The sequence below is a fragment of the Bos mutus genome, chromosome 14, assembly GCF_027580195.1.
Source record: "Bos mutus isolate GX-2022 chromosome 14, NWIPB_WYAK_1.1, whole genome shotgun sequence".
Classification (NCBI taxonomy): Eukaryota; Metazoa; Chordata; class Mammalia; order Artiodactyla; family Bovidae; genus Bos; species Bos mutus.
The window spans coordinates 20,905,172-21,049,350 of NC_091630.1; the positions used below are offsets into that span (position 1 = coordinate 20,905,172).

The following is a 144,179-nucleotide window of genomic DNA, read 5'->3' on the forward strand; positions in this document are numbered from 1 at the left end:
CAACTCTTTGTAACTTGATGATAGTGAGTCATGTTGGGTCAACTTCCTAGGGAGTATGTGCTGCAGTTTACTTTGTCACAGCTGGGCCAGAAATAGCTCAGAGGGTTTATGATCAGAAGAGAAAATGAAGGGGCCCAGCACTAGCCCTCCAAGGACCCATTTCGTTGTTGTATTTAGGCAGATGGTCAGTCAGTCTTTCCAGACAAGCTGGGTCTTCAGGTGCCCACAGGTAGGAGCATGACAACTGAACGGAGGGATCAGACAGTTTCCAGGAGAGCAATAAATAGCCCAAGTTCTTTCTTTCTTTGGTGGCCCCCATGGCATGCAGTATCCTAGTTCCCTGACCAAAGATGAACTCATGTGCCCTGCACTGGAAGTGGGGAATCTTAACCACTGGACTGCCAGGGAAGTCACCCAAGTGATTTCTGAGGGGCTAATCTATGGGCAGGTCTGTTTGCTTAAAGCTCTTTCCTTCTAAAAGTCAGCAAACCCATTGGAGGGCAGAGTGGTTTTCTGCCCTTGTAGCAAGAAGGATCCTTTCAAAACGATCACATTCCTTGGCATATAATAAACTTCAGTCATTGAGCCAATATGGGTTATACAATCATTGCAGGACATAAAAGGGGCATTTTTTTTTTAATTTTAAAATAAAAACAAACTGTTTTGAATTTTTTAAGTTGCCATTGTAAACTGAGCTAATAAACCAAGCTCCCTGGCAGCTAGTTCTATGCCAGATTCACAAGCTCAGGAAAAAAATTCCTGCCCTTCCACACTGCACTTTTTGGTGATGTACTATGTAATTTTCCTCCACAAAGCAGACTATGTGTTCAGGGCTATAGTTCTATTTTGAGTGTCTAAATTGTTTTAAACTGTACCAAATGAATGTGGTTCATGTGCAGTCTGCATTTTACGAGTCTGTAGTTATGATACACAAAATACCCTTTTTCCCCATAAAGCTAGCAATTTTTTTTCCTTTCCCTCCAAGGATTTACAGAACCTGAGGTTTCCCGCAACTCTAGCCCGACTTGGAAAAGTTTATTGTGCAGCCAGGCTCAGGTGCATCCTGTAGATTGGATTTGGTTTTGCTGGGGGAAAAGAATCCTCGCAGTCATTAAGGTTTCAACAGATTCTATAAAGCAGCTTCTTTGTACAGGGTCTTTCAAAGCCTTCCTTTCAAGCGTCCAGCAAGCTCTGCCCCCTGGTGGCCAGTGAAAGAAACAGGGGTTCATTCCGCAGACCTTAGTGGAAGCCCTGCCTGGTACCGATCATGTGCTGGGTTAGCATTTCAAAATGAAAGAAGACAGATTAATACCTGTGGAATCGAATTCAGTAAATTATGCGGTCTCTCAATGCAGTTTTTTAGATAAAAAAGGTGAATAAAAATTCTCAACCATAGCACAGTTGACTTTTGGAGCCAGGTGATTCTTTGTTGTGGGGACAGTGCTGTGCATCTGGCATGCTTAGCAACATCCCTACCATCTTGGGCTTCCCTGAAAGCTCAGTTAGTAAGGAATCCGCCTGCAATGCAGGAGAACCCGGTTCGATTCCTGGGTCAGGAAGATCCCCCGGAGAAGGGATAGGCTACCCACACCACTATTCTTGGGCTTCCCTGGTGGCTCAGCTGGTAAAGAATCCTCCTGCATTGCAGGAGACCTAGGTTCGATCCCTGGGTTGGGAAGATCCCTTGGCGAAGGGAAAGGCCACCCACTCCAGTATTCTGGCCTGGAGAATTCCATGGACTGTATAGTTCATGGGGTCGAAAAGAGTCTGACACAACTGAGCGACTTTCACTACCATCTACCAAGTGCCAACGGCAATCCCTCCTTCCCAAGTCCTGACAACCAAAAACGTCTTCAGACATTGCCAGGTAGCCTCTGTAATCCAGGTATCCAATTTTGTTCCCCGTTGAGAATTTATATATAGAAAAATAAGATGTGTAACATCTTCCTCTCAGGGAAATAATAGTGAAAAAAAAATTTTTTTTAAATACCAGAAATGTTATTATTTCCCCCTTCCCACTTGAAATCTGTGTCTGAATATTGCATATATCTGCTACTGAAAGTAACATATCTACTAAATGAAAATTAAAGTATATCTACAAAATAAGATTAATGTATATCTATGAAAAAAATGAAAATTAAGCATAAAATAAACCAAACTATAATGTTTTGTACTTTGGCATGTCTTCAGATACTTTTGCAATTTTGTTAAATACATTTCTTATTTCTCTGGCAGCAAATACATAGGAGTGTCTCTCTCTCTTTTTTTTTTTTGCCTAAAGTCAGGAAAATATCAGTGGTTGAAGTCACAAAAATCATTTAGCAAAGTAAAATTCAAATTGGTGACCTGAGGAGATTGACCAGCAAACATTAGATAAGAAGGACCTTTTCCAGGTAGTATTATTACTGACTTTTTAAAAACATGTTTATTTATTTGGCTGTACTGGGTCTTAGTTGCCATGTACGGGATCTTCCATGTTTGTTTCGGCATACGAGGTCTTTCGTTTCGGCATATGGGATCTAGTTCTCGGACCAGGAATCAAACCCAGGCCCTCTGCATTGGAAGCTCGGAGTCTTAGCCGCTGGACCACCAGGGAAGCGCCTGAATTTTATAATATGACCATATCTAATGCTGGATGCTAAAATTCAAAAATAAGATTTGAAGTTATTTTAATATGTAAGGAATATTGATTTTTTTGTTGTTGTTCTCGCTGGACAATAGATTTATACAGAATGATAGTATCAGATCATTTATACAAATAGGGATTGTTAAAGTAAAATTTTAAATAAATTGGGTTTGGGGCTTGAAGGGTCTAATAAATGGACCAATTCAGGGATAGGCATGTGAATTAGGCAGATGGAGATGCAGTTTTACCACTGATGCAACTGGTTTGCTGTGTGTGGCTTATGGCTTATGTGTGTTAGCTGGCAAGTTTGCTAATGCTCTCTTCCCCAGGTCTGGTGCCCTGGGCAACTGCCTCACACAGTCTTGGGGGAATAATAAGAAAAATCATGGCTGCAAAATACAATATTTAGTGTGTGCCAGGCACTGCTCTAGCACATTTTATGTATCATCTCACTTAAATCTCCTACAAGGTAAGAATCTTTATTATTTTCCCCTGCATTTTAGATAAGGAAACGGGCATTGAAGTGTTAAATGACTTGTCCTATCTCACATAGCTTGTAAGTGGTGGAGCCAAGATTAAAATCCAGAGAACATGACTCTAGAATCCATCACTTAACCTCTATATCGTATTATTGCACCACTCCCCAAGAGAGAGAGAGAGAATCATAGCCCTGAAGAGTTTGATAGGGGCTTCCCTGGTGGCTCAGTGGTAAAGAATCCGCCTGCCAATGCAGGAGACACAGGTTGGATCCCTGATTAGAGAAGATCCCACATGCCGCAGAGCAACTAAGCCTGTGCACAACTGTTGAGTCTGTGCTCCAGAGCCTGGAAACCACAACTACTGAGCCTATGAGCCACACATACTGAAGCCTGTGCACCTAGAGCCGGTGCTCCGCAACAAGAGAAGCCACTGCAACGAGAAACCTGGGCGCCTTAACTAGAGAGTAGTCCCCACTCGCTGCAACTAGAGAAGAGCTTGCACAGCAATGAAGACCCAACACAACCTACATAAATCAATCAAGTTACCAAAAAAATTTTTGATAGATTACTGTTCCCCTCTAAAGACTAATGGACACTTGCAATGAAGTCATTTACTCCTACTCCTTGGCAGGGTAGGCTAGGTGGATTTGGAAGCCAGAAGTGTTCCCCTAGTGACACTTCCTCCACATGAAAATAAGAGGAGAAAAAGGTTTGCTTATCCAGCTTAGAGACATTGCCAGTATGAAATAAATATTGAGTTAAGATATTATTTTATAATTATATCTCTAAGAATTTATCTTAGGGAAATAACTCCAAAAAAGAATAAAGCTATGTAGATAAAGATTTTCATTATGATAGAACAAATAGAAATAGCAATCCCAAACTAGTGCAATGTTTGCATAAAACTGTAGTTCTGAAATCTAAGTCCCTTTACAATATATAGGGTTAGAAGAATAAGCGTTATATCAAATTATGCTCACTTTGGAATACAGCCATTTAAAAATTATGTATACTTTTTATGAGCAGTTGGAGAAGGAAATGGTAACCCAATCCAGTATTCTTGCCTGGGAAATCCCATGGCCTGGTGGGGTACAGTCCATGGGGTCACAAAACAGTTGGCCACGACTTAGCGACTAAAACAACAATGACAATGAGCAGTAGGGCAAAGCAGACAAATGAAAACATTTTCTCTTCTTTTTTGTTTGATTGTGTGTGTGTGTGTGTGTAAAGTCTGTGCAAAAAAAAAAAAAAAAGAATAGGAAAGAAATTCCATTATTTTAGGAATACCTTTAAAAATCAGTTCTTTATGTATATGGGACTTCCCTGGTGGTCCTATGGTTAAGACTCTGAGCTTCCAATGCTACAGGTGCAGGTTTGATCCCTGGTCAGGGAACTAAAACCACATACACACACACACACACACACACACACATTGACTTATCTGGAACACCGGCAACTGGTTCCCGTTGAAGGGATTCTTGACTCCTAGGGCTCAAAATAAATGCAGTTCTAATCAGACTGAGTCTTTGAATCTTAGGTGGTGAGAGATTTTCCCCCTTTCTTTTTTCTGCTGCAGTACAATGGCATGTGCTTACAAGGGCCTGCAGGGGTGCCTGGGCGAGACGGGAGCCCCGGGGCCAATGGCATCCCTGGTACCCCTGGGATCCCAGGTCGAGATGGATTCAAAGGAGAGAAGGGGGAATGCCTGAGGGAAGTCTTCGAGGAGTCCTGGACGCCTAACTACAAGCAGTGTTCATGGAGTTCCCTGAATTATGGCATAGATCTTGGAAAAATTGCTGTAAGTCTAGTCTGAATTATTTTAAAGTTGAAATAAAACTTAAAGGTTTTCATAGTTGAGTGATCATTTTAGGTGAGATTTTATTTTATTTTTCCTAAAAGACAAAAAATATTAAGGAATGGGTACCATGTCACTTTCAACTTAGAATTAATGAAAAAATTGATAACTTCAGAATTAATTGTATAAAAGTATTTCTAAGACAAATATGTCACTAAATTATTTCAACCCTAAGAACACTTAAAATAACTTACTCTTTTTTTTTTTTTTTAATGGAAACTGTCTGTGTTGGACAGTAAGTAACTTTCCAATCTTGTCCTAAAGTGAATTTAAATTAATTCAAGAAATTCTGCTATGGTTCCAGACATAAAGGTGGAAAGAAATCTCCAAGAAATTCCTGCATGATTGGAATTATCTAGAGGTGGGAAATCCAGTGGTATTTGTCCTTAATCGGGATAGCAGATTCGGCTTAAAATTCTTTGGCCTAATGGGAGTAGAATGGACCAGAGATGTACTACAATGATCATTTAAAATTATTCAGCAATATTTAGGGAGAATAATTACTTTGTTCAGTGTTTGCTTCCAAAGTAACTGGCAAGTCCCTTGGATGGCATAGAGTTGAAGCTGGTGCCATTTCAAGCCTCTTTCTTCTTTTGCTGATCAACTCTATACATGGTTCCATATCCACAATATATTATTCCTTGATATTAACCACTACTGCTGCTGCTGCTGCTAAGTCGCTTCAGTCGTGTCCGACTCTGTGCGACCCCATAGATGGCAGCCCACCAGGCTCCCCCGTCCCTGGGATTCTCCAGGCAAGAACACTGGAGTGGGTTGCCATTTCTTTCTCCAAGGCATGAAAGTGAAAAGTGAAAGTGAAGTCGCTCTGTCGTGCCCTACTCTTAGCAACCCCATGGATTGCAGCCTACCAGGCTCCTCCGTCCATGGGATTTTCCAGGCAAGAGTACTGGAGTGGGGTGCCATTGCCTTCTCCGATTAACCACTACTACCACCAGGCAAATAGAAGAAGTTTTATTTCCCAAAAACGCTCAGGTTCTAAGTAGCAACCTGTATATTATCCTTGCTCCTCATCTCAGCTCTTTAATATCTGCTCTGTTACTTATAAAAATGTTTGAAATGATCTCGATTGGATTTCTGTGTGATAGAATATCCATTTAGCTTTCATAGTTTGGGGACTATGACCAGTTATACTTTCATATATGATTTCTTAGAAAGCATTTTGTTAGTGTTGCCTACTTCTTTAAACACTTGACATTATAGATTGGTTGCTTTTTTATAGTTCATCAAAATTAAAAACTTTCCCTATCGACTCTGAATTATTAATATGTTTCCAGTTTCCTTTTGGTGGTCAGAATGGGTTTGGGAGCCTTTTGCAAGTAAAAGTGAGTAGCACCAAGAGTCAGTAGGCAAATTTTGCAAAGACCAATTAGAGGAAAAAACCCTGGGTCTTATCTTTGTGTCACAGAGTTAAAGACTAAAAACCCCGCCTGCACTTTACTCCTGATACTGTTTTCTGGTGCTTGAAAAGAAACAGGTCAGAGTAATATATTTGGGCAGTGCTAGCCTAGAATGTAAGGGAGAAGGCAATGGCACCCCACTCCAGTACTCTTGCCTGGAAAATCCCATGGAAGGAGGCTCCTGGTAGGGTGCAGTCCATGGGGTCGCAAAGAATCAGACACAACTGAGCGACTTCACTTTCACTTTTCACTTTCATTCCTTGGAGAAGGAAATGGCAACCCACTCCAGTGTTCTTGCCTGGAGAATCCCAGGGACGGGGGACCCTGGTGGGCTGCTGTCTATGGGGTCACACAGAGTCGGACACGACTGAAGCAACTTAGCAGCAGCAGCAGTCTAGAATGTAAGTTCCATGATGGCACGGATTCCATTTTGTTTACTGCTGTAATCTGAAAGCATCCAAAATATAGGAAATAATTTTGGAAGAAAAAGAAAAGTAAATATATAGATTGGTTTAGTCTAAAATTCTGAAAACTGGCTGTTTTTGTAAAACTGAGAGATACCCTCAATGGAGTGAATAATTCTAAGAAAGCCATAATTCAATTTTCTTAGAGTTTCTAATATCAGTGTCTCTTACCATCTTGCAGAGAACTGGTTTCCCTCTGTAAAAGCTGAGCTTTTTAAATGTACTTTGGGGAAAAGAATAGTTGAATAAAATTCACGATACAGTTTGAAAGCATCTTTTAAATTAAAAATGAAAATGCTAATTAAACCCTATTTCTGTGTTTGTGATAGGAATGTACATTCACAAAGATGCGTTCGAACAGTGCCCTAAGAGTTTTGTTCAGCGGCTCACTTCGGTTAAAATGCAGAAGTGCATGCTGTCAGCGCTGGTATTTCACGTTCAATGGAGCTGAGTGTTCAGGACCTCTTCCTATTGAAGCCATAATTTATTTGGACCAAGGAAGCCCTGAATTGAATTCAACAATTAATATTCATCGCACTTCTTCTGGTACGTAGAATAGTGGCGTTGCACAATGTGCCTGAGATCTTTAGAGAGCAAAGATTAGTTTTGAGTCCACTGTAATGGTAGGTCATCACAGGTTTTCTGTGTATAGTTCTCCACCCTGGTTGCACTTCAGAATTTCCTGTAGCTCTTTTTAAAAAATATGTGGATGCCTGAATCCCATCTCTGATCAACTGCATCAGAATCTCATGGTTAGAACCCAGCCGCTGTATTTTTTCTAAAAAGATCACAAGGTTGAAAATCACTGAATTAGATGAAATGGTAAAATAGCCAGTATTGCCATAGAGCAGTGGTTTTCAACCTTGTCTCTACCTTGTGTTCAGTTGGGGAACTTTGAAAAATCGCCGTGCCTGGGTACCACTCTTCTATGGAGTCTGACTTAATAGGTCTGGTTGCATCCTAGGTGGCGGGACTTCCCAAGTCTCTCCTGGTTATCCTAATGTCCTCCAAGGTTGAGAACCACTGGCATAGATTGATAAAGAGGCTGATTTCTCTGCCTTGTTCTTTAAAATAGTAGGTACAGTCTGCTGCATTTGTAAGAGAGAACTTTTCTATATTGTTTCTGTATTCTCTGCTTGCTTCTACTGGTATGAGAGAAGGGACATTCAATTAAACCAGTGGTTACTTAGGCTTTACTTAGTTACTTCCAACCTTTTTCACCCTTCCAATTTGCTTCAAATGCCGAACGACCGTAGAGCGGGTGACATTGAGTTGAGCTCGGCAACTTCTTGGGAAGCTGTAAGAGGATCATCAAAGCTGGTCATGGTCAATTTCCGATGGCTGGCCACTGCACTCCTCATCTTCAAGGCTCTCATCTCCTTTGCAAAACTTCTTAAACCACCACTGCACTGTATGATCATTAGCAGTTCCTGGGCAAATGCACTGTTGATATTGCAAGCTGTCACTGCTGCTTTATGACCCATTTTGAACTTGAATAAGAAATTCACTTGAACTGCTGTTTTGTTAAAAACAAAAAAAAAAAACCTTGCACTTCGCTGGTGGTCCAGTGGTTAAAATGCCATGCTTCCTATGCAGAGGGCACAGGTTCCATCCTTGGTCGGGAAGATCCCATATGCCTCTCGGCACAACCAAAAAAACCAAACAGACAAACAAAAAAAATGTAAAACTGTTGGGGTTTTTATGTTTTTTTTGGGGGGAGGGTTGATTTGTTTCATTGTATTTTAAGGTTCATTGATAGAGTTTAGAAGCCAGGAAAAAGTAGAAGGGGAAAAAAACTACCTGTTAGGTTGGTGCACACGTAATTGCAGTTTTGGATCGTGAATTTTACATCATTATAACTAGGCTCAAACACATCTTTATTAATCAAAATAGGGACCATTATAATCAATACATTTTTGCCAATGAGAAACAAGTTTGTTTATTCCTTTAGTGTAAAAATCTGTGCTTTGAGATTTGATGAACTCTTGGAAAGCATTTTTTTTTTTTTGCCTCTTGCTGGTTGTGGAAGTGTTTACTCTGCAAAAATTCTAGATGCTTGAAGAAGTGGTAGTAGATTGGCAAGAGGTCAGGTAAATATGGCAGATGATGCAAAACTTTGCAGCCCAATTCATTCAACTTTTGCAGTGGCGGTTGTGCAATGTGCAATCAGGCATTGTCGTGGAGAAGAACCGTGCCCATTCTGTTGACCAGTGCCAGCTGCAGGCATTGTAGTTTTAAGTGCATCTCATCAATTCTCGGGCTTCCCAGGTGGCTCAAATGGTAAAGAATCTGCCTGCAATGCAGGAGACCTAGGTTTGATCCCTGGGTTGGGAAGATCCCCTGGAGAAAGGCATGGCAACCCACTCCAGTATTCTTGCCGGGAGAACTCCATGGACAGAGGGGCCAGATGGGCTACAGTCCACGGGGTCACAAAGAGTCAGACATGACTGAGCGACTAACACTTTCACTTTCATCAAGCATACTTCTCAGAGGTAATGGTTTCCCCAGGATTCAGAAAGCTGTAGTGGGTCAGACCAGCAGCAAACTACCAAATAGTGACCATGACCTTTTCTGTAGTGCAAGTTTGGCTTTGTGAAGTGTTTTGGAGCTTTTTCTCGGTCCAACCACTGAGCTGGCCATTGCCAGTTGTCATATACAATTCACTTTTCCTCCCACATCACAATCTGATTGAGAAATGGTTCGTCGTTGTTGCATAGAATAAGAGAAGATGACACTTCAAAAGTGACAATGTTTTAAATTTTTGGTTAGCTCATGAGGCACCCACTTATCAACCTTTTTCACCCTTCCAATTTGCTTCAAATGCCGAACGACCGTAGAGCGGGTGACATTGAGTTGAGCTCGGCAACTTCTTGGGAAGCTGTAAGAGGATCATCAAAGCTGGTCATGGTCAACTTCCGATGGCTGGCCACTGCGCTCCTCATCTTCAAGGCTCTCATCTCCTTTGCAAAACTTCTTAAACCACCACTGCACTGTATGATCATTAGCAGTTCCTGGGCAAATGCATTGTTGATATTGCAAGCTGTCACTGCTACTTTATGACCCATTTTGAACTTGAATAAGAAATTCACTCAAACTTGATTTTTGTCTAACATCATTTCCATAATCTAAAATACGTAAAATACACTACAAGTAATAAGTGATTGGAGAAGGCAATGGCACCCCATTCCAGTACTGTTGCCCGGAAAATCCCATGGATGGAGGAGCCTGGTGGGCTGAAGTCCATGGGGTTGTTAAGAGTCAGACACGACTGAGTGACTTCACTTTCACTTTCCACTTTCATGCATTGGAGAAGGAAATGGCAATCCACTCCAGTGTTCTTGCCTGGAGAATCCCGTGGACAGAGAAGCCTGGTAGGCTGCAGTCCATGGGGTCGCACAGAGTCGGACACGACTGAAGTGACTTGGCAGCAGGCAGCAATAAGTGATTACTCTACATTCAGAAAATTAAGATCATGGCATCCAGTCCCATCACCTCATAGCAAATAGATGAGGAAACAAGGGAAACAGTGAGAGGCTTTATTTTTGGAGGCTCCAAAATCACTGCAGATGGTGACTGCAACCATGAAATTAAAAGACGCTTGCTCCTTGGAAGAAAAACTATGACCAACTAAGACAGCATATTAAAAAGCAGAGACATTACTTTGCCAACAAAATTCCGTCTAGTCAAGCGATGGTTTTTTCAGTAGTCATCTATGGATATGAGAGTTGGACTATAAAGAAAGCTGAGTGCTAAATAATTTATGCTTTTGAACTGTGGTGTTGGAGAAAGCTCTTGAGAATCCCTTGGACAGCAAGGAGATCCAACTAGTCCATCCTAAAGGAAATCAGTCCTGAATATTCACTACAAGGACTGATGCTGAAGCTGAAACTCCAGTACTTTGGCCATCTGATGCAAAGTGACTCACTGGAAAAGACCGTGATGCTGGGAAAGTTTGAAGGAAGGAGGAGAAGGGGATGACAAAGGTTGAGATGGTTGGATGGCATCACCAGCTCAATGGACATGAATTTTGAGTAAGCTCCAGGAGCTGGTGATGAACAGGAAAGCCTGGCATGCTGCAGTCCATGGGGTCGCAAAGAGTTGGATATGATTAAGCGACTGAATTGAAGAATGTCATTAGCAAAAGCGCATAAAGTGAGAAATGCACATTAAAATGATGTCTAACATAGCCACATTTATTTAAGAATGTATTCCAATATCTAATGGCAAAGTTCAACAATGCAAAACCACAACTACTTTTGCATCAACCTAATATTAATGTCATCACTCAGATACACCACTATCAGTATTTGGCTGCCAGCTCTTTTGCTTTCTTGAGTTGTTGTGTGTATGTGGTGTGTGTGTGTGTGTGTGTGTGTGGCAGGTGAGGTGTGGGAGTGACCTACCTTAACAGCACGTACTAGGGGAATCACAAGGTGTATATATCACTAGCTTCATTTCCCAGATTTCTTGAAAAAATTTCTCTCTGATCTTATACTTTAGAATGGAGAGGGAAGAGAAGAGATACCCTCACTGCTAATCAGAAGAAATATTTCAGCATTCTTAGGGACCCAAGCCAGATGGTCCCCAAAATTAATATAGCACATTTATTGCTAAGGAATCAAGGGCATTCCTTCCATTTTCTTCTTCAAATCCACACAATATCCTCAAGACATAAAGAAGATATTTTAACCTCTTCTCTTTGTACATAGAGAAGGCCCAGGAAAAGAAAGTACCCTGAGTAGGAGAATCAGTGTCCTGGTGAATGGAAACCAAGCCGTGCTCTCATCTCCCAAGACAAGGTTTGATCAGAATGAAAAGCCTCTTCACTAAGTTCTGTGCTGTAAAGGAAGACGTGCTTTCCATCTGAGAAGCAGTCACTAAAATTTTAAAAATTGTGGTATAAAATCTAAAATTTGATTAGAAAGTTGGTATGTGTTTAAATAGTAGTTGAATGCATCTAGAGATTATCAGACTCAGTGAAGACAAATACCATCAGATATCTCTAATATGTGGACTCTAAAACATGGCACAAATGACTGTATCTACAAAACAGAAAGCGACTCGCCAACATAGAGGACTGACTTTTGGTTGCCAAGGGGGAGGAAAGGACTGGGAGTGTGGGATTAGCAGATGTAAACTATTATATATAGGATGGATAAACAACAAGCTCCTAGTGGATAGCACAGGAAACTATATTCAGTATCTTATGATAAACCATAATGGAAAAGAATGTGAAAAAAAGAATGCGTGTAACTGAGTCACTTTGCTGTACTGCAGAGACTGGCCCAGCACTGTAATTTAACTATACTTAAATTTTAAAGATTAAATTATAAACTTCAAAAGATATGTTGTAAAGCAACTATGCTCCAAAAAAGTTAATAAAAAATGAAATCCATAAAAATAAATAAAAAACAGTTTATATAAGTAACTTACTTTCTATTATATTATCTTTAAAGTTTTTATGTTAATATCTTTCTATAATGTAAGCCCTCAGGCCCAGGAACTGTCGCCAATACATACACACACTTCATAAATTATTTAACATAGCATTTACTAACCACGTTGTAGAAACTCATTTGGTATGATCACTGGGTAAAATGTCAGAAGTAATTTGTTATTCGTAACAGATTTTGTCTTAAGATGAATTAAATGTTGCCTCAGTAGTGATTCACTTTTCTTGCACACCGATACTCTCTTGAGAGAAAGAAAAAGGATACACTTATATTTGCACATCAGAGGATGACATTAAGCCTTAAATATGCCCATCAGAGTTTAGGATATCATCTTACCTGGATCTAGGTGGAAAACAGGTTAAGAACCTTTAATTCAACATCTTTTAGGTGCTTAATAAGCTATTACTACCTTATTACAGCAAAAAATGTTCGTTTGTTCAAAAAACATTATTTTACTTGTTAAAGACCATAAAGTGACCATTTGACTCTCCCTGTGTGAGGATGATGCCAGACCCAGCCTTCTCTGACCTGTGGAGGGAAGAGAACACATTTCTAGGCCATGGGTATTGTGGGCACGCACAGCTTAGTTCTTCCAACTTGGAAAGGGTCTTGAACCAGAGACAGGTACCTGGATTCAGTGGGACTTGCCTTCAATTCACTGATGTCACAGCTGGTAGAAGCAGATTGTTTCAGGCCTACATCCCTGGGCTTTGCTTGAACATACTAACCTCAACCAGATAGGAAGACGATCCAGTCACATGCGATCATCCCCACCCACTTATGTGGCAGTACCTGTTTTCTTAAAGAATCTGCCAACCTGTGGTTCCTTTTTCCCCTGACACAGACATCAGAGGGGTACAACTTTTGCCTATTAAAATGAACAGTAGGGGGAATATTTTTTTAATGTTGGAGAAGAGGCTTGATAAGATGGAATGCAGGTTATATATATATTAGTATGTGAAAGTCTCGAGGACCTATGAAAAGGCACATGTTTATAAAGCAAAAAACAAAACACAGAGGAAAAACGAGATTTAGTTAGCTTGTTTTTTCACTGTGGAGGAATTTCTATGTAAAACGGGATTCCAGGTTGAAGGACTAGTATAATGATTATGCTAGGATTTCTTCTGACGTTATGGAAGTCCTTTATTCTACTTAGTACCATCAAGTATATATAGGAAAGGGCTCGCTTTATTTTTTTAATTCTTAAAATGAGACATAATTTTAATTACTTAAAATTTGATCTTTTATAAGGTGTTTTCAGTTTGGTCTGCTGATAGAAAATTACAATATGGAGGCTTCAGGTGTAACAGCTTGTCCCAAATGGTTACATAAATTACTGATTCAGCTTATAATCAGAATTGTATTTTCATCTTCCAGTGCTCTTTTCTTCAGATGGAAAGGTCTTTCTTTAAAAAAAAAAAGCTTACATATCGCATCAACATCTTTTTTTTTAAAGAAAATACAACTTTATTTAATTTTTTATATATATATTTTTGGGGGGGGTGCTGAATTGAGTCTTGGTTGTGGCACCCAGGATCTTCCTTTGTGTCATGTGAGATCTTTTGTTGAGGTGCACAGACTCTCTAGTCACGGCATGGGCTCCGGAGCACGCGGGCTTCAGTAGCTGCGGTGCAGCAGTTTACTTACCCTGGGGCGGGTGGGATCTTAGTTCCTTAGTGAAGGATCGAATCCTCATCCCCTGCGTTGCAAGATGGACTCTTAACCACTGGACCACCAGGGAAGTTCCCTTTCACTCCTAGTGGCTCGGGCTAAGATCCCGCAAGCCACGTGGTGTGGCCAAAAGAAAAAAATAAATGTAGGCTTCCTTTGTTTAGTCATAAATAAATTACTCTTTTTGTTTTAGGTCATCTCCATAAGTAAACAAATTCTACCTTTATGGCTGAAACCTCAAAGAAAATTTCCTGTGAGCTTATACCATAGAATGGATATGTATATGTCTTTTTTTTTTTAATTTTTAAAAGATTACTTATTATTTTGGCTATGCTGGGTCTTCGTTGCTGTGTGGGCTTTTCTCTAGTAATGGTGCATGGGCTTCTCATTGTGGAGGCTTCTCTTGTTACAGAACACAGGCTCTCGGGACATGGGCCTCAGTTGCAGCACACGGGCTCACTGGTTGCGGCTTGTGAGCTTAGGTGCTCTGTGACACATGGGATCTTCCCAGACGAGGGATCGAACCCGTGTCTCCTGCATTGGCAGGCAGATTCTTCACCACTGAGCTCTCAGGAAAGCCCTGGATATATATTTAAATACTTATGAGCTAGGAAAATGAGAACTTATCTTTATAAGACCCTTATTAAATATTAGCATTTTAAATTTACTGTACATTAACTTGCTTTAATCGCTAGTATGCTAAAATGATAAAATTGAGCTGAGTTTTTGCCTTTTTATTCCAAAGAGGTTTGTAACTCTCATCTCTGTTTTGCAGTGGAAGGACTCTGTGAAGGCATTGGTGCTGGTCTGGTGGACATTGCTATCTGGGTTGGTACTTGCTCAGATTACCCGAAAGGAGATGCCTCCACAGGGTGGAATTCGGTGTCTCGTATCATTATTGAAGAGCTCCCAAAATAAATCCTTTCATTTTTGTTCCCTACCTCTTTTTTATTATACCTTTGAATGGTTCGTTTTAGTGACACCTTATATAATTTTTATGTGTACATTGTTGTTGTTCAGTGGCTAAGTCATGTCCAACTCTTTGCCACCCCCTGGACTGCAGCACTCCAGACTTCCCTGTCCTTTATTATCTCCCGGAGTTTGCTCAGCGTCATGTCCATTGAGTCGGTGATGCTGCCTAACCATCTCATCCTCTGCCTGTACTTTTCCTTTTGCCTGCACTTCTGAGTGAAGGAACATGACTAAGTGTGTTTACAGACCAAAGTGTGATTTCACACTGTTTTTAGATCCAGTATTATTCGTTTTCCTTCAATCAAAATTATAGTTTTGAGATTTTGTAGTTGATTAAAATACTTTCTTCATTTTCCCATTCCCTGAACCTGTAATTTGAAATGTTATTATGGTCTTCATTTCTTTCCTGTTCTCTTACTATAGCACTTTTTAAAATATAAAAGCTACCAGTCTTTGTACAAGTTGTAAATGTTCAGAATTGTTTTATATCTGTGAAATAAAACTTATTTCAAACAACCTTGCTATCTTTAATGTAATTGCTACTAAAAGGAGGGTTTCTGGTACTTTATATCTGGAAAGTTGAGGATAAGCCTGACTTTGTATTTATCCAATTAACAATCTTATTTTCAATTTAGTACATGTATAGTACTGTTCCATATTTTAAGAAATTCAAAGAGAAAGGAGGATTTATGTGCCAGGAAATATGTTAATACTAGCACCTTAGAAATCTTTATTTAACAAAGAGTAAAGGGCTCTGGCGATGACCATCAATGACCGGTAACATTCCAAAATAAGAGAAAGGCTATGTGCCCCCTAAGGAATGCACGTAGCACCACCCAGGAAGTTGTTTTGCAAAGAAAAAATCAAGCCTGGACCTGATTTAACCTCCAGATATAACCACTAAATTTTAGGAAATACAGGGGATAGAAGAATATGTTAATTGACATGTCAGCCAATCAGGCCTATGGAAAACTTGAAAGACAGCTGGGTTTCTTCAATATATTGCAACAAAAGAGAAAAAGGAAAACATGGATTGAAAGAGATTTGAGAGATACTAACTCATTTCAATGTTTGGACTTTATTTGGCTACTTGGGATAGTCATTTCATGGTGTAAAATAGTATTGTGTTTATTTTAAAATAGCGTTTATCATTTAGAGATACTGAAATATTCAAGATAAAGGGATATGATGTCTGGAATTTGCTTCAGAATGACCTTGAAAGGAAGAGTGGGTGACAGGAGGTCTGGATGAAATAACGTTGAAGATAGGTAGAAGTTGACCAAGGTGGGTAAAAATTGTGACACATGGAGACTGGGATTAAGGACATTTTGAGTGGAGACCAGAACATTAGTTAAGATCTCTTCGAATTGGCACAGATTGTGAAGACATTTGTATCCCATGTGAATGCCCACCAAAGGTCACCCACTGCAGAGGAGGCTCTTAATGACAAGGTGGACAAAATAACTCGCTGTGGATGTGAGTCAGCTTCTTTCCCCAGCGCTCCAGTGCTAGTTCAATAGACCACAAACAGAGAGGCTGTGGTGGTAAGGATGGAGGTGATGAATGGATTCGACAACATGGAATTTCCCATATTGAGGCTGGCCTGGTTAGTGTCAGTGCTGGGTGCCTAATGGGGCAACAGCAGAGTCCAAAATAAGCCCCTAATATGGCATCATTCCCAGTTACCTAAGTGCAGGCAGATTACACTGGACTTCCATCATGGAGGGGCAGAGATTCATTCTCATGGAAATATATATTCTGGATACAGACTGACCTTCCCCACTAGCACTACCATCCGTGGACTCACAAGAATGCCTTATCTACCATCTTACTTTCTGCACAGCATTGTTTCTGATCAAGAAACTTCATATCACAGCAAAGAAGAGCAGCGATGGGGCTTGCCCCATGGAATTAACTGGTCTTACCACATCCCCCCACCACCTGGAAGTGACTGGCCTAAACAAAAGGAGGAATGGCTTACTGAGGTCTCATTATGGTACCAGTTGGTAGACAGCATCCTGCAAGAATAGGGTTCTGTCTTATAGGTACAGTGTATTCTTGGATCAGAAAGGTGTTCTCGCTCCTACAGCCAGAATACAAGCAGCAGTAGTTGGAGTGGCTTCTCTCACTGTTACATCTAATAACCCATTTGCAGGCTTTTTGCTTCCTATCCTGATAACTTTGAGCTCTGCTGGTCTGGAGATCTTAGTATCCAATAAGGGTAAGCTTCCACAGGGGACACAATAAGAGTTCCGCTGAATTAGAAGATGAGAAAGTGTTAGTCACTCAGTCTTGTCCGACTCTCTTAAGACCCCATGAACTGTATAGCCTGCCGGGCTCCTCTGTCCATGGAACTCTCCAGGAAAGAATACTGGAATGGGTTGCCATTCCCTTTTCCAGGGGATCTTCTGGACCCAGGGATCAAATCCAGGTCTCCTGCATTGCAGACAGATTCTTTACCCTCCGAGCCATCAGGGAAGATGAGACTGTGTATTTAAAATAACAGAAAATGTGTTTATCCCATGGCTTCTATTGATCAAGGACCTAGGTACAGGTTAGCTGAGTCCTCTGCTCAGGGTGTCACCACTCTGAAATCAAATTGTTGACTTAGGCTGCAGTCTCATCTGGGGCTCAGCGTCCTCTTCACAGCTCACGTGGTTGTTAGCAGAATTCAGGGCCTTGCAGCTGAGTGATTAATGTCCCTGTGTTCTTGCTGCTGCCTGAGGACAACTCTCAGCACCTGAAGTCACTCTCAGGGCCTTGCCATGTTCTACATTTTTTGGATTGTTGTGTTTGCATTTGTCTCCAGGTATTATTTCCTCTTTGATGTCTTCAATGACCTATTGGTTAGCATACTGCTTAGCTTCCAGGTGTTTGTGTTTGGGGTTGTTTTTTTTCCTTGTAGTTGATTTCCAGGCTCATAGCCTTGGGGTCAGAAAAGATGCTTGCTATAGAGTATGGTCAGGCCACTCAAGATGGTTGTTCTCTGGCTCTCTGTACATTCTCTGCTCAACCGGTCCCTGCTTTACTTGCATGACTCTTCAATCCTCTTAATTATAGGGCTTAATTAGTAACTGCCCAGGTGCTTGCTCTCTGCCCTATCTGCTGGTTTCCTTGGTAATTGATGAGCCAATCTGACGTCATTTCCCCCTATAACTAGTAGCCTCTTTCTCCCTGGAGTAGTGAGGATGGCTGCCAGCTAGCAGTCCTGTCTGCCATCTGCCATACACAGTGGTGGTCTAGGACTTTCCTTCAGACTGTAAGTTGCTCTGTCCAGTAAGTCACTGATGTCTCTGCTGCCCTCTCAGGATGAGGAAACCCTCGGGAGCTGAGATTAGGACACAAGGATGGGGGAAAAGAAGGCTGTGGGGGCGATTCCGAGGAGGCCACCCAGTAGCATTCGGGGCCCTGTGGCAGCTGTGTACCACGAGAGGTATCTTTTTCTTCTATCATGTTGATTATATCCTGTTAACCTCAGTCTTTTTCCAATTTGAAAGTAGCAGCCCCGTGCTCTTGGTTCATCTGACTGCACAGGGGTGGCTGGTGAACACAGACAAAATGCAAGGGCCCGGATTATCTACGAAATTCAAGGACACTCCCGACCTACCACCCCTAAACAATTACAGACACAGGCTTTAGGGTTTTTAATTCAGAGACAGATCTGTGAGTTGAACATGGCCAGTTACCCAGAAAGGTTTGGTTGGAGCCTATAGCAACCGCAAAATAGCAAGAGTGCCCTTGGGCTTCTGGTTCCAGGTAGAGCGTGATGGAACAACTGCTATATGCAGTCTATGATGTATTACAACAGATGGGAGACATTACCAAAAAAATACCTGATTCTTTGAGCTACACAAAAAACCACTATTCATTTATGTGTGACATATAGGGTCCCCATGGACATCAATAGTGACCAAGGAATCTACTTAATTCTTGTGAAGTTCAGGAGTGAAAGTGAAAGTGAAGGTGCTCAGTCCTGTCCGACTCTTTTCGACCCTGTGGACTGTAGCCCACCAGGCTCCTCCATCCATGGGATTCTCCAGGCAAGAATACTGAGATTCTCTAGGCAAGAAGTTCAGGAATGGGCCATTATAAATGACATACATGGGCATTTGCACCTGCCTTTCAACTCCACTGCTGCTGGGCTATGAATAGACTACTTAAACAAGAGTTGAGATGGGAAACTCACTCTCAGCACGTGGGCACATCCCAGGAGCAATCATCTCAGTGCCAAGGCCATGTTAACCCAGGGACAAACAGTCAATACCACTCAGGTTCAACTGTTGACCACTGAAGAACTGTTGACAACTATAGGTCAGGGCAATAACTCAGTTTTGCCTTTGCCACAGGATCTACCCCCAGAGGAACAGATTATAAATAGCCCTTGGGACTGGCAGATAAGTTCCCGGTGATTTGGGTTTACAACCTTGTTGGAGTCAGAAAGGGACTTATACCTGTCCTCTACCTGGTCCCACCTGGAAAAAGGCACTGTTATACTAACTCTGTGGTCTGGTCTGTTACACTGCCTCTTCAGTATTTGACACTGGTTAGTGGAAACAGTGTCAGACTTTATTTTTGGGGACTCCAAAATCACTGCAGATGGCGATTGCAGCCATGAAATTAAAAGACGCTTACTCCTTGGAAGGAGATTTATGACCAACCTAGATAGCATATTCAAAAGCAGAGACATTACTTTGCCAACAAAGGTTCGTCTAGTCAAGGCTATGGTTTTTCCAGTGGTCATGTATGGATGTGAGAGTTGGACTGTGAAGAAGGCTGAACGCCGAAGAATTGATGCTTTTGAACTGTGGTGCTGGAGAAGACTCTTGAGAGTCCCTTGGACTGCAAGGAGATCCAACAAGTCCATTCTAAAGGAGGTTAGTCCTGGGTGTCCTTTGGAAGGACTGATGCTAAAGCTGAAACTCCAGTACTTTGGCCACCTCATGCAAAGAGTTGACTCATTGGAAAAGACTCTGATGCTGGGAGGGATTGGGGGCAGGAGGAGAAGGGGATGACAGAGGATGAGATGGCTGGATGGCATCACCGACTCAATGGACATGAGTTTGGGTGAACTCTAGGAGTTGGTGATGGACAGGGAGGCCTGGCGTGCTGCAATTCATGGGGTCGCAAAGAGTCGGACATGACTGAGCGACTGAACTGAACTGATGGGCACTAAATATAGGCAGGTGGTACAGTATTGCAGGCCAAGACAAAACCGTTAGGCAGGGGTGCCGTTATCTCAGAACGATGTTACTGTTTGTATTTGCTTAGTAGTTAGTAGTTGTGATCTTCCTGTATTGGGCCTGTTAAACATCTTGCAACTCATCCTGCTCTGAGTGAAGGGAATCTGTTTGTGAACTGGGTGACAATGATGGCCTTACCACAAAATGAGGTGATCGGTGAGTCTACAGCAAAAGGAGCTATTGTCGACCTCTGAAGTTCCCCGAAAAATTGACTTGCTAAGCACCTGACTCTAAAGCTTGCCTGCCTCTTGGATGGTCTGTATGGCATTTGTGGTATTTGGTTGCAGTGCACCTCTATCTACCTATCCTCAGGGATATTGCACAAGAGGGATGGGCTGAGATTATAAGGGTCACACATGTATGGGTGGAATGTATGACTAGGCAATTCAGGATGGCTGTTTGCTGTCTGTACATCTCCTCAAACAGGCCCTGCTTCACTCACATGACTATCCAATCCTCTTAATTATAGGGCTTAATAGTAATTGCCTACTTGCTTGCTCCCTGTCCCAGCTGCTGGTTTCCCTGGTAATTGATGAGCCAGTCTGACATTAATTCCCCCTATAAATGGTAGTCTCCTTCTTCCCCGAGTAGCAAAGACTGCTGCCACATCCTGTCTGCTGTCTGCCACACACAGTGAGGTGCTGCTCCAGGACCTTGCTTCAGATGTGTAAGATCTTCTATCAAATAAGACATTGATGACTCTGTTGCTATCTTGAGGCTCTTTCTTCAGTCCTGAGGCTGGGCAACTGCAAGACTTGCAGGCCTGCAGGGTACAACCCAATGTATGATTTAAATCTTCAATTTAGTGGGACTTGTTTTGTGGTCTAGCATGTGATATATCCTGGAGGATAGAACTTTTGTTTTTGGAAAACTTGCCTGGTTAGATAGGTTGGATCCACCCATGATAATATCCCTTTGGATTATAGTTGACTGATTAGGGACCCTAATTACACCTGCAAAATTCTCTTTGCTATATTGTTATATAATCATGGAGATGATATCCAACCGTATTTACAGGTCCCCACAACGTTCAAAAGGAAATTATACTGGTGTTTACCCTGGGGTCAGGAATTGTGGGGTCCCTCTTAGAATTTTGCATACCACATATGGCCACCTGACCCTCTTACACACCTTATACCACGAACCAAAAGGTGAAAAAGACTAATTTAACTGTAATGATCCCAATTATCAAAGGAAATTGGTTGCTACTATAATGGAAGCAAGGAGGACTTTGTCTGGAACCCAGGAGATTTTCTGAGGTTCCTCTCAGTACTTCCACGCTCACAGTAAAGGTCAATGAAAAGCTACAGGAACTGAAAAAAAGAAAGGCAGGGTAATTGAGGAGTCAGACCCTTCAGAAGGGAAGGATAGAGTCATTCTCCCTGGTAAAGAATCTAGGGCTGTGGGTTCTGGCTGGGGGCAAGAAAAACAGGGAATAAGCAGGTGAAGTGGAAGCTATAGACATCAACTCTGATGCCATGAACAATTACAGAAACCAGGAAGGGTAACTGCATATTTTCTGTTATTTGTATGTGTTTGTACATTCTAACCCTCTTCTACTTCCCATTTTAATTTTATATAAAACTAGGTGGAGGTCAACTTTAAAATATAGCCTTTAGTGGAACCAAGACTGAGATTGAAGCATAATTAATATAGGCAGCAGTGAATTCACTGACCATTGGGGTTTTGGGTCTTAATTGGGTGAAGGGCAGGGAGGGCAAGAATTTCACTTACTACAGGGTTAACTGTTTCTTGCTAAAAATGTAGTTAATTGTTGTGCAGGTATTGAAACAGGTGTAGAATGGTGCATATGAAAGTTGAAGAGTCAAAGGGGTCGACTGAACTGGTCATAAGCTTATGCTTCCTAGCTCTAAATTCTTTCTCCAGTTGCACACCCAGAATGTGCAGTCCTTCAGCTATCTTGCAGCCCCAGCCCAGGAGGCCTGGTGATCATCTTGCTAAGAGTCTTGTAAGAGGCACACCACATGCTTCTGGCCTCAGGCTGTAGCAACCTTCTGTCTCCCATCACACACACTCCCAAGCATGACTCCTGACTTTCTTGCCCACTGCAGGGTTGTTCCTGAGACCTTTCCAAGGCGGACAATGCCTGCTCTGGCTTACCACCTGCAGAAACATCTTGGCTTCCTCAGCAACCAGTTCACATTCCTTGGCTTGCCTGTGCCCTCGGTGATCACTGTTTATCAGATAATTCTAAACAAGTTCTGACACAGGCAACCTGGCAAACTCTCACCACCCAGTGTCATCTGCAAATACACATTTTCCAATGAAAAAAAGTCAACTAATGATCAAGTTTAAAAAGGAATTCTGTTTGAGCCAAACTGAGGAGTCTAACCCAGAAAGCAAATTCTTAGAAACCTCTGAGAACTGTCCCACCGGTTAGAAGTTGAAGGCATAGATACACATTTTTGAGACAAAGAATTGTACATCAAAATGACATGCTGATATTTTACATAAAATTCATGAAGGACATATAGTCTGGGTAAGCACAAACGAAGCGAGCAGCAAGTCACCACAACCCCCAGCAGAGCTGGAAAAGAACATTATTCTTTGGAGAAGTTACCTTGCTCGGGACTTCCCTGGCAGTCCAGTGGTTTCGACTTTGTGCTTCCGGTGCAAGGGGCACTGTTTCAATCATTGGATAAGGAACTAAGATTCTACATGCTGTGTGACACAGCCAAAGGTTTTTTTTTTTTTTTTTAAGTTACATTGTTAGTGTCAGAAGAAAGAAGAAGAAAAAATTGATCTTTAGGGTCGAGCAGACACTCCTGTCTTTGAGCAGGTCTGGTTAATGTGTAATGAAGGCCTGAACAGGATTTTGGGTTTAATGTTTTTTGTCCTGCCTTTAAATTTGATTCCATCAGAGGTATGAATGCCAGAGAGCTTCCAAGCTTGGAACTTGTCAAGGACAAATGGATATGTTAAGTGTCTTTTCCATAAATATTAGTAAAAACTGTGGTGACCCAAGGACAAAAGAGCAGATAAAACCAAGGAGGGTCTTGGAATGCAGGAACAGGAAAACCAGACCCTTATTGTCCTTCCCTCCCCCATGTTGTAAGGTCCTCCTGAGCAGTATAACTTTCTCCCCTCCTACGCCATAGGGAGAAGGTATTTGCCTTACTCTTCCCCCCCACCCAGTATTCGTGCCTCATCCAATCAGCAAATGACCCGCAAGACCCCTATCCCACTCCTTGTACCCTGGGTATAAAAGTGGACTAAGGACCCCTGTTCAACATCAGTTCTCCCCTGAGCGGGCCTGCTATTCTAATAGCGTCTCCTGTTCTAAAAAAACTTTACTTCCCTCTCATCCTGTCTCTTGTCTGGAAATTCTTTTCCAACCCATGCATGGACCATGACAGAAAGGAGTTAGCCATACACCCAGGTGACATTGATTCGTTCCATTTGTCAGAAACCCAATTGGAGTCTAACCTCTTTTGTTATACTGTTGTACCTGATTCTGAAATTTTGGAATGGGAATGTGGGGTCTTTTTACTGAGTCCAAGCTCACTCTGTTTGCTACACAACAGGCCAATGCACCCAAGACTTGAGGTGTTGAGGCAAGGAAGAGACTTTAATTGGGGAGCTGGCAGACCTAGAAAATGGCAGGCTAGCACCTCAAAATAACCATCTAACTGGGGTGTGGATGCCAGGTTCTTTTATAGATCAGAGAGAAAGAAGCAATGAGGAACTAAAGTCAAAAGGCAGAATAGGAGGGAGAGGCAGTGGGGAAGTAAAGTGAAAGGGTCTTCAGTCTTGCAAAACATCCCCAAGAGAATGGTCAGCCTTTGGAAGGGGTGTGTTAATCTCTTCTATTCACAGGTTCAGTTCAGTTCAGTCGCTCAGTCATGTCTAACTCTTTGCGACCCCATGAATCGCAGCACGCCAGGCCTCCCTGTCCATCACCAACTCCCAGAGTTCACTCAGACTCATGTCCATCGAGTCAGTGATGCCATCCAGCCATCTCATCCTCTGTCATCCCCTTCTCCTCCTGCCCCCAATCCCTCCCAGCATCAGAGTCTTTTCCAATGAGTCAGTTCTTCGCATGAGGTGGCCAAAGTACTGGAGTTTCAGCTTTAGCATCATTCCTTCCAAAGAAATCCCAGGGCTGATCTCCTTTAGAATGGACTGGTTGGATCTCCTTGCTGTCCAAGGGACTCTCAAGAGTCTTCTCCAACACCACAGTTCAAAAGCATCAATTCTTCGGCGCTCAGCCTTCTTCAGTCCAACTCTCACATCCATACATGACCACTGGAAAAACCATAGCCTTGATTAGATGGACCTTTGTTGGCAAAGTAATGTCTCTGCTTTTCGATGGTGTGATCACTCATCTAGAGCCAGACATCCTGGAATGTGAAGTCAAGTGGGCCTTAGAAAGCATCACTACGAACAAAGCTAGTGGAGGTGATGGAATTCTAGTTGAGCTATTTCAAATCCTGAAAGATGATGCTGTGAAAGTGCTGCACTCAGTATGCAAGCAAATTTGGAAAACTCAGCAGTGGCCACAGGACTGGAAAAAGTCAGTTTTCATTCCAATCCCAAAGAAAGGCAATGCCAAAGAATGCTCAAACTACTGCACAATTGCACTCATCTCACATGCTAGTAAAGTAATGCTCAAAATTCTCCAAGCCAGGCGTCAGCAATACATGAACTGTGAACTTCCTGATGTTCAAGCTGGCTTTAGAAAAGGCAGAGGAACCAGAGATCAAATTACCAACATCTGCTGGATCATGGAAAAAGCAAGAGAGTTTCAGAAAAACATCTATTTCTACTTTATTGACTATGCCAAAGCCTTTGACTGTGTGGATCACAACAAACTGTGGAAAATTCTGAAAGAGATGGGAATACCAGACCACCTGACCTGCCTCTTGAGAAATCTGTATGCAGGTCAGGAAGCAAGTTAGAACTGGACATGGAAAAACAGATGGGTTCCAAATAGGAAAAGGAGTACGTCAAGGCTGTATATTGTCACCCTGCTTATTTAACTTCTATGCAGAGTATATCATGAGAAACGCTGGACTGGAAGAAACACAAGCTGGAATCAAGATTGCCAGGAGAAATATCAATCACCACAGATATGCAGATGACACCACCCTTATGGCAGAAAGTGAAGAGGATGAAAAGTGAAAGTGAAAGTGGAGAATGAAAAAGTTGGCTTAAAGCTCAACATTCAGAAAACGAAGATCATGGCATCCAGTCCCACCACTTCATGGGAAATAGATGGGGAAACAGTAGAAACAGTGTCAGACTTTATTTTTTGGGGCTCCAAAACCACTGCAGATGGTGACTGCAGCCATGAAATTAAAGATGCTTACTCCTTAGAAGGAAAGTTATGACCAACCTAGATAGCATATTCAAAAGCAGAGACATTACATTACTATTCACAGGTGGGCAGGGACAAATTAACTTTCCAGGAGCTGAACAAAGGCACTTTAGTTTACAGTCAAGCAGAAGGGCAGGGTCCTCCAGACAAGCCATTGAGTATAATTACAATGACAAAAGCAATGAAAAGCAAGTCAAAGTAACAGTTTGCAACAGGGAGTCAGAATTGGCTTTCTCCCTGTAACAGTCTCTGTAAGTATCTCTCTGTGTTGTAGATACATGCTATTGTCAAAATTAATTTTTAAAAGAGCTCTATTTAATTGACTTAAAGGAAATTAAATGCTTATATAAATACTTGGAAAAATAAATGAAACTGGTCAGAATGAACTTCAGGTTCATATGATCTGGAAAATATTCAGTACTGAATTAATATTTGATTAAGTTAGCTTAAGCTTGTTGGTTTGATTAATAAAGACATGTCTTTAGAGTCATCAATATTAAATATACTTTTACTGTACCTTGGTTTACTAGAAATCAAATAAAACCTTATTAGTTACAAAATTTGTCAGCAAGAAAAATAACAATAACTTTTAAGTAAATAGAGGTAAGTGAGACAAGAACTTTACGTAAACTCTTAAGGAATATCTGATTTAGGAATGTCTACTCTAAAGATAGTATCTCCAGATTTTGGTAACCTGAAACAAAACTAAGTTAAACCGTGAAAATTCCTTCACTGTCTGGGTCATTATAAGTAGGATAAAGTACTGTGACATTAATTGCTGGGCAGGTCTAAGTTCACCTACTTTTGTCTTATGAGAAACTAAAGTTGTTTGGGCTTATTAGATACATGTTTTGTACCACATTGTGGAAAGAAATTCTAAGGAAGATGTATGTTTCTAGAGGTTATAAAATAGTCATAAATGCCAATCAGGAAGTGCTGGTATGACAGTTTATAATTACTTGCTTCTTGGTTTTTGCTAGAGATTAAGGTTTAAGGTTAAGAATTATAAGGGAAACATTTCAGTATGCAAGGAAAGTAGGACCTGTGTTTTCAGCAAAGAAGGTAAGAGGAACAGAAATACATTTTGTTTAAAAAAAAAAAGTGGTTTTGTTACAGAGCTGGATGTTTCTAAATGGATACATCAAGTTGTCAAAGATTTGTGGAAACGAACACTAAGAGGTTTGTACATGGTCAGGACTGGCTTAGGTAATATTGAACTTCATTAAAAAAAATCTTTAAAGTGGTACAAAACCTGAATTTGATTATCTAAGAGGATAAAGTTTTCTTAAGATTTTGGATTGTTTTTGGTAATAGATTGTGAGTTTCTTCGTATTTAAATGATCTGTATTTGCCAGTGAAATCTTTTATTGTCACCTTGGTTGTGAATACGTATTCATTTTATTTAGTGACCTGTGTTTCTATTTGACCAAGTGTTTTAAAACTTCTTGATATTTTTGACAGAATTCCCAAAGATAAAATCCTAAATGAGGCTCATGTGACCTCCAGCTAACTTTGAAGTTTTACAAAGGGTTCCTGGAACACCTCAAAATTTGTTTTCTCTCCATCTCAGAGAGGAATATTAAACTAATTAGGCTTATTTGGTATGTCAAATTACATGGAAAGCATTGTCAAATAAGTAGTGATAAAACTTCTTAGACTGTATTCTATGGGTAAACGTTATTAATGTCAAGAGAGTGTATAATTTCCTTGGTTCTCTCTTGCCACAGCAAAAATTTGAAGCGATGAACAGACCAGTGTTACAGCTTTGTTTTACTTGGCAAACAAAAGAAAATATATCCTCGAGGTGTGAGGGTGGGCCAAACCAAAATATGCAAAGAGTAGAGAAGCGCCACCCCCCCCCCGCTCAATTTCGGCTCCTCTTCCTAATCTGTTTTTTCTCCTCCCCCTGAGCCTGCCCTATGCAAACTGGGCTAGCCAGGAGGGCTGTTTGTTTTACCTGAGGCCCTCACTCTGCTCCTCGGATTTTCTTTTTGTTCCATTTTCATGGGCTTTTCCTTTGTCTTTTAGCCACCACCATTCTGGACTCCTTTTTCCTATTCTAACTACCTAACATTCCTCCCTCAAGAGATGGGAGGCCCAATTCTTTCGGAATAGGGCCGTTGAGATCTCTCTGGCTACTTCCTGCTGAACTGGGACGGCGAGGGGTATTGGGCCTCCCTCTCTTGCTAGTCTCAAGCCTCAGAGTCCTTACAGCGGTGTCCATCTAAGGGTGAGTGATATTTTCCATGGTTGGGTGTAGTTTTATATATCCTTTTTGGACTGACACGGCATGTTGTAGCTTGTTGACCTGGGCAGAGACAAAACAGGTTAGACAATTGATAATACACAGAGCAATCATAAGCAGCATCAATATGGTGATGACAGGGATTAGTAGGGGCATTAGCCAACTCCAAATTCCCTCTCACCAGAAGAAGGATTTCCCCAAAGAGAGATTGTAGCCACCCCGAGAACTCTCCAGCTCGTTCTTTGAAATCCTGTAGGATCTGAATGTTTTTCTTGAGGACTGTGAGACTTTCTTTAACTTGGTTGGAGGTATTTACCCTGAAACAACACGTCTCATTCAGGATGGCTCAAGTCCCTCCTTGTTCAGGGATTAGGAGGTCTATCTCCTGGCTATTTTGGAGTATAACCCCTGCCAAGCTGTGTTGCCTCTTTAGAGCTGTCCTGAGAAATCTTATGCCCAGAAACTTAATTTTGAGGGTGTTCATTAGAATGCCACTCATTTGTAGTCCTGAATAGGTACCCGAGATCTCCCAGGGGCTCCCAGGTGTATTGAGTGTCCTCTTCTCTTTTCTTCCATGGCTTGACTCATTGAGTAGAGAATCCAGGAGTTGTGTCCTGGAACCTTCACTGCTGTGGGGGTAGAGAGTATTACAGGGTAGGGGCCCTTCCATGTGGGCTGGAGTTGAGCCTTTCGACCCATCTTTCCAGACTCTAATTAGGACTTGAGTCCCTGGAGCATACAGTGGTGGCTCTTTAGAATATTTGGGGTCCAGTTGACACCCCACAAGCGTATACCTTGTTGGAATTGCCCAATGAGCAGGGTATAAGACCAGAGGATCTGAAGCTCTGGATCTAGGAAGAGGTCATTGACATAAACAAAGGTCTCCCATACAGCATCTCATAAGGACTAAGACCAACCTGTTCCTTAGAGGCAATATGGGTGTGGAGGAGAGCTATTGGTAAAACCTCCTTTCATCCCAGGGAGGTCTCTGGGGTTATCTTTTTTATCACTGATTTTAAGAATTGGTTGGCTCTTTCCACTTTTCCTGAAGACTGAGGCCTCCAGGCACAATGGAGATAATAAGTAATGCCCAATGCTTTAGAGACCCCTTGGGTGACCTTAGAAGTAAATGATGTCCCATTGTCATTTTGTAATGACCTGGGCAGACCAAATCTCAGAATGATTTCATGGAGCAGTTTTTTTTAGCACCTCCTCAGCTTTCTCAGTCTGGGTGGGAAAGCCTTTAATCCATCCTGTGAATGTATCTATCATGACTAATAGGTATTTATACCCTTGAGAAACTGGCATCAGGGTGAAGTCCATCTGCCAGATCTCTTCTGGGTAGGCCCCATATCATTGGATGGCCTGGGCCAGATGGGGTCTTCGAGCTCCTTGGGGGTTAATTGGCAAGTGCGACAAGAGGAGACCACTTGCCTTATAGTCATTTGGAGGCCTGTTCTCTGAAGGACCTTTCTGGTAATCTTTGGAGGGCCTTCTCCCCTAAATAAGTGGTGGCATGTAAGGAGTTAACCAAATTCCATTGGAGGTTCCAGGCAGAAAAAGGAGTCCCTCCTCTTGGAACCACCCCATATGATCTTGAAAGCCCTCACTCTTAGCTTTAAGAGTCTCACCTTCAGTATATGAAGGAGTTTTGGGCAAATTAGTCTGTGGAACTAAGGTGGCAACCCCTTTTAGGGCATTGTTCTGTAATTCTGCTCTCTTAGCTGCCTGATCAGCTGCTTGGTTCCCTTGCACCACTTCCATGCTTCCTTTTTGGTGTCCTTTATAGTGGGAGACTGAAACCTCAGCGAGCAGATGGACTGCCTCCAAGAGCCTAAGGGTTTGATTACCATATTTGATTGGGGACCCTCAGGTGGTCAAGTGGCCTCTTTCTTTCCAAATAGCAGCATGTGAATGTAGCACCAGAAAGGCACATTTGGAGTCAGTGTAAATGGCTACTTTTTTTCCTTTTCCCAGCTCTAAAGCTCGAGCCAGGGCTAAAAGCTCAGCTAATTGGGCTGAAGTAACTGGTGGCAAAGGTTTAGCCTCTATGGTCTCAAAATTGGAGACTATTGCATATCCAGCTCTTCTTTTTCCACCCAAGACAAACCTGCTTCCATCAATGTACCAAATTTCCTCAGGATTGGTCAGAGGATCTTCTGACAATCCCTTTCAGGGTTTTGTCCATGGTCCAAGGTTTCTAGGCAAGAGTGAAAGGGGAGAGAGAGCCCTCAGGGGTAGGCAGGAGGGTAGCTGGGTTAAGAACCTCACAAGGGGAGATATAGTCAGGCCTGGATTTTCCATCAGCACTACTTGATATCTGAGGATTCTTTGATCAGACATCCATAAATGGCCTCTCCCATTCAGGAGTTGTTTTATTTGATGGCTGGTAAAAATAGTTTGCCCCCAAGAGAGAGTTTTAAAGCATCTTTTATCAGGACTGTAATAGCTGCAAGATTTCAAAGGCAGAGAGAGAGATCCCTTCCCAATAAGCACGTAGGACACTCAGGAACCACTAGAAACTGATGGGAAAATATTTGTCCATTGCAGCAACAAAGAAGTGATCAGGTGAATCTTTTCGTAATTGTTTTTCCTGTAGCACTCAGAATGGTACAGGTTTGGGGGGAGAAGGCTCTGGAGCAGGAGGTCAGGACAGAGTAGGTGTCAACCAAGAAATTCTCGGACTTACCTGCCACATCCAGTTGCATCCTTGGCTCCAGCCCTGTAATGGTTATCTGTGACAGGCGGGCTGGTGGAGTGGGCTGCTTCAGTCCTGTTGAATCATCATGAGGGAAGGCTTGGCGCTTGACCTTGAGGCTCTTGGGTCCCTAGGGCAGAGTGCCGCCCAATGTCCCAACCATTGGCATTTGTAGGAAGCTGTTTTAAGAGACTTGCCATGGTTTGGACACTCTTTGGCCCAATGTCCCACCTGTCTACAGATTAGGCATTTGCCTCGTGCCTTGTCCTTCAAGGACTCAGGGTTTGCCATAGGGCTTCTCTGGAGGGCGGCCAGCATCTGGGCATGGCTTGTCTCTTTCCTTTTCTCCTTTTCCTGGGCGTTGGCTTTCCTCTCCTGTTCTCTGTTATAAAAGGTATTGGTGGCTATCTGGACCATTTCATCTAAAGAGGCAGCAGGGTCCTGCTGCCGTAGCTGTTGTAACTTTATCGTGATGGATAATGCACACTGGGACACGAATTTGTCCTTTAAAATCACTTGTCCCTTATAAGAGTCTAAGTCCAGATTGGTTAACTTTTGGAGGGCCTCTTTTAGACTTTCCAGAAAGGCAATAGGGTTCTCCTTGCACTCCTAAGTTATTGCTGAGACCAGGCACAGTCCCACAACTAATAAGCTTCTTTCTATTTCCATGGGTGCACTTCCTTAGGGGTGAGTCTTTCCGAAGCTTATCCTATCCAGTATTGTTGCAACCTGAGAGCCAGGCATCCCTGGCTCAGGATGCAGATCCCCATGCGGGTCGAGGCATGACAACCTCCTGGAGATTGAATCCCTAGGCAGGTGGAGGCATGTCGGCCTCCTGAGAATTGGGTCCCTGGGCACGTTGAGGCATGTCGACCTCCTGGCACCCTTGGACTGTCGGATCCCTGAGCAGGCTGAGGTGTGACAACCTCCCAAGGACTAGACCCCTAAGCAGGTCGAGGCAGGTCAACCTCCTGGGACCCCCGGATTGGAGTTGGGCATCCCCAAGGTCTTCAGTGTGACCAGTGCTGTGTAGGATTAAGGGGTTGTAATCTTAACTCATTGCTGGCTTGTCCACCAGGGATAGGAATAGATATCATCATGTAAAGCAATGCAAGTCTGTGCCTTGAGACTGGGAACCTGGTGAAACAGCCATAAGACTTATCCCCTTATTGCTCTAAGGGAATGTAAGTCACTGATTTCCTCCCCTAGTCTTTCATAAGGGCAGTTTAGGGTGTCTCCAGTGGTAAACATTTCATTGTCACAGACCCAGTCTAGGTACTAACAGAAGGAATGACAAAGGAGCGGGTTATCTGGTCCTGTTTGGGGCATTAGGGGTATTTTAATAAGCAGGGTGGAACGATGTTGCCGACAAGGGGGCAGGGCCCTGGTTGGAGGAGTTAGTAAGTGGCTTAAGAACAAATTGATAAGAGGCAACAAACCAGATGTTCACAAATGTGGGGTGGAGATTTGATCTGGGGGTATGTTTGTAACTTTAGGAGAAGGGTGGTAACCGTTTGGGCCCAAACGGCCTGCAGGGCTACTCCCAAAGTGGCAAACATTATCCCCAGAAGCCCAACTGCCCTTGGAAGGGATGCCACCAACAGATGACTTCTAGCGGGCATTGTGTGCCTGTCACCCACACTATTGGGTCCACTGAGAGGTGCTGTTGTCCCACATGTTGTAGGAAACATGGAAGATGAAGGCCTGAATATCTGGAGAGATTGGATATTACATAGCATTTCTCACCCAAGGGCCAGCTATTTTCTGGTTGTCCCTCCAGAAGATTGTAGAGCAACATTGTGGGCCTGGAGGGGACTCAGGAAAAGATCATGAAACAGGAGGGAAGGGGGCAGGGCACAACTTTTGAAAGAATGACATAGCCCAAGGGCATAACATAAACTGATTAAAATCAAATGGGTCCAAGATGACAAGTCAAATTCAACTAAACCTTGATCCTCAATCTGCAAGCTAAATGATACACCCAGAGATGCCAGGACAGTTCCAAGTCACTGTCAAAAGATGGAGGAGTGGGTGGTTCCCCAATGGAATGATCTTCCCACTAATTAGCATATGAAATCACCCAGCCCTCAAAAACTAACATCATATTCCATGGCCTCTCCTCTGTGATGGCCCACACTCTTGGCATGTGCTTCTCTCTGAATTTGAACAAATCCACCTCTTACCTATTGCTGTCTCTCTCACTGAATTTTTTGCAATGAGACATCAAGAGTTTGAGCTTCATTAGGTCCTAAAACCAGGCACTTTGGGTTTTGGCCAGGCTCAAGTCCCAGTAGAGAGGAGCTGAAGGACAGGAGAAAAAAGCAGTGGGAAAACGTACTGAGGAATCCCCTTCATAACCTGCTGGCTGCTGCTGCTAAGTCGCTTCAGTCGTGTCTGACTCTGTGTGACCCCATAGACAGCAGCCCACCAGGCTCCCCCATCCCTGTGATTCCCAAGGCAAGAACACTGGAGTGGCTTGCCATTTCCTTCTCCAATGCATGAAAATGAAAAGTGAAAGTGAAGTCGCTCAGTCACGTCTGACTCTTCTCGACCCCATGGACTGCAGCCCACCAGGCTCCTTCGTCCATGGGATTTTCCAGGCAAGAGTACTGGAGTGGGTTGCCATTGTCTTCTCCATCATAACCTGCTGGAAAATCTGCTAAATACCTGACCTGTGCTCACAGTTTTCACTGGCCTGATCCTTGGCACAAAGATGATTAAGGACAGAAGAACCCCTACCCTCATGGGCAACAGTTACTAAGGCACAGCAGATAGTAGAGGCTTTGGGACACCTTGGGGCACCCGCTGCCACTCATCTGTTCACAGGGGGTTCGAGGAAACAAGGAATGAGATATTGTAAAGGAATTAAGATTTTGTTAGCCACGTGTCTTTCCAGCCACAGGGGCAAGAACTTCCTACCCCAACCGGAGGTCTCCTGGAACCTGAGACAGCCGTGTGAGCGTTCTGCTGAGTTTGTTTTTGCTGTCCTGGTTTCTTGCACGCTGGGCTTCTTGTCACTTCCCCCGTGCTGGGTTTTCTTCACATCCAGCTTCCACCACAGGAGCTTTTGGGTTGGGCTTCTGCTGTGCTTGGTCTCCGTCTTGTGGGGACAGAGCTGAGGTTGTTTCAGCCAGGTTAAATCCCAGTCACAGCACTATATCGGTGGAGTGTGTAATTTCCTTGGTTCTGTCTCACCGCAGCAAAGATTTGAAGTGATGGACGGACCAGTGTTACAGCTCAATTTTACTTGGCAAACAAAGGAAAATGTATCTTTGAGGCGTGAGGGCGCGCCAACCCAAAAGATGCGAAGAGAGGAGAAGCAACCCCCACCCCCCAATTTTGGCTCTTTTTATATGTTTTTTCTCCTCTCCCTGAGCCTGCCCTATGTAAATTGGGCTAGCCAGGAGGGCTGTTTGTTTCACCTGAGGTCCACGCTCTGGCCCTTGGACCTTCATTTGTTTTATTTTCACAGGCTTTTCCCTTTGTCTTTTAGCCACCGCCATTCTGGATTCCTTTTTCCTATTCTACCTACCTAACATTAATACACTGGAGAAGGCAATGGCACCCCACTCCAGTACTCTTGCCTGGAAAATCCCATGGATGGAGGAGCCTGGTGGGCTACAGTCCATGGGGTCGCTAAGAGTCGGACACGACTGAGCGACTTCACTTTCACTCTTCGCTTTCATGCATTGGAGAAGGAAATGGCAACCCACTCCAGTGTTCTTGGCTGGAGAATCCCAGGGACGGGGGAGCCTGGTGGGCTGCCGTCTATGGGGTCGCACAGAGTTGGACACGACTGAAGCGACTTAGTAGCAGCAGCAGCAACATTAATACACATACTCTAGAAATCATATGGAATTCCTAAAATTCTGATAGGTCCTAGTAAATGACTGTCAGTCATTTTAGTAATTATCTTAAGTTGTTGTATGTCACAGCAGTAACCAAGTTTTTCAGTTGCATTATAATCATATGTTTAACCTTGACTTTTAAAGTCTTTTGTCATTTATAGACAGTTATCATTGTACTTTGCTTTTTGCAAAAAGTTTCATCCTTAAAGAAAATTCACAAAGTACTTCTTGACAAGTACAAATTTCTGATTAATATTCATATCATACTGCTGAACTGGGTAAGAAAGAATTCTAATGAAAACTGGATGGCTTTATATAACTGTTAACAGAAAATAAAGGTCAAGGATTAGTCATATAGGACTGGGTGAACTGAGTATGGTTATAATTTTTGTCTGAAATATTACTGCTGACACACCTTTGGAATGGCTTTCCTAACCTTGAGGTTTTTAAAGCTCAATCTGAGTCTTCACGACAGGTTCCAGCATAGCCAATTTAGAAGTCTCCATAGTCAATTAGCCAGACTTATTTTATGAACAAGTAAGTTTCAATTTGGCTATATTTGGTAGAAGTGAGGGTACCTTTAGAAAAAAATATTGTTTCAGTGAACACTGAATTCTAGTTTTGTTAATTGAGGTCTGTATTTACTAAGGAGACTAACACTCACCTTCCAGATAATGCCTTATAAAGTTTAGTCATTAAAAAGACCCTCTGTTTCCAAAGTTTATCACAGTAATCTAACTTTGGAAGAAATCAATAATGCACCATGACCTGCAACCAGATTATGCATACTGGAAAAGACAGACAAAGGACTTGGCCACTTTTGAAGGGACCTTATCAGGTCTCTGCTGAATGAACTGCAACTCCTGTTTCCAACACTTGACTTAGATAAGACCAGCACTACCAGGCCAGTTTGAGAAGATAATATCTGAAGTAGACAGCTAACCCAAAATGTCAGAGAAGGCCTGTATACTGACTACTCTGACAACTGCTCACAATTTTGCTAATGAGCCAACTGTATTTCTTGGGCTCAACCACATGCAAGTTTCAAATATCAATTCAAGTGCTGGATCTGTGGACAATTAACTACATCCAGTATTCCCAGGTTGCCTTGAAGGATTTCTCTTCTCCAAAATGGTCCCTAAACATTTTAAAATTAATTCTAGCACTGTGCAATATAAAGTTACCACCAATACCACTAAGTGATACTGTCTTATTTGTTAACTCATCTTATGACCCATGAAGTGTCAAATTTTTGTTCTGAACCATCTTCTTACTTCAAGTTTAGGGAAAATACAAGGAAAATGATTTGATTCAGGAGGATTTTGGCTTAAATCTTTGCTGATGATATTGCCACCACTATCAATTTAGCTTCTGGAACTTGTAAGTTGATATTTTCCTGCCTTTCAAGCTGTGTCACCTACTTATACTAAGATAATGTCTAAATGACTTGAAATTCTAGACCACATCTGCAGTTCTCTATAAAATCATCACGTCTGCAGTTCTCTATAAAATCACGGATATATACAACACACATGTGAGGAAAGTGGGCTTAAAAGGTTTATGGGACAACTTAGAATTGAATGTCAGTCCTTGCCAAACATCCTGCTAGTACAGTTCCCGGGAAAGGAGAGAATCGGACAATTAGAACTTGACATGGAGGGACGTGATAGACCCTAGGACAGGCAAGCAGTGACCCTGGTTTTGAGTGACCAAATGGTTGATCACCTAATACTTTCTAGTGAAAGATTACTTCGCACTTTCCCCCCATTGATCATTAAATTTCCTGTTTTATGGCAAGACAAGAAAAATTTAAACAATTTTTTCTCTGCCCTTTGGTAGCCTCTGTCCCCTCTACTGTGCATTGTGTATCTGCATTATGCATCCACCAAACTTTCTCATCAGCAGAAATACCTGCTCAACCATAAAGAGAAACATTCTCTTAGCATCACCAAGACAGCTCCTTAAAAGATAACATTCCTTCTTGATCTTATAAGGGGCCATGATGATGCTTAGATCTGGATTGTATAAACTGTCAATAATACATCACTTAAGGAACAGCTCTGTCTCAACAAGCTTCCAAAACTGTGCCTTTACTTCACTGTGAGAGCTTTCTGATATGCTCCTCCTGGGTTTAATCCTCAAATTTGACTCAAATAAAAGTTTCAGTTTCTTAGATTGACTCGTTTTCACACACTGACATATCATAGTGACTTGCTTCCTCACTTATGTCAATGTTTCAAATACTACCTCCTCAAAGAGACCTTTCCCGACCTCAACCGGCCTACGTGACATAGCAATGCTATTCCCACTATTCCTTAGTTATTTCTAGCATTTAATATCTGAAGTTGTATTATGCATATTTTGATCACTCACAAAAATGAGCGTTCCCTAAAGGCAGGAATGTTGTGCAGCTCACTCAATGCTCCATCCTCATGTGCGGCAGCATACATGGATGGCACAGAGCAGCAAGGGGTGCTGTAACCATTGTTCAAAGGGAATGAATGCTCGGAACTCTTGCAGGGTTTGTAGAAATCTTCCATGTTCTTAATCTAGAACTGTAGTTGTTTAATGCTGATTCATCCTGCAAGTCTGTATGCCCTTAGAGAACAGGAATTATGCCTTATTAATTTAGGGGTACACAGGAGGCATTCAAATGACACTACCTCTAAAATCCCAAATGCCAACCCAACTTGTCTTTCCATACAGGGACTACTATCAGGATTTTATATGAATTATAGTTTAATTCAAAAGTAGGAAAATACATCACATTTATAATGCATTTCTCTGCATATAACAAAGTAAATACAACTAAGTACTGATCATTTCATCTTTATTTTTAAAACAAAGCCATTTTTAAAATATAAAAAATAGACCTCTTTTCCAAGAACCATTTAAATATGGCTTTGAAAACCACAATATTTACAACAAATAGATGGTAGTGCAAAAAAGCATTCATATGTAAATAAAAATTACTTACTGGAGTAGCTAATAGGTCCCCTTATATAGATACTAGATGATTGAGGGTATATTTGTTGACATTTGGATCATTCTGGCATCCTTTTGGGGCAGAGGCCTTTATATTTATAGACAATTACAATAACTCAAAATCAAGAATGGCCTTTAGAGTAATCTGTATTAAACCTGACTTTGAGCAACCAATGTAGATTGATCAATTATTTGGGATCTGAAACCACACATCTGAAATCTGAAGTGAAAGTTAAAACTTTTCATTTTCAGTTTGTCAACAAATATACCCCCAATCATCTAGTATCTATATAAGTTTATCTATTAGCTACTGATTTATGGTCAGGAAGGCTAAATAACGGCTGATATTGCCCGATTTTGTTCTGATTTTATAAATAAAAAGACAGTAAGTATCTATGCCAAAAAATAATAGTGGGATCCAGAATTACATTTTAAATTATGAAACCAGCCTCTGGGAAAAAAGTAGTGATGGAATGACAACACAAGTCAGATATTTCTCAAAGTAAAAGAAGTATATAACTTCTTGAATTTTTCAAACTTCAAATGCATTCCAGCTGAATTAAAACTAAAGCACATTTATGGAGGATTTATTTTCCCCCCACCAAACTTTCCCAATTCAAAAATGGTCAGGATTTGGGGAATATCTTTCACAGTAAATCTTTAACGTTTAATTTACTCTTCAAATGTCAATGACATCTTTTAAGAGGCCATTTTCTTGCTATTGCACAGAGGTTGATTTTTAAAGCCAATCCAGGCAAATGAGTTCAGAAAAAGCAGTGCATTCTTCAAATCCATCCAGCAAATGCTGCAAATCAGCTTCTACTTGGACAATGAAACGGAGAAAATTTGCGAAATTCTCCACTTGGTGTCAATTTTACTGTTATGTTGCTGGCAGCCATTTCAGGGAGAGGTAGCCAAGTCCCATACCCATGGGGAAGGCAAAAGCAGAAAAACATAGTGAAGACTGAGCTGTTCTGTGACTTCTAATGATTATACACCAAGTTTGATTATGAGCCATGTTGCTGTGCAGTAATCTTCTGAGTTTTATGTCTCAAATACAAAGGAGCATGTTGCTGCCTTGGGCAGATGTAATTATCTTCTCTTAGTTTATGTCGTCTTTTCTAAGGCCAAGTAAAAAATGTGAGACATTTTCATATACCACAAAGGTAATACAGCAGGCTGGAGTCACTCGAATCAAATTGGGGGCAATCCCTTTGTAAAATCCACTGATGCCTTCTTTCCTTTAGAGAGAGAGGGAAAAAAAAAAAAAAAAAAAAATATATATATATATACACACACATACACACTTAATTTCCTACAGAACTAGTCTGAAGACACAGAAGTTTAGCAGACAGGGCGCAGAGCCAGCATTCAAACCTCTGGGATTTGAGTTCATGTTTTCAATGTCCTGAAGTAACAGTTTATGAACCATTCGTAGGGCTTACATGCCTTTTGTGGGAATGAGGAAGAGAGGGTAGGGACACCTCAAGATGAACTAAAAAGCGCTTCAATCATAACCATCTTCCAGATGCCTTTAAGTATATGAACATATAGGAGTATAAACTGATCTAACACAAGCATTAAACATTTCATAAATAAATGCTCAGTTCAGTTCAGTTGCTCAGTCGTGTCCGACTCCTTGCGACCCTATGAATCGTAGCATGCCAGGCCTCCCTGTCCATCACCAACTCCCAGAGTTCACTCAAACTCACGTCCATCGAGTTGGTGATGCCATTCAGCCACCTCATCCTCTGTTGCCCCCTTTTCCTCCTGCCCCCAATTCCTCCCAGCTTTGGCTCCATCCCTTCATTCTTTCTGGAGTTATTTCTCCACCAATCTCCAGTAGCATATTGGGCACCTACCAACCTGGGGAGCTCCTCTTTCAGTATCCTATCATTTTGCCTTTTCATACTGTTCATGGGGTTCTCAAGGCAAGAATACTGAAGTGGTTTGCCATTCCCTTCTCCAGTGGACCACATTCTGTCAGACCTCTCCACCATGCCCGCCTGTCTTGGGTGGCCCCACAGGGCATGGCTTAATTTCATTGAGTTAGACAAGGCTGTGGTCCTAGTGTGATTAGATTGACTAATTTTCTGTGATTATGGTTTCAGTATGTCTGCCCTCTGATGCCCTCTTGCAACACCTACCATCTTACTTGGGTTTCTCTTACCTTGGATGTGGGGTATCTAGACAATACTAAAAACAGCACACACAAAAATAAAACTTTATTTCCTTCATGCCTATGGTTGGAATACGGCCTTGAAACTTTTCACTTAGGTTCTCAATACAGATTTACTGAAGTGAACTGAACTGAAATGCTGAATATTCTGTTCTGACCTTTTAGAATTAAAAAGAAACATGGGGATGTCTACCTATAACAGTTTAAGGATTCCCATACTGAAGACCAAGCATCTCTTCCACATACAGAAACAAGTTACTTGCAAAAGTCCTGATACCAGTAGAGATGTGGAGCCTTCTTAATTATATTAAATTAGGTTTTTTTATGACTCCCTATGCTCAATGCCATCCAAATAGTTTACAACACCTAAAATTTAATTTGTCAAACACTTTCACATATCTCATTTGATTTTTATAAACAACTCTGTTAACACAGAAATTCAAATTTTACAAATGAAGTCAAGTCTCACGTAGTAAATGGGATATGTTCAGGAAGGAGCCATCAGCCATGTCTTCACCACAGACATGGTCTTTGCTATAAAACTAACGTCAGTTGGATAGTTTAAGATTTATAAGGTACCTCCTAAGAGCCATTCTAACATACACGTGCTCTTACCTCCATGTCTTTGTCATAACATCCAATACACCATTGTAAAACATGTGCTGATCTTGCAGACGAGCTCTTATAACCTGGTAAGGGTATGTTGCTGCCACAGCAAATATTTTGGATAGTGCTGCAACCGATATATATTCTACTGTGCTCTAAAATGACAATATAAGACATTTTTTTTTTTAGATGGAATTTCTTTAAAAATAAAATGGGAAAACACTGAAGTGGATCCATAAGTGAAAACTGGTTTCCTCTCTTAACACAAACTCTGTTTTTAACATTTATCTGCTCTATTTTTAACATTTATGTGTCATTAGCCTATAAAGTATTTAGCTATAAATTAAATTAGTGGCCGAGTTGGTACTCATTATCATAGCAATACTACTAAGCATGATAAAATTTCCATCTATTAAATGCCCATAAAAGTAAATACCAATTTTTTTTTTTTCAAATTCATCTTACCAATTGTGCTTCTGGTAATCTATTGATATGTTGGTTGTATTTCAACTTCAATAATTCATATGCCATAAACTGAAGGGCACCATGTGATGTTCCAAACAACCCAGGAATAAACCCCTAAAAAAGATAAAGAAAAAAAGGATAAACTAACCAAGTTTCCAAAGGACCACAGCTTACGGGGAGGGGAGTAAGGAACGGGTGACCTCAACGTGTGACTTAGAGAAATGGTTATTCAAAGTTTTAGACAGTGCTTCTCACCCACCAGTGTCATGATACTACTTTTGGTAATGAGGACAATGGTTTAAAGTACAATTTCAATGCAGACTTCAGTTTTCATAAATTGTTCTTTGCCCAAATTTGGCTTCTTCTCAGGACTGATTACAGGTCATTATGACCAACCTAGATAGCATATTCAAAAGCAGAGACATTACTTTGCCAACAAAGGTCCGTCTAGTCAAGGCTTTGGTTTTTCCATTGGTCATGTATGGATGTGAGAGTTGGACTGTGAAGAAAGCTGAGCGCCGAAGAATTGATGCTTTTGAACTGTGGTGTTGGAGAAGACTCTTGAGAGTCCCTTGGACTGCAAGGAGATCCAACCAGTCCATCCTAAAGGAGATCAGTCCTGAGTGTTCATTGAAAGGACTGATGCTAAAGCTGAAACTCCAATACTTTGGCCACCTGATGTGAAGAGCTGACTCACTGGAAAAGACCCTGATGCTGGGAGGGATTGGGGGAGGAGGAGAAGGGGATAACAGAGGATGAGACGGCTGGATGCATCACCGACTTGATGGACATGAGTTTGGGTAAACTCCGGAAGTTGGTGATGGACAGGGAGGCCTGGCGTGCTCCGATTCATGGGGTCGCAAAGAGTCGGACGCGACTGAGTGACTGAACTGACTGACAGGTCATTCAGAACTCAGACAACAAAGCCAAGGGAAATTACAATTGTCAGCTATTTAGAAATATGTTGATGATAATTTATTACCTTATACAATCCACGCACACCTTCATACTTATATATTTTCACAAGCGTATCAAACATTCCTTTATATTGCCGCTGTGAAGCATTAACAACACTATCGTACTGTAACATAAGGCGAGTTTTTGTTACCCATAGTGGGTTGGTGATGCAGAGGGTCATGGCTCCTGAAATCAGATTTAAATACTATTATTACTCAGCATACAGATACTTTCTCACTTCTGACAATCCGAATTAAGAACAGTCTGTTTATATAAAGAATGGGGGGTGCTTGGGGGTGGTGCCTACAAGTGTAAGATGTGGTTTCTGAGGCACAGACCTAGGGTTAACAAATGGATAGACATAGTTTTTGGTGGTCTTAAAAAGTCCTCCATGTAGTTAGAAGTAAATTTAAAAGGAGATAAAATGTAAAACACTCCCTTTGAGAGGTGTGAGGACAACAAAGATGTCCTGGCTCCTAAACCAGGTGTGGAGAATGGACGGAGGTCCTGGGAAGCAGACGCTGATGAAGAGATACAGACGCTTAAGAGGAGGACACAGTACAAGCCAGAGGGACTGAAGCCTGGGGAAAAGGACCAGGAAACCAGCATCTCAGCCATCTGTGCATGTGTACACATATACCCACCTCAACTGCACCACAATCTTCCTCAAACCCAACTACATAAAGACAAAAGTAATATTTACATTCTTTACAGAAAGTGACAAGTTTATAAATAAATAAATAATCTGGTTTAGTTTCTCATTTGCTGCATTTCCTAAGTAGTTCTTTATTCAACAAATATTGAGTCCTATGTGACTTAGGTCTCTGACAGCAGTTAGGTATTCAAAAATGAGCAAGATAATTCTTGCCATAAAAAATCAATCAGTAAACAAGGAAGGGAGGTTCAAGAGGGAGGGGACCTATGTATACCTATGGCTGATTCAAGTTGAGGTTTGGCAGAAACCAACAAAATTCTCTAGAGCAATTACCCTTCAATTAAAAAATAAATCTAAAATTTAAAAATTTTAGTAAACATTCAGTAAACATTAAGAAACCAGGGTGGGGAAATTTCCTGGCGGTCCAGTGATTAGGACTCAGCGCTTTTACACCTGGTGGGGGAACTAAGTGCTCACAGACTGCGTGGCGTGACATGATATTCCTACTCCCCCCGCCAACCCCCAAACCACCAAGATATCAAGGTGTCAAAGCAGGACTCATAAGTCCCATTCATTAACCCTGTGCCTAAGGGACCACATCTTACAGGTGTAGGTACAACCCCTGAGCACCCCCATAAGTCTGAATATTATACATACATGAGGCAATTAAACAAGGCTACTAAATTGTTTAATTTGAAGATTGAAATCATACTTTAATTGAAGAACACTCTATCAAATCATCTTAAATCAGAGTCATAAGCACTCTAAATGTTATATCCTTTGTGCTAAGTAAAATTCTTGAAATCTACTCAGGGTAATCCATGAGTATACCTGCCTTCTAAGAAATTTCATGTGATAACTGATTAGCATAGTTAGAGGAGCATATTTAAACTCAGATGTTCACAGGGAAAAAGGCAAATAAAGAACAAAAGTGAACACCAAGTTGGAAGCTGATGTTTTATATTTCACACACCACCTTACCAGCTTCAGCAGCTGAGATGAGATATTCTGTTGCCTCTAACCGTTCAGCTCTGCCTTCTGTCTTATATGACTTGATGGCATTGTAACTGGAAGAATAAAACAAAAACACCTGGATAAATATTTGAATGGGAGTCACAAAGCAGGAAATACCATTTTCAACTGTGGGTAATTTAACAATATCCAAAAAGTAGAAGTCAATGCATAATCCAACTACAAAATTAGACCTTTCTCAAATAATGGGTTTACTGGAAGACAACACCATCTCTCCCCCCAAATATGGAAGGCTGGCGATACATATGTAAAATATTTTCACCACACACTCAACTGTTAATCATAACAAAAGAAAACACAGATGATATCATGAGAGATTCAGAAATTACTACTGATCAGAGAAGGCTCTGTGGAGGAGGCAGCACTGAGCCAGGTATGGAGAAACAGGTGCAGCCAAGTATGGAGAAACCGGTATGGGGAAACAGGAGCATGAGTAAAGTGATGGGAAGTGGATGGGAAGACCTGGTTAGTTTAGCCACACTTGAATGAAACACTGACATTTCTGCTTTACTTGGCAGAAAACAGCCACAAAATACTTCTGAGTTAAGGGAGTTATCAGTCTCCTTTTTTCTCTAACTCCAATTTCTATCTTCTTCCAGGAAGATGACTTCAACTAAATAAATCTTTCCAAACTTGACCAATCCATTTCATCATAAAACAAGTATATTGTTTTATTATATGATGATTTCAACACATTAAACCTTACATGGCTTGCCCTTACAAACTGTTTAAAGAATCCACACAACTCTAAAGTTATTAACACAATAAATTTTATACATACAGTTTCACCCATCTAAGCATTCCTTACAACTGAAAATAAGAAAAATATTTAAACAATATTAAGGCTGGTTTTTATTTTGCGTTCACTTACAAAACATTTTAAGGTTGGTTTGGATACTGCCATAAGATTATAAGAGATAAGGTAAACTACAGGACACAAAAGAGGAAAAGGCAAATATACCAGGAGAAACAGTGGAAACAGTGGCTAACTTTATTTTCTGGGGCTCCAAAATCACCGCAGATGGTGACTGCAGCCATGCGACAAAAATACACTTGCTCTTTGGAAGAAAAGTTATGACCAACCTAGACAGCATGTTAAAAACCAGAGACATTACTTTGCCAACTAAGGTCCGTCTAGTCAAGGCTATGGTTTTTCCAGTGGTCATGTATGGCTGTGAGAAAGCTGAGCACCAAAGAATTGATGCTTTTGAACTGTGGTGCTGGAGAAGTCTCCTGAGAGTCCCTTGGACTGCAAGGAGATCCAACCAGTCCATCCTAAAGGAAATCAGTCCTGAATGCTCATTGGAAGGACTGATGTTGAAGCTGAAACTCTAATGCTTTGGCCACCTGATACGAAGAGTTGACTCATTTGAAAAGACCCTGATGCTGGGAAAGATTGAAGGCGAGAGGAGAAGGGGATGACAGAGGATGAGATGGTTGGATGGCATCACTGACTAAATGGACATGAGTTTGAGTGAACTCCGGGAGTTGGTGATGGACAGGGAGGCCTGGCATGCTGCAGTTCACGGGGTCACAAAGAGTTGGACACAACTGAGTGACTGAACTGAACTGAACTGATGTTTCCCTAAAATGCCATGTATTAAACAAAAGCCTCCCCATTCATGGATTCAGTTTCAAGCATCAGAGGCAAGCTCAGGGCAGCACACGCTCCTCCACCTCAGGGTTATAACGCTTTGTTTCCTCACCCTTGAACACTCAGTAACTTGAATGTGGCTGCCACAGGCACTGCCTGTGGCTTCTTCAGTAAGCATCCACTGGCGGGTATAACAAATCGTGATGCCAGTAAAGGAGTGAGGAAATGCACGAGCTTTGAAGATGAAGGAGCAGGTCAAACAGGAGATAAGAAGAAACATGCCTCAAGACTCTTTCAGTCATGCACTGGTTTTGACTTTCTTTTCCCAAAGTGCTGTCCTGTGATACATGTTCTGATGAGGGCTGCAAGATCTGTCCACTTCTGCTCTTTCAACTTCAGTATGAATCACATGTATTTTGGGAAGCCACCTTCCTGATTCATCTCACAGAAATGGTTTCTGCAAGAGTGTCCATCTCATCCTTTTACCTTCTTCCTATTAAGAACTTTTTCCCAAACCAAATGCCTTTGATAAATGATTGAAGCTTACAGAAAATGAGACTAATAAGGCATTCTATGCTTCTTAACACTTGAAGTCAGAGAAACTGCTTAAATGATCATTTTGCTTCACCAACTGATTTTTTTAAAAATAATTAAAAACAAAAATTCCTTTTTATTTACAACTGTAAAATCTCCCAGAGCTACTCACAAAAAAAAGTAGAGTCCCCAGGATAAACCTGCACCCCACACATTTGGGGTTACTCCTTGGTAAAGTCCCCGTAGTCCATCAAGTTTCCAAATGGTGGTCAAGCAATGCAATATTCCTTTATATTTTGGTCTCAATTCCAATCCGTCACTCACTGCAGTAAAGGATACACAGAGTTAGGTGGAAGCAAAGTTCTAGCTCTGAATTATAAACATATGTCACACAACCAGTCATATAAAGGAGGTAAACAACACACACATCAACAGAAGAGAAAGTAGAAAATCTCACCCATTCTTTTCTCTCAAAAGTTCTAAATTAATAAAACATGATAGGGTAAAACAAAAACTAAGTGATACAATACACATTCTATGTTTTTTAAATAAGAATTCCATAAGAATGTTTTGCAAGTTTAAAAGATAACACTTATTTTAAGTAACTTCTGTTTTATGAAAGATTCCACAAACCAAGAAGAGATTGAAAAGAGTAATACAGATGTAATATATCTAATTTACAAAAAAGGATTCACAAATAAGAAAATGACAAACAGTCCCTAAACTTTTATGGGCAAATTACATAAACTGCTGATTCACAGAAAATTACACACGGTCAAATGGAATAGAATGGACAGGCCAGAAATAAACCCACCCACTTACAGCCAGTTAATTTGTGACAAAAGAGGCAAGAATGTACAATGGAGAAGACAGTCCCCTCATAAGTGTGCTGGGAAAACTGGATAGCTATGTGCAAAAGAATGGAATTAGAACATTCGCTAACACCATGCACGAAAGAAACGGAAAATGGATTAAAGACCTAAATTTAAGAATGGATACCATAAAACTCTTTAAGAGGGAAACACAGGCAGAACACTCTTTGACATAAATTGCAGCAAAATCTTTTTGGATCCACCTCCTACAGTAATAAAAATAAAAACAAAAATAAACAAAGAGGACCTAATTATACTTGAAAGCTTTTGGATCCGGTAACCCCATTCCTTGGCAAGTATCTGGAGAAAACTCTCATTCAAAAAGATAAATGCACCTCAATGTTCATTGCAGCATGGTTTACAAGAGCCAAGACACAGAAGCAACTTAAATGTCCAACGACAGATGAATGGATAAAGATGATGATATATATATACACGCAAAGAGTCAGACATGACTGTGCAACCGAGCACACACACACACAGATATACACACACACAATGGAATAATACAAAAGAACGAAATGATGCCACTTGCAGCAATATGGAGGGACCTATCATACTAACTGAAGTCAAAGACAAACATCATATGATATTGCTCACATGTGGAATCTAGAAAAATGATACAAACCAACTTATTTACAAAACAGAAATAGACTCAGACTTAGAAAACAAACTTGTGGTTACCAAAGGGGAAAGGTGAGGGTAAGGGGTAAATTAGAAGGCTAGGATTAACATACACATACTACTGTATATAAAATAATCAACAAGGACCTAAGGGTGGGGCACAGGGAACTCTACTCAATACTCTTTAATAACCTATATAGAAAAAGAATAGATACATGCATACGTATGTAACTGAATCACTTTACTGTACACCTGAAACTAACACAATGTTGTAAGTGAACTATATTCAATATACAATAAAAAAAATTAAAAAAGGATATCACACATACAACATGAGAAATTAAGCAAATATTTTATAAATGGAGTATAACCTCTAAAAACTGTGAATTACTATATTGTACACCTGTAATATATAATATTGTATTCGATAAAAAAGCACTGAGTTTTCAACCTCACCAATAAAATACAAATTAGACAAGGTAGATTTTTCTCTTTTCTTACCTTCAGAATTAAAAGAGCTTTATGATTTGTTATAGGGAAATTTCCATGGCCTTTTGGAGAGAAGTTTTACACTATCTAATAAGATGCTTACTCCTTGGAAGGAAAGTTATGACCAACCTAGACAGCATATTAAAAAGCAAAGACATTACTTTAAGGCTATGGTTTTTCCAGTAGTCATGTATGGATGTGAGAGTTGGACTATAAAGAAGCTGAGCGCAGAAGAATTGATGCTTTTGAACTGCAATGAGATCCAACCAGTCCATCCTAAAGGAGATCAGTCCTGGGTGTTCATTGGAAGGACTGATGCTGAAGCTGAAACTCCAATACTTTGGCCACCTGATGTGAAGAGCTGACTAATTTGAAAAGACCATGATGCTGGGAAAGATTGAGGGCAGAAGGAGAAGGGGACGACAGGATGAGATGGTTGGATGGCATCACTGACTCAATGGACATGGGTTTGGGTAAACTGCGGGAGTTGGTGATGGACAGGAAGGCCTGGCATTTTGTGATTCATGAGGTCGCAAAGAGTCAGACACTACTGAGCAACTAAACTGAACTGACTGAATAAAAATTCAAATGCAATTATTCTTTGACTTAGAAGTTCCATTACAAATATATCCTATTTAAATATGGCCCCAAATTTACAATGATACACATACAACGAGGTTCACTGAAGCATCTTCTGTGATGGCAAAAGTGAAAGTAATTTCAATATCCAAAAACAGGGAAATGTTTAGATAAATTATGATATATTTATACTGTGGACTACTCTAAGTATTCAGAAAGATTGACAGCTATAAAAGGAATAGACTGAAACACTGCATGTGGTTAATAGTAGCTATCTGCAGAGAATGAGACTGGTTATGAGTAGTTACAGGGGAAGAATGATAACGACAATTCAACAATACAAATTCGACGATGTAAAGTAAACAACGATGACGTACCTTTTGTAATAAAATAAAACGAAGCAGGTCTAGGGAAAACTTTTTAACTTTTATTTCTGTTACCCTTCACCCAAGAACATTTTCAGATGCTTCACATCTCCAATAGAAGTACTTTTTAAAACCTTCTTCATGTAATAAATATTAAACTAGCATACAATTGGGCTTCCCTGATAGCTCAGTTGGTAAAGAATCCGCCTGCAATGCAGGAGACCCTGGTTTGATTCCTGGGTTGGGAAGAACCACTGGAGAAGGGATAGGCTACCCACTCCAGTATTCTTGGGCCTCCCTTGTGGCTCAGCTGGTAAGGAATCTGCCTGCAATGTGGGAGACCTGGGTTTGATCCCTGGGTTGGGAAGATTCCCCTGGAGAAGGAAAAGCTTCCCTGGTGGCTCAGATGGTAAAGCATCTGCCTGCAATGTGGGCGATCTAGGTTCGATAACTGGGTTGGGAAGATCCCCTGGAGAAGGAAATGGCAATCCACTCCAGTATCCTTGCCTGGAGAATTCTATGAACAGAGGGGCCCGATGGGCTACAGTCCATGGGGTTGCAAAGAGTCAGACACGACTGAGTAACTTCACTTTCACTTTCAGCATACAATCATTAAAAATGGTGTTTAAAAAAGCAAAACATGTATGCTGCAGAACATTTAAAAAATATAGGAAGGCACGTGCTCAGTCACTAGGTCGTGGTCAACTCTTCGCGACCCCATAGACTGTAGCCTGCCAGGCTTCTCTGTCCATGGAATTTTCCAGGCAAGAATACTGGAGCGGGTTGCCATTTTCTTCTCCAACAGGAAGGCATAAAGAAAATAAAAACCACGCACAATGCCACCACTCCAAGATGACTGCCCTTATTGTGCTATATTTCCTCCCTTTCTTTTGTCTGTGGATATAAATGCCAGTCCTCTACCTCTAGACCAGACCCTTTTGTTGATCTTCAAATCTACATAAATGATGCAACTAACAAACACTGCAGCTTGAACAAATCCAAAACTGAACTAGTTTTCTCCACCCCTTTTGAAGATGCTCTTATTCACTACTCTGTGTTGGTCAATAAACAGGGATTCTCTGGTAGCTCAAACAGTAAAGAATCTGCCTGCAATGCAGGAGACCCTGGTTTGATCCCTGAGTTGGGAAGATCCCTTGGAGAAGAGAATGGTATTCTCCACTCCAGTATTCTTGCCTGGAGAATCCATGGACAGAGGAGCTTGGCAGGCTACAGTCCATGGGGTCTCAAGAGTTGGACCCGGCTTAGCAACTAACACATCATCTATACAGATGCTCAAGACAGAAGCCTTGAGACTCCTCCTTTCACAACCTCTTACCAATTAAGACACCCTGTTGATTCTACATCCCAAGTCTTTCCTGGACCCGTCCATGTCTCTCAGTCCACACTGCTGTTGCCCATTTAGAACACCATCACTAGCAACAGAAATTAAATTAGCTTTCTTATCTCAGTTTTGCTGCCTCGTCCCACTAGTTGCACTGCAGGTTGAGAAAGCTTTCTAGAAATGTGCATTTCAATAAGTCACTTATTATATTTAAAACTATTCTACACCCCAAACAATAAAGAACATTATTCATTAACACATTACATAAGACCCTCCATTACTCTTCTGCCACAAGCCCCAGTCTCCTCTTCATTCTCTCTCTCTGTTCAACAAAGCTGCCTTAGGGAACGTACTGCATAGTACTTGGCTCACTGAAACCTACACTTCAAAAATATTGGATGAAAATTGCTAGAATGTTCAACAGTTTTCAGTACGTACACAGCCTCTGACCTTAAAACTTTGGCACAGGCTATTGATGGTCTGCTACAAAAACTCTCTTCCTACCTATTCCTTCACACAGGTAACTTTGATTCCTCTTTCAGGTCTCAGTTTAACAATCGCTTCCTTTGGGGATCCCTTCATTCCCTCTAGATGTGGTTTCCCATGGCATACCATACATTCCCTACCATAATAAAACACTCTTTGTTGCAATAATTTGTGGGATTGTTTGTTTTGTTCAATTATCCTGGCTTCTCATTGCTCTCTGAGAGCAGAGACTACTTTTTCATAGCAATATGGACACTCCAATCATAGTGCTTTGTGCATTGTAGGCTCTCAAAATATATGTGCTCAATTGATATAGCCTAAATGTCTTCCATTTCCTTTCCAGAACCAGAGTCCACTCTTCTCTACCATGTTCTGCCCTAGAAGTCTGATGTTGCCTCTAGCTTCTAGTTGAGTTGGGTTGGTGGTGAGCCCAGGCAGATGAAAGGGACAGAAGAGAGCAGATGCAGATATTAATATTTATTCTTGCAGAGGTTGCCTTTGGTAGGCTGCATTCTTCTACTGAAGGTCACAGTTCCTCTCAAGGTGGCCCTCTCTCAGTGACTCTCCCTGTCCTGGGGCCCTTCAGGTGACAACAGCCCAAACTGTTTCTAGTCCCAAAATACTGCATTATTCCTTGCGGTTTTCCTATAAAATGCATTGTTTTTGTTCAGTGCCTTAAGTCATTCTCTTTGCGACCCCATGGTTGCAAGGTTTCCCTGTCCTCCACTATCTCCTGGAGTTTGCTCAAATTTATGTTCATTGAGTTGGTGATACAATCCAACCATCTCATCCTCTGCCACCTTCTTCTCCTTTTGCCTTCAATCTTTTTCAGCATCAGGGTCTTTTCCAGTGAGTCAGCTCTTCCCATCAGGTGGCCAAAGTATTGGAACTTCAGCATCAGTCCTCCCAATGAATATTCAGGGTTGATTCCTTTAGGATTGACTTGTTTGATCTCCTTGCAGTCCAAGGGACTCTCAAGAGTCTTCTCCAGCACCACAATTTGAAGGCATCAATTCTTTGATGCTCTCTTCTTTATGGTTCAAATTTCACATTTGTACATGTCTACTGGAAAGACCATAGGTTTGACTATACAGACCTTTGTCAGCCAAGTGATGTCTCTGCTTTGTAATACACTGTCTAGGTTTGTCATTGTTTTTCTTCCAAGCAGAATCTTTTAATTTCATGGTTGCAGACACTATCCACAGTGATTTTGCCATGAAATGATGGGACCAGATGCCATGATTTTAGTTTTTTGAACACTGAGTGTTAAGCCAGCCTCTTCACTTTCCTCTTTCATCTTCGTCAAGAGCCTCTGTCATTCCTTTTTGTTTTCTGCCGTTAGGGTGGTGGTGTCTGCATATCTGAGGTTATTGATATTTCTCCCTGCAGTCTTGATTCCAGCTTGTGATTCATCCAGTCTGGCATTTTGCATGATGTTCTTTCCATATAAGTTAAATAAACAGGGTGAGAACATACAGCCTTGTGCCACTAACCTGCTTACATCTTTGCTGCACTTACATCTTTTTGCTGCACTCAGTATGCCAGCAAATGTGGAAACTCAGCAGTAGCCACAGGACTGGAAAAGCTCAGTTTTCATTCCAATCCTAAAGAAGGGCAATGCTGAAGAATTTTCAAACTACTGGGCAATTGCACTCATTTCCCATGTTAGTAAGGTTATGCTCAAAATTCTTCAAGCTAGGCTTTAGCAGTATGTGTATCAAGAACTTCCAGATATACAGCTGGATTTAGAAAAGGCAGAGGAATCAAAGATCAAACTGCCAACATTCACTGGATCATAAAGAAAGCAAAGGAATTTCAGAAAAATATCAACTTCTGCTTCACTGACTATGCTAAAGCCTTTGACTGTGTGGATCACAACAAACTGGAAAATTTATCGAGAGATAGGAATACCAGACCACCTTACCTGTCTCCTGAGAAACCTGTATTTGGGTCAAGAAGCAACAATTAGAACCTTACATAGAACAACTGACTGGTTCAAAACTGGGAAATGAGTACAACAAGGCTGTATATTGTCACAGTCAATATATATACAGTCAACAAGGCTGTATATTTATTTAACTTATATGCAGAGTACATCATGTGTAATGATGGGCTGGATGAAGCACAAGCTGGAATCAAGATTGCTGGGAGAAATATCAACAACCTTAGACATACAGATGATACCACTCTAATGGCAGAAAACGAAGAGGAACTAAAGAACCTCTTGATGAGAGTGAAAGAGGAGAGTGAAAGGCTGGCTTAAAACTCAACATTCAAAAAAGTAAGATTATGGCATCTGGTCCCATCACTTCAAGGCAAATAGAAGAGGAAAAGGTAGAAGCAGTGACAGATTTTCTTTTCTAGGGCTCCAAAGTCACTGTGGATGGTGACTATAGCCATGAAATTGGAAGATGCTTGCTTCTTGGAAGGAAAGCTGTGACAAACCTAGACAGCATATTAAAAAGTAGAGACAGCACTTGTCCAACAAAGGTCCATGTAATCAAACCTATGGTTTTCCCAGCAGTCATGTATGGATGTGAGAGTTGGACCATAAAGAAAGCTGAACACTGAAGAATTGATGCATTTGAATTGTAATGTTGGAGAAGACTCTTGAGAGTCCCTTGGACTGCAAGGAGATCAACCAGTCAATCCTAAAGGAAATCAACTTTGAATATTCATCCGAAGGACTCCGACACTTTGGCCACCTGATGTGAATAGCAGGTTCACTGGAAAAGACCCTGATGTTGGGAAAGATTGAAAGAAAAAGGAGAAGAGGGTTGCAAAAGATGGGATAGTTATAGGATCACTGACTCAATGGACATGAACTTGAGCAAACTTCGGAAACAGTGAAGGACAGGGAAGCCTGCAGTGCTGCAGTCCATGGGGTCGCAAAGAGTCAGATATAACTTAGCCACTGAACAACAATGCTCCAACAGCTATCCTATTTTGAATGTGTCTTCTGTTTCCTACAGGGAAATGGAATGAAAGAGAATTCCAGATTTATAATACTGATTATGTTTTTATAAAATAAATATATGGTAAAATAGGATTTCCAAAAGATCCCCCCGTTCCCCCCCAAAAAAGATTTCTAAAGCCTTTCAAAACTAAGATCTGAACAACGATATGATGGTGCTGCCTCTCACAGATATCCCATCATTCGTACAAACAGCCCTCTGGCTGACATGTGAATTGTTTTTTTCTCTTTGCTATTATCGAAAGGTCTCTAAAGAATATTCTTGTCAACAATTTGCACAAATCCTTATATACTTAGAAGGGGAATTAGAAGGGGTTAAAGGGTATAAATTTAAGGTTACAAATTTCACACTGAAAACTGTCCCCCCAGAAAATTTATACAAATTACAGTCCACCAGTCATATCCAGGCATGCCTAATTCAGTGTGCCCTTGCCACTACTTTTGTGCATACTGCACCCTGGCAAAGAGACACTATATACCAATGCCAGGCAAAGGGGGAAAGCCAGTTTCTTTCATCATTAACCTAACAATGTTACACCATGAAGTGAGATAAAGTACACTAGGCTTTGTTAGTGAGAGGGTAACAGGCAGGAAGGCCAGGGGTCTCCAAATAGAGGAAATAGCCTGCAAGTGTCAGACATTTTTATCTCTCTTAAGCGGCAGGAGGAAACAAACTAGCAATATTTTTTCCTTCTCTATACAAATTTAAAGGGAGGTTTCTCTTAAAACTATTGTGTTGCCATAATGACACCCGGCTTCGCCTGAAGTTAGCTATTCTTGAGCCTAGAGATAACCAATGCCTTTTTCTTATGGAAATGTTTGTCTTAAGCTATGCTAATGTACTATGCCTTTACCCCAAACTCTGTCTCCAAGTCGGTTCCGCCTCTTGGCCCAGAACCTACTTGACAAACCAGTATGGATATTGTTCCCCTAATCTATGTAAATGAAACTATTTGTATGGTGGTCTGCCCTTCTTCAAGATTCAAGTTAATCATTTTATGGCCCAGGATAAACGATTTGGTGCCAAGATTATCCCAAAATGCATCTTATAATGGGTGAGGGGCCTGGTGCCATTCTGAATTTGAAGACATTCCTTTCTTTCATTAACAGACTGCTAGTGACTATATAACATCCAGCTAAAGACTAGCAGGGGGGTACTCTTTCTGCCCCCTTCTGATGCCTATGTCAGAAGCTTTCTCTATCTCCTTTATACTTCAATAAAACTTTATTACACAAAAGCTCTGAGCGATCAAGCCTCGTCTCTGGCCGCGGATTGAATTCTTCTCCTCCGGGGGCCAAGAATCCTGGTGTATTCGCGTGATTCAACAACAACCTTTCATTAGAAGACCCAGGTTTTGATATTTAACTTCCCTCATTAGCTACCTGGTGTTTTCTTCCTGAGCTTTAGAATCCTCAGCTAAAGCTTTAGCATTCTTAGGCCACAGGACTGGAAAAGGTCCATTTTCATTCCAATCCCAAAGAAAGGCAATTCCAAAGAATGCTCAAACTACCGCACAATTGCACTCATCTCACACGCTAGTAAAGTAATGCTCAAAATTCTCCAAGCCAAGCTTCAGCAATATGTGAACAGTGAACTTCCTGATGTTCAAGCTGGCTTTAGAAAAGGCAGAGGAACCAGAGATCAAATTGCCAACATCCGCTGGATCATGGACAAAGCAAGAGAGTTTCAGAAAAACATCTATTTCTGCTTTATTGACTATGCCAAAGCCTTTGACTGTGTGGATCACAATAAACTGTGGAAAATTCTGAAAGAGATGGGAATACCAGACCACCTGATCTGCCTATTGAGAAATCTGTATGCAGGTCAGGAAGCAACAGTTAGAACTGGACATAGAACAATAGACTGGTTCCAAATAGGAAAAGGAGTATGTCAAGGCTGTATATTGTCACCCTGCTTATTTAACTTATATGCAGAGTACATCATGAGAAACGCTGGACTAGAAGAAACACAAGCTGGAATCAAGATTGCGGGAGAAATATCAATAACCTCAGATATGCAGATGATACCACCCTTATGGCAGAAAGTGAAGAGGAACTTCAAAAGCCTCTTGATAAAAGTGAAAGTGGAGAGTGAAAAAGTTGGCTTAAAGCTCAACATTCAGAAAACGAAGATCATGGCATCCGGTCCCATCACTTCATGGGAAATAGATGGGGAAACAGTGGAAACAGTGTCAGACTTCATTTTTTGGGGCTCCAAAATCACTGTAGATGGTGACCGCAGCCATGAAAGTAAAAGATGCTTACTCCTTGGAAGGAAAGTTATGACCAACCTAGATAGCATATTCAAAAGCAGAGACATTACTTTGCCAACAAAGGTTCGTCTAGTCAAGGCTATGGTTTTTCCTGTGGTCATGTATGGATGTGAGAGTTGGACTGTGAAGAAAGCTGAGTGCTGAAGAACTGATGCTTTTGAACTGTGGTGTTGGAGAAGACTCTTGAGAGTCCCTTGGACCGCAAGGAGATCCAACCAGTCCATTCTGAAGGAGATCAGCCCTGGGATTTCTTTGGAAGAAATGATGCTGAAGCTGAAACTCCAGTACTTTGGCCACCTCATGTGAAGAGCTGACTCATTGGAAAAGACTCTGATGCTGGGAGGGATTGGGGGCAGGAGGAGAAGGGGACGACAGAGGATGAGATGGCCGGATGGCATCACTGACTCGATGGACGTGAGTCTGGGTGAACTCTGGGAATTGGTGATGCACAGGGAGGCCTGGCGTGCTGTGATTCATGGGGTCTCAGAGTCGGACATGACTGAGCGACTGAACTTTAGCATCCTCTTTTATAAAAAAGTGGGAATAAATATTCCCTACCTCACAGGTTGTTGTGAGTTTTATAAAAGATAAGTTTAAAGGGATGTAGCTGAGTGGTTCTCAAGAAATGTTTTGCTGTGTACTTTATAATCTTTCTGGTGGTTCCCTTGGATTTCATGGCTCTCATTTTCCTGTATTAAATGCCTTCTAAGTAGGTTTTCCTTTCAATAAGCTCACAACACAATTTTTGAGAGTAAAAAAAAACAAAACAAAAAGAAATCACACAAAATCATTGATTCATATATGAACCAATGATTCCTTTGTTTTGAGAAGTCATTTAATCCTAGAAATAGAGTATGAAGTATCTCAATAATAGGCAACATCATTCTGTACCCTATACTTCATTAATACTGTAACCTTATCTACTTTATCATATATTTAGGATCAAATCTTTAATTTTGAAAAATATTCATTTATACACAGATAATTTTTTGTAAAAAAAAAAAAACATTTAAGAAAACAATATTGATTCCTTATCATTGCCAGGCAAAGAAGGAATATAAGCCTAAGTATGACACAACTCTGACTCTGAGGAAGATAAAATTCTCAAGGCAAAATGGACAAACAGTCTCATGACAAAGTCATAAGCACTGTGGTACACCTATGAAGAGCTATGGGAATAAGGAAGAAACATGCTCACCACTGTATATAGGAGCACCTGGAGAGAGGCAGGAGGGTGACAGGGAAAGCGAGGGAGCAGATAAAGGGGAGAGTCCTGAAGATGATTAGAAACTTCTCTTTGGGAAATGGAAAGAAAATTTCTCTCTAGACAAGTAGACAGCTCATACAAATAAATGAAGCATCATAGCACCTGGCGCTGTGGGGGAGAATCCTGGGGACATAGTACAGCTGAAGCACACAGCTCTTAGAGGGAAAGGATGGTAGGAAATGAGCTTATGAAGAAGGACAAGGGACTCTTTAAGGACAGAACTGCATCCTTCCTCTAGTTCATATATTGAAGCCCTAACCCCTAATGTGAGTGTACTTGGGATAGGGTCTCAGTTCAGTTCAGTCGCTCAGTCGTGTCCGACTCTCTGCGACCCCATGAATCGCAGCACGCCAGGCCTCCCTGTCCATCACCAACTCCCAGAGTTCACCCAGACTCACGTCCATTGAGTCAGTGATACCATCCGGACATCTCATCCTCTGTCGTCCCCTTCTCCTCCTGCCCCCAATCCCTCCCAGCATCAGAGTCTTTTCCAATGAGTCAACTCTTCGAATGAGGTGGCCAAAGTACTGGAGTTTCAGCTTCGGCATCATTCCTTCCAAAGAAATCCCAGGGCTGGTCTCCTTCAGAATGGACTGGTTGGATCTCCTTGCGGTCCAAGGGACTCTCAAGAGTCTTCTCCAACACCACAGTTCAAAAGCATCAATTCTTCGGCACTCAGCTTTCTTCACAGTCCAACTCTCACATCCATACATGACCACAGGAAAAACCATAGCCTTGACTAGACGAACCTTTGTTGGCAAAGTAATGTCTCTGCTTTTGAATATGCTATCTAGGTTGGTCATAATTTTCCTTCCAAGGAGTAAGCGTCTTTTACTTTCATGGCTGCAGTCACCATCTACAGTGATTTTGGAGCCCCAAAAAATGAAGTCTGACACTGTTTCCACTGTTTCCCCATCTATTTCCCATGAAGTGATGGGACCGGATGCCATGATCTTTGTTTTCTGAATGTTGAGCTTTAAGCCAACTTTTTCCACTCTCCACTTTCACTTTCATCAAGAGGCTTTTGAGTTCCTCTTCACTTTCTGCCATAAGGGTGGTATCATCTGCATATCTGAGGTTATTGATATTTCTCCTGGCAATCTTGATTCCAGCTTGTGTTTCTTCCAGTCCAGCGTTTCTCATGATGTACTCTGCATATAAGTTAAGTAAGCAGGGTGACAATATACAGCCTTGACGTACTCCTTTTCCAATTTGGAACCAGTCTGTTGTTCTATGTCCAGTTCTAACTGTTGCTTCCTGACCTGCATATAGATTTCTCAAAAGGCAGATCAGGTGGTCTGGTATTCCCATCTCTTTCAGAATTTTCCACAGTTTATTGTGATCCACACAGTCAAAGGCTTTGGCATAGTCAATAAAGCAGAAATAGATGTTTTTCTGAAACTCTCTTGCTTTGTCCATGATCCAGCGGATGTTGGCAATTTGATCTCTGGTTCCTCTGCCTTTTCTAAAACCAGCTTGAACATCAGGAAGTTCACGGTTCACATATTGCTGAAGCCTGGCTTAGAGAATTTTGAGCATTACTTTACTAGCGTGTGAGATGAGTGCAATTGTGCAGTAGTTTGAGCATTCTTTGGCATTGCCTTTCTTTGGGATTGGAATGAAAACGGACCTTTTCCAGTCCTGTGGCCACTGCTGAGTTTTCCAAATTTGCTGGCATATTGAGTGCAGCACTTTCACAGCATCATCTTTCAGGATTTGAAAGAGCTCAACTGGAATTCCATCACCTCTTCTAGCTTTGTTCGTAGTGATGCTTTCTAAGGCCCACTTGACATCACATTGAGGATGTCTGGCTCTAGGTCAGTGATTACACCATCGTGATTATCTGGGTTGTGAAGATCGTTTTTATACAGTTCTTCTGTGTATTCTTGCCACCTCTTCTTAACATCTTCTGCTTCTGTTAGGTCCATACCATTTCTGTCCTTTATCGAGCCCATCTTTGCATGAAATGTTCCTTTGGTATCTCTAATTTTCTTGAAGAGATCTCTAGTCTTTCCCATTCTGTTGTTTTCCTCTATTTCTTTGCATTGATCGCTGAAGAAGGCTTTCTTATCTCTTCTTGCTATTCTTTGGAACTCTGCATTCAGATGCTTATATCTTTCCTTTGCTCCTTTGCTTTTCACTTCTCTTCTTTTCACAGCTATTTGTAAGGCCTCCCCAGCCATTTTGCTTTTTTGCATTTCTTTTCCATGGGGATGGTCTTGATCCCTGTCTCCTGTACAATGTCATGAACCTCATTCCATAGTTCATCAGGCACTCTATGTATCAGATCTAGTCCCTTAAATCTATTTCTCACTTCCACTGTATAATTATAAGGGATTTGATTTAGGTCATACTTGTATGGTCTAGTGGTTTTCCCTACTTTCTTCATTTCAGTCTGAATTTGGCAATAAGGAGTTCATGATCTGAGCCACAGTCAGCTCCTGGTCTTGTTTTTGCTGACTGTATAGAGCTTCTCCATCTTTGGCTGCAAAGAATATAATCAGTCTGATTTCGGTGTTGACCATCTGGTGATGTCCATGTGTAGAGTCTTCTCTTGTGTTGCTGGAAGACAGTGTTTGTTATGATCAGTGCATTTTCTTGGCAAAACTCTATTAGTCTTTGCCCTGCTTCATTCCGTATTCCAGGGCCAAATTTGCCTGTTACTCCAGGTGTTTCTTGACTCCCTACTTTTGCATTCCAGTCCCCTATAATGAAAAGGACATCTTTTTTGGGTGTTAGTTCTAAAAGGTCTTGTAAGTCTTCATAGAATCATTCAACTTCAGCTTCTTTAGCATTACTGGTTGGGGCAAAGACTTGGATTACTGTGATACTGAATGGTTTGCCTTGGAAACAAACAGAGATCATTCCGTCGTTTTTGAGATTGCATCCAAGTACTGCATTTAGGACTTTTTTGTTGACCATGATGGCCACTCCATTTCTTCTGAGGGATTCCTGCCTGTAGTAGTAGATATAACGGTCATCTGAGTTAAATTCACCCATTCCAGTCCATTTTAGTTCACTGATTCCTAGAATGTCGACATTCACTCTTGCCATCTCTTGTTTGACCACTTCCAATTTGCCTTGATTCATGGGCCTGACATTCCAGGTTCTTATGCAATATTGCTCTTTACAGCATCGGACCTTGCTTCAATCACCAGTCACATCCACAGCTGGGTATTCTTTTTGCTTTGGCTCCATCCCTTCTTTCTTTCTGGAGTTATTTCTCCACTGATCTCCAGTAGCATATTGGGCACCTACTGACCTGGGGAGTTCCTCCTTCAGTATCCTATCATTTTGCCTTTTCGTACTGTTCATGGGGTTCTCAAGCCAAGAATACTGAAGTGGTTTGCCATTCCCTTCTCCAGTGGACCACATTCTGTCAGATCTCTCCACCATGACCCGCCCATCTTGGGTTGCCCCACAGGCATGGCTTAGTTTCATTGAGTTAGACAAGGCTGTGGCCCTATAAGGATAGGGCCTATAGGGAGGTAATTAAGATTAAACGGGATCTTAAGGGCGGGACCCTAATTCAGTAGCACTGGTGTCCTTATAAAGAGGAGGACACAGAAGGAATGCATATGCACAAGAAAAGGTCCTGTGAGGACACAGTTAAAAGGCAGTCATTTGCAAGCCCAGGAGAAAGGCTCCACCTGGAAACCACCCCTGCTGGTCCCTTGATCTTGGACTTCAAGCCCCAAGAACTAGGAGAAAATCAGTTTCTGTGGTTTAAGCCACCCTGCCTGTGGTATTTTGTTATGGTAGCCCTAGCAGACTAAGACAGGATAATTGCAAACATTCCTGAAAATCACAAAAGAACATTTGCCTATGATCAAACCTACGATCAAAGTCCCATATTTCTCAAACTTGGGTTCAGATGTACCTAAGATAATCAAATATGTGTTTAGAAAGGAGACCCTGGTACCCTGGGGGGAATGCATTTGAAGGTGGAAAACCTGGAAGCAAGAAAACAAGAGACGACTGCACAGTTACTGAGATGAAGAGGGTCTGAATTTGGGCCTCTCTAAAGTCGAATTATAATTGCTATATAAATAAAATACAGTGAATATTTTGGCCTAAATGGCCTCGTAATTGTCTCAAAAACACTTGCCACTGAGAATTTTGTAGTTATATCTAAATACTTCCTGCATAACTGTTACAGTGGCCTATGAAAGTACTAAAAGATGCCAACAGACACAATCGTGTGCATGTGCACTCAGTCGTGTGTGATTTTTTGCGACCCCATGGACTGTAGTCCACCAGGCTCCTCTGTCCACGGAATTTTCCAGGCAAGAAATACTGGAGTGGGTTGCCATGTCCTACTCTAGGGGATCTTTCTGACCCAAGAGTCAAACCCAGGTCTCCTGCATTGCAGGGGGATTCTTTACCAACTGTGTCACAAGGGAAGCCCAGCAGACGTAACTGGAAGACAGAAAAGTTTGCTGAGCAAGAGGGAGCCCAGACAGGGGACACTAATTTTAACTACCCTATTACAACCTGTTTCAGTTGTTGCATGCTAGTTTTATCCCTCCTTTCCTCTGTCACACTGAAGAGCTGGTCCCTCTTAATAAATAAAACCAATCCCCTCTACTTGTACTCTATCTCAGCATTTTGAAAGCTGCAGATGGGTCCAGAAACTGATTGAGCAGATTATTAAAAAAAAAAAAAAGAACAAAACAAAAATCACCACCACCAAGAGACTGGAGTAGAAGACAATATAAATGATATCACAAGCAGTAAGAGTAAGTATTGCTTTATGAAACTTGTTTCAGTAATATGTGTGTGCTCGCATCAGATAGCAAAGATAAAAATTTATTTCCCAGAGACTCACAGATTTAGAAAATGAACTTATGATTGCCGGGGGGAAGGGATAGTTAGGGACTTTGGGAAGGTCACGTACACACTGCTATATTTCAAATGGATAACCAACAAGGACCTACTGTATAGCACATGGAACTCTGCTCAATGTTATGTGCCAGCCTGGATGGGAGAGGCATTTAGAGGAGAATGGATAAGTATGGCTGAGTCCCTTGACTGTTCACCTGAACTGCCACAACATTGTTCATCAGCTATACCCCAAAAGAAAAGAAAAAGTTTTGGGGAAAAAAAAGAAAAAAAAAGTTCCTACTGAGGGTTGTGGCCAGAAAAGTTTGAGAGAGACTGCTCTAGATTCTCTTTGCTTAGAACCCCTTCGAAATCTCACTAATTATCTTCTTGCCTCCATCTTGAATCTCTTCTTCATTTTTAGTTTTTTCCCAACAAAATAAAAACTCAAACATCTCATCTCCTGAGTGTCTCCTTTCAGATCCCAGTGTCTCCCTGTCAGTCAAGCTTCTGGAAGAGAAAACTACAATCTCAGCTTGGACTTTCTCACCTCCGTTGCTTCTCAATCCACTGGAGGCTGGTTTGGCCTCCACCTGCTACTGCAGTTTAAAGACCTCCATGTGCACTTTGGAATTTCTCTCTTTTTATCCCTTGACCAGCATCTGACATAGTTTCCTAAAACATACGTCTTTGGGCTAGTTCCACTCTCTTCTGATTTTTCTCTTACTTCTTTGGCCGTTAAATTTTCTTGCAGTTTCCTTCTCTCCTATCCATCCTTTAAAAGCTGGTTTTTAGTCACTCTTTCCACTCAACAGGGGTAGTCTCTCAATCACTAAGTAGTTTCAATTTCTACCCTCATGCTTTGGTTTCTACAACTCCAGTTATGATCTCAAACTGTTTTTGAACTGTGGTGCTGAATACTCTTGAGAGTCCCTTGGAGAGCAAGGAGATTAAACCAGTTAATCCTAAAGGAAATCAGTCCTGAATATTCATTGGAAGGACTAATGCTGAAGCTGAAGCTCCAATACTTTGGCCACCTAATAAGAAGAACTGACTCATTGGAAAAGAAAGACCCTGATGCTGGGAAAGATTGAAAGCAGGAGGAGAAGGGGTTGACAGAGGATGAGATGGTTGGATGGCATCACGAACTTGATGGACATGAGTTTGAGCAAACTCTGGAAGATGGTGAAGGACAGGGAAACCTGGTGTGCTGCAATTCATGGGGTCAAAGAGTCAGACATGACCTAGCAACTGAACAACAGTCCTGATCTCATTCCTAACATCCATTTTTACATGGCATAAAAGATGTGTCAATCTGGAAGCTTAACTTTCTGGAATCATTTCATTTCAACCTCTAGCATTTTACCCTTTAGATATACCAAACTACCCATTTAGGGTTTCAGTCTAACAGCAAAAGCTATGGAATCAGACTTCCTGAGTTTGAATCCCTATTTCAACACTTTGTAACCCCAAGTAAGTTACTAGATTACTCTGTGCCTGAGTTTTCTCATGCACAAAATGGAGAAAAATAACAGAAACAAACTCTCATAAAAGAGAGAATTAAGTGAGTTAATACATATAAAGCAAGTCTTAAAAGCATGCCTGGCACATAGCAAGCAGTCAGTAAGTTATTATTTATGCTATCAGGTCCTGCAATACCATATACATACAAAACTTGACTGTATGCTATTCTCGTTAAGGGCGCTCTACATTTAGGTTCCTTAGATTAATCTACACATTATTAGGATTTCAGGTTAATTTAGAAAATTACTATTTTTACTTCACATTCTTTGTTGAGGCACCCACTCAACATTCTTGATGGCTTAAAATGGTATCTTGAAGTAATAAGGGGCCTCAATAATCACCTCAAGTGACCTTTCCACCCAACACAAGAATGTTTTCTAGCCGTTGTCATCCAACTGCTGAACCACTAGTATTCACTGCCAGTTTCACTTCTGAGCACCACCCACTTTGCCAAGCCAAAACCTGCTTCCCTGTAATTTCCACCCAACCTCTGCCTTTCAGATTACCTGCAATAAGGCACCCTTTCTCACATGGCAGTTCTCTAAATACCTTAAGTCCCTTCCATGTCCTAAGTTAAACTAGTTCCTTTAGTTATTTCTCAAAGAAAATGATTTCTACTCCTTCGACTATTGCGGACACCTCTGAATTCCAATTTGCACCTGAACTCATTGAAATATTGCAGGTTTGGTTTAATGGTCAAGACTAACATCCCTATCACTAGGTACTATAATTTTATTAAAAGGGCTTACTTTAATGAAAGCATTAAAAATCCTAGCATTAATGCAGGTGGTCGGTCAACTATATAATATTTTTATTTCAGTTATCCATCTTCCTAAGTTTTCTTTTCTATCACCATTTCACAGCCACACTTGTGCCGGGCACAGCCACACTGGGGGTTTCTTGTTACACAGTCCTGCTTCAACTCCTAGATCTTTAATTTTGTCCTCCTATCTTGATTATCTTAACTATCACTTCAGTCCTACTGGTCTCCTAATATGCTCTCCATTTAATTAATATTACCAATATTCTCAGGTACAAGAATCCCCTTTTCTCAGGCATAGTCTGCACCACAGCAGACTGTCTTAAACTCACCAGGCCAAGCACTCTAAAATGATCATCTCAACCATCACCTCTTTTGCTCTTACATAAAATTGAGAAATACCAAGTCATATAGGTCTGCACCTGCAGCCAAATCCAGAATTCCTGCCTTCATGTTCAAGTTACAGTCTACCAGGAATTCCTGGGGTAAGGCTTAAGGGCCAGAGGGTTTTGAGTTAGACCTAATTCAGATGTAGATGCAAATCTCAGATTGCAAATCTCAGATAACTTACGACTTGGGCACGTTAGTCAACTCCAATTATCCTCATCTGTGTATCGGGAATAATAAATTCACAGTGTTGTTCAGAGTAGTAAATGATCTAATGCAAGAAAAGTTCTTAGTTCATTGCTCTTATTGCAAGTAAACACTCAATGAATGTTCCTTGTTGTCGTAATTCTTATTTGTGCATGTATGGAACTCCATGGAAATTACATATCTTTGTGGGTTCTCTTCTAGGGAGAACCCTCCATAATTTTCACTAATTTTCAATGGCTTCTTATCTCCTCTCCAGCTGTCAAAATTTTAGTCCTTCTCTGGTGAACCTCAAGACTAATCAGACTTTTACAGATACAGAAGAATATGGCCATCATCAATCTGTAACTTTCTTAACAGTCTACGACTACTCCTGTTTTGGTAATTGGATTTATTCCATTTTGACCTTAATTTTATGTTGTCTACAGTTATTTTTTATTTGAATGAGTCTCAAGACTAAAATTCAGAGAAGGCAAGGGAAACCCACTTCAGTACTTTTGCCTGGAAAATCCCATGAATGGAGGAGCCTGGTAGGCTGCAGTCCATGGGGTCACCAAGAGTCGGACACGACTGAGTGACTTCACGTTCACTTTTCACTTTCACGCACTGGAGAAGGAAATGGCAACCCACTCCAGTGTTCTTGCCTGGAGAATCCCAGGGATGGCGGAGCCTGGTGGGCTGCCATCTATGGGATCGCACAGAGTCAAACAAGACTGAAGCGATTTAGCAGCAGCAAGCCTAAAATTACAATGTAAGTTTCCTGAGGGCAAGAACTTTATGTAGGTGCTTCTATAACCTATACAAATGTTAAAAGGCTAAGGTATAAGTGAACAGAAGACAATCTCCTAACTCTATGAGATAAACCACTTCTGCAGATCTAATTCTCAAGGTAGACCTTAACTTGTAGTAATTAAATACAGCAGGACAGTCTAGTCCTTCCCTTCCTCCAACTCCATCCTCCACCAGCCTTCTATCTGTAGAAAAACTTTAGTCAAATAAGTTTAATCGAAAAAGTGAGAAAATAAAGAAGCAAAGGACAACAGGACCAAATACTAATAGTGTATCACTAAGCAAAGTCAAGGACCTTTCATTTCTCTTCAAGGGCTATAGATAATATTCTGAGCTATATCCTTTAAGCAGTATTATCTAACCTAAATCAAATCCCTTATGATTATACAGTGGAAGTGAGAAATAGATTTAAGGGACTAGATCTGATACATAGAGTGCCTGATGAACTATGGAATGAGGTTCATGACATTGTACAGGAGACAGGGATCAAGACCATCCCCATGGAAAAGAAATGCAAAAAAGCAAAATGGCTGTCTGGGGAGGCCTTACAAATAGCTGTGAAAAGAAGAGAAGCGAAAAGCAAAGGAGCAAAGGAAAGATATAAGCACCTGAATGCAGAGTTCCAAAGAATAGCAAGAAGAGATAAGAAAGCCTTCTTCAGTGATCAATGCAAAGAAATAGAGGAAAACAACAGAATGGGAAAGACTAGAGATGTCTTCAAGAAAAATAGAGATACCAAGGGAATATTTCATGCAAAGATGGGCTCGATAAAGGACAGAAAAGGTATGGACCTAACAGAAGCAGAAGATATCAAGAAGAGATGGCAAGAATACACAGAAGAACTGTACAAAAAAGATCTTCATGTCCCAGATAATCACGATGGTGTGATCACCGACCTAGAGCCAGACATCCTGGAATGTGAAGTCAAGTGGGCCTTAGAAAGCATCACTACGAACAAAGCTAGTGGAGGTGATGGAATTCCAGTTGAGCTCTTTCAAATCCTGAAAGATGATGCTGTGAAAGTGCTGCACTCAATATGCCAGCAAATATGGAAAACTCAGCAGTGGCCACAGGACTGGAAAAGGTCCGTTTTCATTCCAATCCCAAGGAAAGGCAATTCCAAAGAATGCTCAAACTACCGCACAATTGCACTCATCTCACACGCTAGTAAAGTAATGCTCAAAATTCTCCAAGCCAGGCTTCAGCAATATGTGAACAGTGAACTTCCTGATGTTCAAGCTGGTTTTAGAAAAGGCAGAGGAACCAGAGATCAAATTGCCAACATCCGCTGGATCATGGACAAAGCAAGAGAGTTCCAGAAAAACATCTATTTCTGCTTTATTGACTATGCCAAAGCCTTTGACTGTGTGGATCACAATAAACTGTGGAAAATTCTGAAAGAGATGGGAATACCAGACCACCTGATCTGCCTTTTGAGAAATCTGTATGCAGGTCAGGAAGCAACAGTTAGAACTGGACATAGAACAATAGACTGGTTCCAAATAGGAAAAGGAGTACGTCAAGGCTGTATATTGTCACCCTGCTTATTTAACTTATATGCAGAGTATTTCACGAGAAACGCTGGACTGGAAGAAACACAAGCTGGAATCAAGATTGCCAGGAGAAATATCAATAACCTCAGATATGCAGATGACACCACCCTTATGGCAGAAAGTAAAGAGGAACTCAAAAGCCTCTTGATGAAAGTGAAAGTGGAGAGTGAAAAAGTTGGCTTAAAGCTCAACATTCAGAAAACGAAGATCATGGCATCTGGTCCCATCACTTCATGGGAAATACATGGGGAAATAGTGGAAACAGCGTCAGACTTTATTTTTTTGGGCTCCGAAATCACTGTAGATGGTGACTACAGCCATGAAATTAAAAGACGCTTACTCCTTGGAAGGAAAGTTATGACCAACCTAGATAGTATATTCAAAAGCAGAGACATTACTTTGCCAACAAAGGTTCATCTAGTCAAGGCTATGGTTTTTCCTGTGGTCGTGTATGGATGTGAGAGTTGGACTGTGAGGAAGGCTGAGCGCCAAAGAATTGATGCTTTTGAAGTTTGGTGTTGGAGAAGACTCTTGAGAGTCCCTTGGACTGCAAGGAGATCCAATCAGTCCATTCTGAAGGAGCTCAGCCCTGGGATTTCTTTGGAAGGAATGATGCTAAAGCTGAAACTCCAATACTTTGGCCACCTCATGTGAAGAGTTGATTCATTGGAAAAGACTCTGATGCTGGGAGGGATTGGGGGCAGGAGGAGAAGGGGATGACAAAGGATGAGATGGCTGGATGGCATCACTGACTGGATGGATGTGAGTCTGGGTGAACTCTGGGAGTTGGTGATGGACAGGGAGGCCTGGCGTGCTGCGATTCAGGGGTCGCAAAGAGTTGGACACAACTGAGCGACTGGACCGAACCGAACTGAACTGATAGATACTGAAATACCCAGCTGGTGGCAGAAGATAATTACATGATGACCGAAATTGTAGCCATGACATTAGCTGCCACAACTGGTCTCAAAGAAATGAGAACAAATGGACCCTTGAACTGAAGACTTGCTGTACTTAAAACAATCAAGATTATGCTGCATGACCAATTTCAACAAGACTGTCTGGCTGCCTGTGCTGTTTTTACATGTAACCCACTTCCTCCACCTATAAACGTCCTTTCCCACTGATTGTCAATTGCAGGGAGGGAATTCAGCCTTGGGACATGAGTCTGCCCCTGCCTCCAGTTCAAACCTCCAAAATAAAGCAAAGTTTCCTTTCTATCAACTTTGCCTCTTTATTTGCTTTTGAGACGAGAGTAGCTGGACCCCACTTTCAGTAAGAGAACTGAAATACCAGAAAATAGTTTGCAAATAAAGTTATGAAAAACATTTTTTGAAGTTATCTTTTTCAGAATTTTATGTTGAGTTTAACTTTTAAATTATTTTCTTAATTTCCATACAGTTAATTCACTTAGTGCACTTAATTCAATAAAGCTAAACAAAAGCCTATACTATTTGGATTCTAGCTACTTATTCCTTCACAAGGACCCGTACCATACTACACACGACAACAACAAAGTTTCAAGAGAATTCTGTACCAACCCCATTCCTAGCAATGTGATTCCTCCCTACTCCAGGATTTCCCTCACAGCCCACAGGGCAAACACGTGTCTATTCTAAGATTTCCAAGTACAGGTTTCCCGGCTATGCTAAAGTAAAGCATGAAAGAGTTAATATAGGCCAAAAGTGCATAATGTGAAGGAGCAATTACCTTAACACGCACTTTGCTAAAGGATGCACAAAATAAATCCAGATAAAGCACAGATGCTCACAGAAACAGTTCAAAGCTATGATTGATTGACGCTGAGATGCTGAGTGTGGTTTTCGGGAAAGGAGCTGGCGGTGCCATTCGTGCTGCTGGCGGTGCACGCTGCCTCTCTAGGGCTTGCTGCAAAACAAACGCTGAACTTGCTATTCTCCATTTTCGCCTTCTTTTTGTAATGGCGAAAATCCTTTTCCATTCTTTGCGATTTGAGGGTGAGCGGGAAAAGGCTTACTAATGAAAGCCTTTCCTAAAAGCTAGGTGGTGTGAAGCGAACTTTCGAAAGGCTGGGGGGTGGGGGTGGGGGGTGGCGGGTTCTTGTATCTCCAAGGGTGAACGATTTGCACGTGTGAGGTTTTAAGCCCTGAAATGTGATCAATCCTTTCTTATTTTATAAAGCATGCCTTTGAGTTCCACGTTCTATACCAATGAGGGCCTTTCTCAGACTTTTATATCCATTCTCTTCATCCCTCAGTACCGGGGGAAAGGGGACGCCGGCAGCCAGACCACTTAAACCAGACTCCCTTTCCTCAAATCTGGCCCCACAGGAGCCCGGGCAAACAGTATTCTTTAGCTCTCGCCTCGCCTGCAGTACGCAAGAGGCAGGTGAGGACGAAGCCCTCCCTCTGCATCTTTATCACTCGGTTCCGGGTGATCGCAAGGAGAAGCCCAGGGTCTGACTGGTCTCTTACCGGCGAAGCGGATCTTCACGAGGTCAAGCGGGTGCAGCGCGAGGTTGGAAAGGACCCCGCCGCTCACGCCCGCCACCAGATTCTCGTAGCGGACGTGGCGGAATATTGTGCTGCTCCACGCCGACAAGCCGGACGCCGACTGGCCCTGGCCTGTCATGGGCTCAGGGTCCGCTGATGCCGCGGGCGTGGGACGAGATGCAGTGGCCGCCACCGTGGCGACGGTCGCCGCGCTGGAGCAGAAACCGCAGGGCACGAGCCCACTTCCGGCACCCGCGCGTGGAGTCACACTCGTGGAGGCGAGGGTGAAGCCGAGAGACCTAGGCGCACGAGTGACTGACTAGAGAGGCGCCGCCGCACGTCAAGCGGACAAGGGAAAGTGGGCAGCGGGGCAGGGAGCCTCGGTCAAGGCCCCGCCCCGCCTCGCCCACCTCCGCGGCTGGGCTTAGGCTGAACTGCGCGGATCTGAGAACACAGATGAAGCACCGCCCCCGGCCAACCTTTGTCCGCACGACTACGGAGCGCCGCAGAGCCCACCTGAAGCCGGTTTCCGCTCCGCGGAAGTCACATGACAAGAAGTAGTCGGGAAGAAGCGGAAGTGGCATGTGAGAAGGCGGCTGTGGTGGCGGTAACTGGGCCCGGGAGAGAAAGGGTTGTGAGATCCCTGGAGAACTGGCAGCAAGATGAAGGTGAAGATGCTGAGTCGGAACCCCGACCACTATGTACGCGAAACCAAATTGGACTTACAGCGAGGTGGGACAAGTTAGACAGCCTTGGATCCGGCCTGGGCTCCACCGAGTAAAGCTGGTCGGGGAGGGGAGGCTGGTGTTCCACTCGCGTTGTTTACCTGTTTTCTTTCCCTAAGGCTCTTGGTTTATAAAACGCTTCTGGCTCTTCAAATCCCTTTCCTCATAACTTTTGTCTAGTGGTCAGTGGCAAGTTAGTTACATGGGGAAATGATTCCGTCTACACCGCTTTCAGCTGCTGCTCTCTGAATGTTCTCAGGGTCCTGTTGGGGGGAACGTGGACTTGAATGAGCCAAACTCGTGGATTGTGAAGGAATTAACAATTAAGCAAACATCTTTAAACCTCTCCTTGTTACTCTAACTTTCGATAACTTTGCTACTTAAAGTTACGTACTTCGGGATGTGGGAACAGACAAAGGTGACACTTAAAGCCGTCAGTTTTCTCTTAAAAACTCTTGTGGAGAACTTTAGTGGGGGAATGACTAAAATGAAATTAATGGATTTTATCTGTACTGGTCTGTTCCCCCATTAACCTGCTGGTCTGTTCCCCCATTAACCTGCTGACTACTTAATGAATTATAGGTAAGTGACCAAGCATGTGTGAATAGACTATTCTAAGTGAAGCGAATAACAAGTGCAAAGGCCTTAAGGCAGGAATAAACTTAAGGCATAAGAGAAGGGCCATATCTTTGGAGTTTGAGGTAGGGGTGAGCCATAGGTGTTCCATAGGGCTGGAACAATATTTCCGTATGATTGAGTCATATAGCTTATCAGTATATATTGTGAGCAATGCTAACTAAATGGTCTCTGCTCACAAGATGTTTATGGGTTAAGTATCAAAACAACAGTGTTCTTAAAATGCAAAGTAGATTATGTCACTCGGACTTGACATCATCCCTACTCCTTGAACTTGGTCCCATCTTCCTCTCTCCTTTCATGGATGACTACTTTTCCCACAGCTAGTGTACATGTGCTCTTGTTAGTCTGTGTGCATTTCAGGCATGCGATGGCACACACCTCTACCCAGTCACTGTCCCTTGCAGATTTCCCCCCATCCTGTACACATGTAGGCACCCTCCTATGCTTCTGTTTCATATTTTTATACTAATATCAGAGTGTTTATTACATTGTCTCATTATTATTGTGACTATCAGTCTTTTTTTTTTGATCAGATTGAGCTTGCAGAGAGTGGCCCAGTCGTGTTTGTTTCTATGGCCCCTGTGTTTAGACAGCACCTGGCACCTAGTAGTTGCGTTATTAATGTCTGAATGAAGGAATGGGTAACTGGTTGGTTATAGATTTTTTTGTTTAAGTGGTCTTTGTAAATTTTGTGCAGTATTCAAATACTTATTTGAGTATTCTGACTCATAGATCTGGGGTGTGGGCATCAGGGAATCTGTAAAACTCTGTTGGTAATATAGCTGATAACATACAAATGTATAAGAACAACGTACATAAATATGTACCATGAGTTTGCTCTGATGTCCTGAGTGCTTGTGGTATATGGGAGGTGTTCCATGTATCTTTGTTGAATGTTTATTGTTGACCACATTGAATTTAGAGGTGTGCATAATTATGGGTATTTGGAAAAATTTATAGAAGATACAAGATTTAAGCTGAATTTTTTTTAAAGGATGTGTAGGGTTCACATGGGTTTCCCAGGTGGTTTGGAGGGTAAAGAATCTGCGGAGACCCATGTTCAATTCCTGGGCCAGGAAGGTCCCCTGGAGAAGGGAAAGGCAACCCAATGCAGCATTCTTGCCTGGAGAATTCCATGAGCAGAGGAGCCTGACAGGCTAGAGTCCATGGGGTCGCAAAGAGTCGGACCCAACTGAGCGACTAACACGCACACACAAAATCAGACACTAAAAGTGCTCAATAAATAGTATAATCATCATCACTACATTGTATACTTATCAGTACAGTGATCAGCACTGGAGATTATTAGTGTTCCCTGCCCAGTAAGGGGGCTTCCTAGATGGCGTTAGTGATAAAGAACCCATCTGCCAGTGCAGGAAATGCAAGATACACGGGTTTGATCCCTGGATCAAGAGGATCCCCTGCCTAGAGATTCCCATGGACAGAGGAGCCTGGTGGGCTATGTTCAATGGATTGCACAGAGTTAGACATGACTCAAGCAACTTAGCATGCATACACACACCCAGTAAGGAGCTTAAGAGGTCAGTTGAGCAAATGTTCATGATGCACTTGTTTTGTGCTCGGTATAAGAAATGTAATGAAGAATGTAGTGGAAGCCCTGCAGGTGAAGGCTTATAACCCAGTTGAAGAGCGTAGTAGGACATAGAAAAGGAAAAGTTGTGTGTGTATGTGTATAGAGTCTAGTTATTTTGCAAGATGTATGTGTTGTATCACTTTCTGGTCATTTTGGAAAGGTTCTGGACAAAAGGTCTTCAATGTTTTTAGTGTTAGTCCTCTGCATAGTCAGTGTCCCTAATAAAGGCTTATTGAATAATATATTGAATGATTAGCCAAGGAATACCACAGGAGGTATTAAATGTGAATTATTTTATTAAGAGAAATCATTCTTATTTCAGTTCCAAGAAACTATGATCCTACCTTACATCCTTTTGAGGTCCCACGAGAATATATAAGAGCTTTAAATGCTACCAAACTGGAACGGGTATTTGCAAAACCATTCCTTGCCTCCCTGGATGGTCACCGAGATGGAGTCAATTGCTTGGCAAAGAATCCAAAGAGCCTGGCTACTGTCCTTTCTGGGGCATGTGATGGAGAGGCAAGTATCACTAAACACTGACATTTTAAACTGAAAATAGTTATGTTGCAAATATTCTTCCTTTAATTGTGAGTTACTGTGGGTTTTAATTGGTTTGATTTCATTTTGCTATGTCCTGTTTTCTTTTAATTCTCAAGACTAAATTTTCTTTGAATCAGTAACTTCAGTAGTTTCTTATCTAAACCTAAGAAATTAAAAATGTAGTCGCTTTCGGCTGTTTGACAGTAAGTAATAAGGCATGTTTACAATACAGATATTTAGCTGTGAGTTTTTTCACAGAGTATGTTATTAACAATTCAACACAATTATTTCCCACTCTGCCAAGGAAAGAAAAGCTTTAAAGCACTTTTACACTAGAATCAACAGAGTATTTAAGAGATTCAGTTTTCTGCTTGTTGATGTTCGTATCCATAGACATTGCTTTTTTTTTTCCAATGTGCCCAACAGACATTCTTCTGTGAAATTTTAAAAAAAAATTATTTTATTTATTTATTTATTCTATCTTTGGCTATACTGGGTCTTTGTTGCTGTGTGTGGGCTTTCTCTAGTTGCCACGGGTGGGGAAGGGGGCTACTGTTTGTTGTGGTGCTGGGGCTTCTTACTGCAGTGGCTCCTGTTGCAGAGGCTGTAGGGTGCACAGGCTTCTGTAGTTGCTCTGTGCCATGTGGGATCCTCCCTGACTAGGATTGAATCCGTGTCCTTTGCATTGGTAGGTAGAACCCCAACCATTGGACTACCAGGAAGGTTCAGCATTGCATTATTTTGATCTAGAGGATTTTGTTTTTAGCCATCTGGTAGAGTGATTTACAGCCTTTAAAGTGTTGAACTTATTTTTCTTGGAATGTAATACTTCTGTGCCTGAACATTTTTTATTTATACTTCACTGAAATTTCCTAGTATGTTTTATTATAGGTTAAAATTTGGAACTTGACCAAACGAAAATGTATTCGTACGATACAAGCACATGAAGGTTTTGTACGAGGAATATGTACCCGCTTTTGTGGGACATCTTTTTTTACTGTAAGTATAATACAGTTAGGTCATTAACTCTTTTCAACATGTGTAGAACTAATCTAGTTGAATATTTTCTGAGTTCATTTATGTGATCCAAGGCCCTTTCTGATTTTCACAATGCAAAATAACATTAAAACTCAGATAAGTTTTGGTTTTCTTTATGTAATCCAGCCTTTCCCATACTTTAAAATTTTTTATACCTAATTACATATTACATGTGTGTGTGCTAAGTCGTTTCAGTCATTTCTGACTGTTTGTGACCCAGTGGACTGTAGCCAGCCAGGTTCCTCTGTCCATGGAATTCTCCAGGCAGCAGTAGTAGAGTGGGTTGCCATTCCCTCCTCCAGGGGACCTTCCCGACCCAGGGATTGGACTCACGTCTCTTAGGTCTCCTGCATCGGCAGGCGGGCTCTTCACCACTAGTGTCACCTGGGAAGCCCAAATACATATTACTGAACTAATATCCTATAGAACAGTTAGAAGTGGGATTAAAGCAAGATGAGTCCTTTGTACTTCCTTTGTCGGTTAGCAATAAGTCATTGAAGGATTTTTGTGTATGATAAAATATACCTAAAATTTACCATTCTAGCCATTTTTAAGTGTACATTTCAGTGGCATTAAGTACATTCACATCATTGTAAATCCATCACCACTATCCATCTCCAGGACTGTTTCACCTTCCAAACTGATAGGTGTAACTGTTAAACACTGTAACTCCACATCTCTCACCCTTACCTCCTACCCTTGAGTAATTTACCTGGTAATTACTGTTGTGCTTTATGTCCCTGTATGTCCCTATGTGTCTGATAATTTCACTTAATATAATGTCCTTAAGGCTTACCCTTTTTGTACCATGTGTCAGAATTTCTTTCCTTTTTAAGACTAATGCTCCATTGTATGTATATACCACATTTTGTCTGTTCACTCATCCATTAATGATGTTTTGGTTATTTCTACCTTTGGCCTTTGCAAACAATCTACTGTGGTGTGCAGATATTGAAAGTTCATTGAAAGCTTTTAATAGGAAAATGACGGAGTCTGAGTTGAGCTTTGAGAGGATTAATTTGACAGCTGTGAGTGATCAGTTTGGAGGCAGTTTTAATAGTCTGCATAAGCAATAATAGAGTCAACTCTGGAGAGTGAAAATAATTGAAAGTAGTTGTTAGGTTTAACAACATTTTTATTTTTAGAATTAGAAACTGTTTTATTGCAGTGTAGCTGGCACCACGTAAGTTGAAAGTGTACAGCACAGTGGTTATATGCATCCTGAAGTGATCACCACAGTGAGCTTCCTGAACATTCATCATCTCATATAGATACAAAACTAAAGAAATAGAGAAAAAGTTTTTTTCTTGTGATAGGAACTCTTAGGATTTAGTCTCAACGGTTTTCCTATGTTACATACAATCATGTTAATTATATTTGTCACATTGTACATTACATCCCTAGCACTTTTTTGTCTCATAACTAGACGTCTGCACCTTTGACTGCCTTCTTCCAATACCCACTGCCCCAACCCCACACCTGTGGTAATCGCAAATACCATCTTTTCTTCTGTAAGTTTGTTTTGTTGTTTTAGAAGTATAATTGACCTAAAATACTAGGTTGGTTCTTTGTGTACAACATAGTGATAATATTTCTGTGCATTTCACAGTGATCACCACAATAAGTCTAGTTGCAATATGTCACCATACATAGATATCCGTAGTTTTTGACTATATACTCCACTCTCTACACATACTTTGCAGCTAGAAGTTCATACCTTCTAATCTCCCTCACTTACTTCTCTCATCTCCCCACTACTCTCTCTGCTGGAAACCACCTATTTGTTCTCTATATTGACAATTCTGTTTGTATTTTGTAATGTTTATTCATTTGTTTTTTAGAGTCCACATGTAAGTGAAATCATACAGTGTTTATCTTTTTCTGACTTATTTCACTTAGCGTTATACCCTCTAGGTCCATCAGTGTTCTTTCAAATGGTAAGATTTCATTCTTTTTTTTTAAGGCTGAGTAATATTCCATTATGTTTATAGAACACATTTTTTTTATCCATTCATTTGTTGTTAAGCACTTAGGTTGCTTCCCTATCTTGGCTATTGTTACTAATGCTGCAGTGAGTATAGGGGTGCACATATCTTTATATCTTTTCTAATTAGTGCTTTTGTTTTCTTCCAATTAATACATAGGAGTTGAATTGCTGGATCATATGGTAGTTCTATTTTTAATGTTTTGAGGAACCTCCATACTGTTTTCCATGGTGTCTCTACCAGTTTACATCCACCAGCAGTGCACAAAGGTTCCCTATCTCCACATCCTCACCAACACTTGTTACTTGTTGGCTTTGATAATGATAGCTTACCGTGAATAATGTCAGATTCGTGATCTCCGAAGAAGATTTAGCTTCAGGACCAGGGACCAGGCTTGATCACTCAAGCCTTGATCACTCAAGCCTTGATCACTTTGTATAGCAGAGTTTTACTAAAGTGAAAAAGGGACAGAGAAAGCTTCTGACACGGACACAGAAGGGGGCCAGAGAGCACCCTCGCTCACTAGTCTATGCAAGGCCTTATATGCTTTTACCAGACCCCCTCCCACAACATACATCTTAAATTAACAAGATTAGAACTAACGATAGAAAGATGTTACCAGACCCACTCCCATAGATTTCAAGATGACAGGATTAGTCAGAAGATTCTTAAGAAGGAGAAACATATCCTGGAGCAAGATATATTGTTATATTGACTAAGACAAAGCAATGTAGGAAAAAAACATTTGTCCTTTTCTCCTTCTTGAGATCCCCAGACCCCTTTCTCCTCCTAAAGGACTCTGGACTCCTTCCTTCTCCTTGGGGACCCTGTACTTCTTATCAACCTACCTAGGAATTGACTCTCTCAATAATAACCATTCTCTATTCTGACAGGTATAAGGTGATACCTCATTGTGGTTTTGATTTGCATTTCCCTGATGAGCAGTAATGTTGGGCATCTTTTCATGTACCTATTTGGCATCTATGTATCATTGAAAAAAATGTTTATTCAGAGCCTCTGCCTATTTTTTGAGTTTTTTTGATGTCAAGTTGTATGAGTTCTTTGTATACTTGCATATTAATCCGTTATTGTATATATTGTTTGCAGATATCTTGTTTTTTTACTTTGTTGATAGTTTTTTTATGCTGTGCAAAGGCTTTTTAGTTTGATGGAATCCCATTTGTTTTCCTTGCTTGAGGAAACATATTCAAAAAAATTTAGTAAAATCGATGTTTACGTGACATCTTGAACATATCTGCCATGTCCCAAAGTCTGAATTACCGAAGTTTGTTTCCTTAGCTTTCATTTGGGCTAAGGTGCCAGCAGTTCTGCCCACCATTTCTTTCACCATCTCTGTAATCGTCAGGGCCAGTGAAAAGGCAAGCAATGCCTATACTAACATTATGAAAATAATATTATCCTAATGGACTCCTGAAAAATTCTCAGGATCCTTCAGAAGTCTACATTTTACAGTTTGAAAACCTCTGCCTTAATATTGATAGTTTCTAGAGTTTTGAGTCATACAAAGAAAGACATTTCTCGTGCCAAGATTATAAAAATGCCTTGTCTCTAGTATCTTTATGGATTTTGTTGCATGTTTTACATTTAAAGTTATCTGGAATTATATTTTTTTATCAGGTGTCACATTGGTTCATACTTTTTAAATGACTAACCTGATCTCACAATACCATTTTATTGTAATTCATTTTTCTTCCTAATTTGAAATGTCATCCTTATTACAACATGCAGCTTTTACCATCTTTATGATGTAATATTATTTCTACCCTTAACTCTTGTTTTGCTCTATTCATCGTATTTTATTTTCAATTTTATGCGTTTTATATGTTTATCACAAATCTTTAACAAGGTGGGACATAAATGAATCAATAAATACTTTACTGGAAGAATGTGGTATATGTTATTTTTTAAACTAAAGATGTTTATAATTTGATGTATGTGTTGGCAAGCTTACCGTTTATAACTGTTCTTCATTATCATTGTAAATATTTCTAGGTTGGTGATGACAAAACTGTGAAGCAATGGAAAATGGACGGACCAAGCTGTGGAGAGGAGGAGGAGCCATTGCATACAATATTAGGAAAGGTACAAAAATAAATTGACCCATACTTGGGCTACTAACATTCTTCTCTTTTACCTACAATTATTTCATAGTTTCAATTTCATAAAAAGGTGTAAGAAATCAGACAGTTTAGGCTGCAATACTTTACCTGTTTTAAGCAATAGTTAATGCAATCAAAGGGTCTTTGCAGTTAAAGAATTTGAACAGTTCTTTGGTGTTCGTTGCAATAGGGTTCTGTTTCTATTTTTAGTTAGAGGAGGCAGTGGAGCATTTCCTATAGCGAGAACATGGGGGGAAATCTATAAAATAAAAGGTCAGAAAAAAACAGTGCTTCAGCTTCTCATTTATATCATGGATCTTTCCCAGAGCTCAGCATTTACTTGAAAGTATTCTTTAGGAAATTAATAAATTTAATAGTGTGCTTTCTATATAAATCTTATTTACATTTCTTAACAGCATTCTGCAAATCACTTGATATAGTTTAGTTATAACTTTAAGTTATAGCTTAATTATTTGGATCATTTGCTCTACCTATGTTTTTTAATCCTTATGTTTTGATACTAAGGGAAATTCTAAAATTAGAATTAATCTTTAAATATTTCATCTTTAAAATTTTTTTGTCATTTTAGTATTTAGTGTGTATTTAGATTCTGCTCTTTAGGCTTCAAGAAGTTCTAAATTTTTTTTTTTTTTTAATGAGAGGTTTGGCCCATGATCAGGACTTTGCTGAATTCTAATGGTCGATCTAAATGTTCTTGAGGGATGTGGAGGTGGTATATTAGTGTGAAATGGAAATAGTTTGCAGATGGTAAAAAATTAGTAATTCCTGAAAGAAAATTTGTTTCATTGTTGTAAAATGTCCGTTCGCTAGGAGTTCCAAAGATTTTTGAAATATTTAGTGTTACCCCTTCGCTGTGGTACTGGGGGTTAATTCTTACTGTGCAGAAGTTTGTAGAGACTTGAATAGAAATAATTCTAAATCTGCAGATGCTGATAAGAGTTCTTAAGAGCTTAAAGTATTGGCTAAATAGTGGCCTTTAATTTGCTTTCCAAACATTTTTTACTGTCTAGTACAAAGGTAGACTTTAATCTGACCCTGAATAGATGAGTCACATATTTTAAGTAAATAATACCAAATTTATGAGATTTTATTGCTTTTAACAACCTTAGCATCCACACTTGCTAATTTTGTTTCTCTCTCCAAATTTTGATATGGTTGTTTGTATCTGTGTTTCTTTCCTGGGACTCAGTATTTTATATGTTAAATGTGGAATTAAGTTTTTTAGAAATTACCTTTTGTGTTTCATTAGTTGATTCCAAGATCCTTCAATACCCAGTAAGATTTAAAAATTACTTCAGTGCTATGTGTTCAAACTTTATTAAATACATCCCATGTTAACATTTTTCTTTATTCCCAGAATGTATGATAAGGAACATCACTTCTTATGGTAGAATTTTCTCCTTTAAGTAAAGGCTTTAAAGAAATTTCTTAGTGAACAGGGATTTTCTTAAGCACATGAGAGTGTAGAGAAATATATTTTAAGATACTATTCTGTAGAGTTGAAGTACCAATGAAAAGACTCATCTGTAACAACCTCTCTGCTTCTAAAGACAGTGTATACAGGAATTGATCATCACTGGAGAGAAGCTGTTTTTGCCACATGTGGACAGCAAGTAGACATTTGGGATGAACAAAGAACCAGTCCTATATGTTCAATGACTTGGGGATTTGACAGTATAAGCAGTGTTAAATTTAACCCAATTGAGGTAATGCTCCTTTTTGAAATATGTTCTTCTTATTGTTTCTTTATTATCATATAATTTCAACTCTATTCAGGAAGAACTTGAATATGTGATCCAAGAATTTTCTGAATTTTAGTGGTGTTCTCCCATTTGGTCTGAGTTCCACTTTCTTTGGTCAGGTCTCGACATGCTTGACCACAGTTTAGCCCCGGACACTGGTGTTCAGCATTGTGAGAGGCGTGTGGTCGTGGGGGTAGAACTCAAGCACACACGGTCCTAAGAAACTTTCAGTTTTATTTGTACCCTCAGCACTCATGTTCCACAAAGTGAAAGTCGCTCAGTCATGTCCGACTCTTTGCCACCCCATGACTATACATGACTATATACAGTCAACAGAATTCTCCAGGCCAGAATACTGGAGTAGGTAGCCTTGCCCTTCTCCAGGGGATCTTCCCAACCCAGGAATCGAACCCAGGTCTCCCGCATTGAAGGCGGATTTTTTACCAGCTGAACCACAAGGGAAGCCCCATGTTCCACAGATTACCTTTAAAAAAAAAAAGTTAATTCTTCTTAACTCTGTTGGAGGTCAGAAGAAGAAGTGTTGAGCATTGTTTTCTTTAATTATTTGTACATTACAAGGACATCAGTGCTTCCAAATAATATGCGTGGTTATTTTTCTACTACATGATAATTCGTTATAATTCTATTTTTCTTCGCTCAGAAGACTAAATTGTGATTCCTAATTCTTTCCAGATCTAAGGGAAGAGTTAGAGGTTAGCCTCCTTATTGTTTATTTAGGTCCAAACTTGGTAACGGAGGCTGCCCTGAAGGCTAAGCCAGCTCCTGGACTCCAGGCCTTTCCCTGAGCTTTTTCTGAATGCATAGTAACTGATAAACTCAGTGTCTAGAAGACTCAGTTGACATGCCTTTTCCTGAAGGAAGAAAAGGAAATCACTGTGTATGAGCTGGTTTTAGAAGTTACCAGGAGATTATCTTGTTAGGTGGTCGCAGAGGAAATTCTCATCTGCAAGTTTTGCATTTAAGAGACTCTAATTGACAAAAGGAGGAATAAAAGGTTGAGTCAAAGTAGCAGGGTATAAGACTTCCTTGGTGGCTCAGTGGTAAAGAGTCCACCTGCCAGTGCAGGAGACATGGGTTCAATCCCTGATCCAGGAAGATCCCACATGCCAGAAAGTAACTATTGAGTCTGTGCTCTAGAGGCTGGGAGCCTCAACTACTGAAGCCCATGTGCCCTAGAGCCTGTGCTCACAACAAGAGAAGCCGCCGCAATGAAGAGCCCCTGCTCACCACAACTAGAGAAAACCCTGCAGAACAAAGAAGACCCAGCGCAGCCAAAAATAAACAAATGAAATTATAAAAATAAAAGTATTTTTATAAAAGAGTGAGATGCTGTAGTATGATGTGAACTTGGCTTTGAAGTCCTGCTGAGAAATCAGTCAAAGGATACCCCTTCCTTCAGCCCACACTGGTAAACACACTTCTGGGAGAAGCTGCAGGGTTAGAGCAGGGGTTAGCAAGATATAGTCTGTGAGGCCACTGCCTGTTCCTTGTTTTTATTTTTAAGTTTTTTCTGGAACACAGCTGTGCCCTTTAGCTCATGTATTGTTTGTAACTGAGTTTGCACTACAAAGTAGAGTTTAATAAACTGCAGAAACCATATGGCCCCACAAAGCCTAAACTATGTCCTCTATCACCCTTTACAGAAAAAGTTTGCCAATCGCTGGGACAGAATATCTGTCTGTTTTGTCTGTATCTTCCTCACGCCACCCTCCATCTCCCTTCCCTCAGTTGCCCTTGATTGGCGAAGTGAGCCTTGTAGACCAGGCCACAGTGCCACTGGGCAGAAGCAGGCTACAAACACAGGTGACCTGTGAGAAAATTTAATGTCTTACCTTGCTGCAGACGTAGGCTCGAACTATATTTCCTGCCAGTACGCCTTTGTGTTGACCTTTCACAAGTCATAATTTTTCTCTGTATTTGTCTATTTTTAAAATGAGATTAATTATGTCTTCCAGTGTACTTCTTAGGTTTGTTGCAAGTGTCAAATGTGATAATATATGTGAATATTTTTAAAAGGTGCTACCCAAGTTTAAGATGGTGGTGTTATGCTGTTAAAAAAAAAACGAAAACGGAACAGATACTGATTTCTTCCCTAATGGGTAAAGGAGATCTTTTGTTTCTCTGTTTTGGTGAACACCTGTGTCAGTAGAGCTGATGGCCAATCCTAAAATCATAATTAATGATTAGTGATGACCTAGCAACCATGTTTCTCAAATTAGCATGTATAAAAACTCTTATTTGTTCAGCTAGGTGTGTATGTGTGTTTTATTAACCATATGACCTTGACTTGGTGGTAAAAGCAAATGGTGTGGATGTCTCTTACCCTGACCCTTTATTAAACTTAATGGGGAGGGCATGTTGCTGTGAACAAATGGAGTGTATTTGTCTCCTCTAATCATCACTAATTATTTTTCTGTAAAAATATTGAAGCTGAGGGTTCTGATAAAGCCAAAAGTTTATTCTGAGAATTGCTACATTTTACAGCATTAAAATCAGCTTTCCTTCTTGGTAGAATTTTTTGCTTTGCTCAAATTCAGGTCTTTACTTTTTGAAAACAGTACCTGGTCAGACCTTAGAGTGAAATAATGAGAAACTAAGAAAGGTTGAGAGGAGTCATTCAGTAGGGGAAAAGCTCAGAGGAAGCAGTTTAAAAAGAGTATACACAAATGTGGCTATATAGCAGTGTAGTAAGTAACTCTTCTGGTTCCTCTTATGCTTGCAGTGGGAATAATATAAGCAGAAGACAGGAGTTAGATCAGGAACAATGGGTGAGGAGGAACGGTGCTACAAGGGGTGGGATTTGGGATTCCATTGGAAGGTGGAGAGCTTATTTTCACTTAATACCAAGAATCATGTAACCACTTGACACATTTATAATTGACTTACAAATAAATATATGAAACATCTTGAAACCACAGTTGGACAAAGGACAGGCCTAGTTTATACAGAGTTAATAACCATGAGGAAATGTCTAATTGTTAATAAAGCAATAATTTATACAGTTGACCCTCCAAATCCATGGGTTCTGCATCTGTGGTTACAGAAGGCATTTTTATATGATACTTAATATTGCCGCCCAGTGTAGTAAAATTAATATATTTCCACATTGCAACGCTTACTGCTATAACTCTGGAAAAACCATTACCTCTAAATAGCATAAGCTATAAAATTATTCATACTTTTTGATTAGGGTGATGCCACTACTAAAATCTTACCCTTAGGAAAAGAAGATCTAAATGTATTCAAATGTTTACTGAAGTGTTATTTATAATATGGAAGAACAGGAAACAGGTCTAAGTGAAGAAGGGGTAAGTAAAATATATTGTTATAAAATAGAATGCAGAATACCTACATCTCAGACATCTAAAATACAGGCATGGGGATTTAATCATGAAGATCTTTGGCTTTGGTTGCCAAGATTATGAGTGATTTGTTGTACCCTCTTACAATGGACTTTAGTGTTAGAACTTTGTATCTTAAAGGTAATTAAATCATTTGTTCAGGAATGGACATGGTTTGCTGCCAAACCTGGCTTTTAACTGATAATTGTTACACTTATTTTTAGACATTTCTCTTGGGAAGTTGTGCTTCTGACAGGAATATAGTACTATATGATATGAGACAAGCTACTCCTCTGAAAAAGGTGAGTTTCAATTTGTCTTTTACTTTATATAGTTGTTAATGCATCCTTTTGTGAATCGAGTGACTGAAAATACAGAGCAAATGTTTTTTCAGAATTAAAAAAAAATTCTTTTTAATAGAGATGTTCTTAGAACCCAAGTGGTCATAGTGGCATTCCCTCAGTTCCCTGTTGCTTTTTAGAGACCCGTCAATTTCCATGAGTTACTCTCTTCCAGTCTTCCGTTTGCCATACTGCCAGAATATTGTAGACATCTAGTTTGTACTCAATGAATTGAAAGTTCTTCAGTATTGCATCCTATTAGTCAGGCCCTGTGATTATCATAGTGACACACATGGTATTTTATTCCAGAAAGTTTTATAACTAATTCACATAATCACCTTTATTTGTTTAGTTACACACCAGTGGGTACCAGTTTGACGTTTTATTTAGACAGGCACTATCCTGTTCAAGGTGTCAGATTTCCCAGCAGTTCTGAAGCAGTCATTCCAGGACTTAGATATCAGAGTTAATGAAACCTTAAGCTGATTATAAAGAGGGAGGGAATACTATTAGTAAAGAGACGAGTGCCATTATAAGTAAACGAGTATACAGTTGATTGCAAGTGCTGGAATTGAGAGAGTACCAGAAGAGCTATGCCTTGTTAATGGACTTCAGGTCTGTTATCATAGACATCTCTGTGCCATACCTAACAGAGATGCTTTTAATATTTTTGTTGTTATCAAATCATTTTTATAACATGTACTAAATTCAGAAATATTAGAAGTAGAATATATTGATTGACATTTGAGCTAAATAAGTAGAATAATCTTTCCAAATTTCACTCACCCATGTCATATGGTGGGAATAACATGCATGAACTTTGGTGTTAAGACTTTAAGCAGGTAACTTAATCTGTGTTTCTTCTGTGAAATGGTGATATTAATAACTGCCTCACAGCCCAGTGGTAAGAATAAAACATTAAGCATTTAGCAGAATGTTACCATGGAAGTGCTAGTTTTTCGTTTATTTGGTTTTTGTCTTTTTTATTGGGGTATAGTTGCTTTACAATGTTGTGATGGTTTCTGCTATACAAGTGAATCAGCTGAGTGTATACATACATCCTCTCCGTCTTGGACCTCCGTCCGAATTCCTTTCATCCCACCCACCCAGGTCATCACAGAGCACCAAGCTGAGCTCCCTGCTCTGTGCAGCAGGCGTTCCCACTAGCTGTCTGTCTTACACATGGTAGTGCGTGTACGTCAGTCTCCATCTCCTACTTGATTCCACCCCTGCACCAAAGGACCAGTTTAATAAATAGCAGTTTCTGCCACTTTCAACCCTACCTTCTCAGTTGTTAATAATATATTGTACTTTACAACTTTGGGGTTGAACTTTTCTTACATATGTCTCATTTTCCCAACTACACTATAAGCTTTTTGAGGTCAAGGGACCATTTATTAAGCATTTTTATATTTTTCAATATTTAGCACTGCCTGTGTGTTCAGGAAACTAATTATTGATTTTCTTTTCCTATTGCACTGAGCCAAATTCTGTGCAAATGATAGGTGTTTACTGAAGTATTTGCTTAAATCAGTGAAAAATGAAGAAAAGGAAATGAAGTAGGAATTTATTCATTTTAGAGGGACTTAATTTCATAGTAATGGGTTAGTGTATGTTTCTCAGGTCATCTTAGATATGAGAACAAATACAATTTGCTGGAACCCTATGGAAGCATTCATTTTTACTGCAGCAAACGAGGATTACAAGTAAGTTTCCCTTTTCTTATAACTTAATTTCTATCAGAAGTGACTCAACTGTATATGTCTTATTAATGAAATATATTTTCCTAGGTAGTATTCTTTCATACACATTAGAAAATTACCATTTGTTTTGCTTAAAATTAAAAAAAAAAAGATTTCCCAAAATAGAGAAGTGCTTCTTAAAAAGTATTCTTAGTTTTCAAAATGATATGGATCAGGGACAATAAAACTTTGATCTATGGACTCAGTGCTGTCTGCTACCTGTCTCTGTAAAGTTTTATTGCAATATAGTCACATTTATTTATTTTTCACTTTTTAAACTTTTTATTTTGTATTGGCGCATAGCTGATTGACAGTGTTGTGATAGTTTCAGGTGAGCAGCAAAGGGACTCAGCCATACATCTTGATACATCCATTCTCCCCCAAGCTCCCCTCCCATCCAGGCTGCCACATAACAGTGAGCAGACTTCCATATGCTATACATTAGTACATTTCTCTTTTTCTGACTCACGTCACTCAGTATGACAATCTCTAGGTCATCCGTAGACACATTTATTTATGTATGGAATATAGCTGCTTTTGTGCTATAATGCCTGAGTTGAGTAGTTGGAACAGAGCCCGTATGACCCACAAAGCCAAAAATGTTGATTATTCGGCCCTTTACAGAAAAAGTTGGCTAATCCCTGACATTAACCATATATCAGTAAATAATGACTGAATCATACATGTTTTAAGAACCTAAAAATGTCTGCCTGCAAAATGTGGAGGCAGGTGGTTGTTACTCATGTTGTCATGCTACCTGCCACCACTGTTACTTCAGTAAGACGAAAGGAAAACCTGAAGTTTCAGTCTTTACCTTAATATTTACAGATATGTTTATTTGTGACTCTTTGTAAAGGAGTAACTTAGCAGCCTTATGTTCTTGACCTGGATGGAATTTTGTGATTTCTTATATACTGCTTTAAAACTTGCTGAAGCATTTGACATTAGCTCACTTTATCTTTCCAATATCCCTATAAGGTGAATGGAGAAGGCAATGGCACCCCACTCCAGTACTCTTGCCTGGAAAATCCCATGGGCCAAGGAGCCTGGTTGGCTGCAGTCCATGGGGTCGCAAAGAGTCAGACACGACTGAGCAACTTCACTTTCACTTTTCACTTTCGTGCATTGGAGAAGGAAATGGCAACCCACTCCAGTGTTCTTGCCTGGAGAATCCCAGGGACGGCAGAGCCTGGTGGGCTGCCGTCTATGGGGTCGCACAGAGTCAGACACAACTGAAGCGACTTAGCAGCAGCAGCAGCAGCATAAGGTCAATAAGACATGTATGTTATCCCCTTCTTATAGATGAGGGTATTGATGCAGGGAGTTTAATCTCCTAATGAGGAAAGAATATCTTATTCATATTTTTTTATCCAAGCATTTATTGTAGTGCTGTGTACATGATGGATTCTTAATACGTGTTTTTTTGCAGAAGGTGGAAATTTGTCATTGGATTGAACTTTAGATCTTCTGTATTTAAATTCTTTGTTCTTTCCACTACTGTTAGTTAAGAAAGCATAAATTAGCTCAGAAATAGGATTTATTACATGATGCTTTAGTGGTATTAAACTAAAAGCATCAATTATGACTTTTCTGTACTAAAACGAAGCTCTCATCAACTCAAACCACTTAATTGAAGTTCTTTTAGCCTTTATTAGTATTTGAAATTAAATGCCCTTGTTCCAGTTAAAAGCAATAAAAAAAAGTCCTGCTGACCAATCTTACTAACATTTCTAAAGTTTGCTGTAATTAGTTATTTGGGGAAAATAATCTTTTTTTCAGAGTATCTTTAGAATTTCTCAATTTTTGCCTTGGAAATAATTATATATGGAAGCTGAAACAAAGAGTACATCACTTGTAAGAAGTGACTGTTAGAGTACCGTAATTGCTCTTACTTGAATGTGATTTTGCTGTGTAAAATATCTTTTAACATTTTATTTCTTTTATTGCCCTTTAAATAATCCTGTTGTGATTTAGAAATCCAAGTTCAAGTGTAGACCCAACCAGTAACTATTGTAAGAATTTAGACAAGTCATGTAAACTAGTCTATACCATAATTTCATCAGGTAATAGGGTTGAACTGTGTTATTCCTGAAGAATACTGTGACTTGAAACTTTATTTACAAAAACATTTTGCATCTAGATGGGTTGATTTGCTTGGAATTCTAATAAGTTCTTAAAATTAAAACAATTTACTAAAAAAGAAAAGAAAAGAAAAAAAACACAAAAATTTGCTAAAAACAAGCCTGGTTGAAAACCACTGTTCTAGATAGGGAATATACAGCAGTTGTCAGCTCAGAAATTTAACTTCAGTGATCAGTATGACCTTGATTGACAATCCTGTGTTATGTTTGAAGATCATAAAAGAAAGCAATGACTCATCTCTTGATGAGAATTTCATGGTTATTTGAAAATTGTTACCTTTAGCATCCATGACTTTTTCTAATAATGGTATTAGAAAATAATCTTTATGAAGTTTTTTTTTGAATTTTTGTTTTTAAGTAATCTTCAGTTCAGTTCAGTTCAGTCCAGTTGCTCAGTCGTGTCCGACTGTTTGTGACCCCATGAATTGTAGCATGCCAGGCCTCCCTGTCCATCACCATCTCCCGGAGTTCACTCAAACTCACGTCCATCAAGTCGGTGATGCCATCCAGCCATCTCATCCTCTGTCGTCCCCTTCTCCTCCTGCCCCCAATCCCTCCCAGCATCAGAGTCTTTTCCGATGAGTCAACTCTTCGAAAGAGGTGGCCAAAGTACTGCAGTTTCAGCCTTAGCATCATTCCTTCCAAAGAACACCCAGGGCTGATCTCCTTCAGAGTGGACTGGTTGGATCTCCTTACAGTCCAAGGGACTCTCAAGAGTCTTCTCCAACACCACAGTTCAAAAGCATCAATTCTTCGGCACTCAGCTTTCTTCACAGTCCAACTCTCACATCCATACATGACCACTGGAAAGGCTTACTGAAAAGTTACAAAAAAGGTACCTGTAAGACAATTTCCCCAAATGTTAATATCTTAGGTCACCATAGTCCAGTTAGCAAAACCAAGAAATTAACATTGGTACAATATTGTAAACTGTAGACTTTATTCCATCACCTGTCTTTCCACTAGTGTTCTTTTACTGTTGCAGGATCCTACATTGTATTTGCATTTGATTACCATGTCTGCTCACTGACTTTCTCAGTCTTCCCTTTTCTGTTATGACCTTAGTACTTTTGAGAAGGACTTCCTTGTCAGTTATATTGTAGACTGCCTTTAACTTGGGTTAACTGGTGTTTTCTCATTATTTCATTGAGATTATGCATCTTTGGCAAGAATACCACAAAATTGATATCCCCTCCTTGGTGCATCAAACCAGGAATACATAACGTTGGTACATCTTATTACTAGTAATGTTGACCTTCATCACTTAGTTAAGGTGGTGTCTACCAGCTTTCCCTACTAAAGTTACTATTTTCTTCTGTAATTAACACATATCTGTGGGGAGATAGTTTAAAATTTTGTGGATATCTTGTTTCTCCTTAAACTTTTCCCCTTGCTAATATTTGCATCTGTAAGTATTTTGATGTTAGGAACTTGGTTACAGTAATTCTGTATTACTACTCTCCATCATTTATGTTGGTTCATTTTAAGCACTGTTCTTCTAGCTGTCAATTAAAAAATTTTAAACCTCGAAAATCACGAAGTCATTGTTCTTGCCAATTGTGCATGAAGTATAGTTTTCTAATCTTAGTACACCCTTTGAAAAGCTGTGCTTGCTCTCATGTATCACTGATAGAGTATAAATTAGTGTGATTTCATTGGAAGTGATTTATCAACTCAAAAACCTTAAAAATGCTTATGCCTTTGAACTTAATAATTCTAATTGTAGGAATCTGTCCCATTAAATATCAAAAGTTAAAATAAAACATGGGAAACTTTACTAACAAATAGATTTAAATATAAATTTAAACAGATTATTAATTATTTTAACTCATTTACATATGAAAACATTAAAATATGTTCAGATATTAATAAATGCTCATAATATGCTACATGAAATATCAATATAGAGCTTTATACAGTAATATCTTAATTGTATTAAGAGGCATATAATTAAATAGCGTGGTTAAAAGAAACATTTACACTGTGCTGACTTTCTCTGGGTAGTGAAATTAAATGCAAGTTTTGTACTCTTCATGGTCTTGGTGTTTGCACATTTTCTACAATGAGATTTCTGTTTGTAAGGATTAAAGTGTGTAAGTATATAATCTTAAGGAATAATAAAACTGTTGATATTTTTCCCTATCCCTTATCTGCCATGTGAAGAATTGAGCTATGTATTTAGATGTGCTTTATTTATTAGCTAGCCCTCTTAAGTTCAGTAATGTCTCTTAATACTGCATGTGCATTTTTTAATAGAAACTTGTATCAAATAATTAAAAACTCTTTTACAGCTTGTATACTTTCGATATGCGAGCCCTGGACACTCCTGTAATGGTGCATATGGATCATGTATCTGCGGTGCTTGATGTGGATTACTCTCCCACTGGGAGAGAGTTTGTGTCAGCTAGTTTTGATAAATCTATTCGAATCTTTCCTGTGGACAAAAGTAGAAGCAGGTATGTTACTACCAGTGAACATTTGTTTCTGTTTGACTTTTTTTCCCTGCCTAGATCATCATGTATCTTTTTCTAAAGGTTATTTGGTGGACAGAGAAGCCAGTGGACTCCAGTACATGGGGTAGCAAAGAGTCTGACATGACTGAGTGACTTAACACACGCTGGTTTTGTGTATATGATGGGACTCACACTCAGGTGTTGTGATGTGGGCTGCCACCTTCTGCATCTGTGAGCAAAAACATCGGCCTACAGGGCAGATTCTTCATTGAACAGGATAGTCAGTTCAGTTCAGTCGCTCAGTCGTGTCCAACTCTTAGCGACCCCATGAATTGCAGCATGCCAGGCCTCCCTGTCCATCACCAACTCCCGGAGTTTACTCAAACTCATGTCCATTGAGTCAGTGATGCCATCCAGCCATCTCATCCTCTCGTCCCCTTCTCCTCCTGCCTTCAGTCCCTCCCAGCATCAGAGTCTTTTTAGCTTTATATAATTTATTGATGTGAAATCTTTGCCTTAGGGCAAAACCTTTTTGAGTGTTTTATACTAATTTTTTAAAATAAAGGCTTTTTTTTTTTAGGGGAATTTTAGGTTTACAACAAAATTGAGAGGAAAGTAGAGTTCCCATATATTCCCAGCTCCTACGCATGCAGAGCCTGTTCATTATCAGCATTCCATATAGGGTGGTACTTTTGTTACCTCACCAAAATGTAGGATGAACCTACACTGACCCATCGTAATCACCCCAAATCCATAGTTTACCTTAGAATTCACTCTTCGGATCACACATTCTATGGGTTTGGATAAATGTATAATGACATATATCCATCATGATAATATGCAGAGTATTTTCACTGCCATGAGATAGAGTAAACTTGAAAAAAGATTTTAATTTGATAAGGAAGAACTTAAAGTTTCCCCTAATACAGTTTAAGAGCAGTTAATAATACCTTATATTTGTTGTTTTGTGCTTATTTAAATTCAACTCTCATACACTAAGGCAAAAATGAAAAAGAGAAAAATTACGGTTTAAATGGTCAGGACAGGTATCCCTCCATCCTCATCTAGTAGACACATGCTCTGGAATGACCAGGAGACGGGAGATCGAAATACTCAGCTGTCCTGTGCTGTGTGTGTGTGTCATTGTTTGTGTACAGTGAATGTAACTAGTGTTTAAGGTGTTTTGTGTCATACAGCTTGGCCCTCTGCTACACACATTACTGAGTGTAGTGTATATACTTGTACCACCGTGTTATATTATTTCACGTGTTATTGTATTGAGGTAGTTTATAGTAAACTGGCATTTAAAGGTTTTCAGGAATACTTTTTGACTGCATTTGAGTTTTTGCCAACTTTAAAAATTAACTCTTGTAAGATACAGCCCCTTATATTAGTATGCTGTGATTTACAGAGCATTTTATGCATATTCAAGGCAAATCCAAGTAAACTAGAAGATATCTTCCCATAAAAATGATGAAGGATTATGGTGGTGTCACTCACTCTTGAAGATACAACCACCTCCATTTTGATTCAGTAAAAGTAGGAACATTAGAATTTAAAAAGAACATATATTCTCTCTAAAATACTATACATATATACACATATGTCATGTCATGGTATGTGACATATACATGTCGTATATACACATACGTCATGTCCATCTATTTTGCGACCCCATGGACTGTAGCCCGCCAGGCTTTTCTGTCCGTGGAATTTCCCAGGCAAGAATACTGGAGTGGGTTGCCATTTCCTTCTCCAGGGGATCTTCCCAACCCAGGAATCAAACCCACATCTCCTGCGTCTCTTGCATTACAGGTGAACTCTTTACTGCTGAGCCACTAGGGAAGCAAGTTTGGGAGAGCAACCACCCAACATACGCAAGACATGTGATATACATTTATATGTATACTTGCTTGGATGACCTTGTCTTGATTCAGTGTTGGAGAAAATGCACATGGTGAAAGATAACAGAATGATTGGAAGCCATAGAAAAGGAAAGGAGAAAACTAAGCAGAATCAGGGAAAAGAAAGACCAGAGAATCTGTATGCTGAGGCTGGAAGGTGATGATCTGTGCTAGAGAACGGTAGCGTGGAGCTGGTGAAACAGTTTCCCCAGCTTGATAAAGTCTTTATGGGACCCTTCCTTCACTTAAAGCTAGAGAAAGAGCATTCAGTTTGGTGTTGTAACTATAACAGGGTGGATAAATTTCACCATTTAAGTGCAGTGATGAGAATTTTGATCATTACTCTTAATGATAACTAACCTAGTGTGTACAGTGTTGAAGGGGTCTGATCTTCCTGAGCAAGTGATGCTTGTTTTCACAGGCACATCCTCCTGACTCAGGACTCTTGCAGGTGCCTAGCCTGTATCTGCATCACCCTGAAAGTGACAGCCTCCTTAGAGTTTACACTGTAGGCACCTCATTTGCCTCACCCTTGTCCCAGCCTTGTGTTCACAACCAAAAGATCTTGCCCACAGAGCCTCTTCAGGGTCACACAGCTCCATACGTTTTTTGGTAATAGCCAATCTGCTTGTCTAACTCTTTGGTGTTTTTTCGTGTGATAGTTGTATCTTTCTCTTCTCTGACTTGAGGAAGCCATATTAATTCCTAAACTTTTTCATATCATCATGAATTGCTAGCAGATAGATAACTGTCGTCATCATCATCATGTGTATGATTAAAAAGGTATTTGAATCAAAAGTATACTGAGTGGGTGTTCTGGTGACTTTGATCCTGGACTCTGGGGTTGGTTCCTATGTGACTGTTGAAACTAACTTGATACTCTTGTCATGAATGGTAATTCATGATACTCTTGTTGGTAATGGTAATTGTTCAGTTAGGCCCAAGGCAAGGCTGATAGTTTCTATTCTTTTCACTTCTCTGGAAAAAAATCAAGAGATTGTGGCCCTCCATCATTTTTGACACCAGGACCTCCAGAGGTATTAAGTAGGACAGTTCTAACATGATGCATAAGCAGACATAAGGATCAAAGGAGGAGTGCAGGAAATGGGAAGTTTAGGCACCCGTGATGCCAAGAGCCCCATCGCTGAGTTCAAACTGATTATTCTAAAACCAGCATGGGCAATTAAATGCAAGTCTAGTTAAAAGCTCAGATTATTCCAAAATTGTATGAAGTGAGTTCTTATATCCCATTTCTAGGAATTGTCTCCTGATGTTTTTTGAAGATTTTGTAATCACAATTTAATACGTGTTACTTCCTGTTGGGTTTAGTTATAAACCATATAAACAATACTCTCTCTGACCATTACTGTCATCTGCTGGAAAGCTGCTTCTGGTTTGTTTCCATGGTCTGCTCTAGTTTCCTATCATTACAAAAACATCAAATAATACAGGCAGTGCTTTGAATGATCTGTATTTTTAAAAATATTTTCCTTTCAAAGAACTTAAAGTCACTGAAATATATTTTTAAAGTAAATTTTCACCACAGCCAAAAAATAAAAATAAATCTTTTTTAAAAAATAAATTTTGAGTAGGTTTTCAAAAACTACAGTTAAATCAATATTCGAAGGTAACTTCTATGGATTTTATTCAGTATTTACTTAGCAAACAAGTAAATTCAGTTGCATTCACATGGAACAGTTCTTTTAGCTTGACTATGTATGTAAAGAATTTAAGTTTTTAAATTATTTATCTCCACAAATAGCATAATTTATAATGAACTTTATGTATCTGTTCTATGTACAAGCATAAACATATCTAGATATTAAACTCTGTAGTTTACCATTAAGGAGGATTCTCAGTTGGCCAAGTAACTGTCCACTGGATTTGTCTGGTCTAATATCAGTACATGAACTGATGTAATATATGCAGGTTATTTTTAGTGGTTACCAAAGCCTAATTGAATTTCCTGATATTTAAATTCAGTATATTGCTATGGGGAAATGGGGATCTTAAATAGGTAGAGGTTGTAAGAATTGAGTCTTGTAGAAGCAGAGCATTGAGAGAAGAAAAAGCAGTCTGTCTGATCCACTTTTTCTTTCAATAGTATGTTCGTTCTAACCATCCTCTCTTTTAGAATTGTGTCATATGGTTTATCTACATATTCATTCAAGAGCTCAAAATGTATCCGTTAGAAATAGCATAATAGACCACTTTTCTGAGTGTACTTCAGAAATGTCTTTACACAAAATCTATTGATTTCATCATCCTACGTGAGTTTTCTTTTACTGTGCAGAACTGGCTGAGTGTGTTTCCTTTGTAGTCTGCATTCTGAATCACTTAATCCAGATAAGGAAGTTTTACTTTTCCAGGAGTCTCATGTTTTAATTTTTTCTGACCTTGTCTTTTACTTGCTTTTTAATGCTTTGCTTAACACTTCCTAATATAGTATCTTCTGTGAATTCACTTAGCATGTTTCACACCTTTCCAGATAGGTATGATATTTGACATCTCCATTTACTAAATGATCCTTACCTCAGCTCATCACTTCTGTAGCCCTCTGTTTCTTGTCACATATGTAAGTCATCCACTCTCACTTTAATTAATTACACTTTTTCAACAATTTGACCAAAACAGAAATCAGACATTAGGATCAGCATATCAGGATATGTTCTTTGAATGCCGTTGAATATTTTTTTCCCAGTGAAATGAAACCCAAAGAAGTGTGGTGGTTGATCTTATAGTTATTCCAGCTTCAGTGTATTTTATTTGTGTTATATGCCCACAGTTATTTTGTGATCTTTTCTGGATATCTAGTTTTGCTTGGTTTGTTTATACTTACTTTTCTTACTGGATTATAACTTCTCTGGGGGCAGGACTTTTTAATATGTTCCACAGCTCTTAGCATAGAATCTTAGCAGTATGGTTTAATAAAAATACATTTGCTGCTAAGTCACTTCAGTTGTGTCTGACTCTGTGCGACCCCATAGACGGCAGCCCACCAGGCTCCCCCGTCCCTGGGATTCTCCAGGCAAGAACACTGGAGTGGGTTGCCATTTCCTTCTCCAAAAAAATACATTTAAGTTTTATACTCTTTCAGGACTCAAAAAATGTTACCCTGATACTTGATAGGTAGTTGGTTAAAGAAAATCTGTACCAGATTCCTAAATGTTTTAACTTAGTTCCTCTTCTGTAGGGAAGTCTATCACACAAAGAGAATGCAGCATGTTATCTGTGTAAAATGGACTGCTGACAGCAAGTACATTATGTGTGGATCTGATGAAATGAACATTCGTCTATGGAAAGCTAATGCTTCTGAAAAGTTGGGTGTGGTAAGAGATCCTATTTTCTTTCATTATCACGCAACTTGTTTATAAGTGTTATTGAATATCATTATATTATAAAGAGAATTTATTTCAAGTGCTTTAGTTGTGATGAAAGGAAACAGACAAGGGTGTATCGAGGTTTACGTTTTTCATGTCAAAGGCACCTTCAGAGTTCTTTGTTTTTGTTTTTGCTGTTGGCCACACTGCATGACTTGTGGGCTCTTAGTTCCCCGACCAGGGGTTGAACCTGGACCCCCTAGCAGTGCAAATGCTACATCCTAACACTGGACCACCAGAGAACTCCCCCAGAGGGCTTTGTTAATTCAAATGTTTGATCGCATTTGAGCCTTCTTGTTTCTTTGTATTTTCCTTGAGGTAGGGAGAGAAGATGTAGGGACTAGAGGCTTAGAACTTTTAATACGTATTCTGTCAAAGGAATAGTAATCAGGCAAATCAAAGGCTCCAAGCCTCTGGGGGGTATTAATATTTTAATATCAAAGACACAGTGAAACACTTAAAAAAATTAACAGCTTCAGACTTAAGAAAGATTTGATGAAAATATAACAAATATTACTGTTGACTAGCAACCTCTGGGTTGTGAGTTAAGGTTGATTTCTGTTCTTAATGTTTTTCTAAATGTCTCATGTTTTCTGTAAGAAATATACAGGGTGTTTATATCTGAAGCAAATAGTAAGTTTAATAAGGAAAGGTTGAGTGTGGTTTATTTTCTACTTAGCCCTGGAAGGAAAAGCAAGATACGAAAATAAGTAATTAAAGATAAATTTATTTTAGGTTTAATGATTATTAAAGTACTACACTATGCCTAGGTTTATCTTCATCATTAAATATTCCTCTAAATCATACCATCCTTAACAACTGTTAGACAAAGGCTGGTTATTATGTCATCACTTTTGTTTCTGTTTCAATAATTTTTACAGAAAAAATTTTTGAGTGATTCATCAAGTGCTTTTTCTGTGTTACGTGGACCAACTCAGAGGGCCACAGAACCTGACTCCCTAGGCGCTGCTCGTTTGCACTTGGTGGCACCCAGCCGTCAATACGTTGTAGGCGCCCTGACTAAAAGGACATAGCAGAGCTGGTATCAGTAACATAGCCTTATAATGGGTACAGTTTAATGTAACTGTACAGTTACATTAGTAATTTTGGTTGCATGTCATAAATGTTGATAGTTTTTTGGGGAAACGTTTCTTCCTAACTCTGTTGTACTGAAGCAAAAAGAACACATCATTCGCGAAAACATCAAAATGTATTTTTTTTTCAGCTTACATCACGAGAAAGAGCAGCCACAGATTATAACCAGAAGTTAAAGGAGAAATTTCAACATCATCCTCATATAAAACGTATCTCTCGTCACCGACATCTACCAAAATCTATCTACAGCCAGATTCAGGAACAGCGCATCATGAAAGAAGCTCGTCGACGAAAGTATGTTTTGGAGCATTTGTGTCTCTCTCAGTACTGTTTTCTAGCTGTCCCCTCACATCCCACCAAAACCAAACAAAAAATGTGCCCGTCAAAGGAATAGTTTATGTGCTGTTATACATCAGAGGTGGTTTTGAATACTCCTCTGGGCTTTTTCCTGATAAAAGGGGAAGCTATGATTATCTAACATGGTGAGAATTTTCATTACCTATCTTTGGGAATATGTTTAAAGGGCAAACAATGTCAAAAACATACATATCAAAATTAGAAAAGGCTCTACTCACACTAAAGAAACTATTGTAAATAGTGTAAAAAAATGATTTCCAACGTAGCTGGAATTGAGGTAATGTGTATTTTCTAGCTTAAAGACTGGCAAAAATATTTGTTAGATAAGAATTTATCAAAAAAAAAAAAAGAATTTCTCTAATATGCTTGCTTCATCATAGCATTTGGAATCTAGCATTTTGCCTCTGAAGAAAAAGTTTCCACCATCACCATCATTTCCCCTGTAGAATATTCTTCTCTGTGCAATCCTTGAATTCATGTAATGTATTATAGAAATTCTAAGAAAGAGTTGTTTTTTTTAGTTAGGCAATGCAAATTGTTATTTTGTTATGTTGGATAGATGTTGGAGTTGAGTCAGTTTTAAACATTTTAATAACTTGCAGCAGGTACTGTTGCCCGGAAAATCCCATGGACGGAGGAGCCTGGTAGGCTGCAGTCCATGGGGTCGCTAAGAGTCAGACACGACTGAGCGACTTCACTTTCACTTTCCATTTTCATGCATTGGAGAAGGAAATGGCAACCCACTCCAGTGTTTTTGCCTGGAGAATCCCAGGGACGGGGGAGCCTGGTGGGCTGCAGTCCATGGGGTCGCACAGAGTCAGACACAACTGAAGCGACTTAGCAGCAGCAGCAGGTTTTTAAACTTAGTAAAGGACACTGATGTAGGAAGAGAAGAAGCCAGTAAGTTAACAAAAGTTGATTTCTAAGTGAAATTGCTCAGTCATGTCTGACTGTTTGCGACCCCATGGACCATACAGTCCATGGAATTCTCCAGGCCAGAATTTTGGAGTGGGTAGCCATTCTGTTCTTCAGAGCTACTTCTTACCTACTCTGGTGAAAACTTTTTTTCAGTGGGTAGTTTTGTGGTGAAAGAAAATGCCATGTAATTTTTCTGAGAAAGTTTTCTTTGGTTAAAGTGACTTGTCATAAACTTAAAATTTGTGTATTTTGTTTAATTTCTAGGGAACTGAATCGTATCAAACATAGCAAGCCTGGATCTGTGCAGATGGTGTCAGAGAAGAAAAAGCACGTAGTGGCGGTTGTGAAATAACGTTTGCTGTTCTTCCCGAGGCTAACGTGTGATTGTTTGTTACATGTCGATTTGTGAATTGTATAGATAAAAGTGCTGCCCCTCTTATAACAGCCAACGTTTGGTGTTCTTACCAAGGCTAACGTGTGATTGATTGTTACATGTTGATTTGTGAACTCTATAAAGAAAAGTGCTGCCCCTCTTATAACAGCCAATGTTTTAGTTATATGTGTAAAGCTTAATTGTTGCACATTTTTGCTGTCTTGAAAACTTATCTTTAAAGGTGACCTGGTTGATAAGACTATCCAACATGTTATCCTTGATCTTCTTTCTTCATTGAAGAATATAGAATTTACAAACTTATTTTTTGCTGTTAGAAATTACAGATGTACTTTCACTTTGACCTGTTATTTTAGACACTCTACATTTGAATTTACATCTAAGACCAAACATCTCTTGTGTTACCTTTAATGTTACTTTGGATAATTATTGCAGTGATTCTTCCTAGGATTCCATATGACACATAGAAGAATTTTGTCTGAACTTGTCTCAGTTGAACTTATTTTCTGTGTTTTATTTACATTGGGCTTTTTGAGACTGTATAGATGATTAGCCTACATTTATATAACTTTTATAAATAATTAACTTACAAACAAGATTATAAAATATCCTTTTTCTCAGCATTATAACTTTGTTCCATTTCTGCTAAATCATCTATTTTTAATCTCAGTAATCATAAATAGCTCTGTGTGACATAGATTGGGTTTTTTTTTAAAACCCATCATCAGCTTAGTATTATAAATACATACAAAACTAATTTTTAGTAAATTATGTTTAAAAGAAATTAAAAATCCAAAGGAAAAAATATGTTAAGAATACTTGTAGTAAAAATATTTAAAATACAGAAGTGATGATAAATATCAAAATCTGGAAAGTGAGAGCAGGATTCAATCAGGGTGGGATACACGGGAGATTTTAACTCTTGATAAGGTTTCTTTCTTCAGCTGTGTGTACTTTCTATTATTTTTTATGCTTTCTTCGTGTTTATATTTCATCATGTTTTTCTCAAAGCTGATAAAGACATCAACCATCTATCTTTTAATCCTTTGGAAGTATTGTAGGACTCAAAGTGCTTGATTTATAAGGTGAACCAAGTTCTCTTGTACATCTTCCACTGCTGTTTGGGTGTGGTTTCAAAGAAAATATACTGATCCATAAACATGAGCTTCTGTGTCAGTTTGAATCCATCAAGAAGCAGGTGCCTATGGAAGACATGTGAGAGATTTCCTGGAGGGGACTGTCTTTGAAGGATAAAGAGGAGAAGCGGGAAGAGGCAGGTAGAGACTTCCATCTGTACTGTAGGCTTGACCTCTGGGGCAGGAGAGCAGGAAGGCAGGAGGACCCTTCCCTGACGTGGAGCCTCAGACTACAAAGGTTGGACCAGGTTGTTGGGGTGTTCTTGAGCGCAAATTGCTTGTCAGACGAGTCCCACATTGTGTGAGACTGGTTCAGTGCTGCTGCCCTCTCTGGGCCCAGCCAGTGGCAGGGAGCAGCCCCAGGGGAGCCTGGCCATGCAGCAAATGCAGTGGTGAGTCCAGAGGGGTGGCAGCGAGGACTCCTCAGCTGGGACTCAGTTAGCTGTGCTTCCTGCAACCAGTTCTCTCAAAGGAATTGCAAACAACATTTCTGTAGCTGTACCTCTTGCACCACACAGACCCACTTCTTGCAGGATTGGGGAGCAACTCCATGACTTCCATGTACGTAATGAGGAATTGAAGAGGATCATCAATGTTCCCTGTCACTGAAGGGCAATGACTGGTATTCACCTTGTCTTCCATCATCCATTTTAAATACTTCTCATCCACAGGTATTACTTTAGCAGATTTTGGTGACTTACCTAATCTTGTGACCCAAACCTTCATTCCCGAGGGGTCTAACCTTTGTTGATCGTACCCTTATCAGGCTGGGGTTGTTACACATATCTGTTTACAGTTGCAGTGGAGCAAGGGAATACCAGTAGGCACAAAATGGGTCACCTGTGTTCTGCACAAGTTCTCCCATTCCCCACCCCCACCACCTCCTGCTGATAAAGCCAGTGACCTCTGCCAGGAGGATGACTGCTTTTCTAGCTTGTTGGTCCCTGGACATAAGTACAAAGTACTTTGGTGACAATGGCATGTAATTCAGTAGGACTTTTGCTGTGTACCCTACTAAGAGTGTGCCCCCTTTTGGTGACCAGTACTTCTGACCCTGAAGAGCCCAGTTTCAGGAATGGTAACCAGATCCTCCAGTGAGTCACTGGAAGTGATGGTAATTGGAGCCATCACATGTATCCTCTCATCTTGTGAGTTAATGCATATACTGCATTCTGAAGGATGGCACCCTGTCCTTTGCGCATGTTGCCTCTGAGCTGGTGCTGTGTCTTTAGCAGGCCACTCCAGTGATCTGTGAGATGGCATATTTCTGGATTGCCTTTATGTGATACGATCAATGGGTACTGTGGTTGGGCCCACTCTCACTTCTTTACTGAAATAGATCCCCTGATAAAAACTATTGGGGGGTGGCGGACTTCTCTGGTGGTCCAGTGGTTAAGAATCCATCTCTCAATGCAGAGGATATGGGTGCAATCCCTGGTCCAGGAAGGTCCCACATGCCACGAGGCAACTAAGCCTGTGTGCCACAACTACTGAGCCTGTGTTCTGGATCCCACAAGCTGCAATTCCTGAAGCCTGCACACCTAGAGAGCCTGTGCACCACAAGAGAAGCCCCCGCAGTAAGAATCCCACACACCGCAGCTAGAGAGTAGCCCTCACTCAGCAACTAGAGAAAAGCCCTTGTGCAGCAATAAAGACCCAGCACAGCCAAAAATAAATATATAAAAAATTAAGAAAAATTGTATTGGGGTGGGATTGATGCCTGAGAATTAGGCATTTCATTAATATCCAAATAGAGGTGCTGGCTGAGACATGTAGCCCTGGTATCTGGGGATATCAAAACAGATGTCCCTGTGAAGTTGAGTTGCTAGCCCTTCTAGAATCAAAAGGATCCAGTGTAGTAAAGTTGACGCCAAGTGGCCTGTTGTTCTAAAGGAATAGTGCCATACTGGGGGCGTCGCATCTCTGTTGCTGACAGATTGGATAGAAACACAGTAGCTAGATCAGCTTTGGTAAGGGGGAGTTTATCTGTTGGGCTCATTCAGAGCCTCTGTCTTTGCCACAGGCCATTCCATCCACATGCCCATCGTGCCTCTTCTAGGCTGGCCATTGTCAAGTGATGGAATCATTTTATCTACTTGGTGGTTTTTGTGCCGCCTCTATGGTGGATGCTTTCTTGTGGACATTAACAGGTTATACAAACATATTTATTCTTTATGCCCACATCCTCATCCATCCACATACTTGTACCTCAAACCATGTCTCTGATATTCAAGCTGTTACTCTTCTACACCCTCACCAAATGGCCAGCCATAGACCACTGCCCAGGAATCTCCCCTAAGTCCACTTCTACATAAAACTACAACCAAGTGCTTGTTCCTAGATCTGCCCATTGGGAAGATTTTTCCCTCACTACTCTCTTTCAAGGCCCACCCCTTTATATGTCTCTAACACAGCTACCTTCACCAACAAAGATCCATACAGTCAAAGCTCTGGTTTTTTTCAGTAGTTGTGTACACATGTGAAAGATAGACCATAATGAAGGCCAAGCACTGAAGAATTGATGCTTTCAAGCTGTGGTGCTGGAGAAGATTCTTGAGAATCCCTTGGACTGCAAGGAGATCAAACCAGTCAATCCTAAAGGAAATCAACCCTGAATATTCATTGGAAGGACTGACGCTGAAGCTCTAATACTTGGGCCACCTGATGTGAAGGGGTGACCCATTAGAAAAGACCGTGATGCTGGGAAAGATTGAGGGCAGGAGGAGAAGGGGTGACAGAGGACAAAATGGTTGGATGTCATCACCAACTCAACAGAATGGGTTTGAGTGGACTCTGGGAGAGGGTGAAGGACAGGGAAGCCTGGCATGGTGCAGTCCATGGGGTTGCAAAGAGTCAGAAGTTTTTACTTGTTTTTCCTTACTGTCTTAGCTCTTACCTATAGGACAAGATTCAATATGGTGCTTACTCCAGCTATATCATTCCCATTTATGAATTTGAGAACTGAGGAAATGACAACTGGGTAAGTCCATGGACTTAAAACTTACCCAGTCTTATAACGTATACCCAGACTTATAACTTACCCAGATTTTAGATAGATCTCTATTTATTAAGTGGCCCTCACGAGCTGCCATGCTAACAGGACAATGATGACTCTAGGTCTTCAGGAATCAAACTCTGGATCCCATAGTCCTTTCAATATCTCGGTATTCCCCCTTTCTCACAGTTCCCTGAATAAATGGTCAGAGGTCCTTTGGAGGAACCATTGCTGCATACACTTGCAGTGGTTTTGCAAGGGTCTTTCCTCTGAGGGACTCAGCCACCTCTCCAGTCTCTGATTCCAGATACGAAAATTAGCTCAGGTCTGGCAACAGCAAGAGATTGCATTTCTTATTGTGACTCCTCCTGGGCCCCTACTCCACCCTACTCCTCCAGTCTTGCCCTTTTCTGGTTGTGGATGTCAAGGAGTACCCTCATTGGATGCTCATCTGTTTTGCCTAAAGGACATCATGCTTTGTTTTCACAATTCCCTGCAGATTAAGACTCTTTGCCTGTCCCTCAGCCTTGCTGATCAGTGTAGTCACCTGGCTTCTAATGGTGAAGCACCACCCCCTGACCTCTATTATTGGTAAATATTTGAGGGCAAGGGTTTGGATACCACAGATTTTTAAAATTGTATTTCTTCACTTATGTTTGGCTGCACTGGGTCCTCATTGCTCCTCGTGGACTTCCTCTAGTTGCGGCTGGTAGGGACTACTTTCTAGTTGCAGTGTTTGGGCTTCTCACTGCGGTGGCTGCTCTTGTTGCGGAGCACAGGCTCAGTAGCTGCGGCTCACGGGCTCTAGAGCGCAAGGTCAGTAGCTGTGGCTCACAGGCTCAGTTTCCCCCACGGCAAGTGAAATCTTCCTGGACTAGGGGCTGAACCTGTGTCCCCTGCATTGGCAGGCAGGTTCTTAACCACTGGACCACCAAGGAAGTTTCAACACCAAAGATTTTAATGAGCCCAGTTCTGGCCTGAAGAGGAGCATTTTGGTGATTTAGTACTCCTCTCACCAGCACATTCCTGTTGACCTTGGTGAATGGTGTGTCTTCTAGGCTTTCCCATGGTACATCAGGTCATCTTTTAGCCTAACATATCCATCCAGCATGCCAAGTTCCTTCAGCTCTTTGTTTCTTCCTTTATAGGCTACCAAAACAACACAAGTGTTTCCACTTTGCTCAACATCGGTGATCACTTTCTCTAGGCTTCTAAGAGTCAAACCTGTTGGCTCCATCTCTTGCATCCTTGCCAGGCTGCTAAATCCCATGACAAAAGAAAGTGCCCTCAGTTAAATGCATTATTATTTATTTTTATAAATGCATATTTATTATTATAAATGCATTATTCCTTTTTCAGTGTTACGTTCCTGTCCCCTTAATCAAGTATCCTCAGAATCCAATCCCAGCAGCACTTGCCTTGCTCCTGCCAGTGTACACTAGCTAATTCTCACAGCTCCTTTGTCATGGAATCCCCAGAAAAGAAATGCTGGAATGTAACTCTAGTTATTGGGCTGGCAGCATGCAGTGTAGATGGATAGATCTCCATACCTGCTGCGTGGCAGGGGAGAAGCTTGTGCAGTATCTTCCCATATGGGGAAGTGCTAGCTCCTGCTAGAGTGGACCACCACTCCAGCCTCTAGGGATTCAAGGAGGTTCAGTTCAGTTGCTCAGTCATGTCCGACTCTTTGCAACCCCATTCACTGCAGCATGCCGGGCTTCCCTATCCTTCACCAACTCCCGGAGCTTGCTCAAACTCATGTCCATTGAGTCAGTGATGCCATCCAACCATCTCATCCTCTGTTGTCCCCTTCTCCTGCCTTCAATCTTTCCCAGTATCAGGGTCTTTTACAATAAGTGAGTTCTTTGCATCAGGTGGCCAAAGTATTGGAGTTTCAGCTTCAGCATCAGTTCTTCCAATGAATATTCAGAGTTGGTTTCCTTTAGGAAATTAGGATTGACTGGTTTGATCTCCTTGCAGTCCAAAGGACTCTCAAGAGTCTTCTCCAACACCACAGTTCAAAAGGATCAGGGAGGTTTGCAGTGCCCAAATCCTTGGGACATCATTAGAGCACCCCATATTTCAAGGTCCTGTTGTTTTTTTTTCCCTACCTGAGTCTTGTCCTCAGCATAACAGACCTACATTGGTGGAGCATTTAAATGTCCCAGGGGCTCTACAACTCTCATTATCAAATCCTTTGTCTGCTTATTTGCTTTGTCTACACTTTCACTGCAGAAGCTGAGGGCCTCTTTGGAAGCTAGCAAAGACTCGGGTCTCTGGCTCTCATATTTACATATAATCGTCAATGGTCCTCATTATTGCCCTGCAGGGCACCAATACAATTTAATAGCTGGTGAGTCTGCTATTCTTACAGACTTTATGCCCCTCATATCTTTCAGATGGCTTGACTCATCACACTTGCAATGGTAGTTTCTTCTATCAGGATATTTTTCTAGGTCATCACCACTGAAATCTTCAACAATTGGGCCACTCAGGATAGTTTTTATCAGCCAGGCAGTGAGCCTACTTCCAAACTCCATCTTATTGCCTATGTATTTTCTTGAATGGCTCCCAGTATCACCTGGTTCTGTTCAAGTTCTCTGAGAAACAGGTGCCAGTCAAGGTTAAACAAGCAAGAGATCTATGGGAGGGAACTGTGTGTGAAGGCGAAGGAGCAGTAGGCAGTGAGAGCCTTCTACCTGCATGGAAGACTTGACACATGGGACAGGAAACAGAAAGAAGGTCTGGGTAGGAAGCGCCTCGGACTGCAAGGCAGCTTTAGGAAGGCTTTAGCCAAGCCAAAGGAGAGTCCTTTAGCCAAAGTTGTCTTCAGAGAAGCCCTGAGTCGGAGAGGACAGGCTAAGACCCCTGCTATACTCAGTCACTGAAACAGCTCAGGAAAGTATAGCTTGACAGAAGCCTGGTGGTGGATCCAGGGGGTTGCAGTTGGGGTTCTTAGAAAACGATGCTCCCCACTGCCAATCCTCTTGAAGGAAATCCGAGTGGTACATTTCCATGGCTGCCACAGCCACCCACTTTCATTTTCGTTGTCATGATTTACTATCGACTTGTATTGCTATATAGGAGATATCAGATCATTGCTAAGTGCATATTTAATATTTTTACTTATCCTGAAATTAAGTAAAAGTGCAATTCATTTGCAAAATGCTATTTAAATATTGTTCTTAAGTGGTATTCACTTAAGTGATATTAATTTAATATTGACCTTAAGTGATATTAACTGTTATGGGATTGGAAATGAGTGTAGAGAAAGGAGCCAAGCTCAACACTTAGCACTTGGCACATAGTGGGTGCTCAGTAAGTGCTGTGGACATGACAGAAACCCAGACTTGTGTTCCTGGTAGAATATTTGCTGATTATTTTAGTTATATATTTTCATGACTTAACTCTTTTTCCTTAATGCCTTTGTCCTCCATAAGCCTGGGAATGCAGAATGTCCCTATTTAAGAAGAATGCTGCCCTAAAATATATTTTGTCCTAAAATGTTAAAAAGTATTGTTCACAAGCATGAATAAAAAATATATGGCTCAATTTTTTGATGGTTTTAATATCAAAAAATATATTTGATAAAACAAAAAGTTAATTAAATTCAAGCCACCGAACTATGCGTTGTGGCAGTGTTAGTAACTCAGTTGTGTCTGATTCTTCTTGACCCCTTAAACTGTAGCCGCTTGGCTCCTCTGTCCATGGAATTCTCCAGGCAAGAATCCTGGAGTGGGAAGCCATTCTCCACAACTATGCATTATAACTGGTTAAATTCATTTTAACGAAAATATTCAAGCTATCTTTTCACCCATATCACACCTCAATTTGAATGAAATAATTGATTCAAATAATTGAAAATATATCCATGTACAAAAATGGAGTCAAATATTTAAAGTTAGCCCAAATAGATGTTTAAAAAGTACCTTTCTGATGTCATGTTCTGTGGAAGAGTAATCACTATAACTGAAACAGAACCCAGCCATGATTCCTACTGGAGAAGGAAATGGCAACCCACTCCAGTATTCTTACCTGGAAAATCCCATGGACAGAGGAGCCTGGCAAGTTACAGTCCATGACTTAGTGACTAAACCACCAACATCATGATTCTTAAGGGAAAGGGGATGAGAGTGTTTATATCAGGCCACATAGTTAAGAAACAAAGTCCTAGTTTTCCCTTCTGTTTGATTTCTTTTTAACCACAATATATTTTTTCTTAAATTTTGCAAAAAAAAAAAAAAAAAGGACCACAGATTTTTTTTTTCTTTTTGGATGTGCAAGGGTCTTCAATAGTGGAAAACTACTGGTGCAAGTTTCTGTCCTATCAACAAGCCATTTGACCACTTTGGAGTTTCCATATTTGCCATCATTCTCTCTCATTTTTACTTTGGGGGAGTGTAAAGAGGAAAAATGGAGCGTGAATGATCACAGAGCTTATTGTCAAGTATGATGATAGAGTTCTCAACTTAAAGTGAAAGAGAGATGTTGATAAAATGAACAGGAGAAGCATTTTTTTTTAAAGTAGTATACAGTTATTATAAATATTATACATATATTATACTTGGTACATATATTGCAAGTACCTAGGAAGGGAGAAAATTTATGAGTCTTCTTCCTCTGGCACTGAAACAAATTCAGTTCAGTTCAGTTCATTTCAGTCGCTCAGTCGTGTCCAACTCTTTGCAACCCCATGAATTGCAGCACACCAGGCCTCTCTGTCCATCACCAACTCCCGGAGTTCACCCAGACTCACGTCCATCGAGTCAGTGATGCCATCCAGCCATCTCATCCTCTGTCGTCCCCTTCTCCTCCTGCCCCCAATCCCTCCCAGCATCAGGGTCTTTTCCAATGAGTCAACTCTTCGCATGAGGTGGCCAAAGTATTGGAGTTTCAGCTTCAGCATCAGTCCTTCCAAAGAACACCCAGGACTGATCTCCTTTAGGATGGACTGGTTGGACCTCCTCCCAGTCCAAGGGACTCTCAAGAGTCTTTTCCAACAACACAGTTCAAAAGCATCAATTCTTTGGCACTCAGCTTTCTTCACAGTCCAACTCTCATGTCCATACATGACCACTGGAAAAACCATAGCCTTGACTAGATGGACCTTTGTTGGCAAACTAATATCTCTGCTTTTTAATATGCTGTCTAGGTTGGTCATAACTTTCCTTCTAAGGAGTAAGCGTCTTTTAATTTCATGGCTGCAGTCACCATCTGCAGTGATTTTGGAACCCAGAAAAATAAGGTCTGACAGTTTCCACCGTTTCCCCATCTATTTCCCATGAAGTGATGGGACCAGATACCATGATCTTCGTTTTCTGAATGTTGAGCTTTAAGCCAACTTTTTCAGTCTCCTCTTTCATTTTCATCAAGAGGCTCTGTAGTTCCTCTTCACTTTCTGCCATAAGGGTGGTGTCATCTGCATATCTAAGGTTATTGATATTTCTCCCGGCAATCTTGATTCCAGCTTGTGCTTCATCCAGCCCAGTGTTTCTCATGATGTACTCTGCATATAAGTTAAATAAGCAGGGTGACAATATAGCTTTTCCTATTTGGAACCAGTCTGTTGTTCCATGTCCAGTTTTAACTGTTGCTTCCTGACCTGCAAATAGGTTTCTCAAGAGGCAGGTCAGGTGGTCTGGTATTCCCATCTCTTTTAGAATTTTCCACAGTTTATTGTGATCCACACAGTCAAAGGCTTTGGCATAGTCAATAACAGAAACAGATGTTTTTCTGGAACTCTCTTGCTTTTTTGATGTTCCAGCGGATGTTGGCAATTTGATCTCTGGTTCCTCTGCCTTTTCTAAAACCAGCTTGAACATCTGGAAGTTCACGGTCCACGTATTGCTGAAGCCTGGCTTGGAGAATTTTGAGCATTACTTTACTAGCATGTGAGATGAGTGCAATTGTGCAGTAGTTTGAGCATTCTTTGGCATTGCCTTTCTTTGGGATTGGAATGAAAACGGACCTATTCCAGTCCTGTGGCCACTGCTGAGTTTTCCAGATTTGCTGGCATATTGAGTGCAGCACTTTCACAGCATCATCTTTCAGGATTTGAAGTAGCTCCACTGGAATTTAATCACCTCCACTAGCTTTGTTCGTAGTGATGCTTTCTAAGGCCCACTTGACTTCACATTCCAGGATGTCCGGCTCTAGGTCAGTGATCACACCATTGTGATTATCTGGGTCATGAAGCTCTTTTTTGTACAGTTCTGTGTATTCTTGCCCACTCTTCTTAATATCTTCTGCTTCTCTTAGGTCCATACCATTTCTGTCCTTTATTGAGCCCATCTTTGCATGAAATGTTCCCATGGTATCTCTGATTTTCTTGAAGAGATCTCTAGTCTTCCCCATTCTGTTGTTTTCCTCTATTTCTTTGCACTGATTGCTGAGGAAGGCTTTCTTATCTCTCCTTGCTATTCTTTGGAACTCTGCATTCAGATGCTTATATCTTTCCTTTTCATTTCTCTTCTTTTCACAGCTATTTGTGAGGCCTCCCCAGACAGCCATTTTGTTTTTTTGCATTTCTTTTCCATGGGGATAGTCTTGATCCCTGTCTCCTGTACAATGTCACGAACCTCCGTCCATAGTTCATCAGGCACTCTATCAGATCTACAAAAATTACTTTTTTTCCTCAAAAATGTTATAGGAGAATCTGGATTCACAGCTCCCAATCAGCTGGGAGCAAGACTTTTTACATCTTGTCCTGTGCTTCTCAACTGGGAGCAGTTGTGTTCCCCTGGGGACATTTGAGAATGTCTAGAAACAATTTTGGGAGAAGGCAATGGCACCCCACTCCAGTACTCTTGCCTGAAAAATCCCATGGACAGAGGAGCCTGGTGGGCTGCAGTCCATGGGGTCGCTAAGAGTCGGACACAACTGAGCGACTTCACTTTCAATTTTCACTTTCATGCATTGGAGAAGGAGATGGCAACCCACTCCAGTGTTCTTGCCTGGAGAATCCCAGGGACGAGGGAGCCTGCTGGGCTGCCGTCTATGGGGTCACACAGAGTTGGAGACTACTGAAGCAACTTAGCAGCAGCAGCAGCAGCAGAAACACTTTTTACTGTTACAACCAACTGGGTAGGGGTAGAAGGTTGTAATAGTAGCAGGTGCCTGGGGCAGAGGGAAGCAGTCTCCCTCAACCATTGGTCTGTGTCACAGTGGGCCTCTCCCCCAAGTAAGTGACCGTTAGGAGCAACTGTCAACCAGCAACGGTTAGTGGTCCTGTTCAGCCATTGGTTGGAACGGCAGTGGGCCCCTCCTCCTCCCCTTCATCTGTATAAAAGTAACTGAGAAATTCAGACTTGAGCAAAGACAGTTTTTTGAAATACTAGAGTGTCATCTTCTCCATCTGCTAATTTTCCGATTAAAGTTGTTATTCCTTACTCCAACAACTCATCTCCCACTTTACTGGCCTGTCATGTGGCGAGCAGAGGGAGCTTGGGCTTGGTAACATTGTCACTGGCGTCTGGTGAGTAGAAGCCTGAGAGAGAATTGCTAATATCCTACAATGCGTAAAGCAGCATCACCATGAGGAAGAATTATCTTGTCCAAAATGTCAATGGTGCCACTGTCAAGAGACTGCTTCATATTTAACCAAGCTGCTACAGAAATTCCAATGGAGATCCTTACTTTATATAATTTTATTTATTTACCTATGGCTGTACTGGGTCTTCATTGCTGCGTAGGCTTTTCTCTAGTTGTGGTGAACTGGGGCTGCTCTCCAGCCCCTGGTGGTGGTGCTTGGGCTTCTCATTGCCGTGGCTTCTCTTGTTGCGGGGCACAGCCTCTAGGTGTGCAGCACAGCCTCTAGGTGTGAAGGCTTCAGTAGTTGTGGTTCCCTGGCTCTAGAGAATGAGCTCAGTAGTTGTGGCACAGGCTTAGTTGCTCTGAGACATGTGGGATCTTCTAGAATCAGGAACTGAACCTGTGTCTCCTGCATTGGCAGGCAGATTCTTCACCAGGAAAGCCCAGATTCTTCTTTTTTTTAATCAGAATTCAAAACTGCAAATGTTTAACAGTTTATAATTCATTAAGAAAAAAAAAAGACTCCAGGCAGGAAAGAGCCTAACATGAAAGCACATCCTCCCCTTACTGCCTCCCCGGAGTAACCAGTTTCCATCACTGAGGCCAACTTTCAAGTGATTTACAAAACTGAGTAGAACGGTAGCTTGCTTAACTCTTTTTCCTTCTTGATTGGGTCTTTCTCTTTGTCGGTTTTTGTCCTGCTTGAGTTTGGGCTGGTCTAAAATCTGGTTGCATCTGAGCCCAGTGAACATCAGAGTATATACCACCTAAAGAATGCAACACCCATAGTGTGTGCTGTTTGTCTGGCACCTTGTCAGGGCACGAGGTACTGTTGACTTGAAGGCAAGCACCACCTGCTGAGTCACTGGCACGACCTCCTGATACAACCCGTGGTTTCCATAGTGACATCTCAGGGAATAGCTCTTAAGAGAACCTGACTGGTTAGAGACATGAGCGATTTCCTTTAATTTGAGCTTTTTACTAATCTAGAAACGGGAGCATGATTTTGACCATAATAACTTTTCCAGTCAAAATCTTTTGGAGTAAAATGCACAGAGATGTTTGAAAAGTGAGGTTATCAGGATAGAACACTGAGAGAGAAAATAAGAATGGTGGTGATACGAAAGTGTTGCTTAAGAAGATAGAGAAATGTTAGTAAATGCAAAGGATTTACAGTAGCCCATCAGGAAAGAAAGGTTGCATCAAATGCCTTGTTATTAATTCTTACCACTTAGTCACTGGCAGGACAATTTTCTCTGATAGAGCCAGAGGACTCAGATTGTTCTTGAATGTATTTTTTTTTAAATAATCTCCACTCATTATCTTATTTTCAGAAAAAAGAAAGGGAAAAGAACAATTTCCCTTCCTTGCCACCCACTTAAAAATGTGAACATAGAACAGTCTTTCTGTCTTTTCCTTTCTTTCCTCCTCCCTCCTTTCTTTCTCTCTTCCATCTCCCCCATTTCCTCCTTCTCCTTCATTTGCTTCTACAGTTTTACAATTATGGAACAGATTAGGGAGATTTTTTTATAACTAGTGTGACATCAACGTACTAAGGAGACTTGAGGACTGGTTATGGTCAAGGGATAATCAAGAAATCAGGCATCTTAAGCCTTTAGAGAACATTCATGGTCAGTTTGGATGTTTGAGTAATGAATCTAAAACTGATTGCTACCCAGTGAACACTGATGATTTATACAGGACCTTAAAGCCCCATGTTCAGTTCAGTTCAGATCAGTCGCTCAGTCGTGTCCGACTTTTTGCAACCCCATGAATTGCAGCAGGCCAGGCCTCCCTGTCCATCACCAACTCCCGGAGTTCACTCAGACTCACGTCCATCGAGTCAGTGATGCCATCCAGCCATCTCATCCTCTGTCGTCCCCTTCTCCTCCTGCCCCCAATCCCTCCCAGCATCACAGTCTTTTCCAATGAGTCAACTCTTCGCATGAGGTGGCCAAAGTACTGGAGTTTCAGCTTTAGCATCATTCCTTCCAAAGAAATCCCAGGGCTGAGCTCCTTCAGAATGGACTGGTTGGATCTCCTTGCAGTCCAAGGGACTCTCAAGAGTCTTCTCCAACACCACAGTTCAAAAGCATCAATTCTTCGGTGCTCAGCCTTCTTCACAGTCCAACTCTCACATCCATACATGACCACAGGAAAAACCATAGCCTTGACTAGACCAACCTTTGTTGGGAAAGTAATGTCTCTGCTTTTGAATATGCTATCTAGGTTGGTCATAACTTTCCTTCCAAGGAGTAAGCATATTTTAATTTCATGGCTGCAGCCTACTTGTTAGAAGGTACTAAATAAAAATTTAATTATTTGGAGAAAAGAATTTGAAAATGTTTAATTGACCAGTGTTGTTCAGTTTTTTGGTATTATAATATTCATAGTAGTGCTAATGGTATATACATTTAAAAATAAATGTTACATTTTCTTTGATCCTATCCCATAAAGTTACTGAACAGCTAGAGTTAAATCAGGGCCAAGAACTCATTCATTGAACAAATGAATGAATGAATGACCATTCTCTCAGAGTCAGCATTTATTCCAGCAAAGGAAGTGTGTGTTTTTAAGTTGCTTCACACTTGGGTCTCTTCACAAGCACTGAAGCTAATGTCCCCAAATGAACTCATTATTTTACTCCAACTCCCAAATTTCACCTCCTTTTTAATTCCCTATTTTTGAATAGCACATCACCCACAGAGATACCCAGACAGAAACCTAGGTGGAAGGAAGCAAACTTTGTAATTAATAATAATTGGAATAGTAACAATAGCTGCTAATGTTTATGGAACACTCACAACATTGCAAATGCCTTGCATGCTTTTAAACTAATTTACTTTCAATTCTCCTAAGAACCCCCCAGAAGAAGGCCATAAGGAGGAGCGCAATCTTAAAGGACATGTACATGAAAACAAATCACTGCAGTACATTTTGATGCCTGTAGGATACTATGGCAGCTCCCAAGAGGAAGGGCCTAATTTCCTGCTGGAGATGAAGAAGCCTCCAGAGGTGAACAAGGACCATCCAACGCTGCTAGTTCTGGCATGTTGCCTAGCGAGTAGGAACACAGCAGGGCTGTTTTCAAAATAAATCTGTCGTTCCTCATTCAGATATGTCACTATGAAGGAAAGCAACTGTTACAGCAATGCTATGTTACCAACAACTTATTACCTAGGGCTAATAATATATAAGGTTTGGGCTAATATTCTCCAGGAAGATAAGAGAGTTAGGGATAGGCATTTGACTAGGCACTAAAGATTAAGGATCAGAAAGCACAAAAGCATATTGGTTGCGGGGGGAGGGTCTTAGGACACAGGACAGAAAAGGCAAGTGGTAGGGAAAGATAAAGGTGGGTGTGAGCAGTGGAGGTGCTGAGCCAGAACAGGGTGCTCTGCAGGTCTGGGTGGATGGCCCAGGCAAGCTCAGCCAATGGCAAATGCCTGCACACGCAGCTGCGTGCTCAAAGGATGAGGAAGCAGGCTGGCTGCAGGGAAAAGGGAAGACGTCTTCTGATCTTTATACCCATAATTCATCCAAACAAGGAGGGGGGCAGTTTTACTTTTAGGGTCAGCTTTAAAAATAGGCCTAAATGATTTTGTGGTTCCCCTCCTCTGCCCCACTAAAAAACAAAAACAAAAAAACCAAATACAGGGATTGGCTAATACATCGATTTAAACACTGTAGTTTTGTGGTAGATTGAGGGTAATGTTGTTACAAGAAACAGTATTTTCCCCAAGGCAGTTCAAGAAATTCGTGGGAAGGAATCTTGCAGAAACCCAAGGATAAGACCCCAGTACAGCTGAGTCAGAGGCCAGGGCTCTGGAGCTGGGCGCTGGAGAGCCACGAGGAAGTGGGACTCCTTCAGCGTCTGCCCCATCTGTTCTCTGCCAGCTGCCTTCTCATTGCTTGTAATTTCTGCTCTTTTGTAACTTCAACTCTTTAAGTCCACAAATGGCTTCCCTGGCCTGATCCAACATGGCTTTTCAGTGACCCATCAATTGGCTCCTTACCCAAGTCTCTCAACTTCAGTTCTCAAGAGAGGAAAAAGCCTTAGTTGGAATCACTTACTTGGGGGCGGAGTCCTTTGTGGCAGAGTCACATCAGAGACCCTGGTCAGCAGACCTTGCCCTTGACCACTCTCGCAGCATGGATTAGAGGTGGGACAGCTTCAGAATGAGCTCTGGGGAGGTAAGTCCCTCAGATGCTTAAGACCATTCACTTACTTACTTACTGAAACAAATAGCAATCAGTATTTTGCAATCATATCAAAATAAGCCATATCAGTATTTCGATATGGGTGAGGAGGTGAAGAAAATAGGAGGTGAAGCAAAGAAGAAGGACTTGGGAGTGTACAGTGTGGGCAGGTCATTCCTGAGTTGATATAAGGGCACAGAAAGAGGAGATTGATGTCTGCCTCAATTGACTTTGACTGCCTCTGCTTTCTTAGCCCCTTGACTCCAGGTCTCCTGGTGCTCCCCCTAACACATCCCAGTCTTGCATTTGCCGCTTCTAACTGAGGTAGGAAATACAAGGAAGGCTTCAAAGTCAGTTAGACTCTCTAAGACCCTAATGTCTCCCTGGGTTTGGGTGTAGACCCCAGTCCTCCTTTCTCCTGTGGCTTCACCCTGAGTCCCAGTAGTGAGTACTGCCATGGAACTCTAACTAGTTCCTATTAAATTGGCCTCCCACACGGCTGAATCCTGCAAGCTGGGCCCCACTCACCGGCAAAATAGACATTGATAGGTGTCCTCTCTGGCTCCTACATTGAACACCATTTGGAAACCCTCCCTCTGTGCTCTGACCAACTACGAAAGAGCCCCTGAATTCTTCTCAAGCTTGCTAAACCACAGCATCTCTGAGAGCACTACAGCACTGCCAGCACCTAGAGCCCCTGTGTTGTCAGGTCAGACCTTCTCACTGCTCAGGTCCCAGCAGGTCTTGCACCAGAGAACAAACTTTCCCAACTTCAGAATTACCTCAAAGGAGATTTTATCTTCACCTTAACTGGGATAAAATAGAAACTCTGTACAGAGGTGGTGTTGTCCTGCTAACACATTCGGGAAACCTTGCTTTGCATGATTTCTGAAGCTTTTTGTTGGCTTTAACACCTTGAATTTCCTTATGAAGAAACAGTTCCCTAAGGATTCTTAATCAAAAATCACATTAGTTTTGTGAAAAAGTTCCCTTCAACAATTAGAAGTGGTAGAGAATTTAAGCTGAAATATTGAGTTTGGCAGGATGGTAATATACATTCCTCAGCTATTTTTCTCATCATCTGTAATTTTAATTAAAAAATTCATCTGGACTTAGATGTGTTATCACTGTACATAGAATCCCAAATATGAAAGTTTCAAGCTCAAATATAACAACTAACTAGAGCAAACACATTTGAGTCATTTCAATTCTACAAGGAACTAGGTCAGAAATTAATTTATAAAAAGCACTCTTGTTAATTAGATTCCTTCCAGGTGAAATGTGAAGCTTTGAATAGCATTATCCATTCTGATTTATAATTAATGGGCTCAATTTCTATTGTAGAGAAGAAATTTCCTATTCATCCATCAAGGATTTTGAAATCACTACTATTCATTTTATGAAGAAAAATGTGAAATGTTCCCTATAGATGAAATATATATTTGAAAGTAATTTTATTAATCATGTTTTACTTAGAGTATATAGGGTAGAAGAATTAATTACACAAATCTGTTTATATTGCATAATACCAATTAGGCCTATAGTTTGTGATTATAGGCAAAACGCTTTATCCTCCCTGAGATTCCGTCATATCATATGCAAAATGGGTATATAAAATGATATACCTATGGAGGCAATGGCGATCTTGACAAAGAATTGTGTTTCAAGATCTAAGAATCAAAGGTAAACATGGGTGGTGTTTGTTATTTGAGTCAGCCAGTGGCTGACCCTTAGGCAAAACTTCTTTGCTGCTCTTACACTTTTGAAATCCTTGGCTGAAATTCGACATTTTCATTAAAATAACACTTTAGTAAATTACCAGAAGCAGAGTACAGTGTGTCCTGTTTGTGGCTGCCTGGTATCTACTCTGACGAAATCCACACTGTGTGATTATTGAAAGTGATGGAGCCAGGCATTTCCTCTCCCCATTCCCTTATGGGAAAAGCCAATTGGATGCTCCTGATCAGTGCTTTCAATTTGAGGCTAGTGAAGCTATTATACAGGGGCAGTTTTGAATTCACACGTGGAGGTGCATCTAGCAGCAGCCTAGGGCAAAAATGGCAGTCATGTCCACTGAGATATCACAAATAGACCTTTCTTGCAGTGGGATTTTGGCCTGGTTCCTGCTCCCTGACTTTTTCCGGCTCCTCTCAAATTTCCAAGCTTGGAGTCTAGCCCTCCCATCCAATCTGTAACCTATCCTCTATCTTTCCAACAAATTCCTTTTCTGCTGAAGTTAGCAATAGTCAGTTTCTGTTTGTTTTCAAGAACAAGCATATAGCTTTTGGCTAATTAATTTAATAGGAGATTGCCTTTTGGTTGTTACATTAGGAATGATTCTAATTTATTAGTTTTCCTTAAGTAAATCTTGCCTTTTGGAGAATTAATTTTCTTAAAAAAACAACAATGACAACAACGAAACAGTTGAGTGAGAACCCTACAAAGAACGGGAAGCCCTGTATTGATTTCGGGGTATGTTGCATATGAACAGCCTCCTCTTCTGACGTTTTTTTAAATTGTACTGGATCTTCATTGCTGATCAGGCTTTTCTCTAGTTGCAGAAAGCAGGGTCTACTCTAGTTGTGGTGTGCAAGCTTCTCATTGTGGTAGCTGCTCTTGTTCAAGAGCACGGGCTCTAGAGTTCGCGGGCTCAGTAGTTGCTTTTCCCAGGCTCAACAATTGTGGTGCAAGGGCTTAGTTGCTCTGAGACATGTGGGATCCTTCCCAGACCAAGGAATGAACCCATGTCTCCTGCATCGGCAGGCGGATTCTTCACCACTGAGCCACCAGAGAAGCCCTCCTCTTCTGATTTCAATGGGGATTTTTTTCCCCCTATTGGGGATGTATTTTTCCCTTTCTCTTTTCATTTGTAACTCTGCTTCCCTAGTGGCTCAGATGGTAAAGAATTCACCTGCAATGCAGGATACCTGAGTTTGATCCCTGGGTTGGGAAGAACCCCTAGAGGAGGACTTTGCAACCCACCCCAGTATTCTTGCCTGGAGAATCCCCATGGACAGAGGAGAATGCTGTGCTACAGTCCATGGGGTTGCAAAAGAGTTGGACATGAGTTAGTGACTAAACAATAATATTAATATAATAATTTATATTATCATAAAGGATTCAGATGAGCGGCCTCATGAATCAATACAATATATAGAGTGAGGTATATGGGAAGGGTAGTGAGCTTTCCAAACACGACTGAGCGACTAAGCACAGCACCTCTTGCTTTTGATGCCTTTGAACTGTGGTGCTGGAGAAGACTCTTGAGAGTCCCTTGGCAGCAAGGAGATCAAACCAGCTGATCCTAAAGGAAATCAATCCTGAATATTCATTGGAAGGACTGATGCTGAAGCTGAAGTTCCAATACTCTGGCCACCTGATGGGAAGAGCCAACTGACTGGAAAAGACTGAAAGATTGAAGGCAGGAGCAGAAGAGGATGACAGAGAATGAGATGGTTGGATGGCATCAACGACTCAATGGACATGAGTTTAAGCAAACTCCAGGAGATGGTGAAGGACAGAGAAGCCTGGCATGCTGCAGTCCATGGGGTCACAAAGAGTCAGACATTACTGAGCAATTGAACAACAACTTGCTTTTCTCAAGACTATTTTTTCTCATTGATCAATCACTGCCCTACTCCGCATTCCTACCAGTGATCCACAGATTTACCCCAGATAGTCCAGGAAGAGAGATTCCATAGAGAGAATGAGCATAAAGGAATTTCTGGCAGCATCTGGGAAGGGGAGGAGGGGCAGGAAGGAAAGTCTATCACATTTACCTTTACTAAATTTCACTCTCTTGCATTCCCTGGGCAGTTCCTGCTTTTCACTCTTGGGGTAGGGAAATGAGAAAGGGGTAAATGTAGAAGAGTAAAGAAAACCTTCTTGTTGTCATCACTCCTATTCTCAGCCCTTTATTTCCAACTAGACTGCGAAGACCCTTGTATTGTTCATTATTGATTTCTCAGCGCATAAATAGAATCTAACAGATGCTTGATGGAACTTATTGAATAAATGTGATGGATCTCTTGGACATGATTTATATAGATTCTTATTCTAGCTGTAGCAAGCAAGTAGCAAGTGAAAGTCGCTCAGTTGTATCCAACTCTTTGTGACCCCATGGATTATACAAAGAGTCAGACACGACTGCGTGACTGAACTGATCTGGACTATACAATCCATGGAATTCTCCAGGCCAGAATACTGGAGTGGGTAGCCTTTCCCTTCTCCAGGGGATCTTCCCAACTTTGGGATTGAACCCAGGTCTCCCTCTTTGCAGGTGGATTCTTTACCCACTGAGCCACAAGTGAAGCCCAAGAATACTGGAGTGGGTAGCTATCCCTTCTCCAGTGGATCTTCCCAACCCAGGAATCAAATCATGGTCTCCTGCAATGCAGACAGATTCTTTACCAACTGAGCTATCAGGGAAGCCCTGATATTCTATTCTAGCTGTATTAAGGCTTAAAATAACTTTTTACAAGTTGGTTTGGGAACTCATTCATGATTTATAACTTGTTCTATTAGAAATTGTTTTCCAAGGTTCAAATAGTAGTCTTATAAATAAACTTTTGTACGGGAATTTCAGGTAAAATAGACACTGCTCTTTCAGTGCCGATGTTGGCAGTGATGGTCTAGTAAGTAAAAGAGATTTCAGCTCAAAGTTTATCCCTGGGTTGGGAAGATCTCCTGGAGAAAGGAATGGCAACCCACTCCAGTATTCTTGCCCCACCCACCAGAAAAAGGGGCTCAAATAAAATATTAAGAGGATCTTGTGAACCGTAAACTTCCAGATGTTCAAGCTGGCTTTAGAAAAGGCAGAGGAACCAGAGACCAAATTGCCAACATCTGCTGGATCATCGAAAAAGCAAGGGAGTTCCAGAAAAACATCTATTTCTGCTTTATTGACTATGCCAAAGCCTTTGACTGTGTGGATCACAATAAACTGTGGAAAATTTTGAAAGAGATGGGAATACCAGACTACCTGACCTGCCTCTTGAGAAATCTGTATGCAGGTCAGGAAGCAACAGTTAGAACTGGACATGGAACAACAGACTGGTTCCAAATAGGAAAAGCAGTATGTCAAGGCTGTATATTGTCACCCTGCTTATTTAACTTATATGCAGAGTACATCATGAGAAACTCTGGGCTGGAAGAAGCACAAGCTGGAATCAAGATTGCCGGGAGAAATATCAATAACCTCAGATATGCAGATGACACCACCCTTACGGCAGAAAGTGAAGAGGAACTAAAAAGCCTCTTGATGAAGGTAAAAGAGGAGAGTGAAAAAGTTGGCTTAAAACCCAGCATTCAGAAAATGAAGATCATGGCATCTGGTCCCATCACTTCATGGGAAATAGATGGGGAAACAGTGTCAGACTTTATTTTTTTGGGACTCCAAAATCACTGCAGATGGTGACTGCAGCCATGAAATTAGAAGATGCTTACTCCTTGGAAGAAAAGTTATGACCAATCTAGAGAGCATATTCAAAAGCAGAGACATTACTTTGCCAACAAAGGTCCATCTAGTCAAGGCTATGGTTTTTCCAGTGGTCATGTATGGATGTGAGAGTTGGACTGTGAAGAAAGCTGAGTGCCGAAGAATTGATGCTTTTGAAGTGTGGTGTTGGAGAAGACTCTTGAGAGTCCCTTGGACTGCAAGGAGATCCAACCAGTCCATTCTGAAGGAGCTCAGCCCTGGGATTTCTTTGGAAGGAACGATGCTAAAGCTGAAACTCCAGTACTTTGGCCACCTCATTCAAAGAGTTGACTCATTGGAAAAGACTCTGATGCTGGGAGGGGTTGGGGGCAGGAGGAGAAGGGGACGACAGAGGATGAGATGGCTGGATGGCATCACTGACTCTGAGTCTGACTGAACTCCGGGAGTTGGTGATGGACAGGGAGGCCTGGCATGCTGCGATTCATGGAGTCGCAAAGAGTTGGACACAAATGAGCGACTGAACTGAACTGAACTGAATATATGAATTGGCTAATGACTTCTCTCCACTTAAAAATATCTGCTCAAATTCTACCTTTATCAGTATATCTGCACCAGGGAGCTCAAGTGAATTTTAGTAAAATATTTAGAAGTATTTTTGAAAATGGCCAAGAAGCTTTAGGAACCTCCCCACCCACACTTCTCTTCCTATTGTCATCCTAGGCATCAGTCCTTGCCTTCTCCCCCACCTGTCATACCATCATCTACATGCAACCTCCGGCTTCTTCCGTCTGCTCTGCAACTTGCTAGCATTGCTCACTATTATCCAAATGTTAGATTTCTACCTTTGGATGTCTCTGGCTCTTCCATCTTTTTTCATTAGTGATTAAGGCCTAAATATCTTCTAATTATATTTGAGTCTTTCCTCTCCTCTGCATCTCCACTGTCAACATCCCAATCTAGCCTACCACCAAACTTCACTCAAAGTACAATTAGGAAGCAGTAGCTCCCTAATAGGCCTTTTTACATAAATTTCTCCTTCTTTTAACTTGTTCTCCACTGTTTGGCCAAAGTAATCTTTTCAAAAAGCAAATTTCACCATGATTCTCCTACATTTAAAAACATTTCTGTAGCTGACTATTGCCTTTAGAAGAAAGTCCAACGTTCTCAGCATGGTCTGCTCTCTCAACCAATATCACATCGCCATCTCATGCCAAACTCCTCCATCTCTGTGTTCAGACAACTGATCTTCTCTCAGTTCTTTGATCACATTGAGCTTTATCCTGCCTCAAAATGTCCACAAACTTTTTCTTCTATCCTAAGGGCTTGTCCCAAATTCTTCAGATTTTCTCGAGCACCATTTCCTCAGAGAAAACTTTCTGGATGCCACAAGTCAGGAAGGCCTCTCATTATGAAATCTCTGAGAGCTTCTCTAACTGAGTGCTCAAGAGTGGTGTAGACCATGTTTGTTTTATCCTCAGCTGTATTCTCAGCTCCCTGACTTCTCTACTTTGTTGCATCCTTCAAAACCCCCATCTTCCCTATATCCCAAGTAGATGTTATCTCTTCCATTCTTTTCTCATTAGGACTTTCTCTAAGCAAAATGTATCCAAAAGTTATCCAACCATTCTGAGAGTCAATGAGAGAGGTCTCTAATCAACCTATTTCAACAAGCAATTTCTCAATAAGAGAAATAATAGTGCAGTATTAAGATCATGGTCCCTTAAGTTAGAATGCTGCTGCTACTGCTAAGTCACTTCAGTCATGTCCGACTCTGTGTGACCCCATAGACGGCAGCCCACCAGGCTCCCCCGTCCCTGGGATTCTCCAGGCGAGAACACTGGAGTGGGTTGCCATTTCCTTCTCCAATGCATGAGTGTGAAAAGTGAAAGTGAATACTTGGGTTCAAATTCCTGACTTTGCCAATCACAAGGATTATAACCTTGGGTAAATTACTCAACCTCTAGCTCTGACTGAGTTTCTTCATCTGTAAAGTGGTAGGGATGTTGGGAGAATTAAATGAAATAACATCTGTCAAAAAAGTGCCTAGTATGTAACACATACTGTGCATGTATTACTTATTATCACTTCTTAAACATGGACTCTATACTACATTAGATTAACAAAGTTAACCCTTTGAAGGTAGGGTTTATATTGGTCTTTTTTTTTTTTTTTAAGATTTATTTATTTATTTATTTTTGGCTAAATTGTTTTGGCGCACCAGCTTGGCTGCCTTGAGGTATGTGGGATCTTCCCTGACCAGGGACTGAACCTGTGTCCCCTGCATTGGCAGGCAGATTCTTAACCACTGGACCACAAGGGGAACCCGTGGTCTTGTTTACTTTTGTTTTCCCAATCACTAGCACAATACCTAGCACTAAGCAGTCGTCCATTAAATACTTACAGCATGAAATCAAGAATGACTGAATGAATGATCGTAATTTGTTAGACAATCATGGGCTTCCGAGGTGGCACAGTAGTAAAGAATACGCCTGCCAGTTTAGGAAATGCAGGGCATGCGGTTTGATCCCTGAGTCAGGAAGATCTCCTGGAGAAGGAAATGGCAAATCACTCCAGTATTCTTGCCTGGGAAACTCCATGGACAGAGGAGCCTGGCAGGATACAGTCCATGGGGTCACAAAAGAGGGGCATGACTGAATGACTAAACGACAACAACAAAGCATGAAAAATATTTATCCCAGTGCCCAGCACTCTTAGCTCACCATTTACGGGCTAGCTATTATTAGTCTCCAAGTCTGGAAGCTAGTGGGTCTGACTCTTTTTTCCTCTTGTTTCCAGTATTTGAGTCTCCCTTCTGCATCTTTGGCTGTCCTTCTTTATTATGGAATTTGCCACAAGATGATTTTCTGTCCTCTTCCAATTGTTGTAAAAAAAGGTCAGCAGACTCTTGTGCCTTCAATAGTAGCCAATGCTTCCCCTGTCTGGAGCTTACTCCATTCTTACGGATATTGGAAAGATAAATGGGGATGATTAGGATGTTCTTTCCAAATATAAAGCATTGGACTATAAGAGTTTGTCAAAGGGAATTAATATAACCAGATATCTGGAGAAGAACTTTATGAAGACCCTGTGTATCTCTAACCTTAATATCTGAGATTGTAGATATGATAGAAATCTCTAAATAGCATGTAAAAGTGAATTTATTGAAGTCTGAGACAACTGCATTACCCAGCTGTATGCAGTGTGTTCTTTCTTCAGACACTGAGATAAATGAAGAAAAAAAAGGTTGCCACAGAGATAGTTAGAGTATGCCCTTTGGCTAGCAGATTAGAAGTGCATTTGAGCCTAGGAGAAGAGAATGTATTTTGCCTTTGAGTGACATTCACAGATTATTTCTATCATAGTTGCCACCCAAGTTATTAAAGCTCAAATGCAAAACATATAAACATTGCACTTTATGAAGACTTTTGTTCTTTTGCTAAAACTTATTTTAACACTTACATTCAAACCTTAAAGCTACTATCTTTTTGCCTCAGAAAATGTATTTTTTAAAGTTCCTCACCCTAAGATGGTATTAAACTCTTCCTTGAAATCTATTCTACCACACAGTTGGCTTCATTTTCTTTGAGGCTCATATTTTATTTTTGAATCATTTGTCAGAGGCAATGTGTAGTATCACAAAGGATGCACCCGCACAGGAAATGCTTATGAAATATGGAAAGCCCACTTAGTGATAACTCATAGTAATCAGTTAGCAGAAAAATTTGTGGATGGTAATATTCATATCCTTATGCAGCCATTTAATCTGTTCTTCAAAATTAAGAAAGTAATTACAATCCATAGCTGGGAAAATCTGCCAGTTGATGCAAGCATTTGCTTCAGGGAGACAATTCGTCAAGGTTAAGCTTATTTTGCCTGGTTGGGTAAGATAGGTTCTGTGGATAACAAAGAGGAAGCTGAATTTTTTTGTAAATTCAATGAATTTTATGTCATCGTAAATCTGACCACTGTTCCCTGAAATATTGCTGCATAAATCCATTTTTCAAGTGTGATAACTTAAAAGAGATTTGTATTCCCTAGGGCAATAATAATTTCCCTCTTTTCCTGGCATTGGGTATTCAGTCACAACCTTCTTTTGCCCAGGCCAAGGTTTAGGTAATTGCTTCTTCTTTCCCCTATGCTGGTGGTGATTATTTATAATCTCTGTGTGTGTGTGTGTGTGTGTGTGTGTAAGTGTATATGTTTAATTGGGCATTTACAGGGAGGAAAAATAGTAGAGACAAAATACTTTGCTAAAATACCCTGAATTCCAGATCAGGACCTGTTAAATTTCTGAATTTGGTGAGTAAATTGTTTCTCATCTCCCCATCATCCCCAGTCTCCACTGTCTTTCTCTTAAGTATAGGAAAACCAAATGAGTCAATACGCATGAAGATCTTTTATGACCTGAAAAGGAAGGCCACAAACTACTTAAGTTAGAATACGTTTTCTTTTTTTCTGAAATGAAGTGGAAATTTAAGCAACCTCACACCTTCCTAGATTAAGACAGTTGGAAGAGGAGTTGTACAGTGTCTACATTCTTGTTTATTACCCATAAAATCAGTTATTTTATTTCCTCACCTAAGAATCTTTTTAATGTTTGTACAAGAAAAAGTTTGGCAAACAGTAAAATACAACCAGCCTAAATCCCACTCCCCTCCTCTTCTTCATTCCCAACTCTCTACTGGAGAGGTTAGAAATGCAAAATATTTTCTTTCTACCGGCCTTACACTTGCAGCTGGCCATGTGACCCATTCTGGCCAACATGGCCTAAACAAGGATCTACTATGAGGCTTCCAGGAAAGCTTTTCTTTCCTAAAAACAGAGAAATTTCGTTGATGCCACCTTGTTCCTTCCCACCCTCACCCGTCTTTCTTTTATGTTTTAAATGTGACTGTGGTATCTGTTACTGTGGTAGACATATTATGACCATGATATGTGAGTCCAAAGTGTGAGGTTCAAAGTGTGAGGCTAAGTATGAGGGAACAGAAAGATAGAAAAGGCCAAGGTATCTGATGACATCATTCAGCAGGAGATCTGACCTCCTGTCTTCTAATTCTAGAGACAAATACATCCCTACTGGTTTAAGCCACTGTTAATTTGATTTTCTGAATACTTACAGCCAAAAAAACATACTAACTGATGCAAGACTTGGTTTGAGTTTCAATCTAAGCATCCCCTACCCCACACGAAAGGATAAACTAATATATTTATTTCCTGGCTATTTTGGGTGATATTGTTCCATCTGTAGTAATCATCATTATTATTTTTTTTTTTTTTAATTTGGTAAGTAAACTAGACTCTTACAAATGGTGGAAGAGAGGCAATAGTTTAGTGCTATTGCCTAAACATAAGGAAACACTATGTTATGTTATGGAAACATTATTTTATGTTATGGCAAAAAGATAGGACACTGAAAGATGAACTCCCCAGGTTGATAGGTGCCCAATATGCTACTGGAGAACAGTGGAGAAATAACTCCAGAAACAATGAAGAGACAGAGTCAAAGCAAAAACAATACTCAGTTGTGGATGTGATTCGTGATGGAAGTAAAGTCCAATGCTGTAAAGAGCAATACTACATACAAACCTGAAATGTCAGGTCCATGAATCAAGGTAAATTGAAAGTGGTCAAGTAGGAGATGGCAAGGGTGAACATTGACATTTTAGGAATCAGTGAACTAAAATGGACTGGAATGGGTGAATTTAACTCAGATGACCATTACATCTACTGCTGTAGGCAAGAATCCCTTAGAAGAAATGGGGTAGCCCTCATTTCTTCTAAAAGTCTGAAATGCAGTACTTGGATGCAATCTCAAAAATGACAGAATGATCTCTGTTCATTTCCAAGGCAAACCATTCAATATCACAGTAATCCAAGTCTATGCCCCGACCAGTAATGCTGAAGAAGCTGAAGTTGAATGGTTCTATGAAGACCTACAAGACCTTCTAGAACTAACACCAAAAAAAGATGTCCTTTTCATTATAGGGGACTGGAATGCAAAAGTAGGAAGTCAAGAGATAGCTGGAGTAATGGCCAAATTTGGCCTTGGAGTACAAAATGAAGCAGGGCAAAGGCTAACAGAGTTTTGCCAAGAAAATGCATTGGTCATAGAAAACACACTCTTCCAACAATACAAGAGAAGACTCTACACATGGACATCGCCAGATGGTCAATACTGAAATCAGATTGATTATATTCTTTGTAGCTGAAGGTGGAGAAGCTCTATACAGTCAATAAAAACAAGACCAGGAGCTGACTGTAGCTCAGATCATGAACCCCTTATTGCCAAATTCAGACTTACATTGAATATAGTAGGGAAAACCACTAGACCTTTCAGGTATGACCTAAATCAAATACCTTAAAATTATAGTGGAAGTGACAAATAGATTCAAGGGATTAGATCTGATAGACAGAGTGCCTGAAGTAATAAAACTATGGACAGAGGTTCGTGACATTGTACAGGAGACAGGGATCAGGACCATCCCCATGGAAAAGAAATGCAAAAAAGCAAAATGGCTGTCTGAGGAGGCCTTACAAATAGCTGTGAAAAGAAGAGAAGCAAAAAGTAAAGGAGAAAAGGAAAGATATACCCATTTGAATGCAGAGTTCCAAAGAATAGCAAGGAGAGATAAGAAAGCCTTCCTCAGTGATCAATGGAAGGGAATTGAGGAAAACAGCAGAATGGGAAAGACTAGAGATCTCTTCAAGAAAATTAGAGATACCAAGGGAACATTTCATGCAAAGATGGGCACAATAAAGGACAGAAATGGTATGGACCTAACAGAAGCAGAAGGTATTAAGAAGAGGTGGCAAGAATACACAGAACTATACAAAAAAGATCTTCATGACCAAGATAATCACAATGGTGTGATCACTCACCTAGAGCCAGACATCCTGGAATGTGAAGTCAAGTGGGCCCTAGAAAGCATCACTATGAACAAAGCTAGATGGAATTCCAGTTGAGCTATTTAAAATCCTAAAAGATGATGCTGTGAAAGTGCTGCACTCAATATGCCAGCAAATTTGGACAGCTCAGCAGTGGCCACAGGACTGGAAAAGGTCAGTTTTCATTCCAATCCCAAAGAAAGACAATGCCAAAGAATGCTCAAACTACTGCACAATTGCACTCATCTCACATGCTAGCAAAGTAATGCTCAAAAATCTCAAAGCCAGGCTTCAACAGTACATGAACCATGAACTTCCAGATATTCAAGCTGGATTTAGAAAAGGCAGAGGAACCAGAGATCAAATTGCCAACATTTCTTGGATCATTGAAAAAACGAGAGAGTTCCAGAAAAACATCTACTTCTGTTATGCCAAAGCCTTTGACTGTGTGGATCACAACAAACTGGAAAATTCTTCAAGAGATGGAAATACCAGGCCACCTTACTTGCCTCCTGAGAAATCTGTATGCAGGTCAAGAAGTAACAGTTAGAGCCGGACATGGAACAACAGACTGGTTCCAAATTGGGAAAGGAGTGCCGTCAAGGCTGTATATTGACACCCTGCTTATTTAACTTATATGCAGAGTACATCATGTGAAATGCCAGGCTGGATGAAGCACAAGCTGGAATCAAGTTTTCCAGGAGAAATGTCAATAACCTTAGATATACAGATGACACCACCCTTATGGCAGAAAGTGAAGAGGAGCTAAAAAGCCTCTTGATGAAAGTGAAAGAGGAGAATGAAAAAGTTGGCTTGAAACTCAACATTCAAAAAATTAAGTCATGGCATCTGATCCCATCACTTCATGGCAAATAGATGCAGAAACAATGCAAACTGTGAGCGACTTTATTTTTGGGCTCCAAAATCACTGCAGTCATGAAATTAAAAGACGCTTGTTCCTTGGAAGAAAGGTATGACCAACTAAGACAGCATATTAAAAAGCAGAGACATTACTTTAACAACAAAGGTCGGTCTCGTCAAGGCTATGGTTTTTCCAGTAGTCATGCATGGATGTGAGAGTTGGACTATAAAGAAAGCTGAGCACTGAAGAAGTGATGCTTTTGAACTGTGGTGTGGAAGAAGACTCTTGAGAGTCCCTTGGACTGCAAGGAGATCCAACCAGTCCATCCTAAAGGAAATCAGTCCTGAATATTCATTGGAAGGACTGATGCTGAAGCTGAAACTCCAATACTTTGGCCACCTGATGCAAAGAACTGACTCATTTGAAAAGACCCTGATGCTGGGAAAGATTGAAGGTGGGAAGAGAAGGGGATGACAGAGGATGAGACGGTTGGATATCACTGACTTGATGAACATGAGTTTGAGTAAGCTCCGGGAGCTGGTGATGGACAGGGAAGCCTGGCGTGCTGCAGTCCATGGGATCACAAAGAGTCAGATATGACTGAGCGACTGAACTGACTGATGGAAACATTAGCACGTTATCAAGATGTGCATGTAACACAGTTCAAAAATCATTCTTAGGGTGATAATAACTTTTAACTAGTTTGGGAAATGAGGCCAGGTACAGAAAAGAGCAAATTTAAAGTTAATCCCTTTAAATCAGAGGTTCAGTTGGCTCATTTAAGGCATTCCTTTGTGTGTAAGTTAATGAAACTGACTTCATAGACTAGAAAGCACATCTTCCCTGTTAGGATTATTAGCTTTTCTACCCCAATTCTGTATCCCTGGGAATAGAACCTGCTCTCTTGGCAGAGTCACCTGTTTTCGGTAGAGTGATGTATATAACTCTTCTAAAGCACTCCTCTTGATTCTCCTTGGCTCTAATTAACTCCTCAGAATAGTAGATACACTTCTATAGTTTCTAAGCTGTCAGCTGCATGGCCACGGATCTATCAGCTTCATCACCTAACACTATCAATTTCCCCAGGATCTCCTAGTCACTTCGGTCAGCCAGTCATGTTCAAATTGATGTCACTTGTTCTGAATCAATTCTTTATCAGTTATGGGGAAACAACACTAAATAATTTAAACTGCTATTTAACAGATATCAGCTAAACTTTGAGTATACACACTCATAAAAAGGATTCCCCTGAAAAGATAGATTTTTATGATACTTTGAAAAATTATTTCAACTCAATGAACTGTATATGTCATCAGAAATTATGGAAATAAGAATGCTGCATTCTGTTGATTCTGGCTTCAAATTTGCATGTGAGATCGTTAAGTAATAATCATCAATGGCTTTTGTTTTAAACTGAGGTTAAATCCACATAACATCAAAACAACCAATTTGAAGTGTACAGTTCTGGCAGTTAGTATATTCGCAATGTTGCGCAGTCACTACCTCTATCAACTTCCAAAAGGTTTTCATCACCCCAAAAGAAAAAGGGACTTTCCTGGTGGTCCAGTGGTTAAGAATCTGCCTGCCAGTGCAGGGGACGTGGGTTTGGTGCTTCATCTGGGGAGATTCCACATGCTGTGGGGCAACTAAGCCCATGTACCACAACTACTGAAGCCTGTGAGCCCTAGAGCCTGTGCTGTGCGACTAGGGAGTAGCCCCTGCTCACGCCAACTCGTGAAAGCCCGAGCACAGCAATGAAGACCCAGTGCAGACATAAACTTAAACAAAAATAAATTAATTTAAATTTAAAAAATCCTATTAAAAAAAAGAGAGAAAACCCATGCCCATTAATAGTCATTTACCATTACCTCTCTTCAGCCTGAGGTAAGCACCAATAGGCTTTTTGTCTTTATGAATTTTCCTATTCTGGGTATTTAATATAAATGGAATCATACAATATATGACCTTCTGGGTCTGGCTTCTTTCACCTAGCAACATGTTTCTGAGGTTTATCTACATCATAGCATGCACCAGTGCTTTGTTTCTCTTATGGCTGAATAGTATTTCACTGTATTCATGTACTACATTTTGTTTATCCATTTATTCATCAATAACTTCCCTTGTGGCTCAGCTGGTAAAGAATCTGCCTGCAAGGTGGGAGACCTGGGTTCGATCCCTTGTTTGGGAAGATCCCTTGGAGAAGGGAAAGGCTACCCACTCCAGTATTCTGGCCTGGAGAATTCCATGGACTGTACAGTCCATGGGATCGCAAAGAATCGGCCACGACTTTCACTTTCAATGCCACTCTCGGGCTATTGTGAATAGTACTGCCGTAGACATTTAAGTAAGAGCATCTATTTGGGTACCTGCATTAAATCCTTTTGACTACATACCTTGGAGTTGACCTACTGGCATATGGTACCCTACCTGGGCATATGGTAATTTTATGTTTAGCTTTTTGAGGAGCTACCACATGATTTTCCACAGCAGCTGCCAATTTCAGAATTTATAGAATTTATATCTACCCAGATGTCAGCATTGGCTATTTGCTCCAACTTCTTTCTCTTAGTGGTAAGTCCAATTGGGAGACAAAATGTTGGTGTGACATCTTGGCAGAAATAAAGTAATGATGTGTGTTGTGGGTCCAGGTAGGAAGGATCTTTACCTGTTCCTCATAGTACGAGGGTGCATGCATGCCTGCTAAGTCACTTCAGTCATGTCCAACTCCTTGAGACCCTGTGGACTGTAGCCCTCCAGGCTCCTCTGTCCATGGGGATTCTCCAGGCAAGAATACTGGGGTGGGTTGCCATGCCTCCTCCAGAGGATCTTCCCCACCCAGGGATGGAACCCGCATCTCTTGCATCTCCTGCTTTGACAGGAGGGTTCCCCCCACTAGTGCCACCTGGAAGCCCACCAGGATACTTGAATATAAATATTTTCTCCAAAGAGAGTCTGTCTCTCTCAACAGGTACACTGTTCATTCCCATCCATAGCTTTTCTTTTTCGTGGGTTGTAGCTTGAATAAAAGCATACTTAGTGTATCGAAGAGCAACAGCTCTATCTGCCTCTCAGCTGAGGTACAGTCCCTTCCACACCAGGGGAGAGATTTCTCTTCTATCAACTTAAAGCCCTCTTACAAATGGCTACCCCATGCTTACACTTTGAGCAATCTGGTGGTTTCAATAATTTAAAAATAAACCCCTGAGCCACTCGTTAACTGGAGGAAATTAATGATATTATATTTTTCCTCCATTTTTTCCCCTCTGAAAAGGCAACGAACTTGAAGAAAAAGTGACTCATAAACTGCATTTAGTACTTCCTTTCTTACACACTAAACCACAACATCACTGTAGACAGGCAAAATACATATGTCTTAGGATTTCTCAGAATAGGACCTGTGATCACCAGTTGTACACCAGTTGATTTCAGCTGTTGCATGGATGAAGAACTTTTATTTTTAAGGTTATACATTTATGCTAATGTATGTTAGAAAACGATACAACTAGCTTATCAAACTCATGGGGCTACAGATACTATTGCTTAGGATGAAGCTAAAGTGAGAAAAAACTGTTTTAAGAATTACATGAAACAACATACAAATGGTATGAGGATATGGCAAAGATGATAAAGGTAGGGCCCAAAGGCTAAAATTTTGAGACCCTGAACATATTGATTGTATTAAGTAACAAAGTTTTTGCAGCATTTATGCAATGTCTTGATATCTTATTTAATACTTCCAACTAATCACATGCTATTCCCTATCTTATATGTTGGTTCTAAATACTCACCCCTCAATTGCTTGACATCACAAAGTATCAACTTCATGGGGAAAAAGTGCTTACTATGGCAAGTTCTACATGGGATGTCTTCTTCCAATTTTCCTCTTCATTCAGGCATTTAGATTCAGCTGTTATCTACAAATGCACTCCCTTGTGATTATGCCTCATCCTTACTTTCTCTTATCAGTAGGTCAACCTTGCCTTTTTCCTAGTCTTTCTTTCTTTTCATCCACTCCTGAGCTGCCTGTCCCTTAAAACTTCCATTTAGCAATTTATTTTCCTATCTGGCACTAAATGTACATTAGTCTCCCCATTCATGACATTCTTATCCACTCCTCTTCCTAGTTCTCTCTGCCTCCTGCAACACATGGTGAAAATAATAACAACAAAAATAGTTAGGTGTAATTACTGCTATTTTTATAAAATTAAGTGTAGCTTGCCCCTGCTCTATTCTAGGTGTATTCTAACTAAATATTTGACATTGGTCCCCTGAAGTCAAGTGTCCTGCCATCAGGGGATCCTGGGTAAAACTAATATCAGTTTGCTCTCTGGCCTTTCTTTCCTAAGGTCTAAGGCAGACTTCCAATCCTCCTGTTATGACAGCACAACAGAAATCTGAGGCATTTGACAATATCACTGGGTGGACTACAGTTTTTTTTTTTTTTTTTTTTTTTTTGAGAAATCCAAAGAATTTCTTAATTGAACTAAGAAACAATGGCTCCATCTGGGACATCGTATTAAATCAGTGAAAGTGTGTCATTTCTGTAGATGCAGTCCTATCCAACTTTTTTTCTGTTTATCAGAAGCTAACCTTCCCTTGATCACATCCCCAAATTCTGGAGCTGTATTTTATATGGGACTTAATGAATTACTATACTCTCCCTTGTGGTTCCTAAGCATCTCTGCATCATGATCCTAGTCCATGCCCGATGATAGAGTCTTCCCTTCTTAATCAGATGCCCAAATGTAAAGCAATCTTGACTTAACAGGTTTTTTATAATTAAAGTTGTGACTAAAAAAACATAACCCTTCCCCAGTGAATGTGTAGATTTAAGGATATGGTTCAGTTCAGTTCAGTTGCTCAATCATGTCTGACTCTTTGCAACCCCATTCACTGCAGCATGCCAGGCTTCCCTGTCCATCACCAACTCCCAGAGCTTGCTCAAACGCGTGTCCATTGAGTTGGTGATGCCATCTAACCATTTCATCCTCTGTTTTCCCCTTCTCCTCCTGCCTTCAATCTTTCCCAGCATCAGGATCCTTTCCAATAAGTCAGTTCTTTGCATTAAGTGGCCAAAGTATTGGAGTTTCAGCTTCAACATCAGTCCTTCCAATGAATATTCAGGACTGATTTCCTTTAGGATGGACTGGTTGGATCTCCTTGCAGTCCGAGGGACTCTCAAGAGTCTTCTCCAACACCACACTTCAAAAGCATCAATTCTTCGGCTCTCAGCTTTCTTTATAGTCCAACTCTCACATCCATAGATGATTACTGGAAAAACCATAGCCTTGACTGGATGGACCTTTGTTGGCAAAGTAATGTTTCTGTTTTTTTAATATGCTGTCTTGTTGGTCATAACTTTCCTTCCAAGGAGTAAGCGTCTTTTAATTTCATGGCCACAGTCACCATCTGCAGTGATTTTGGAGCCCAAGAAAAGAGACTCTGTCACTGTTTCCATGTTTCCGCATCTATTTGCCAAGAAGTGATGGGACTGGATGCCATGATCTTAGTTTTTTGAATGTTGAGTTTCAAGCCAACTTTTACATTCTCCTCTTTCACTTTCATCAAGGGGCTTTTCTATTCCTCTTCATTTTCTACCATAAGGGTGGTGTCATCTGCATATCTGAGATTATTGATATTTTTCCTGTGAATCTTGATTCCAGCTTGTGCTTCATCCAGCCTGGCATTTCGCATGATAAGTTAAATAAGCAAGGTGACAATATACAGCCTTGATGCACTCCTTTCCCAATTTGGAAACAGTCTGTTGTCCCATGTCCAGTTCTAACTGTTGCTTCCTGACCTGCGTATAGATTTCTCAGGAGGTAGGTAAGGTGGTCTGGTATTCCCATCTCTTGAAGATTTTTCCAGTTTGTTGTGATCCACACAGTCAAAAGGCTTTGGCGTACTCAATAAAGCAGATGGAGATGTTTTTATGGAACTAGAGAAGGGAATGGAAGACCACTTCAGTATTCTTGCCTTGAGAACTCCATGAACAGTATGAAAAGAATATGGCACTCTTATCCATATGGGAGAAAGAATAATTGAAATGTAAATGGGTTTTATGTTTTATCAAGAAGGATAGGATGAAGATTCTGTTATAACTATAAGAGGAAAAGATGGAAAAATGAAAGGTAGAAGTTACTTAGACACACTTGGGGAAAGTTCTCACTTGGGGAAAGAAGCATGGGAAACCAAAGTGGAAATAGTAGGTTATAAGGCTGCCAGGAGAGTCCACGGGGAGAAATATATTAGCTTTATACAGATACGTTATCTAGATAAGGCTTGGAAAGATGAAGAAGCAGCTTCAGTCATGTCACCTGAATAGGCCTAGGGCTCTTGAGATGAGAAATTTGATAAAGAGATTTAGGATAGACTCTAAAGAGAACTGTTCAAGTCATATCCTGAAGTTGCAGAGGGAAAGCTGTTTTCAGTTGTGACCAAGGGCAGTGCCTAGTGGCCAGAACAGAGCTGAATCACCAACTGACCTGGCAATGAATTTTGAATAACAGTTAAAACTGGATTTAATGAGTTAAGAAGTATCAAACTGGTTTAAGTAGCCAGACTGTACTCCGATCACTCTGGATAATTTATATACTGAAATTTCACTGCAGAACCAAGCCATGCTGAAATCTAAGTGACTGACTGCCCTGAGCTAACAAGACCCAGAAAAGAGGGGAAATTAGAGACTTAATTAATCAATTAAAGGAACAGCCACAGTCCATATGACAGGTGGCGATGCTGAAACTTACCTGTCAGGGAATTCTAGGAAAATACTTTCTAGGGGTTATTCTGATATATTTTTGTCCCAAGAATAAAAAGGATTATTTGGAAATATGAGATCTTTCTAGTTACCTTCAAATCATGCTGTGTCTAGTCTTGAGAATGAACTGAATGGATCAAAATGCATCTTTTTCCCCCAACGCACACCAAAATCCAATGTGTAACTGCAGCATAAGTGAAAAGTTTTAAATATATTTTCCTTCAAATCAAATTTTCCCCACATCTGAGGTTAAACCAAAGAAACATAGGTCCCCATTCTTTATTCTCTTTCTTTCTACCATAATTTTTCTGTTCTTCCCTACAGGTAGAGGTTCATGTAGCCGTTTAGGTTTGGTGAGCAATGGTATGTTTTTGATTGCTTATACTTCAAGTGACTTTTTTTTTTAAAAATTATCTTTAATTGGAGGAAAATTGCTTTACAATGTTGTGTTGGTTTCTGCCATACAACAATATGAGTCAGTCATAGGTATACGTACATGCCTTCCCGCTTGAGTCGCAACCACCTCTCTAGGCTGTCCCAGGGCACTGGGTTGAGCTCCATGTGTTACACAGTAACTTCCCACTAGCTCTCTGTCTTACACACGGCAATGCGTATGTTTCAGTGCTATTCTCTCAATTCATCCCACTCTCTCTTTCCCCGTCTGTGTCCACAAGTGGGTTCTCTACAGACTTCATGTGACTTTTAAACTGTTTTGTCAGTTGTATGGTTAAACTCCAAATACATTTTTCTTTGAGTTCATCTTCCCCCAAGACCAATTCTATTTTAAAATGCAGGTTTTGTTTGTTTTTAAAACAAAGCTGTTAATTGAAGCCAGTGGTTAACATAGGCACAAAGTTTTGATTTTAGAATGTAGAAAAGATTTGGAACTTTATTATGACCCAATGACTTGGGTGGTAGAAACCGCTCTCTAAGCGAACAAAAGAAAACAGGGCATATGACACTGTGCTATCTCAGAAATGGGAGACTGGTATCTGTGTCAAGTGTCAGTAAAAGATGGCGTCTGGTCCAGAGACAGCCATCAACCAGATAAAGAAAACCTGAGAACATTCCCACACTTTTATTTGGTGCCCTGCCCCCATGCACTGTGGTGGGATGAAAACCCAGGGGGCAGTCAGACAAGGGAGGAAGAGATGGTTCACATTGCAGGTAATAAGACAAGAATTTCATAAACATACACTTGGCACAAGAAGTGTAGGTAGAAATTGACATGTAAGTCTAAGGGAGCAAGTGGAGTGGGTAGGGGTGATGGATAAGGCTTTTGCTGAGAAGGGAACAGCTACATAGAAAAGCTGCCACACTTTGGTCTCAACTGCTTCTCAGTCTTGATTTCACACTGCTTCTTCCCATCATGGTTTTAACAACCACCAACTTTCATTATAGAGCATTATTGAAGAAAAAAAAGAGTCACAGTATAGCTGATACCTAAAACTTTCATCTCCAAGGCAAACTGAAAATTCATGTCCCTCTCCTGCCTCCTCCAATTTCCTTCCCAAACACGAACACACGTGTGTACATGATGTTCAAGCTATTTAGTCCTCTGTGACTTCTTTTTTCCCCCACCATGGGGTCACTGATGCTCATCTGTAAATGTTTCCTGTCCCTACAGAATGGCCCCATTCAGACACCATGTATATTGATACAATCAGTGGGTATTCATGGAGAAGAACCTGCAGGTGGCTGTGATCTCCCTTGGTGTCTGCAGCTTCCAGGGGTTCTAAATTCTTTCACTAGCCCACACTAGACTTTAGCAATTCCCTAAAAAAAAAAAATTATCTGTAGCCTTCTTACCTGCTTGTGCTGCACCTGGAGTTACTTCCTTTTGTGCTCTGCCACAAGTGAGACAATGTTCTCAGCTTCTCTATCCTTGGAGGTTTCTGTCTTTCTTTTGATTTCAGTGTACTTTTTTTTTGCCCTGTGATATCAGTCGTTTGATGGGCTGAAGAAAAGGAATGATTATGTTTATTACCTTGTTTTCTCTTTTCTTTTTATTAAGGTGGAAATAATATTCTTTTCAGCTCTCTGTCCTAGATAGAAGTGGAATTATGCTTACTTTTAAATATAGTTTATTTGGGCTGATGGCAGGATAATATGCAGATATTCCTAAAAAGTAGTTACAAATGTTAGACACACAACATGAAAATTCAGATGTCACCTGTAGATGTGGTCATCAAAACGGATAGAATAGATGATATTTTAGGGGAAGAATAAACTGGTTAAAAAAAAAAAAAAAAAAGCTAATGGAGACAAAATGAAATAATTGAACTTACTGTAAAAAGAATGTTTGTGTATCTGTGTGTATTTGACAGGAAGTGGATGGTTGAACAAAATAATAATTATGCTTTCTTTATAGACTACTACCATTCCAGTTTTGTATTTGTTTCCTGCTATCTGAGCCTTTTAGTTAAGTAGAACTATTCCTAGAAAATCATCTCCAAGTTTTTCCTCTCTTCCTTCTTAGCTAGTTTATATTGATGCATCCTGGCTTTATCAGCAAAAAAAAGAACTCACTAATTCTTTTATTTTTTTCATTCAAATTTCATTAATTATTTAAAGTGGTGCCGCTCCAAATAGCTAAAGACTAACAAGAAAACCTAATGGTGATTCATTAATTTCCTCCACCAGAGTCACATCTCAGCCCAAGGGCTCACGATGGCAGCAGCATGAGGTTAATTCTGGAAACACAGGCTGCTTGCCCAAGAATGGTTAGTTTCACTGCTCTGCTCTTCTGAGTGGGGAACTCCCACTGTTCGCATATGCAGAATGATAGGTAAGAATTAAGCTTTCTAATTGGGAATTAGGTATTTTGGGCAAAATTAAGGATGATGTAGGTAGGGTGGATTAGGTTGAAATGACACCCCCTACCCCAACAAAGCCGTTAAAATATACACACATATACACACACACTAGATAACAAAGCCAGTATCCACCCTTGAAAACAAGGTAAATCACCAAATATCTGCAGTGTCCTACTAGTTTTCCAGCAATAGTAACATAGTATGAAAATTAAAATAGTTAACTTTAATCCAGACTCAGGTCTGGACTCTGAGTCTAAATACTGGCTGCATCACTCGCCAGCTATATAACCTTGAAAAGTTATTTGATCTCCTCAAGTTTCAGTTTCCTCTCATATTATATAGCAGTTAATAAGTACAACAAACGCGTGTCAAATACTTGCTATGTACAGAGTATTTACTCATTTATTCAGTTATTTTTTATTTTGAGAGTGCACAGAGTTATGTATTTAGACAACAAAGTACCTGTAAATATTTATTTTTTGTTTTAACGAATTGGAAGAAAGATCAGAAGAAAGTACTCTGACTTAAGCGCCAAAAGGGATGAAAAAGAGAGAAAAAGATAAATGGAACACAGAGAATAGGTTTAACTTGCGTAGCTGGAGTCCTAAGAGATAAGAGAGAGAGTTTATTATTGCCAGTCCCTGCTCAAAGTACTTTACAGACGTAACTAATTAAATCCTCATAAAAGCTGTTTAAGTTAGGTACTGTTCTGGCCACATTCATTTTACAGAGGAGGAAACCTTGTCCAGGGCCACTTAGCTCCTAAGTAATGGAGCTGAGATGTAAACTCAAGTAGCCTAGCGTCAGAGTCCACATTCGAAACCAGTCCAAATCGGAGGACATTATATGTATTAATTCATGAAATGCTCACCCAAAAACCCTGTGAGATAAGTCCTATCATTATCCTAATTCTGTGGGTGAGAAAGTTTAGGTAATTTGCCCATGATGACATAGCCAGCTGGGCTTCCCCAGTGGCTCAGCAGTAAAGAATCTCCCTGAAGTGCAGCAGATGTGGGAGACACAGATTCTGTCCCTGGGTTGGGAGGATCTCCTGGAGGAGGGCATGGCAACCCACTCCAGTATTCTTGCTGGGAAAATCCCATGGACAGAGGAGCTGGGTGGGCTACAGTCCATGGGGTTGTAATGTGTTGGACATGACTAAGCAACTGAGCATGCACACAAGACACAGCCAGTCAATGACAGGGCCAGGGTACAATCCTAGGCAAGCCTGCCTCTAAAGCCCTCAGTCAAATCATCATGCAACATCCCCTCTCGCAACAGCACCTACATTAGAGCATTTTTGTGAGAATTAAATGGTATACAATATTTAAAGCACCTAGCCCATTGCCTGGTACACAGTAAGATGATGTTCTTACTACCAGTCCTATTTACTGGTTGTCCTCTGATGGCTTGTACTCTTGCCTGGAAAATCCCATGGATGGAGGAGCCTGGTAGGCTGCAGTCCATGGGGTCGCTGGGAGTCGGACACGACTGAGCGACTTCACTTTCACTTTTCACTTTCATGCATTGGAGAAGGAAATGGCAACCCACTCCAGTGTTCTTGCCTGGAGAATCCCAGGGATGGGGGAGCCTGGTGGGCTGCCGTCTATGGGGTCGCACAGAGTCAGACACGACTGAAGCAACTTAGCAGCAGCAGCAGCAGCAGCACAAGGAAAAATTGCAGTGAGGTAGGAATAGCAGGAATGTATAGAATCGTATCTGATATGATACCCTTGCACTCTTGGTCTCACTGCATAAGAAGAGGGCCTTTGCTGGACAATCTTTGTATCCCTTTTCCTTTACCTCCAAGGCCTAACCATAACAGAACAGGTGACCTGATGCCAGAAAAACTGCAGGAAAAGGGGAAGGCCCATAAATATTCTGCTGGGCGTTCAAAAATTTGATAGAATTCCAATCAATCTTAATATTCGGCAAGGTAACAGAATACCATGTCCCCCTTCCCAAATGATGCCAAAGTATTTATAACACTAAGAGGTTTTGTATAATCTTTACTCTGTGCCAACTACTTTTCTAAGTGAATATGTGTTAATTTACATATTCCTTAGAAGAGCCTTATGAGGTGAGTGCTATTATTCTGTCCATTTTGTAGATGAGGAAACTGAGGCCCACTTCCCAAGACCACACAGTCAGTAAGTGATAGAGCTGAAATTTGAATCCAGTTTGGGTCTAGAATCCAAGCTCTTTTGTTCCTTTCACATCAGTACTAGATTTAACATTCTTTCCACATTGCTAACAAAGTGGAAATGAAAGGTTAAATATATAATTTAAAATACAAAAAGGGCATTTTTTATGAAGTTTTGGAGTCCTCCCAAATTAAGGATGCTTTCCATCTTTTTCCATTAATTACATTCTAATTCTTTTACCTCGAAGGCTTTCAACCCTTCACCAAAGGTGAAACTCTTGATAAAATGTTCTGGATCCCTTCGGGAGGGTTTGCTTGGTTATGAAGTGCTTGGGTATTGTCCTGTTGTTTTTTTTTTCCAAGCTGCACGGCTTTTGGCATCTTAGTTCCTTGACCAGGAACTGAACCTGGGCCATGGCAGTAAAAGCAGTGAGTGCTAACCAGTGGGCTGCCAGGCAATTCCCCTACCTCCGCCTTTTATTACTTTTCCTAGGGTAGAAATTGTTGGCACATACTAGCAACCAATGACAACCTCATTTTCCCTTATTTGGAATCCTGAGAGATCAATTTCTCCTATTTATGAAGAAATATATATAATATAATATATACTGTATATTATATATTGTAGGGCTCACATGTTTCTCTTCCTTGGTGCAAATATACAGCTTATTCTTTTTTTGGAAGCAACACAGAAAAATTTACTCTATGTTGCTAAATAGCAGTAGACAATCGTCATGGTCTGCTGATCCCATCTGCTTCTCGTGAGAAGAACAAAGGTCTGTGAGGAATTTGCCCACTCCTGTAGGAGGTTTTCCTGAGGGTTTTATGTAACCACATGTTGTGCTTGTTGACTGCTCAGTGGTACTGGATTGAACAATCTAGGCTGAAATGTAACACAGAGATTAATCCATTTTTCAAATTCATTGCCAGTTCAGAATATTTCTATAGATTAGATTTTATAATACAAACTATAAATATAAGTGTATACTATTTTGTAGAATTTTAAGAGATATTCATGAAGGACTTGAAAAATTAAGGACAGTATAATGCCAAAACTTTCTCTTTGGATAGTTGTGGTTATTTACTAATGTCAATTTGTTAATACTACGTCTATGCTAATGGTAAATTCTCTGAAGGTAAGGTTTTCATTTTATAGCCCATAGTGAGCCTAATATAATAATTTGGATGTACTAGGTACTTCATTTATATTTGTTGGACACGTGGTGATTAAATAAATATAAATACAAATAGATAGATAGATCCTCTTGCTTCTGCTTCTCTGGAGAGCTCTAACTGATACACACCCTCATACTCAGGTCCAAAGTGGCATCTATATTTCAGCAGCACCATGCAGAAGGGCCTGTAGGAAGAGCCAAGAGCAAGCTCCAGGTTTCTCTTGAGAGGTTCCCGGAAACTGCCAACAAGGACATTCCCACTTACATTCCATTAGCCAGAGCTTAGCCACACAAGCCACATGAACTATAAACAGGGATGGAAACTGTCATCTTTATGTATGCCTAGCTAAATGTTCTAATACCAAGTAAGCAAGGAAAATGGATATGGGGTTCAATTAACAATTTCTCCTGTTACCAAACCAAACTTGGGTCCACTTGCCTGAGCACGGTGAAGTCAATCTACTGACCTGGGGTTGTGAGGAAGGAAAGTACAGTGCTTCCGCAGGGAGCCAAGCAAGGAGTTCAGGACAACCTGTGCTCAGAAAGCCCAAACTCCCCAATAAGGTTCAGGAAAGCATTTTTAAAGCCCAAGTGAGGAAGGAGGTTTGCAGAGTGTGTGATCGGGTTGTGCACAATGCTCTGATCAGTTATTGGTGAGGTAATAGAGTAACGTCACAGGGGTTAACATTATCAGTCCTTAGGCTCTAGGAGGCCATCAGGTAGTTAATATCTTCCATTTGGTGTGAGTTTTCAGCCTGTAAAACAACTCAAGAAATGTGCATTAGATACTGTCATCCAGGTACTTCAGAGACTAACTAAATTTGTTTTTAAAAATGAAATTTTACTTCTCTCAACGTAATTTTAAAGAGTTAAATAATAATGAATTCTTGGGTGAGAGGTTAAATTATTGTAACAAAGATAATGCTGAATACAAAGGCTCAAGTAAAATAGAAATTTATTTTTCTGTCATTTAACAATCCAAGAGGGTGGGTAGCTCTGTTTCAGAGTCATCCGGGGACCCTTCTACCATGTTACTCCCAAATCCTCCTGAAGTATTTTTCTTTTCTGCATGGTTGAAACTAGCTCACCACCAAGTCTGAAGGAAGAGGAAGCGAGGAACACCGAGCAGCTTCCTTTTAAGGACATAAATTCGAAGGAGCCTCCTCTCTCTTTTCATATCCACTGGCCACGTTATCTGAAAGGGAGCTGGGAAACAGTGTTTAACTAAATATTCATGTGTCCAGCAAAAATTCACGAGGTTTTATTACACAAGAAAAAGGAGAAGAATGAATATTAGCAACGATCGTCGGCCCTGTCCCAGGTGCCTGAGGCCTTCCTGCAATGCCTGCTGGCTCTCAGCTATCCATTTCTAAGAATGAGGCACTGGGGCCTCTGGAAGACTGAGCTGTGGTAGTGAGCAGTACGTGGGCAGACTTAAGCTTCACTGTTGGTTCACTTGACAGCTTTTTCCTTGTATGTGTTAAACTTCTAAATGTCAATATTTGTAAGGCTTTTCTCTGGGGCTGATCAGTTTTTCCAGAAAATAGTCTTCCAGTTCTGCCTAAGGACTGATGTATTGGTTTCCTTAGGGCTATAGTAACAAATTACCACAAAGTGGGTGGCTTAAAACTGTGGAAATCCGTTCTCTCACAGTTCTGGAAATTGAAAGTCAGAATTCCAGTGTCAGACTTCCTGGTGATCCAGTGGTTAAGACTCCATGCTTCTACTGCAGGGGGCACAAGTTCAAACCCTGGTTGGGAAAGTTCTGCGTGCCCTGCTGTGCAGTCAAAAAAAAAATTCAAGGTGCTGTCAGGGCCATGCTCTGAAGGCTCTAGGGAAGACTCCTTCCTTACCTCTTCTTGCTTTCCAAATAAACTTTTTTCCTCTATCAAAGTAATTTAAAGTACTAAATAGTACTGAATTAGTAGGTGAGAGGCTAAGTTATTTTAACAGATATCCCCCAATACAAGGCTTAAGGATTAGCCATTGTGTTTGATGGCCCCCACTGGAAGGACTTTATTTTTTGGGGCTCCAAAATCACTGCAGATGGTGACTGTGGCCATGAAATTAAAAGATGCTTACTCCTTGGAAGAAAAGTTATGACCAAAAAGACAGCATATTAAAAAACAGAAACATTACTTTGCCAACAAAGGTCCATCCAGTCAAGGTTATGGTTTTTCCAGTAATCATGCATGGATGTGAGAGTTGGACTACAAAGAAAGCTGAGAGCCGAAGAATTGATGCTTTTGAACTGTGGTGTTGGAGAAGACTCTTGAGAGTCCCTTGGACTGCAAGGAGATCCAACCAGTCCATCCGAAAGGAAATCAGTCCTGAATATTCATTGGAAGGACTGATGTTGAAGCTGAAACTCCAATACTTTGGCCACCTAATGCAAAGAACTGACTTACTGGAAAGGACCCTCATGCCGGGAAAGATTGAAGGCAGGAGGAGAAGGGGACGACAGAGTTGAGATGGCTGGATGGTATCACCAACTCAATGGACATGAGTTTGAGCAAGCTCCGGGAGTTGGTGATGGACAGGGAAGCCTGGCATGCTGCAGTGAATGGGATCGCAAAGAGTCTGACACGACTGAGCGACTGAACTGAACTGACTGATTGGAAGGACTGATGTTGAAGCTGAAACTCCAATGCTTTGGCCACCTGATGTGAAGAACTGACTCCTTGGAAAATACCCTGAAGCTGGGAAAGATTGAAGGCAGGAGGAGAAGGGCGCAACAGAGGATGAGATGGTTGGATGGCATCGCTGACTCTATGGACATGAGTTTGAGTAAACTCCAGGAGTTGGTGATGGACAGGGAAGCCTGGTGTGCTGCAGTCCATGGGGCTGCAAAGAGTTGGACACAACTGAGTGACTGAACTGAACTGACTTGATGGCTCCCAGCAATCTTTGATTGATGGCTCCTGGCAATCTTTGGAATTCCTTGATTTGTAACTGTATCACTTCAGTCTCTGCCTCCATCTTCACTTGGTCTTCTTTTTAAAAATTATTTACTTATTTCTTCAACCATGTCAGGTCTTAGTCGTGGCATGTGGGATCTTTTGTTGTGGCCCATGGACTCTCTAGTGGTGCGTGGGCTTAGTTGCTCTACGGTATGTGGGACCTTACTTCCCTGACTAGGGATCAAACTCAAGTTCACTGCATTGCAAGGCAGATTCTTAACCACTGGACCACCAGGGAAGCCCCTTCACTTGGTCTTCTGTGCATGTGTCCCTGCGTGTCCTCTCCTCTTATAAGGACACCAATCACTGAATTTAGAGCCCACCCTAATATAGTATGACATCATCTTAATTACATCTGCAAAGACCCTATTTCTAAATAAGGTCATATTTTAAGGTTCTGGGTGTACATACATTTTTTTGAGGACACATTTCAATCAACTATAATAGGTATTGGTGCCTATTTTCCTGGAACTAGGGGAGGGCAAGGGGGTCCATTAGATTTGCTTAGTCTCTTCTGTTAGCCCTTTGTTTTCCTACTTCACCCCTAAGCCTGGACAAAAGTCAGGGCCTCTTTGGTTCGGGGTCCCCATATAGTGGTGGTATCCTGATGGAAGTGTTTGGGAATATGGTATGGGTGGAGGATGGGGGGTAGTGGATGTGGAGTCATAAATTACATGGGCTTGAAAAGGGAACCTAGGAAGTCTAATCATTTTCTGTCCAGATTTTTCAACCAATCCTCCTTACAGCCCCAAGGTTTACTCTGCCATTTGTTATATCTTGGACAATCAAGGAGAAGCCTTTCCATGGTTCTAGGGTTGAGTTTCCTGCATTCTCTTTAATACCTTCCCTTCCTGAAGCTCTTCCTCCACCAACTTCACCCCCAGCAAGCACTTAGGTTTTGGCCTAATCCACACTGCAAAGTCTATTGACACTTCTTCTTTCTTCCCCATGGTTAGGCAGATGTTCAAATTATATTAAAAGATAAAAGAAAGGTTGAGTTTGTGTGGGCTCATGAGAATCACATGAGATATTTTGTCTGAAAACACTAGGCATATGATTGTCATACAGAAAGAATTTGAAAGATATTACTTGAATCTGAATTTCTTACAAAAGGGATGTTTGCAGAGCAAATTATCATGTCTTAATTATCTTTTCTGTAAATCTAGATGTTCATATGTTGAATTTGTATCAAGCAGGCTAATATTTTAAAGTTTTCCTCTTTCATTTAGAAATATTCTCATAAAAATGTATAAATATGTTTTAAGGAATCTTTAATTTAGAATAATAGGGCCAGATAAATTTTATAGTATTAATTTGTTTTTAAATGAATGATACTTTTAATATGACATTTGATAACTATAACATTGGAAAAATACATTGCCTGAAAATTTTCATATGCAAGGGAGTGTTGGTCTAGTCATTAAGTCATGTCTGACTCTTGTGACCCCAGGGACTGTAGCCTGCCAGGCTCCTCTGTCCATGGGATTTTCTAAGCAAGAATACTGGAGTGGGTTGCTATTTCATTCTCTGGGGGATCATCCCAACCCAGTGATCAAACCCAGGTCCCGTGAATTGCAGGCAGATTCTTTATCGAGTGAGCCACCAGGGAAGCCTTAGCACTAAAAAGTTGTTCCGTATATTTAAGATTCTTAAGGAATCAACAGATTTATAATTCTAGTTAATGTGGTTATACAA

At 40.7% G+C, this 144,179-nt stretch overlaps 3 protein-coding genes across 5 annotated transcripts in view; 2 read left to right on the forward strand and 1 right to left on the reverse strand.

Annotated features, from left to right (window-relative positions):
* CTHRC1 (collagen triple helix repeat containing 1) overlaps positions 1-15,454 on the forward strand; it is a 16,246-nt gene extending 792 nt beyond the window's left edge. Inside the window, exons 2-4 of one of the 2 annotated variants that reach the window (XM_070383076.1) lie at positions 4,682-4,903; positions 7,172-7,388; positions 14,160-14,191. In XM_070383076.1, the coding sequence (XP_070239177.1) occupies positions 4,682-4,903; positions 7,172-7,388; positions 14,160-14,176 (456 nt within the window). In that variant the 3' untranslated portion in view covers positions 14,177-14,191. Of the gene's footprint in view, positions 1-4,681; positions 4,904-7,171; positions 7,389-14,159; positions 14,192-14,741 lie in introns of those variants that run through there. The other variant, XM_005899366.2, reaches the window with a different exon arrangement.
* Positions 15,455-37,070: 21,616 nt separating this feature from the next.
* On the reverse strand, positions 37,071-69,552 carry SLC25A32 (solute carrier family 25 member 32). Its single transcript, XM_005899365.3, has 7 exons — positions 69,077-69,552; positions 45,487-45,637; positions 43,136-43,221; positions 41,525-41,685; positions 40,543-40,656; positions 40,087-40,232; positions 37,071-38,533 (listed from the first exon to the last, which is right to left on the reverse strand). Exons 1-7 carry the CDS (start codon positions 69,231-69,233, stop codon positions 38,395-38,397), a joined length of 954 nt encoding a protein of 317 aa, XP_005899427.1. The 5' UTR covers positions 69,234-69,552; the 3' UTR covers positions 37,071-38,394.
* Positions 69,553-69,650: 98 nt separating this feature from the next.
* DCAF13 (DDB1 and CUL4 associated factor 13) lies at positions 69,651-98,749 on the forward strand. Of its 2 annotated transcripts, XM_070383077.1 has the most exons (11): positions 69,652-69,826; positions 72,375-72,574; positions 73,487-73,594; positions 77,632-77,721; positions 79,310-79,465; positions 83,088-83,165; positions 84,828-84,910; positions 89,379-89,543; positions 94,638-94,773; positions 96,050-96,213; positions 97,459-98,749. In XM_070383077.1, the coding sequence occupies exons 1-11, from the start codon at positions 69,757-69,759 to the stop codon at positions 97,544-97,546; spliced, it is 1,338 nt and encodes a 445-aa protein (XP_070239178.1). In that variant the 5' UTR covers positions 69,652-69,756; the 3' UTR covers positions 97,547-98,749. The 2 variants fall into 2 exon arrangements, with proteins under 2 accessions (XP_070239179.1, XP_070239178.1); XM_070383078.1 differs by lacking the exons at positions 72,375-72,574; positions 73,487-73,594 and having other exon boundaries at positions 69,651-69,826.
* The last annotated feature ends 45,430 nt before the right edge of the window (positions 98,750-144,179 follow it).

Excerpts from the sequence above, each read along its gene's own strand:
- SLC25A32 (XM_005899365.3), bottom strand. The coding sequence starts at position 69,233 with ATGACAGGCCAGGGCCAGTCGGCGTCCGGCTTGTCGGCGTGGAGCAGC. Across the intron at positions 45,638-69,076 it reads CGTGAAGATCCGCTTCGCCG|TGAGTGACGGATTGGAATTG; the intron begins GTAAGAGACCAG and ends CCTTTACTGCAG. Across the intron at positions 38,534-40,086 it reads GTTATGACAAAGACATGGAG|GAAAGAAGGCATCAGTGGAT; the intron begins GTAAGAGCACGT and ends CTCTCTCTAAAG.
- DCAF13 (XM_070383077.1), top strand. The coding sequence starts at position 69,757 with ATGAAGGTGAAGATGCTGAGTCGGAACCCCGACCACTATGTACGCGAA. Across the intron at positions 69,827-72,374 it reads CAAATTGGACTTACAGCGAG|TTCCAAGAAACTATGATCCT; the intron begins GTGGGACAAGTT and ends TTCTTATTTCAG. Across the intron at positions 72,575-73,486 it reads CTGGGGCATGTGATGGAGAG|GTTAAAATTTGGAACTTGAC; the intron begins GCAAGTATCACT and ends GTTTTATTATAG.